Source organism: Sorghum bicolor, chromosome 9, assembly GCF_000003195.3.
Source record: "Sorghum bicolor cultivar BTx623 chromosome 9, Sorghum_bicolor_NCBIv3, whole genome shotgun sequence".
NCBI classification, from domain to species: Eukaryota; Viridiplantae; Streptophyta; class Magnoliopsida; order Poales; family Poaceae; genus Sorghum; species Sorghum bicolor.
The window spans coordinates 50,795,852-50,934,096 of record NC_012878.2 but is presented as its reverse complement, the minus strand read 5'-3'; the positions used below and the strand labels follow the sequence as shown (position 1 = coordinate 50,934,096).

The 138,245-nt window shown below is 44.6% G+C and overlaps 15 protein-coding genes, 2 long non-coding RNA genes and 1 pseudogene across 27 annotated transcripts in view; 13 read left to right on the top strand and 5 right to left on the bottom strand.

The window, feature by feature from the left end:
• The window catches only part of LOC8058524 (actin-1), a 3,381-nt gene extending 2,404 nt beyond the window's left edge, over positions 1 to 977 (top strand). The window contains exons 4-5 of the mRNA XM_002441128.2: positions 1 to 60; positions 505 to 977. The exon at positions 1 to 60 is cut by the window's left edge and continues 554 nt beyond it. Of these exons, the coding sequence (XP_002441173.1) occupies positions 1 to 60; positions 505 to 570 (126 nt within the window). The 3' untranslated portion in view covers positions 571 to 977. The remainder of the gene's footprint in view (positions 61 to 504) is intronic.
• LOC8058523 (histone H3.2) lies at positions 4,395 to 5,096 on the top strand. Its single transcript, XM_002441127.2, has one exon. It carries the CDS (start codon positions 4,498 to 4,500, stop codon positions 4,906 to 4,908), a length of 411 nt encoding a protein of 136 aa, XP_002441172.1. The 5' UTR covers positions 4,395 to 4,497; the 3' UTR covers positions 4,909 to 5,096.
• On the top strand, positions 7,481 to 19,274 carry LOC8072497 (annotated as a pseudogene).
• LOC110430169 lies at positions 9,332 to 11,033 on the top strand. Its single transcript, XM_021447286.1, has 4 exons — positions 9,332 to 9,597; positions 9,664 to 9,885; positions 9,975 to 10,311; positions 10,395 to 11,033. Exons 3-4 carry the CDS (start codon positions 10,272 to 10,274, stop codon positions 10,913 to 10,915), a joined length of 561 nt encoding a protein of 186 aa, XP_021302961.1. The 5' UTR covers positions 9,332 to 9,597; positions 9,664 to 9,885; positions 9,975 to 10,271; the 3' UTR covers positions 10,916 to 11,033.
• LOC110430626 (fructose-1,6-bisphosphatase, cytosolic-like) lies at positions 27,507 to 31,329 on the top strand. Its single transcript, XM_021448465.1, has 11 exons — positions 27,507 to 28,098; positions 28,462 to 28,536; positions 28,926 to 28,987; positions 29,134 to 29,200; positions 29,541 to 29,654; positions 29,747 to 29,833; positions 29,935 to 30,005; positions 30,079 to 30,144; positions 30,334 to 30,420; positions 30,517 to 30,592; positions 30,855 to 31,329. Exons 1-11 carry the CDS (start codon positions 27,892 to 27,894, stop codon positions 30,966 to 30,968), a joined length of 1,026 nt encoding a protein of 341 aa, XP_021304140.1. The 5' UTR covers positions 27,507 to 27,891; the 3' UTR covers positions 30,969 to 31,329.
• On the bottom strand, positions 32,457 to 34,443 carry LOC8072495 (soluble inorganic pyrophosphatase). The gene is made up of 7 exons (XM_002439823.2): positions 33,905 to 34,443; positions 33,779 to 33,807; positions 33,498 to 33,671; positions 33,290 to 33,355; positions 33,069 to 33,189; positions 32,879 to 32,960; positions 32,457 to 32,759 (listed from the first exon to the last, which is right to left on the bottom strand). The coding sequence occupies exons 1-7, from the start codon at positions 34,077 to 34,079 to the stop codon at positions 32,717 to 32,719; spliced, it is 690 nt and encodes a 229-aa protein (XP_002439868.1). The 5' UTR covers positions 34,080 to 34,443; the 3' UTR covers positions 32,457 to 32,716.
• On the top strand, positions 52,942 to 54,791 carry LOC8058519. Its single transcript, XR_002447268.1, has 3 exons — positions 52,942 to 53,543; positions 54,522 to 54,567; positions 54,653 to 54,791. It is a non-coding gene; the product is annotated as an uncharacterized LOC8058519 (long non-coding RNA).
• Positions 54,810 to 57,082, top strand: LOC8058518 (glutaminyl-peptide cyclotransferase). 8 transcript variants are annotated; one of them, XR_002447265.1, is made up of 7 exons: positions 54,810 to 54,847; positions 54,975 to 55,083; positions 55,295 to 55,412; positions 55,480 to 55,577; positions 56,070 to 56,139; positions 56,233 to 56,260; positions 56,458 to 57,082. XR_002447265.1 is itself a non-coding variant. In XM_021446970.1 (5 exons), exons 3-5 carry the CDS (start codon positions 55,379 to 55,381, stop codon positions 56,662 to 56,664), a joined length of 339 nt encoding a protein of 112 aa, XP_021302645.1. In that variant the 5' UTR covers positions 54,810 to 54,847; positions 54,975 to 55,083; positions 55,366 to 55,378; the 3' UTR covers positions 56,665 to 57,082. The 8 variants fall into 8 exon arrangements, 2 of the variants coding, with proteins under 2 accessions (XP_021302645.1, XP_021302644.1); XR_002447266.1 differs by having other exon boundaries at positions 56,057 to 56,139; XR_002447263.1 differs by having other exon boundaries at positions 56,000 to 56,139.
• Positions 60,986 to 64,646, top strand: LOC110430015 (fibrous sheath CABYR-binding protein-like). The gene is made up of 2 exons (XM_021446839.1): positions 60,986 to 61,220; positions 64,167 to 64,646. Exons 1-2 carry the CDS (start codon positions 61,050 to 61,052, stop codon positions 64,332 to 64,334), a joined length of 339 nt encoding a protein of 112 aa, XP_021302514.1. The 5' UTR covers positions 60,986 to 61,049; the 3' UTR covers positions 64,335 to 64,646.
• Positions 68,127 to 71,459, top strand: LOC8071183 (tubby-like F-box protein 8). 2 transcript variants are annotated; one of them, XM_021448268.1, is made up of 5 exons: positions 68,127 to 68,470; positions 69,247 to 69,775; positions 69,910 to 69,997; positions 70,199 to 70,331; positions 70,431 to 71,459. In XM_021448268.1, the coding sequence occupies exons 2-5, from the start codon at positions 69,410 to 69,412 to the stop codon at positions 71,194 to 71,196; spliced, it is 1,353 nt and encodes a 450-aa protein (XP_021303943.1). In that variant the 5' UTR covers positions 68,127 to 68,470; positions 69,247 to 69,409; the 3' UTR covers positions 71,197 to 71,459. The 2 variants fall into 2 exon arrangements, with proteins under 2 accessions (XP_021303943.1, XP_002441166.1); XM_002441121.2 differs by having other exon boundaries at positions 69,219 to 69,775.
• On the top strand, positions 72,140 to 75,355 carry LOC110430472 (protein MAIN-LIKE 1-like). Its single transcript, XM_021448172.1, has 9 exons — positions 72,140 to 72,259; positions 72,371 to 72,537; positions 72,631 to 73,016; positions 73,100 to 73,404; positions 73,486 to 73,694; positions 74,127 to 74,475; positions 74,570 to 74,656; positions 74,751 to 74,880; positions 74,979 to 75,355. The coding sequence occupies exons 1-9, from the start codon at positions 72,140 to 72,142 to the stop codon at positions 75,218 to 75,220; spliced, it is 1,995 nt and encodes a 664-aa protein (XP_021303847.1). The 3' UTR covers positions 75,221 to 75,355.
• On the bottom strand, positions 76,809 to 77,784 carry LOC110430543. Its single transcript, XM_021448302.1, has 3 exons — positions 77,617 to 77,784; positions 77,303 to 77,495; positions 76,809 to 77,217 (listed from the first exon to the last, which is right to left on the bottom strand). Exons 1-3 carry the CDS (start codon positions 77,646 to 77,648, stop codon positions 76,921 to 76,923), a joined length of 522 nt encoding a protein of 173 aa, XP_021303977.1. The 5' UTR covers positions 77,649 to 77,784; the 3' UTR covers positions 76,809 to 76,920.
• Positions 82,470 to 89,668, top strand: LOC110430540. The gene is made up of 2 exons (XR_002447887.1): positions 82,470 to 82,654; positions 89,242 to 89,668. It is a non-coding gene; the product is annotated as an uncharacterized LOC110430540 (long non-coding RNA).
• Positions 91,413 to 94,899, bottom strand: LOC8058517 (G-box-binding factor 4). 2 transcript variants are annotated; one of them, XM_002439821.2, is made up of 4 exons: positions 93,790 to 94,880; positions 93,586 to 93,657; positions 92,596 to 92,625; positions 91,413 to 91,784 (listed from the first exon to the last, which is right to left on the bottom strand). In XM_002439821.2, exons 1-4 carry the CDS (start codon positions 94,411 to 94,413, stop codon positions 91,707 to 91,709), a joined length of 804 nt encoding a protein of 267 aa, XP_002439866.1. In that variant the 5' UTR covers positions 94,414 to 94,880; the 3' UTR covers positions 91,413 to 91,706. The 2 variants fall into 2 exon arrangements, with proteins under 2 accessions (XP_002439866.1, XP_021304113.1); XM_021448438.1 differs by lacking the exon at positions 91,413 to 91,784 and adding an exon at positions 91,791 to 92,474 and having other exon boundaries at positions 93,790 to 94,899.
• On the top strand, positions 101,305 to 103,872 carry LOC8058516 (protein YIPF6 homolog). The gene is made up of 3 exons (XM_002441120.2): positions 101,305 to 102,084; positions 103,100 to 103,174; positions 103,295 to 103,872. Exons 1-3 carry the CDS (start codon positions 101,587 to 101,589, stop codon positions 103,553 to 103,555), a joined length of 834 nt encoding a protein of 277 aa, XP_002441165.1. The 5' UTR covers positions 101,305 to 101,586; the 3' UTR covers positions 103,556 to 103,872.
• On the top strand, positions 113,889 to 118,472 carry LOC8077166 (polypyrimidine tract-binding protein homolog 3). The gene is made up of 15 exons (XM_002441119.2): positions 113,889 to 114,047; positions 114,175 to 114,240; positions 114,385 to 114,456; positions 114,538 to 114,614; positions 114,891 to 114,972; positions 115,782 to 115,914; positions 116,289 to 116,353; positions 116,443 to 116,492; positions 116,577 to 116,618; positions 116,767 to 116,818; positions 116,919 to 116,967; positions 117,061 to 117,074; positions 117,200 to 117,307; positions 117,490 to 117,633; positions 117,714 to 118,472. The coding sequence occupies exons 2-15, from the start codon at positions 114,184 to 114,186 to the stop codon at positions 118,101 to 118,103; spliced, it is 1,335 nt and encodes a 444-aa protein (XP_002441164.1). The 5' UTR covers positions 113,889 to 114,047; positions 114,175 to 114,183; the 3' UTR covers positions 118,104 to 118,472.
• LOC8077165 (protein LIKE COV 2) lies at positions 119,219 to 130,229 on the bottom strand. 2 transcript variants are annotated; one of them, XM_002439820.2, is made up of 8 exons: positions 129,945 to 130,223; positions 128,860 to 128,912; positions 128,657 to 128,766; positions 128,112 to 128,279; positions 121,109 to 121,206; positions 120,439 to 120,565; positions 119,787 to 119,922; positions 119,219 to 119,559 (listed from the first exon to the last, which is right to left on the bottom strand). In XM_002439820.2, exons 1-7 carry the CDS (start codon positions 130,077 to 130,079, stop codon positions 119,816 to 119,818), a joined length of 798 nt encoding a protein of 265 aa, XP_002439865.1. In that variant the 5' UTR covers positions 130,080 to 130,223; the 3' UTR covers positions 119,219 to 119,559; positions 119,787 to 119,815. The 2 variants fall into 2 exon arrangements, 1 of the variants encoding a protein (XP_002439865.1); XR_002447365.1 differs by having other exon boundaries at positions 119,787 to 120,565; positions 129,945 to 130,229.
• Positions 133,032 to 136,116, bottom strand: LOC8077164 (ethylene-responsive transcription factor ABR1). Its single transcript, XM_021447264.1, has 2 exons — positions 135,457 to 136,116; positions 133,032 to 134,074 (listed from the first exon to the last, which is right to left on the bottom strand). Exons 1-2 carry the CDS (start codon positions 135,761 to 135,763, stop codon positions 133,338 to 133,340), a joined length of 1,044 nt encoding a protein of 347 aa, XP_021302939.1. The 5' UTR covers positions 135,764 to 136,116; the 3' UTR covers positions 133,032 to 133,337.

The following is a 138,245-nucleotide window of genomic DNA, read 5'->3' as shown; positions in this document are numbered from 1 at the left end:
AGGAAATACAGTGTCTGGATTGGTGGCTCTATTTTGGCTTCTCTCAGCACTTTTCAGCAGGTAGGCTTCTCTTTATTACTTTATTCCTATAAGTAGTAGGCTTTTATCATTCAATTATTCATGAGAACTTACAGCATCCTTGACCATGTCGTTTTTTTAGTTAAAGTTCAATTATATACCAACTTAACTTAGGTTAAACTGGCAGGGTATGCACTCTTCTTTTCCCAAAAATGCAATTGGAACACAAATAAACTCATGTTGTCGAGCATAGACGATCAACTTCTCTTCATACAGACATAGATTTCAATGTGATAGTAACATATTTTTGAGGAAATGAAAAGATTTTAAGTTCTTTTTCTTCACAAGATATAAGCTGGATGTGGAAATGGAATTACTAGGGTGATAGCACTGAACATTTTCCATGCATTGCCATTCCTTCCACTTGTTTTATTTTAATTCCATTTCAACTCTTTGACATGGGCAACTGTGTTGGGCTGTTGGCAGATGTGGATCTCGAAGGCAGAGTATGATGAAACCGGTCCAGGCATTGTCCACATGAAGTGCTTCTAAGTTTTTCTCAGACAGTTTTCTAAAAAAAGGGCGTTTCTGGGGAAGTTCGAGATGGTTCGTAAGGTGTTACTGGCTCCTGTGAACCAATACATGATACTGCCATGATAAGGGTTATAATTAGTCAAGCAGAGTAAGAAGAAATAACAGTAGCAGTGACTCCGATTCCTGAAGATGAGTCATATTTGTCTTGTGCTCCTGCTGTATGAAATGGATCGCATGTGTATATTCGTCGCCGCGCCGCACTGGTGTAACCTGTTGCCTCAGAGTTTGCTTTTAGCTGGTTCTGTTTTAAAAATAAGTACTGTTTTTTGGTTGGCTGCAAGCCATTCTGAACTTCAGTTTACCAATTGTTTTTATGTTGTGGTTGAATATTTTAATTTTTTATTTAATGTTTGGTTCTTTTTTTATATATATTTGCAAAAATGATACAAGTGGTCAAGTTTTCATATAGTATGGGCTCTATTTCCTAGAGCTCTACCTCTAGGAACGAATTTTGTGGAGGTTTTCTTTTGGCTAGTTAGGCAAAGTCCCCATATCTTGCAGGCTAAATCAAGAAGAAGCTCTGTCAAACAGTTTTTTTTACTGAAAAGTGATTAAAGAGTAGTTTCTCCTAGATCACTTCAGAGTTTATCCTAGAGAATCATGGGAATCAAATTCAGTTAGAGGATCATTTCTTACAAAGAATCAACTTTCGTAGAGAATCTAAAGCAGAAAGAGCTTTGACAAACTTACCCTTAGAGCAATTCCAACATTCTCGCGTGAGTTTCTTCGCGCCGTCGTTTTGCGGTGACTTCATCTGGACGTCCCGCGACATAGAGACGCTTGTATTGATCATGAGAGCTTGTGTGGTCATACACAATATAATTGTTAAAGATGAAAGAGATGTGGACCTTAATGAGCGATTCGACTTTGATGGTGAAAATGTGCAACCTTCTCATGGTATTTCTACTCGCACACTAGCTGAATTTATTGAAGCTCATAAAAAGATCCGAGACAAAGAAATACATTTTCAATTGAAAGAAGACCTAATCAAGCACTTATGGAATCATCATCCTGATTTATACCCTATAGAACCAGCATCATAATTCATACTATACAAAGTACTTTTATTTATTGGTTATTGTTTTCATTCAAGTGTACTGAATAATTTTATTAAAGATATGTACTGAACAATTTTCTTACAAGGCCTTGTTTAGTTGGCAATTTTTGTTGGTTTTGGGTATTATAATATTTTCGTTTGTATTTGGTAATTATTATCCAATTATAGACTAATTAGGCTCAAAAGATTCGTCGTAAATTACAGATAAACTGTAGAATTAGTTATTTTTTACTTATATTTAATGCTCCATGCATGTACTGCAAGTTTCGATGTGATAAAGAATCTTAAAAAAAATTAAAATTTTAGGGTGAACTAAACAACACCTTTTTTTTTGAGATTACACAGTACAACGCAGACACCCAACACGCACGCACACTCACCCCTATGAACACACGTACGCAAACCCTACCCCTATGAGCACCTTCGAAGGACTGAGCCGGCAAATCTTGAAGTTCACGAAGTCACCACAGGCGCCTCGCTGTCGACGGACACGTCGTCTACCACTTAATGTATAGTGCCGAAAAAATCTGAAATAAATCCAGAATAAAGTGCAGCACCCAGGATTTGAACCCTGGGTGGGAGCCCCCAACCAATGGCCTTTGCCATTGCGCCGTGAACCCTTGGCAAAACTAAACAACACCTAAGTGTACTGATAAGAGGCCACCAGCACAGGCCATCGATCAGCACGAAATCGCTTTTACTCGCATAGTTGACGTGCAGTATGTTGTCACCACCAGATTTTGTCGGAGGCATAGGCCACCACCAGCATGTTGTCGACGTTTTGTTTCTGCCAGCAGCGAAAATCATCGAAGAAGCATTAGGTTGTCAGCTTTTGTTTTTGCGGAAAAATGGTAGCGGGCATGAGAAAATCACGCGCGAGGGAAACCACGACACCGGAGGGAATGCGAAGCCTATCCACGCGCGCGTAAATGCAAAGAAAATAGGAGAATTTGTCAAGTTGATATAAATATCAAGCATAATTGCTAAACTGTTGTATAGGAGATTTTGAGAATGTTAACCAAAAACAAGAAATGTCAAACCTATTTACAAAAGTGTTGGAGTTGCTCTTACGACTGGTTACATAGCTCCACGAAATATTGTTTGATCTGTAAGCATGTTATTTGCTTTTGCATGATCAATTTTGTTTATATATGAGATTAATAAAAATATTTAAATCACTTTAATTTAGTCTTGGCTACAAATCCAGCATAGATCCCAGATCTAAAGCTTTGCCAAACAGGCTCATAATACTTTTATATCGTGACTGCATGCTATAAGTCGTAAGAGTATATGTTATGAGTTTAGATCACATATTCCAAATCAATTAAGACTTTTACTCTAATATAACTAGACGATACCATGCACCTTGCTGCAGAATATTGTAGCGTCATATAAAAATAGAAATTAAGGAAGGAGCATATGTAGAGAGAGAAAATGCCCCCATAGTTGAATAATTTTGGCTTCATCGTGACTTGAAATCATAAATAGACAATCATCCATCTCCAATGACTGAGAAGCTTGGCAAAACACCCATATCAATCAGACGGCATTTCTTAATAAAGAAATGTACTTCCTCTATATAGGATTTAGATGTCATTTTGGTTAAGATTTGAGTCAAACATTAAGAATATAAATCATCAGTAACTTTTAAATTATTTAGTTTGCAAATGTAAAAATTATATGAATAACCTTGTCTTGAAAAACACTTTCGTAAAATTATGCATATATCATTTTTTTTCTAAATATTTTATAAAAATAAGAAGTCAAAAAAGTATTTTGGAGACCGTGTCGCTGTCTTAAATGACATCTAAATCTTATATGGAGATATAGTACATAGAGATCGAGAAGAGGAAAACACTCAAACACTCTATAGATAGCAATCCATTATGATGCAAATACAAACAATTCTTTCCAGAAAAGTGGTGTACGAAAGGAGTAGCAAATAATACACGACTACATGGAGAACACACGTTGGAGAAGTGGATATCTGTAGGAAAACCATCCACCTGAAGGTAGGGAACCATAGAATAAGAGGGAAAATGCTACTGAATTTTAAAGGCAATATGTAGAAATCAAATAAATTATTAACTTGGTTAATGTAATTGGGCCCTGCACCGGGCATGTTGATGTAACAGATTGCATTTATCCCTGTAGGACTTTGTTTGAATCCGAATATTTGATGTGAATCCTGAAGGAGCCTTGTACCATTGACGGACATTAAACCTTTTTAGGTAGAGATAGTCAAGAAAGTAGATATACGAAATACCACACATTTTTCTTTAAATGTTTATCAGTAATGAACTAGTTATTTCTTACAAATTTAACACAGCTTATACAAAACTGTCACTGAAGCTATTTTTATCGAACATTTTCAAAAGATAGTTTGAGCTCCTGAAAAACTGCACCATAGAAAAAAAAAATTGGACTTCCAAACTGGCCCCTATCCATGGAAGGTCGACCCACGTCCGGCGGCCCAAGTCGGACGCCTTCCTTCGCGCTACCACAGCCAATCACAACGAAGGAAACCCCCACCCACGGATCGCCCCCCACGATCCGCGTGCCTCCCGCCAAACGCAATCTGAACCATCCATCTGCCACAGATCCAACGCTCCAAACCGCCCCGCTCCTCCCGAAAACGAACCCCACCGCCGCCGAAAACACGAAAAATTCCCACTCTCCCGCGCCCAACTGCCGCTTTCACTCCTACATAAACACCTCCCCCCTCTCCTCCCTCTTCTCACTCCAATTCCTCCTCAATTCCCCAATCCCTCTGCAGCCTCGCGCCTTCCGCTCCGCTTCCTCGCAGCAAACCCTAGCCTGCGTTCCCGATGGCCCGCACGAAGCAGACGGCGAGGAAGTCCACCGGCGGCAAGGCGCCCCGCAAGCAGCTGGCGACCAAGGCGGCGCGCAAGTCGGCCCCGGCGACCGGCGGCGTGAAGAAGCCCCACCGCTTCCGCCCCGGCACCGTCGCGCTCCGCGAGATCCGCAAGTACCAGAAGAGCACGGAGCTGCTGATCCGCAAGCTCCCCTTCCAGCGGCTCGTGCGGGAGATCGCGCAGGACTTCAAGACCGACCTCCGCTTCCAGAGCTCCGCCGTCGCCGCGCTGCAGGAGGCCGCCGAGGCCTACCTCGTCGGGCTCTTCGAGGACACCAACCTCTGCGCCATCCACGCCAAGCGCGTCACCATCATGCCCAAGGACATCCAGCTTGCGCGCCGCATCCGTGGCGAGAGGGCCTAGAAGTTCGTGGTCCGTCGTCATTCAGTAGTGCCTGCCTGATGTAGAGATGTGCTTTGTACTAGCCTGTGTTAATGTTGTGGTGGCCTGGTGAAGTAGTGGTTTCCTTGTTTGTGATGGCCTGATGAGGCGTCTGATGTTACTATCTCATTTTCATCAGCAATGGAAAAGTTGGTTATCTTAAATTGTTCTCTCTTTCCGTGTGTTTGGGCCTTTTGTGCATGTGGATTTATTTTCAGTGAATGGTCTAGGACTCTTGGTCAGTTATGTTTTCTCATATTGCTTTTGTAACTGCTCATTATTTACAGGTTGAATTGTGTGTTGCTGGTATGTGTTATTTTTTCCCACCTTGGGGTGTTCATTTCAAGTTACTGTTATACTGTATCGGTCATTCCTGTGTTGTCATCAGAGGACAGAGGTAGACCTTTCTTTAGCCATAAGGATGTCCTATCTGATGATGTATATGGTCAGAGGCACTGTATTTTCTCATTTGTTCAGAACTTTGAATTTTGGAGAGGTTTGTGTGAGCTCTTCAATACCTCTTTATGTTTGTGCCAAAGCCTTTGATTTCAATTAACTACTCTGAGTATTCCCTAATTTAACTGTTCTGAGTATTTCTGTTTCAGGCAGCCTATGTGAAATTGTTTCATATTTTCAGGCCAAGTGATTAATTGATTCTGTCAGGTTAAATCCATCTCAAATCGAAGCCACTGCTGGCTTGAACAATCCTTGGTCGACAGTTCCTTCTGCTGCTGATCTGTTTGAGTAATTGTGAGGAACGCTCTAGGGCTCTGACTGTTTGATACTGCAATTGCTTGCTGGAAATTATTCATACAATTTGTATTAGTTTCCTCTATGACGTGATTTCTTTCTAAATTTATATTTGGATAGCTAAATATCAAGGGTGAGATGCTAGCTGAGGCACTTGAACGTTGAATGGACAGTAATGCTAGCTGAGGCACTTGAACATTGCTCAAGTATTTCCCTTGCAGTGGCACCATAGCATTTATGTCCTATGCAGCAATATATGTGGGAGTACTCCATTTACCCTTCAATCATAATCTGAAGCTTTCATTCTTTGTCCATATATCAAATTCCATCAAATGCACATAACCATAACAAAGTGGCTACATTTGCTTCGCTTATATGCCAAAGAATTTATTTTACAATGAAATGCACAAGCATTCATCCTCTAAAATATTACATATACTGATATACATGTAAAATCCATATGGTTACAAGCATGCCCATAGCAGTTTCCTTGAATGTCATTTTCAATGGAAAAGTTGATTATATTATTAACCTGTTCTCTTTCAGCGTGTTTGGCCCTTTGCGTGTGGATGAATGGTCTTGTTTATGCCCTTGGTTAACTACTATCTGATACTGCATTTGCAAGCGCACAGTCATTACAGGTTGAATTGTGTGTTGTTGTTGTTTTTTTTTCTTTTTTTTTTTTTTCTGTTTGGGGGTGTTCGTTTCAAATTACATGTATCAGTGTCATGAGTCGTTAAATCAGAGGTGCTTGTCCTTGATATCGTAACTGTTAAGATTATAAACTTTCAACCATAAATGTCCATAATGTCCTATTTTCCTGAAATTCGAAGCATGTAAGATGGATGCTCCTATAAGAAAAAAAAGTAGAACAAAGTGGCTATTTTCTTGAAATTTGTAAATGGAAATAATGAGTAGAATGTGGTTTAGAGAGTTTCTGGTCAATCTGCTCTCTCAGTGAAGGCGGAGCTAATATAAACCCAAAATCCAATCTTGAATGCACACATATGAGCACAAGCATCTTTCAGAGGCAGTGGACTCTAGCTAGAATGGTTATTGTGCAGAATTTAGTGTTGGCACAGTACATCCTAGTATTTTCCATGACATTTATGATGATTTAATTAATTTTGTTGCATTTTTTTGAGATATTGTTCCTGATTGAGATATAGCAGTACCCTTTCAACTCAATCTCAGTATTGCTCACAAACAAAATCTCAGTAATGGACGTAATGGCTCACATCTCTAGTTATTTTTCCTCCCCTGAAAGAGCTTTTAGGTCTTCAGAGTTCAGAGTACTAAAATGACCTTTTGCTTGCCCCCACATTGATGTATTTGCCACTTTCCCCTCTGCAGAAGTAACCATTTTGATTGTGAAATTATAAGAGATGTGCTTTGTAGTAGCCTGTGTTATGTCGTGGTGGCATGATGAGGTAGCGGTTTCCTTGTTTGCGATGTAGCTGTGGTGTTCTACGATCTCATTTTCATCAGCAATGGAAAAGTTGGTTATGGTTACATTACCTGTTCTCTTTCAGCGAGTTTGACCCTTTCTGCGTGTGGATGTATGGTCTTGTTTATCCCTTTGGTTAACTACGGTATGTGATATTGCATTTGTAAGTGCAGCCATTACATGTTTTTTTCTTTTTTGAGGAAAGCAGTCATTACATGTTGAATTGTGCGTTGCTGTATGGAGTGTTCATTTCAAGTTACTCTATCAATGTCATGTTAAATCAGAGGTGCTGGTCTTTGAACTCAACTGAGACTGATATTCTAAAGTCTGAACAAGATTTGAGGCCCATTTGGTAGAGCTGAAGTTTCAGCTAAACAGTTTTTAAAGTTGCGCCCAGACAGTGACCAGCTAGAGCAAGTCAACACAACAGTGACACGTACGACGGCACAGGCAGTGTTACCTCGTGGTTCAGCCGCGGCCAAGTCTTGATTCGACAGCCACGTATGCAAGCAATCAACAGCACCGTACGTCGCCCCGCTCTCCAGTGCAGTCGTCATGGCGCTCGGCGGCGCCACACCGGAACGCCAAGAGCCGCCACGCCGCTACAGCGGCCGCATCACGGCATTTGTCGTCCTCTCGTGCGTCGCCGCCGGCATGGGCGGCGTCATCTTCGGCTACGACATCGGAGTTTCTGGTAAAATCGCTTGTCACAGTTACAAATTATCGAATCGATCCGTCGACGAGGGGGAAAGTATCTACCACCACTGTTTTCACAGGCGGCGTGTCGTCGATGGACGCTTTCCTGGAGCGGTTCTTCCCGGAGGTGTACAGGCGGATGAAGGGCGGCGGCGGCGAGCGAGTCAGCAACTACTGCCGCTTCGACAGCCAGCTGCTCACCGCCTTCACCTCCTCGCTCTACGTCGCCGGCCTCGTCTCCACGTTCTTCGCCTCGTCGGTCACCGCCCGGTGCGGCCGCCGCCCTTCCATGATCGTGGCCGGCGTCGTCATTATCGCCGGCGCCGCGATCGGCGGATCGGCCGTGCACATTTCCATGTTGATCCTCAGCCGCGTCCTGCTCGGCGTGGGTCTCGGCTTTGGCAATCAGGTCTCAGCAAGCCTCCTACGTGTCTGGATGTTATCGCCATATACACACGTGTTTTTAGAAGAAGACAATCTAATCATTCGAGCGAAGCTTCAGTTCAGGCGGTTCCTCTCTACCTGTCGGAGATGGCGCCGCCGTCGCGTCGAGGTGCGTTCAGCAACGGGTTCCAGCTCTGCGTCGGTCTCGGGTCCCTGGCCGCGCAGCTGGTCAACTTTGGCGCGGACAAATTTCAATTTTCACACGCTTTTGAAAATTTTTTTAAAACTAGGCCGTTTGGCTCCGCCACCATGCATGGCGGGGCAAAAACATTGCACCCCGCCACGCATGGTGGCGGGGTTGTCCCTGCCACGTCAGCGCTGCATGGGCCTGTGTGCTGACGTGTGGTGACGTGGACCCCGCCGTGGATTATGGCGGGGTAGGGATACCCCGCCGTGGATCATGGCGGGGTATGCACGCGTCCTACTTAGTCGGCCGAACGGCCGTCTCTTCTCATTTCTCTCCCTCTCTCACCCCGAGTGTCTCTCTTTCTCTCCCTCTCTCACACCCGAGCTCCGCTCTTCTTCGGTGCCCCTCCGCGTCGTCCTTCACCCCCATTGCCCCGCCTCGGCGCCCCTCTCCGCTGCGTGTTCCCCGCCTCGTCGTTCTTCACGGTTGTTTTTCCGGCCACCCCTCGTTTGGAGAAGGTAAATTTCTTACAACCTTTACGTTTTCATAGTTTAGATAAGTTCATTTGTTTATTTTTAATATGTTTAGTAAATCTCTTGTTACGTTACTTTGTTTAGTTATGTGATTTGTGTTGAATTATTTTCGCGTTTTTAGATGGAGGACTCGTATCGTGAGTCTATTTGGCGAAAAAAGGGTCGTCCTAGAGAGTTGTACCCCGATGTGTCTTGCAAGGATGCCCCCGTGCCTCCCGAGGAACCTATTCCTAACTGTGATTGTGGACATCCGGCACACGTGAGCCAGTCGAGACATCCGGATACTGCGGCACGTTGCTTCTATACTTGTTATAGTTATAGCGTAAGTCACTGTGCCCTTTGTTTTTCTTATTGGTTTTTTATCTTTTTATTCCCAATGAGACAATTGAAACTCTTTTGTAGCTCTACTTCCGGTGCTTTTTCTTCCAATGGATCGACGGGCCGGACAAGTTTGACCCAAGAATTCTGCTTTTCTACCACGGCGTTGATCATTGCAAACGTGAGTTGTTTACTCGCTGGGTTCCGCCCCCCCTAACCCTCCTCCTATGACCGAGGAAGAGAAGGCCGTCGCCTCTGCACGGCGGCTCGAGGATCCTCCAAAGTGTCATTGCAGAGAACAAGCCGTGATAAATCCACGGAATGAACTAGAGTTCATTTGTCCTCTGCGGCGTGAAGTAAGTTTTGAGTCAATCTTAAAATTTCAGTTGGTTTATGTGTGTTCTAATGTGCTCTTTTTGTAGGATCGTGGTTTTCGAAAGTGCCATTTCGCGAAGTGGATCTATGGTCCAAAGAGCCATTGGCCAGAGCCTGAGAAGTATGAGGAGGTTCCATAGTGGAAGAAGAAGCGGAGGTCTATTGCGCCTCCCGTGATGTGCAAATGTGGTGTTGAAGCTAGCTACAGCCTAGTTTCTTCAGGTCTTGGGATTGGCCACTTCTGTGGCCACATGATCGACTATGATGAGGTTTGCTAGGACTGTGCACATTTAGTACTACTATAGTCATATATTTGTTTTTGTACGCTAACTTTGTATTCACATATTTCCCGTAACAGAGCACTCAGAAATGCAAATGGGAATCATCTGATGATGTGTTTAAGTTCAAAGATGAGTATAAGGCAAGAGTAGCAGTTCGCAAGACGAGAGGTTATCCTGCAAACTACGTCACTGATTTTGTGAAGGACCATAAGAAGAAAATGCTTGCATTCGCGCAGGAGTTGCATGTTCGTAACCCTGCGAGTATTGCATGGAAGAAGTGGTCCGAGGAGAGGGAAAAGTAGATAGAGGAGTACCGTGCAAGGAAGGCTGAAGAGGATGCAAGGAAGGCTGCGGAGGAGGCTGAGAGAGGTGAGATGCAATGCTTGAACGATACTATTGCCTCATTATGTGCTAGTGAGTCATTTAATTTTTGAAAGTGAAACTGTTTGTTTCTCTGAAAAGAATATGTTATTACTTCTTTAAATTTGTACTTACAGAGATTGGATGCACCGGGAACTGGCAAGCAGATGTGGGCCGTGCTAAGTATGCAGAGAATATGATATTAGGGCGGGACGCTGCAGTTGGTGGCACCGCTAGCCGTCCGATTGTGGTCGAAGAGGAGGCCGAGGCGGAGGAAGACGACGACACCGGAAGGATAGGCGACCTCATTCGTCTTGCCGAGGAATTGGGGTACCCTCAGGACGAGCATGACTATGAAATGGGAAGGATAGGCGACCTACTTCGTCTTGCAGAGGAGGGTGAGGCGTCAGGACCGATGCCTGTCGGTGCCTTAGAGGAGGGTGAGGTTGCATACCACAACCAGAAGACATCGGTCTACGACTCATGGTGGCCAACAGACATGACCGAGGAAGAGGGGCAGTTATACTCTCAGGCGGCAGAAGAGGCGGAAGCAGCTTACTACGAGAGACAGGCTAGTGAGGCCAAGACAGCGGAGGCGAGCATGGGTAAGGAGGCTGTAGTGGACCATTGGGAGTCTGAGGACGAGTTGCTTACGTAGTGGTGCACACAGTTTGATTGATGTGGTAAAGTATGTGAGTTGCTTAGGGATGAGACTTTTGTACATTGAAACTTGTCATGTAATAATTTGTATTCCGACGTATTTCAATTTGATCGCTCCTCGCCAAAGTCCACAGCTGTCAGAATGTTTAACTAACATAACAATTTAAAAAGATTTTCTAATATGTTTAACTAATATAACATTTAAAAGTTTTGTTTCTTGCATGTTTACTAGCTATTTTTTTGTGTAATATTTAAAAAGAAATAGAGGAAGTCACTTTGACTAGTGCCATGAAAGGTACATGGGGTTCTGGCCATTTTCTGGCTACCCCGCCATGGCTGGGGGCGGGTTAGGAGTACCCCGCCATGGGGCATGGCGGGGTACCCCTAACCCGCCCCCAGCCATGGCGGGGTAGCCAGAAAATGGCCAGAACCTTTGCTGCACTGTCTTTGTTTGGTTTTTGTTAACAGATTGTCCTGGTTCGCAGCTGGTTTGGCAAGACTGAGATTTTTACGTAAATACCAAAGATACTTTAGAACGAACAACTTAAATAATTCTCACTAAGGCTTAAAAAAGGTACATCAAATATCTAGAAATATGTCACAGTTACCAACGTGCTGGAAATAACAATATGTCACAGGTACTACATGACATGTCCCAACTGCTAAACATGTCTAATCTAATCATCGCCAGGGGTGTAGCGGTTTCGCGGCTTCCGTCGCCTCCTAGGATTGGTAGGCACCACATTGCTTGTCCACCCCACGTCCGTGCGGTCTCGCCGCTGCCTCTCTCGCTGCCGCCTATGGACACGGTCCATCTCCTGTGTGGACGAAGTACCCTGCAAACAAGTACCCTAATGAGCAATTTTAAATTTTGAATCATGCAAATATAGAAAAGTAAAAGCACAGTATAGGCACCTGGTGCTCGACGTGTCTGTACTCCTCCTGTGTGTACTCCACCCCCTGTGTGTACTCCTCCGGTGTGTACTCCACCCCCTGTGTACCAATAGGAGCACCGCCTAGCTGTGAGGTACCCATCTCCTCGTGACCGGTGAACTCCCACTGTAACTCGTCGTCGTCGTCGTCGTCGTCGCCACTAGTCGTGGAGTACTGAAGGGCCGCGTCCTCATCGTCCACGTCCGCTGGACCCTTTCCTGTGTACTACGGAGTACGTACAGAGGAGGAAGCGACCCTAGCCGAAGTAGCTCTAGTGGACATCGAGGCCGTCTGGCTCCTAGACAACATGGGGTGCAACGGAGGCTCATGTCGTGTCTGCACAGCTCAGCTTAGCCGCTAACTTCTTGCAGCCCTTTTTGATATTCTGCAGGATAAAATGAGAACATGCATTATTCAGTTATAATTGCTTTGTAATAATGAATTATTTTATCGAAAGTACCTTGACAAAGCTGCGAAGAGGGTTGCTCTTGTCGTCTCTACTCCGGAACAGTTGCCTACTAGCTTCCTCGGAGTAGTTAGACAACTGTTGTGACTACAACATCACACACAACATTAACTCGATCATTTGGACAACTGTTGTGCCATAAACATCAAATAATACATGAAAGTCCAAGGTACTTACCACATATCTATTTAAGGGGGCCCTAAGAACCTGTTTGTCAACCCTTTGCGCCTCGTCGAACGCATCGGCGATGTGATCCTCACCACCCTCATCTGCAGGGGTGTTGGTGTACGGGACCATGATATGAGTCCTCGTACTCCGGTGCAGCCACTGTAGGTACTCCATCCATCTGGCCGGGTCGTGCGGTGGTAGTGAGTTGACGAGGGGAACCTGCCTGTGATACCAAGTCTGCAAATGTGCATCGTGCCTGACCGCCCAATCCTTTTGCGTGGACCGAAACCTACGATCAATCCTGCAAAAATATATTACATTAGCAACGAGCCAGTTAATGGAAACAAACAAAGTGCCATCATACCTATGCAACTCAGCATTTGTGGAATATAGCGGTGGAATCCCCTGCAGCCTCCCGAACTGTCTGTAAACCCTGCAAGGGTAGTGCATCTCGACCACGTGGAAGAAGATGAGTGGGCCATCGTAAAGCCAATCGCTATCCTCCTCCTCGCAGCGTGGACTAAGGTACCCCTCTAGCTCCCACCGACACCACGGTGACCATGTGACCTGCAAAATTTGTAAACTTATTTTTAGTATTTCAAAATAAAACGCATTAATAGTGCATTTAGTACTAAAAGTGAATTGAACTTACGTAGTTGTGTGTCAACATGTCTAGCTCGTCAGTGTACTGCCTGTACCTCCTGTCTGCTTCGCCCCTGACTACCTTAGCATCTGTCCAGAGAAAAAGGGCGGTGGGTCCAACATCTTCATGCACCCATACCTGCAATTAACACAAACATAATGTCACAAATGCCTTAAGTGTTATGAACAAATCGAAATAGCAAATGCACTTACAGGCAAACCCGGAGGTTTAGTGGGCCTTCCAACTGGAAAACACTCCCAAATCCAAACCTGAAGTAGATATGAGCAGCCACCTAGGTTTCCATTCGAAGACTGGCGACGACAGGCCTAGCAAAGGTGACGGTGTGTCTATGCAAGCACCGCGGTACCCCAACTGTAGCCGGCAATGTTCTCCAGTGGCTGCATAAGGATCCTCAGGAAAATCCAGCTGATGCTGTCTCCTGAGGAATCAGGGAACAAGAAACCCCCCAAGAAGTGCCACAACCACACCTTTGCATACATCTCCACCTCATGATCTGGAGCATCAGGCGGTGGTCCTGCACCAAAGTTCTACGTAATCCAAGATGTCGAGACTCCTGAGGTTTTCCTGCAATTACCAGTAAACCAATATTGTATAAATATATATGTATCTAAAACGGTTGTATTAGTAATTTCAATGGGACTCAAATATAAACTTACTTGGTGCCTTTAACTTCAGCATCTGATGGCCGCCTGCCACAAAACTCCTGTACCAAGTCTAGCCAAGTAGACTCATCGACGACCCCAGTCACCGGATGACCAGTCAAACTCAAACACAATATCATCTTCACATCCTGCAATGTGATAGTCATTTCTCCACAAGGTGTGTGGAAGGTGTGCGTCTCTGGTCTCCACCTGCATCGTTATAATGTTGTGTATATCAATTATTTGAGGGCACATATTTAACAAACAAATTAAAGTAATGTAAAATGTTATGTTACCTATCAACAAAAGCAGTAAGAACTGCAGGGTCTAGAGTGAGAAGTCCACTGTTGTAGACCCGGACGATCTCAAGAAAGCCTGCACGACGAATGTACGGCGCGTATCGCTCGTTCCAGCTGTGTACGTGGTGCGTGCGACCACGAAGCACACACAACGGCCTCTGTTGGTCCGACAAGGCCTTGGCCCGGTGGTCCTTGTCGTAGTCCGCCTCAATGAGGCTAAAGCGGGGATGAGGTGCCCGCGCCGCCATCGTAGCCCGCCTGTTTCAAAAATGAAAGAAACAACATTAGTACAATTAATAACATTAATAATAAGACAAAGCAAGTAAATTTGACGACAAATAACATAAATGCATGTTTACTAAGAATTTTGATAAGCACAAAGATTAATAAACAACCTCTTGTCTACCCCTCCTATGAAATCTAGCATTATGACCAGGTTTCTTGCAAATGCTGCATAGGTTCTGCGCACGTTCTTCGTTGAAGTCACCGCCACCATACATGTCATCGCCATAACCTTTCATATTGTCCATATCGCCTTTCAGTCGCTTCTTCTTCCTCCTTCCCTTCCCTACCTTTCTTAGGTCCGGATAAGACACGTAGTCCTCACCATAATATGGAGGCCACTGCGACTCGTCAAGGTACGGCTCGAAGCTCTTCTCCCAAACATTTAGGGTGTTGGCACGGAGATACAAGGGTAACATGTATGGTTCAACTGTATGGTCAAAACCTCTAAGCCGACAAGACGTAATCATGTGTGAGCAAGGGGCATGCATGATCTGAGGTACGTTGGAACTGCATTCTACTTTTTGAAGATCCACACGGTACGTTCGCCCACCAAATCGTTCGCCGCCAAGGTTTGTGCCCCCTCTAGCTCGTACGCTAAAAACAAGTCTATCTCGTCCATAGGCTTCGCCAACCTGTTGCTTGGACAACTCCTCAGCCTCCTGCAAATATTCGTGTGCAGCCTTCCCCCATCTTCCAAGCTCCTCTTCATTCCTCAGGGCTAGGCCATACCGCGTAACAAAATATTCATTGCACTTCCTAAAAGAGAACTCAACAATACCGAACACTGGTAGAGATCGAACACCTTTGAACACACGATTGAAAGACTCAGAGGAGTTTGTTGTCATTATGCCATACCGAAACCCACCCTCATCATATGCTAATGCCCACTTCGCTTTATTTTCCATCTGCTGATCTAACCATGCCTTGCCCGCTCGGTTCATCATCTTCTGTAGTTCCGCCATTGTCTCCTTAAACTCGTGTTCCGTACGTTTATTACAAAGTTCCTTTAACTTGTCTGCCACCTCCTTCTTCCGTTGACGGCGCCAGAAATTAGCGGCAAAATGCCTCATGCACCAACGGTGCACTAGGGGTGGGTGCCCATCAATGTGTTCACCGGCAGCATTAAGAATTCCAATGTGACGGTCCGATATCAAACAAATGGTGCGAGAAGGACCAAGGACGTGAAGACGGAGCAGACGCATGAACCATGACCACGAATCATTGTTCTCCCCCTCTGCCAAAGCAAAAGCTAGTGGCACAATTTGATTCTCAGGGTCTACAGCAGCAGCCATCATCAATGTACCTCTGTATTTGCCGGTGAGGAATGTGCCATCAACTAGAACAACTGGCCGGCAATACTGAAATGCATGCTTACACTGATCAAAATACCAGAACACACGGTACAGAATATGCCTCAACGGGTTCTGAAGATAAAACCCTCCTGTGTATATGAACCATCTCATGCCAGGGTTGAAGTGTTGCATTGCACACAAAATGCGTGGAACCCTGTTATAAGCTTCCTCCCAACTACCCCACCGAATTGCCAGGGCAATTTGCTTTGCCCGCCATGCCTTTCCATATGTTACCTCATACCCAACAAAAGTGGCTATGGTCTCCTGCAAGAAAGACACCGATACGTCGTTGTCCGCATCTACAAGACCCAATATACGGCGAGCAAGGTACCGAGCCGTCAACTGGGGATGGTACCGTTTGCCCTTGTTAGTCTGGCATCTGTGCGGCTGGTCCACGGAAGTTACCTTCCACTTCCCATCACTCGACCGTTTCCGTGCATTCAACTTCCACGTGCATGGAAACCCTGCCTTGCATACTATTTGAAATTTTACCTCCTTGTCGGAATGCCGAACCGTGTACGGCCTATGATGATACACAGCATAGTCCTGAAGGAACAACTTCATCTCAGATTTCGTATTGAAAAGCATTCCCTTCCTGAGTATTAAATTTTCATGGTTGTACAATGATTCCTTACAAATCTGCAAACCCGTGTCACAAACCGCCATATGCGACATGCTGACATCCATATAATTTGGAACACCGGTAAAGGGCAAGCCAGCCTCCCTCAGCTGTGTAAGCTCTCCCGATGTATAAGAGGGTGGTGCAACGTAAGGTTGTGCCTCTCTAACCCGACCTCATCCTTCATATTCCTCTACATCACCTGGATACCCTGTGGCTAAATTGCCCTGAGTCTGCGTTGCATGAAGTACCTCAAGCGGAACTGAGGGCATGCCACGAACCGGTGCACACATGCCAGGTGAACCTACTTCCTCATTTTCTGATTCTTCAGAATCAGAGCAAACATCATCACCAATCATTTCATCCTCTGCCGCCTCATTCTCCTCATGTTCAAACTCGTCTACATCAAAATCATTTCTTATTTGACCAACTGGAGGAGATTGAACCCGCTCCTGCGTCCAATTACCATTCAAGTCCATACTCTCCATAGTTTGTTGGACCTGCACACCACAATCACCACCGTCGTCGAAGGACGCCTCCTCATTCTCAACAGTTTCCAACACCAACTCAGCCATACCCACATTCGAACCTTGGATGACCCTATTGTATCGGGACCACTCAGCTTGGTTGCACAAGTCCATCATCACATAGTGTGCCCTATTCTTTCCAACATCAAACCTACCTTTTAGTGTGAAACCATCGCCAAACATCAAACTCAAACGCTCACATAGATCACTGAAACTAGAGGGACCATCAAACCATTCCAAATCCTCAGACATATCCTCAAACTGACAATCCTCTCTCCTAACACTTCCTCCGTAAAAAACTCTTACACCGTAATCCATCTACAAAAATGCCCAGACATCCGATAATTAACTAACCGAGCAATACGGTAAAACAAATTACTACATAACTAAGTAACTAACTAAGTAATACTACTCGACTAACTAACTATATTATTAAATAATAACTAAAACTAATTAACTAATGAACTACTAAACAATTAAAAAAACTATATTATTAACTAATAACTTAAACTAATTAACTAGTAAACAATTAAAATAAACTATATTATTAAATAAGAACTAAAACTAATTAACTAATTACCTACTAAACAATTAAAAAAATTATATTATTAACTAATAACTTAAACTAATTAACTACTAAACAATTAAAAAACTATAGTACTAAATAAGAACTAAAACTAATTAACTAGTAAACAATTACAAAAATTATATTATTAACTAATAACTTAAACTAATTAACTACTAAACAATTAAAAAACTATAGCAAAATTAACTAACAAATAAAATTTAAACAAATTACTAACTAGCTAGCAAAATTAAACTATATAAAAAATTATATAACAATGTAACTAACAATTTTTTTAAAAAAATTACCTTAGGCGACGAACCGCGGTGGGCGGGGCGGCTGGGGCCGGGGGCCGGCCGGACCGGCGCGGCCGGGGCGCCACGGGCGGGGACGGGCCGGGGCCGAGGCGGCGCGGCCGGGGCCGGGGCCGGGGCGCGGTCGGGGCCGGGCGCGGACAGGGAGGCGCGGCCGGAGCTCGGCAAGGGCCGAGGCGGCGCGGCCGGGGGCGGTGCGCGACAGGGGCGGCGCGGCGTGTCGGGGTCGGGGGCGTGGCTGGAGTGGATAAGAAAAGAAGTGGGAGGGCCTTTTGTGCACGCGGGCATGCCCCGCCATGATCCACGGCGGGGTAGCCGTAACCCGCCACCGGTCATGGCGGGGTCCACGTCAGCCCCCTGGGCCATGCAGCGCCACGTGGCAGGGTCAACCCCGCCACCATGCATGGCGGGGTTCAGTGATTTTGCCCCGCCATGCATGGTGGCGGGGCCAAACGGCCTAGATTTGAAATTTTTTTGAAAAGCGGTCTAAATTTGAAATTTATTTTAAAAATAGGCTAAAAATAAAAAAAATTCTCGCTCGCTGTCGCGGCCGTCCCTGCCGTATTCCTCGCCGTCGGCGCGCTCTTCCTCCCCGAGACGCCCAACAGCCTCGTCCAACAAGGCAGAGACAGGGACCAAGTCCGAGACTTACTGAGGAAGATCCGGGGCGGCACGGACAGGGACAACAAATGGGTTGAGGACGAGGTGGACGACATGGTGGCGGTGGCGGCCAGGTCGTCGTCGTCGTCCAAGGTCACGGCGTGGCGAGGTCTCAAGATGATGGTCTCCCAACGGAGGTACCGGCCATAGCTGGTGATGGCCGTGATGATACCCTTCTTCCAGCAGGTGACGGGGATCAACGCCATCGCGTTCTACGCGCCGGAGTTGCTGCGCACGGTGGGCGTGGGCGAGAGCGCGGCGCTGCTGGCGGTGGTCGCCAAGCAGACCGTCGGGGTCGGCGCGACGCTGGCGTCGATGTTCGCCGTGGACCGGTTCGGCCGGCGGACGCTGTTCCTGGCGGGGGGCTTGCAGATGCTGGTGTCGCAGGTCCTGATCGGAGGCATCATGGCGTCCCAGCTCGGCGACGACGACGGCAACGGCGAAGTAAGCAAGGCGTGCGCCGTGGCGCTCATCGCCCTCATCGCCGTGTACCAGGCCGGGTTCGGGTGGTCGTGGGGCCCGCTGGGGTGGCTGGTGCCCAACGAGATCTTCCCGCTGGAGGTGAGGTCGGCCGGGCAGAGCATCGCGGTGGCGGTGAACTTTCTGCTGACGACGGCAGTGGCACAGTCGTTCCTGGCCGTGCTGTGCCATTTGAACGCCGGCATCTTCTTCTTCTTCGCGGCGTGGTTGGTGATCATGACCGTCTTCGTCTACCTCTTCCTGCCAGAGACCAAGGGCCTGCCAATCGAGCAGGTCGACAGGCTGTGGGCGCACCACTGGTTCTGGAACAAGTTCGTCGAGACAAATCATCAGAGAACAGAGGAACAATCGATCCTAGTAGAACGCAAAATACAGACAGCATAAAAACAGATACAGCTTGATAACTTGGGATCAACAATTACGAGCAAGAACACACAGTGGCTAACCTCAAACACAAGATCTCGCAAAGAGAAGCATGAAATTGGATGAACAAGGATGAACTGCGCTGGAACCGTCAGGGAGATAGCGCTCCCTTTCGCCCTACTCCAAAACACAGAGTTCACACACTTACAATTGGAATACCCAGCGCACACACGCTCTTCTAACTTACTGCTACTTATACCAAACATCAAATTCTAACCGTTCCCGCCATCGGTCTTATTCAAATTCTAGTGCATCTCTTGCTTAACCGGCTACACTGCCACCTGTCCTCCACCTGGGAACACGTCGTGCTTACACTAACAATCTCCCCCTTAAGCACGATGTGTATCCCGCTCACGGACTCCCAACAGATGCCTCATCACTGCTAGCTTCACTGCAGCAAGGGGTTTTGTCAGTGCATCTGCCTTCTGCTCATTTGTGCAAACTCTCTTCACCTGAATTTGTCCACACTCTATGCATTCTCGGATGAAGTGATATTTGATATCAATGTGCTTGCTACGTCCATGAAAGACTGGATTTTTCATCAGAGCTATAGCAGAATTGTTATCCACAAACAATGTCACCTTCCTGGCTTTCTTTGCAGTCAACTCACTAAGCAATGTTCTAAGCCACAATGCTTGTTTTGCTGCCTCTGTTGCTGCCATGAATTCTGCCTCACATGATGACAACGCTACAGTCTTCTCCTTGTGAGAGCACCAAGTCACTAAGCTTTCATTCAGATAAAAAGACATCCCTCCCGTGCTTCTTCTTCCCACAAGGTCACCTCCAACATCACTGTCTGAATATCCAACCAGGATTTCTTCAGATTTATTCTGTGTGTAAACCAAACCAAAATCCAAAGTACCTTTCAAGTACCTCATGATCTGCTTCACTGCACTTCTGTGCTTTACAGTTGGTTTTTCCATGAACCTGCTTGCCATGCCAACAGAGAATGAGAGATCTGGTCTTGTATGCAACAAGTACCTCAGGCAACCAATTATCTTCCTATATTCAGTTGCATCCACTCTCTCCCCCTGTTTGTCTGCATCAAGTTTTGTACTAGGATCCATTGGGACTTTTGCTGGGTTACAATCACCCATGCCAAACTGAGACAATATCTTCTTTGCATAGTTGGTCTGCTTGACTGTGATGTGATCATCAAATTGCTCAACCTCAATCCCAAGATAATATGACAATAGGCCTAAGTCACTCATCTCAAACTGTGAGGTCATCTGTCTTTTAAACCTTTCAATTTCTGTCACATCTTCACCAGTCACAATCAAGTCATCAACATATACTCCCAACACTACTACACTCTTCCCAATTCCTCTCTTGTACACTGCAGGCTCACTAGCACACTTACTGAAACCAAGTGATTTCAGTGTTTTGTCCAATTTTACATTCCAAGCTCTTGGAGCTTGCTTGAGCCCATAAAGAGCTTTGCTCAGTTTCAGAACCTTCTGTTCCTTGCCTTTTTCAACATATCCCTCTGGTTGTGCAACAAACACCTCTTCTTCTAATTCACCATTCAGAAAGGCTGTCTTGACATCTAGATGATGAACTTGCCATCCTCTGTTAGCTGCCAAAGCAAGAATAACTCTAATAGTATCAAGCCTTGCTACAGGAGCAAATACCTCATCAAAATCAACACCTTGCTGCTTCACATAGCCTTTAGCCACCAACCTGGCCTTATGTTTCACTACTTCACCATCAGCATTCCTTTAGAGCTTAAAGACCCATTTTAGCCCAATTGGTTTCTATCCTGGTGGAAGTGTGGCAAGTTCCCATGTTCCATTTTTGCAGATTGAATGCATCTCATCATCCATGGCTTGCACCCAATTTGGATCATTTTCTGCATCACTGAAACAAGTAGGTTCCTCCATCACTGTGAGTAATGCAACTAACTCCACTGCATCATTCTGCCCAGCATTTCCTGCATTTTCTTCATCAGTATCTGAATCAAGATTCACCACTTGAGAATATTGATAAACTTCATTCAGACTTCTAAATCTTCTAGGTGTTTCATCAAAATCATCACTGTCAATGCCATTCATCATATCCTGATTCAGGCTTGAGTCCTGATCTAAATGCTGTGCTGAATCAATTTCCATGTCTGTTGTCGGATTTTGGATAGGTTCTGACTGTACAGCCGAGTCCACTGTCACTACATCTCCCCCTGCAACAGAATATGGTTCAGCACTTCCTCCTGCATCATGATCACTGTGATGATCTTCCTGAGCACCAACATCAATATCTCCTCCCTCATTATTCAGATCCATCTGTGAGTTCCACTGACCCATCTCCATTTCATCTGAAATTTCAGCATTGTCAGTAACTTCCCAGTCCCACATCACTGTTTCCTCAAACACTACATCTCTGCTAACCACAATCCTATTTGTCTAAGGATTGAACATTCTGTGAGCCTTGCTACCTTCCTCTATGCCAAAATAAACCATTGGCACACTCCTATCTTCCAGTTTCTTCAAATGTGGCTTCACTGTTTTGACATACCCCTTGCAACCAAATATCCTCAAATGACCAAGATGAGGTCTCTTGCCATTCCAGGCTTCATATGGTGTCCTGTTTCCCATAGCTTTTGTAGGTAATCTATTGAGCAAATATACTGCATGTCTCACTGCTTCTGCCCAAAACCTTCCTGGTATTCTCATACTCTTCATCAAAGCTCTAGTCATCTCCATGACTGTTCTATTTTTTCTCTCCACTACACCATTCTGCTGAGGTGTATATGGAGCTGTGAACTGCCTTCTGATCCCTGCTTGATCATAGATTGATTGAAGTGTTCCATTAAGAAACTCTCCTCCTCTGTCAGACCTAAGCACCTTGATCTTATCATTGCAATTATTTTCAACTTGAGCTTTGAACCTTACAAAAGCTTCTACTGCTTGATCTTTAGATTTCAACATGTAGACAGTACACCACCTTGTGCAATCATCAATCAGTAACATAAAATAATTATTGCCACTCACTGAACTTGGTGTGATAGGACCACACAAATCCACATGGACTAGACCCAAAGGCTCTTCTGCTCTCACAGAGCTGATCTAGGAAAGGACAATCTGGTATGTTTTGCAACCAAACAGGCCTGACAAACTTGATCTGGTTTCTGAATTAGTGGGACACCACCTACCATTTCTTTATCAACTAGTTGCTTCAATGCATGAAAATTTGTATGACCAAGTCTACCATGCCAAAGCCATCCCTGATCATCCAGACTAGTTAACAAACAAGTAGGTTCACCAACACTGAGCCCAATCTTATACAATCTATTCCCAGTTCTCTGAACACACATGATCATTCTATATGGCATTTTCTCAGTAACAGTAATTATATCCTCATCCATTAAAACTCTATGACCACTTTCAGTTAACTGACCAAGACTTATCAGATTTGCTCTTAGTTTAGGAATGTAGTAAACATCTCTTAACACCCATTTGTTCCCACTATTCCCATCAAACACAATTGAACCAATTCCCTGAATATCAATTGTAGAACCATCACCAAATTTTACCTTACCAAGAAATGTAGAGTCCATGTCAATGAATTTCTTCTTGTCTCCAGTCATGTGATTGCTAGCACCACTGTCAAGGTACCAAGTGTCTCCTGTGGGCTCACCATTACCAGTGAAGTGCAGCTCTAGTTGCATTGGACCACCATTCAAACACATCTTGCTCTGAACTTTGTGATGTGCACTCTTTCCTGTGCTCAACACCTCCAGTTCAGCAAACATTACTGGTGACTCAACTTCAGCCTTGTGAGCTTCTTCTTCCTTCTTCTGGTTTGGGCATCTATTTGCATAGTTCCCATTCTGCTTGCACTTGAAACACTTGATATGGCTCTTGTCTTTCTTCTCTGTGCTTCCTGCATCACCACGACCTCCTCGACCAGTACGTCCTCCTCCACGACCATGACCTCCACGTCCACGGCCACCACTCCCTTGTGATTTGCCACCACTAGAGCCTTCTCCTGCCGACTACTTCTGCCTTGCATCCCACTCTGCCTGAGTAAGAAGCACCTGCCCATTCTCTGAACGCACACCCCCAGCTCCCCGCTTGGTGCGTTCTTCAAATGTCTTCAGTCGACCAATAGCATCATCCAAGACCAAAGTCTTCAAGTCACAGAATTGCTCGATCCCGGCCACGCACTGGATGAAACGTTCAGGCACGGTGTCAAGCAACTTCTTCACCATGACTGAATCTTCCAGTGTTCCTCCAAGATTGCTATACTTAACTGACATGGCAGTCAGTTTCCTAGCAAACTCGTCGATCGACTCCGTGTCCTTCATTGCAAGAGCATCAAACTCTGACTTCAGATTCTGCAGGCGCGCATATCTCACGCGTTCAGCACCCACAAATCTCGCCTTCAGAGCTTCCCAGACTTCTCGCCCTGTCTTCTTCTTCACAACTTGCATCAGAAGTTCATCGGACACACATTGAAACAAGTGAGTCTGAATCTTCTTGTCCTTGGTTGTCTGCGTCGACATCTGCGCCGCCGTCAGTGTGTTCCCCGCCTCGGCCTCCGGCGGTTCCACGATCTCCCACCATCCCTGCTCCTCCATGATCGCAGCTAAGGTTGAAAACAGACGGAAACGAACGGAAAATCGCTCTATCGTTTTCATTTTCATATTTTTAGACGAAAACGGAAGCGGAAGCCGACAACCGGGAGCGAAAACGGTAGCGGGATAAACGGTAATACGAAAACGGGTAAACACGATCGAAAATAGACGGAAACGAGCGGTAAGTGAAAATTCAAACCGGAACATGTAAGCCGCATATGATAGCGCAAATACAGAGACCAAAATGTAATACCAAATATCAAATATGCACTGACCAGTGACTAGTGACCACATTAATACAATACCATATATCCATAGTCCATAGATCATAATTCACACAAATATAAATTATCCATACATCGCATAAGAACATATCCATAGTTCATAGATCACAATTCACACAAATATAAATTATCCATACATCACATAAGACAAGAGACATTTTGGGCCATATTGGGCTTAGGGACTATGTTGGGCTACTTTCCCGTTTTTATGAAAAACGGGATAGAAAACGGGATATCCCGGTAAAAAACGGGATTCCGCAAATACGGACGGACAAACGCTCTACCGTTTTCGATCCCGCTCCCGCTTTAATCTATCCCGTTTTCGGTCCCGTTTCCGTTTATCCCGTAAAAACGAAAACGAGCGGGAAGATACGGTATACGGTTGCGGACGGAACGGGATTTATCCCATCTGTTTTCAACTTTAATCGCAGCAACTCGTATGCTCCAGCTAGTGTAGTTCGTCGCCGTCAGTGTTCGGAATAACTGACGCTGGCCATCACCGCCACCCCGACTCCCTTCACTAATCACCATCGACATGGATGAACACCCTGGTGAACTCAAGTGGATTAGCTACGTAATTGACCGGCTCTGATACCAAATGATAACTTGGGATCAACAATTACGAGCAAGAACACACAGTGGCTAACCTCAAACACAAGATCTCGCAAAGAGAAGCATGAAATTGGATGAACAAGGATGAACTGCGCTGGAACCGTCAGGGAGATAGCGCTCCCTTTCGCCCTACTCCAAAACACAGAGTTCACACACTTACAATTGGAATACCCAGCGCACACACGCTCTTCTAACTTACTGCTACTTATACCAGTAGCTAACACACGCTTACAATTCGAAATTCACACTGCAACACACACTGAAAACACTCTGACAGCAGCAACTGCCCACGCTGAGCGCGGTCACCACGCTCCTCCCTGCGCTAACCGTTCCCGCCATCGGTCTTATTCAAATTCTAGTGCATCTCTTGCTTAACCGGCTACACTGCCACCTGTCCTCCACCTGGGAACACGTCGTGCTTACACTAACACAGCTGAGTCATGGAAATGGTCCTCATTCCTAACTGGACTGCAGTACATTAGGTCCATTCGGAATTTCGGCCCAGCTATGCTAGCACCCAAAAAAACGATTTCCTGACAATAGTGAAAGGAAAGAAATTTGGCCATTTGTAAATAATTGCGGAAGAACAAACACATTTGCTCAAACTCTCGTAGGTGGGTGTAGGGGTTCTCTTTTTCTTCCTAACAAAGGTTGATCCTGAACCATGGTTAGGGCGAAGCTCATAACTAGGTGTAAGAATGGATTTTAATATTTTTGGGGGTCCAACCGTGAGCCCTTTGGAGCACCAAACTCACATTGGGGTGTTCGATCCATGGTGGAAAGGAAAGATAAAAAGATAAGTGGATAAGTCGGTTCTAAGTCAAGAATAGCTACTGTTTTTCTAGCAACGACACCAGAAGATTTGTTGACACTTATAGTGACAAACAGAATAAACCGTAAGCACAAGGCAGTCACTGTAATTTTCACCAGAAAGTATTCCAAGGTATTGAATTCCATGAGGAATATATAAGTGAACTTAAACTAAGAAACAAGACAACCCTATGGTAGCACAGAGGTAGGTGACGAGTAGAGAGGACAGACCTATATGGTTATGATAAGAGATAGAGCAAGGATATACTTCTGTTGTTCACTTCTCGTTGGCAATAGATTGGCTTGATCTACTTGTTGGTCGGTCTTGTTGTTCTAAGCCGTTCTCGATGTGTGCTAGGTCATGTGTGGCTTTAGATATATTAGCCCTTATTAATATGTGATCTGAATCGTCTTTAACAGAAAGCTGAAACGGAGGGGCTTGTGTAGTTGTGTTGGAGTTTAAGGCTAGAAAGGCCATGAAAAAGTAGGGATAAGGCCATCCTCAATGGGAGTTTCATGTCACAGTTTCCAACACATCAATATTTTGGAACACCATGAAACTCTTATCATCTCTCTCTTCATTAATATAGCGTCACATCAGCATATTTAATGTGCATGAAACTCTAACGAAACCCCATTGAGACTGGCCTAATAATTTGAGCGTTATTAAATATTGCTAAAGATGGCCAGGTTAGTGCCTAACAAGGTTCTAAATCTTGCACTATAGCTGCATTTTAGTTGTTTGCATAGAGTAAAGCTTTTTGCTCCTATATAAAATTTAGCCACTATTTTTCCATAAAAAAATTTTAGCTGCTATTAGCCCGACTTAGCCGCTATTTAGAACATTTGTGCCTAAGTTGTTTTGCATCATTGTCCATTGCTTCTGAACAAATCATTGATGTGACGGTCCTCGTGAAGAAGGATTCGCTTCTGATATCACGCTAAGTCCCTAGACAAAAAGTTAGCCTATATTGATCGGAATCAGGTGTTTTATCACAGGGTTTGCTCAATTCACCGTCGTATCAACTGATAATTCCCGAACCGAACATGACCTTCGTTTGGTGCGTGCATGGAAACCGCAAATGGACCCAATAGAGACACGGAATCTAAACGGTATGGAGGCAAAGCCAACTTTTGCGCCCAGGTCCCAACGGTCCAACGGATCGGGATAGGCATAAAAGTAAACCGTCTCATTCCGTCGCTGCCAGGCCGCGAGGTGGTGTGTCCCGTCTGCCAGTTGCCAGCTGAATCAGGTCCGCATCCCGTTCCAACGCGATAGTATCCGCACGCGGCAGCGGCACGCCCCCTGTTACACGCTTTGCACTTGCACAGCACAGTTTAGGCCTTGTTTAGTTCCCAAAAAATTTTGCAAAATTTTTCAGATTTCCCGTCACATCGAATCTTTAGACACATGCATGAAGTATTAAATATAGACAAAAATAAAAACTAATTGCACAGTTTGATCGAAATTGACGAGACGAATCTTTTGAGCCTAGTTAGTCCATGATTAGACAATATTTGTCAAATACAAACGAAAAAGCTACAGTGTCAATTTTGCAAAATATTTTGGAACTAAACAAGGCCTTAGTAGAAATGCAAATGGTGCCCCATGGTGTGGCCTCGTCAACACAACACTCCGGCATCACAGGGAGGCTACAGCTAGCGAATCATCCATCCAGTCCAGCCGGGAATCCGGTCATTTCCACCCCCCGTGCCCTGCTTTCTCGGGCACGCAGCAGATGAGCACGCTTGCTTCCTTGACCCGCACCAACAAGTCACAGCCGTCAGCTTCCTGAGCATATCGCGGTCGCGCGGTAGATATCCGCGCCCATGCGGCACAGACGTGGAACCCGCATCCCCATCGCATTCCCCCGCCCGGCACCGACGCGCCGGCGCCTATTTCAAGCCACCACGGACCGTAGCCTACGGCTGTCAGATGCCTCTCAACTTTTAACCATCCGCAGCTCGCCGCCAGTCCGCACCACGTCCCAACAACTTGCCAATTTGCACCGCGAGAAACGGCGCCGTCCTGCCGCTCCGCTCCGCGGCTCCGGCCGTGACACGACACGAGCGCACACGCCCTCCGCCCCGTCGCGCGCGCCACAGGACAAAGGCGTCCCCAACCGCCGCCCCATCTCCTGTCGTCATCTGCCTGCCGATCGATCGATCCCTCCCCTCAGCTAGCTAGCCTCACTCACCACCCCTCCCCCAACACAGTCCAAGAACCCGTATAGTCCGGGCGAGCTAGAGCTAGAGGGGACCGAACCGGGCGGGCAGGCGAGCGGAGGAGGCGAAGGAAGACATGGACCACGCGGCGGAGGCGCAGCGGACGGACCTGATGACGATCACGCGGCACGTGCTGAACGAGCAGAGCCGCCACCCGGAGTCCCGCGGCGACTTCACCATCCTCCTCTCCCACATCGTCCTCGGCTGCAAGTTCGTCGCCTCCGCCGTCAACAAGGCCGGCCTCGCCAAGCTCATCGGCCTCGCTGGCGAGACCAACGTCCAGGCAAGCGAAAGCAAAGCACCACCACGCGCTTCCCTTCCTCGCGCCCCCGATCACCCATCCACATCCACTCCGCCGCGCGCCTTTCGTGTGCAGACACGCGTACGCTTGAGTTGCTGCTACTGATCTCGACTTCAGTTCAGCCCCTGGCTGACGGTGGGCCCGGGGATCATCATATGGCCATTTTTTTTTACCTGCATCTGCAGAGTTCAACTAGCTGAACCTACGTACCATGCATCGATCACTATGCTGTTTTCTGATACTAGAATAGATTGGTCTTGCTCTTCGATCAATACATGCATGATCCAAATGATGTTTTTAAATTTTACTTGCTCTCGTTGACATTCAAGAGCAAAAAATTTGCAGGGTGAGGAGCAAAAGAAGCTGGATGTCCTGTCCAACGAAGTCTTTGTCAAGGCGCTCGTCAGCAGCGGCCGCACCGTAATGCACTCACTCACTCTCCTACACACCCGTACACGTCCCCATATTTATCGTACTTATTTATGGCCTTGTTTAGTTCCGAAAAGTAAAAAGTTTTTGGTACTGTAGCACTTTTGTTTGTTTGTGACAAATATTATACAATCATGGACTAACTATGATCAAAAGATTCGTCTCGTGATTTACAGCTAAACTGTGTAATTAGTTTTTGTTTTCGTCTATATTTAATGTTTCATGCATGTGCCACAAGATTCGATGTGACGGAAAATCTTAAAAACTTTTTGGTTTTCAGGGTGAACTAAACAAGGCCTATATTATAAAACAACATCGTCTAGTTTTTCAACACTTGACTTCTGAACTTAGACATTGACTTTGCGCTTGCGTACATACAGTGTGTTCTTGTGTCTGAAGAGAACGAGGAGGCCATCTTCGTCGACCCGGCCCTCCGCGGAAAGTACGTCAATTCTGCCACCCCCTATATTGTTCTGAGTTGCTCGTTACTAATCCTAATCCATCTGAGAATCTGACTTGTAAGCTCCACAACGTCATATACTGTTGCTTTCTCTGATCGTGACGTGCATTTTTTTTATCTCTGTTCAGGTACTGCGTTTGTTTCGATCCGCTGGATGGCTCCTCCAACATCGACTGCGGTGTCTCCATCGGAACAGTATGTGTCATTGTGACTTTCAGATTCAGATTTTTACGACCCACCTGTGATCTGTACTGGCAAATGAGTCAAACGAGATAACAAGACAAAAGGATGTACTGATCGATTTGAGTTCCAATGATACGACCATGTTTAGTTTACCTTTCTGACGATACTATATTAACCATCTGCAAGTGCAAAATTGATCTTAGTGGGTTCGTTCCATACTTCGATAGTCAATTTAGAACGCTGTCGACTTATGTTCAACCAATTTTAACTAAATGACCTTATTTTGAGAAACATACCCTCTTCATTCAAAACATACTGTTGATATACATGCTATTTCGGTTCTGCTCTGCAGATCTTTGGGATTTACATGATCAAAGATAAGGACAACGTGACTTTGGAGGATGTACTTCAGCCTGGAACAAACATGCTTGCTGCTGGCTATTGCATGTATGGGAGTTCCTGCACGGTAATTATCTATGTCAGGTCCATTTTACCGCCAGACAATTCTCTTCGACTTGGCTTCCTATATATATTAACTGCTGTTATGAATTATGGCAGCTTGTGTTGAGCACGGGAAATGGAGTCAATGGTTTCACTCTTGATCCTTCCCTTGGAGAGTTCATTTTGACCCATCCAAATATCAAGGTTAAAGATAAAAAGGCTGCAGTTCTTTCCTTTCCTGGTTACTGTAACAAAATAGTACTTGAGTTTGGGTATCACGTTTTATGCTTCTCTTTCTTGTGCAGATACCAAAGAAAGGGAAGATTTATTCAGTCAACGAAGGGAATGCCAAAAACTGGGATGGGCCTACAGCAAAGTATGAGGGCTCATGTGTGTTCAAAGTTACTGTAACTTCTTAAGAAATCAAGCTGAATTTTGCTCCATTTCAGATTTGTGGAGAAATGCAAATATCCTCAGGATGGTTCATCGCCTAAATCCTTGAGATATATTGGAAGGTGATTCACTGCTCATTCTCGACTAATGCATTCACAGTTTGCTTTCTTCTACAGTTATGAAGTGAATGTGTCTGAAGTTTTCTTAAGAATCATAGGGCTCAAGCTATTGGTATCTACTCGTTCTTTCTTTCTTTTTTAAACTGAAATGGTTGAATTTACGCTGCTATGGTCCTTGTGAATGGCTTGCAGTATGGTTGCTGATGTCCATCGTACCTTACTATATGGGGGCATATTTTTGTACCCAGCAGACCAGAAGAGTCCAAACGGAAAACTACGGTATACCAAAGATAACAATCTTCCCAATGTCATTCCTGATGGAACAAGCTGTATTTTAACTTCCTAACCTCACATTGGTTCTATTTGGAATTGCAGTGTTCTGTATGAAGTCTTCCCGATGTCATTCCTGATGGAACAAGCTGGAGGCCAGTCTTTCACAGGAAAACAACGGGTGTGTTTCAGTTCCTTTTCTCAGATCCCAATTTCCAACTGAAAAATCTTGATGCTACAAATATCATATCTGCCTGAGATATTAGTGGAATTTTCAACTTATAGGTTGAAATTATTGAGAAAGGCACTATTTTAACAGGCCGCATTTTTACCAGTAGTTTTTTTTTTTAACTCAGAGAGCTTTATAGACCATCAGCTCCAATTTTTACCAGTAGTTGGCACTGCATAACTGAAAACGCTCCTGCTTTAAATTTACTATGCAGGCCCTTGAACTTGCTCCCGCTAAACTTCACGACAGATCCCCAATATTCCTCGGGAGCTACGATGACGTGGAGGAGATCAAAGCACTGTACGCTTCAGAGTCAAACAATGCTTGATCTTTCTGTCTGAGGACACTCGCGGTCGCAGAGATCAAAGCACTGTATGCTTCAGAGTCAACTGCTTGATCTTTAAATTAAATTATAATAAAAAAGTTGTAAAAACAGCACTGCTTGATCTTTCTGCCCGAGGACAAGCGCATCAGACAAGCGCATCATCCACATTGTAATTGTATTCATCAGATATTTATTGTGTTCTTGCCATCTACGTAAAAATCCATTCTACGGCCGGTTACGGTACAACTGAATAGTACAGGCTTATGTTTTTTTTTACAAATTTAACATGCTTTCGTGATTCCTTGATACAAATTTGGATTCATGTATAAGGAGGAACTTTTTATGAAGACATATTACTTGTGCAGTTTATCTCAAAAAAAAAAATGTACTGATACAAATTTGGATTCATGTAAGGAGGGAGTTATGCTTGGCCCCTGGTTTTGGATGTCCTGTTCATCATCAGATTTGTGATGCGCCAACCGTCCTTTACATTGACCTATGCATAGCAGTTAGCCAGTTAGACTGTTCCTGTGCACATTTTTTTTTCCCGAACACGGGCCTTGTTTAGTTCCAAAAAATTTTGCAAAATTTTTCAGATTCCCCGTCACATCGAATCTTTAGACACATGCATGAAGTACTAAATATAGACAAAAATAAAAACTAATTGCACAGTTTGGTCGGAATTGACGAGACAAATCTTTTGAGCCTAGTTAGTCCATGATTGGACAATATTTGTCAAATACAAACGAAAAAGCTACAGTGTCTATTTTGCAAAATATTTTGGAACTAAACAAGGCCAAGGACTTTACTCCCTGACATCTGAGGCCTTGTTTAGTTTGCGAAAAATTTTGGATTTCGCTACTGTAGCACTTTCGTTTGTTTGTGGTAAATATTATCCAATCATAGACTAACTAGGATCAAAAGATTCGTCTCCCGATTTACAGGTAAACTGCGTAATTAGTTTTTGTTTTCGTTTATATTTAATGCTTCATGCATGTGCCGCAAAATTCGATGTGACGGAGAATCTTGAAAAATTTTGGAAACTAAACAAGGCCTGAAGAAGTTGGTAGTAGTAGTTGCTTCCCTGACATCTGATGAAGTTGTAGTAGTTGCCAGTGTACACCCGAGCAGAAAAAACTGAAACAATTAAATATGGAGCAAGGGTTCATATTCGAGGTAGTGTAAATAACAACTAGAGCCCAAATTGCACGACCAAGACATTCAACAAGAACACAGACAAACTTTTTTTTTTACGGTCAACGGGGGAGGCGTTCCCCACCTATTGCCCCCCCCCCCCCCCCCCAAACAGCCTCTTATGATGTTTAGGATTAGGAATACATTTTTATAAAATCACCTAGGGGGGTGACATAGCTCGAAGTACATGTCAGTGTAGCTAGCCTTGCCCTTGTGTTGCCATCTCAAAGATCTGACACCAGTCCATCAGCAATATGCAGATGTGCAGGCCAGGAGTAGATCGACAAAACAACAAAATAGCATACTAGTATTAATTTTTTATTGATTCATGCTACAAAAACGTAGAAGAGGAGTACATAGATCAAACCACACTGTGGACATATTCCAAAAGACTAATAAGGGAAGATACAGGCTAAAATATCGCTGGAAAGAGATGGTCGACAAGCTTGACAACTCATGTGTCTTGATCCCAGATGTTCTGATGATCTGGGCTTTTGCTTCAGCTCGCATGAGATGGGATCTGGTAGTAGGGAGAGAAAAGATGGGGCACGCTCGCTCTACCGCCGCAGGGTCTGCATAATGTACTGACCGTACAGGTCCCTGCACAAAGCACCAAGATCATGTCAATAAAAATCCAGAGTTACAGAATCCAAGTCGATCTGGGTAATGGTACACGTCGTTTTTTCATGTCATCCTCAAGATAAATGAGCAGGACTTACATGGAGTACTGGATGGCTTCACGGGCAGCTGCGGCGGGCAGGAAGTCGTTGACGGCCACCTCCTTGTTCTCGTTCTTCTTGTCTGCAAGAACAGATTTGGGCAAGAAACCACGCGATTGAAGGGAGCCATCCAACAAGAAGCACGGAAATTTAGCGAGTATGGAGCAGTGAGTGAGGCAGCAAAGCGTACAGTCTTCGAAGAAGCGGCGGATCTCCTGGAGGCGGTGCGGAGAGAGCTCGCTGATGTCGTTGTAGTGGCGGTACTCGGGATCGTCGGCGCAGACGGCGATGATCTTGTCGTCCTTCTCCCCCTGCCGTTCCAACATTTTGGTAAGATAAGATCGGTGAGAATTGTTGCAAATCGAAATCGAATTATGTTGCATGGAGATAATCCATCCATCATCTGCGTACCTGATCTATCATAGGCATGAGGCCGATGGCCCTGGCGCGGAGGAAGGCGCCGGGAAGGACTGGTTCCTGGATGCAAATGGCATTGCAGATGTTGTTAGTGTTAGAAAGGAAATGGCCAGATGGGTGAATAATCAAACCCCGAGTGGCGAGAGTAATTAATAAAGGCTGAGATGATGACATTGACAGCGATCCGATCAGTGAGGCAAACCTGCATGAGGACGAGGACGTCCATGGGGTCGTTGTCCTCGCAGAGCGTCCGGGGGATGAAGCCGTAGTTGTGAGGGTAGACGACGGAGGAGTAGAGGACGCGGTCCACCTTGATGAGCCCCGTCTTCTTGTCCAGCTCGTACTTCACCTTGCTCCCCTTGGTGATCTCCACGACCTGCTCCACACGTACGTTCACCGGGATCAGACGCTCCAGATCGATGTGCAAGCTGCAAACTCTGGTTGCTTGCTGGGGAAAAAAAACAATGGGATTCAGCTACTTACGACGTTGAAGACGGCCGGAGCTTCAGGACCTGCAGATTTTGAAAGCACGCACGAACAAATGAGACATATCTGACGAACGAACAGATGCGTTTTGGCCGGCCGGCGAGAGGAGACGACGTAACGTACCGATCTCGAGGTCGTGCCAGGGGTGCGCGGCGACGGACCTCCGCGACAGCGACGAGAGGATCCGCTCGTTGAGCCGCGGCGCCCGGCGCTGCTTCGGCTCCACCTCCATCATCACGTCCTGATGCTCCTCGGCGGCGTGCCCGTTGCTGGCTCCTCCGTTCTCCGGGTGGCTCATCTTCCGCTGCTGCCTCTACTACTCTGTACGTACCCTGCCGGTGCCGGAAGACTGAGATCGATCTCGGGCGGCTGCGGAGGGAGGCCGCCGGTCGACGCGCGCCGCTCGTGTCTCCCCGTAATAAACTAGTATAAACGCTAGTAGTTGGGATTTTGGGAAATGATGAGGACACGGCGAACACTGCAGCCGGACCGCGCGTATATATAGGCCTGGAAGGGGAGGGAGCGCCGGAGTTGGTGGTGGGGATGGAGAGGGGGGGCCTGGTCGACGCGTCTGAGTCGTAGGCGGCACGTGGGTCTCGGTGCCGATGCGGTGCCGGGCTGGCGTGGGAAACTTCGTCGCGTCGCGCGGCAATGGCGTCACCGCCAGCGGCTCCGAGTCGCGAGCTGTTTCCCAGCTATCCATGGAGTCACCCCCGGAAAGGTGGCGCACCGTGCGGGGGCGCAGCGCATCCGAACTGACGGGGGCAGGGCTCTCGGTCACTCCCCTCTACTCGCCTCGTCAAACGGGACCACGGGTAACTGGGTTTCAATCAGTGTGGAACGCCGTTCTGAACTTTTTTTTTTTTGAGCAAAAAAAAAACGCCGTTCTGAACTACTAGCAGCATGTCCTACAATCCTGATGATGCTCTCAAAATATCAGCAAGTTCGTCCTTCGAAAAGAAACTAAAGACTGGCATCTACTACGCTGTTCGAAGCCTTTTGATACCTTGATAGACAGATACTACTACTAGAGAGATCGTGTCATGATTCGCACATGTTGTTAACAATAAATAGTAGTATTAACCATAATAAAGAAAGGAAAAGATGGTGGAACGCAGTCTGATGCACATGTTCGTCAGTGCAATGCTGGTCGTCCTGTCCACCGACTTCAACTTTGGAACTGATGGCACGGACCGGAATACTCCTTGGTTAGTTGGTAAATTTTTTGAATTTTAACATTATAGCATTTTTATTTGTATTTCGTAATTATTATCCAACTATAAACTAAATAGACGATTTTTTGGATTTTAACGTTATAGTATTTTCATTTGTATTTGGTAATTATTATCCGACTATAAACTAAATAGACTCATAAGATTTTTAAAGATTCGATGTGACAGAGTATCTTGAAAAATTTTGAATTTTGAGAACTTAACAAGACCTCACGCGAATCAGTGTCAACTCCGGTTTGTTGTGCCAGTGCAGTTGTACAGGCAGAGGCAGTTCCCTCAAGTCTGGCTAGACTGACTCATTTCACTATAACAATATTATCACAGCAACCGGCAGAATCATAGAATTCCCCTTGTGAAGAGCCTCTGCACCAGCAGTCAATAACTCGATACCACAACTTACATGAATGACGGATGAATAGATAACTCGATCGTTCACTACTTTTCAGCATGAAATATTATTTTTCTCTCACAACAAATCAATATCAGTGACAGCTATTTTTTCAGTCAGCCAGGGCCATGTTAGCATCACTTTACTGATGCTTCTTTTTTCAGTATTGTAGACAGCTTTCTCCCAAAGTATGTATTATTGTTTGCAACATTTGTACCTTATAAACTGTTTATACAAAGAATAAAAATAGGATGCCACCTCTAAAGCCCAAACAAAATTAGGCCTTGTTTAGTTGTCAAATTTTTTTGAATCTCGCTACTGTAGCATTTTTGTTTTTATTTGACAAACATTGTCCAATTATGAAGTAACTAGGCTTAAAAGATTCGTCTCGTGATTTACAGGCAAACTGTGCAATTAGTTTTTGTTTTCATCTATATTTAATGCTCCATGCATGTTCCGTAAAATTTGATGTGACGGGAATCTTGAAAAGTTTTTGGTTTTTTGTGGGAACTAAACAAGGCCTAATAGCTATCTATCTAAATCCAGCACATTTAGATGTGTTAATATCGTGAGCCATCCTCCACAAAGGATATCAGAGGTGAAGTCCACCTTCACCTTAGGATTAGGACTCTTCTAATAGGCATTGATGAATGTGGTTTGGTTCTGGAAGCTACTCAACGCGAATGGTTCTAACTTTGCACATGAACATCCTTCTCTTTATATTTTTTCTCTGTACTTACAAAAGGTCTGTGTACTGGCACTATTTTCTCAAAATTGTAACGATTTTGCGCTAAGTGATTAGCATGAAGACAAAGTCTAGACCTTTTTTTGATGAAACTGGAGGGACCGAGGCCCCTACAGGTGATTTTATTGAAGAGTAAGAGTAAAGATTACTAGTACAAAACCAGGGACAGGGAGAGAGAACAGAAGCTTAAAAGCCTAAAAGCCTTAGGCTAAGGTTAACTAGGGAACAAAAAAGGAAACAAAAAACATTAAAAGCAGTAACCAAATCAGAGGACTGCCTGAAGCCATGTTTCAAACTGAAGAGAGAGGCCTTGCTTAACTCTATGCTTCAATAAAAGCATTTCATTTCTGAAGATGACCTTTGCTCATGGGATAGAAGGCTGAATTCCTTCGAAAATAAGCATATTTCTCGAATTCCAAATCGTCCAACTGATTAAGATTACGGCTGACATGAAGAATCTTGAGCTGATCTGGGCCTTTAGAGCTTCCACCACTTCAGGAAAGGCACCATTGTCTGGAGTTTGTACTTGTATGAACTGCCAACATTGCCTGGCGAAAGGGCACTGTAGGAATAAGTGATTGCAGGTTTCCTCATGATTATCTACATAGAAAACACAGTTATAAGACTGTAATTCCATATTTTTCCTCCTCAAGATGTTCCTCGTGCTGAGCCTGTCCGAGACTAATAACCAAAAGAACACTCTGTGCTTTGGTTGACAGAGGCTAGCCCAAGTCCATTTGAATGCAACATGTACCTCATGATGACCAATAAGTGTTCTGTACATTTTACTGGAGCTATACTTTTTCCCCCACTGATATGTCCAAGTATCATTCTGATTGATCCCCAAAAGACTTTGCAGATTTTGTGTTGCCTGTTGTAACTGTAGATGCGCTTGTTCCGAAAGAGGCAAATGAAAAAGTCTGGACTGATCTTGTGTTTCTCTAAAATGTTTAACTGAAATTTTCTTGTTCTTTGCAAATGAAAACAACTCTGGGGCTGCCAGCTGCAGACACTGCCCCGACCCATTCCACTTATCCTGCCAGAAAAGAATGCTCATGCCATCTTTTATAATAGGTGTTGCATTCTCTTTGAAGTACTGGATATTTTTAAGGTTACTTTTCCACCAAAAAGATCCCCTTGAGGATGAATGTGGTAACTTTCCTCTACTATAATACTTTTCCTAGATCATTTGCACCCAAGGTATATCTCTTCTGTTAAAGAACTTGTCAAGGTTTTTGAGAAGCAAAGCTCTATTCTGAGTTTCAATATCTATTATGCCTAGCCCTCCTTCTTTCTTTGGTTTAGAAACCATCTTCCAAGCAGCCTTCGGTGGCCTTCTTGCATTTGCCTCATTTCCATTCCAGAGGCAGTGTTTTTTGAAACTATCAATCCTTTTGATGACCCCCTTAGGCAATTCCAGTGTGCACATATAGAAAGTTGGCAAAGCAGTCATGACTGCATTAGTGATCTCCAGCTTTCCAGCTTGGTTGAGGAGGTTAGAAATAGAGCCTAATCTTGTCTGACACTTACTTATCAGAGGTAAAAAATCATCAACCTTCGGTTTGGAGATTGAAAGAGGCAAACCAAGGTATGTGAAAGGAAAAGCTCCCTTCGAGCATCCAAAAGTCTTTGATAAGAAGTCCAGTCTCTCATCAGTGATATTTATTGGTAACATCATTGATTTTCTAAAATTAACTTTTAGTCCAGTGGCTTCAAAGAATGTGTTGATGACTGATTTAAGAAATAGTAACTGCCTGGTGTCTCCCTTAGCCACAATCAGTGTATCATCTGCATATTGGACGATGGGGAAGTCCTTGTTGGTCTCCATTGGTATTGGCAGATTCAACAATCCCATCTCCTTTCCCTTGTTGATGAGTGACTGCAGGAAATTAGCTGCCAGGACAAATAGGAGTGGTGATAGAGGATCCCCCTGTCTCAAACCTCTTTTACAATGAATGGTTTTCCCAGGACATCCATTCAGAAGAACTGCTGATGTTGCTGAAGAAAAAATTACCTGCATCCATTTTAGCCATTTCCGCCCAAAACCTTTGTTCTTCAAGATAGTGAGAATTGCCTGATGCTCCATCTTGTCAAAGGCTTTTTCAAAGTCTAGTTTCAGAACTATGATTTTCTTTTTGGAATGATGACACATATGCAGGTACTCATAAGCCCAGGCCATGCAATCCTGGATGGTTCTGTTCTTGATAAAACCATATTGATTTTTATGCACTAGTTTGGTAATTACAGGTTGCAGTCTATTTGCCAGAATCTTTGTAATTAATTTGATAGAGATGTTGAGAAGAGAGATTGGCCTGTAATCATTGACTGATAATGGCTGTTGGACTTTGGGAATCAGGGTAATAAAGGAATTATTAATACTATTCAGGCACACCTCAGTGCTAAAGAAGGACTGACACAAACTGTGCATGTCCTCTTTAATTACTTCCCATGAGGCCTTTAGAAACTCATTAGTGAATCCATCAGGCCCAGGTAATTTGTCATTGGGCAGCGATTTGATAATTTGATCTATCTCTTCATTAATGAATGGAGTTTCAAGCAGATTCAGGTCATCACATCTCTCCAGAAAGTCTGATGGGTTAACTCCAAACCTGATGTGGTCGGATTGTCCCAGTCTTTGTTTGAACTCCTCCCAGAGTAGCTGCTCTTTATCTTTATGACTCATAACAATTGTTCCATCTGGTTTTTGTAACTGTTTTATAGAGTTGGCTCTCATTCTGATTGTAGCATGTGCATGAAAGAACTTAGTGGTTGCATCACCCAACTGAACCCAATTTATTTTGCCCCTCTGTCGCCAGTAGATCCTTTGCAGCTCAAGAAGAGAAAACAACTTCTCTCTTAGAATGTATCTAAAGTTCCATTCTTCTAAAGATAGATCTCTGCATTCTTCTAAAATATCCAAGAACTGAATCAGAGCTTTGATGCTTGTGATCGTTGCCTTTAAATTGGCTCTTGAAGCTTGTTTCTGTTTGAAAGCCTTCCTCAGCCTTTTAAACTTGTTCGTGATTGCTTTTGCTTGGTCTGTCTGATGACTTGGTGGACCCCAAGTTTGCTGAAGTATCTCAGAGAAGTCAGGAAGCTTTATCCAAAAATTCTCCATTCTGAAAGCTTTTGGTTTAGGAATATTGGTCGAAATGTTAACCAATAAGGGACAGTGATCTGAAGGTATCCTATCCAAAATTGTAGCAGAAGTATCTAGGTATTTCATCGTCCAGGCATTGGAAGTGAAAACCCAGTCTAATTTCTGGAGCAAGGGACTCGGCTGCATATTGGACCATGTAAATTTTTTGCCTTGTAGTACAATCTCATTCAGGGCTAAAGCATTAACTGCATCATTGAACATAAACATTTCATTTAAATCTCCTCCTTCCTTATTTCCTGTCCTGTGGCTTTCTCATTAAATTGAAGTCCCCTACTATGATCCATTCTATTTCATGAGGCATGTCAATCTGCTTGAACCAATCAGTGAAGTTTTTTTCCCCTCTGGCGTGCAGGGGCCATAGAGATTGGTGACTATCCAGTTATCATCACTAACTGTTGATGTCAGGCTAATAGACAATCCATAAAGGTTAGAGAGTATTAATTCCCCGCTGAAGCTTCTACTTTTCCAAGCAGTTATCAGTCCCCCCGAAGCACCAATCGATCACAAGTTTCTTTTTTTGTTTCTTGTAAGCAGAAAACATCGCAGCCAGAATCTGATATTTTTTCTTTGATAGCATCCCATTTTTCATTTCCATTTATACCTCTGACATTCCAACTAAGTAGCTTCCAACTTCTATTGCTGACTTGATTCATGAATAAAGATATAGGTAGCAGAATAAGTGTTGTTCCCCCAAGGAACAACTTCCCCTTTTGGATCCAACTGCGTTAGCATACTACCATAGAGAGACATAGAGAGATCAAGTAGCTTGAATTCCAACACCACCCACATATGAAAGTAGCAAAGTGTGAGAACAAGAGCTAGATATGAAGATATCTTAGCAAAGTGTTCACTGATCCAGATTGGTTTACAAATTCGGGCATAACCAAAAGACAGTAAACAATTCAGTCGGGGTCCTACTAGAACAAGCCACCAACCAGAGAGACTAACTGTTTCGTGCTTAAATTCTAAATTCTTAAAACAAAAGAAGGGACATATCCATCTGTTGAGCTCCCTACTACCCTTCCCAACCATCTCAATCATCCTTTTCATCATGATTCTTTTGGTTCCTTGCAACGCCATCATCAGACTTGATAACACCATCATCTGACTTGGCAGCACCCCCATCAGGATGAGCATCACCAACATCCATCTTGTCAGCACCGCCATCAAGCTTAGCAGTGCCAGCATCACTCTTCTTCCTTTTAGGGCTTGGGGCTATCCTCTTTTGATCCCTTTTTGCAACCAAGAGTTCTTTGTCCAATTCTTCCTCCTCCATTCTGCAGATCTATGTGCCCAACTTCTTGATCTCAAGCTGCGAAAGAATAGGGGGGTCAGGTGTGCATTGCAGACATCTTTTGTCAGAGCAAACACTCCTTTTGAAACCACCTGTTACCTGTTTGATTCTGTCACTTCTTCTCAGCGAGGTTTCCACTAATGGACATTTCCTCTTGTCCTTGCCCTTCTTGGGAGGTGTCTCCAACTCTTGGGTCCCTAGCATGGGCTCTTTTCCCTTTCCCATGAGACTTCTATTTTCATAAGAACAAGTTAATTGCTTCTGAAGTGACAAAATTTTTTGCCCCCCAGCAGAATGTGAAAATCAACCACCCCAGCAGATTCATCCACACAAGGTAAAGCATCTGAAGTGACAAAATTTTTTGCCCACTCAAACATTTCCTGGTTCATGAGCATGGCAGTAAAGAAGTTTGCCCACCCCGAAGGAATAGCAGTAGCTATGGATTGGTTATTACCTTTTTCAAAATGCGCAGCCCAGAGTCTGGTAGCTTCAGCATCTCTATGCCTTTGGATCCATATAGGGTCAGGTTCAGGAGCCTGAATGATAGCCATACCCAGCTGCAACCTTTGATAATGTTGCTGTTGACTGCTGTGTTCTTGAGATTGAGCTGGCTGCATTGAACTGTCTGTTGATGAAGAGCCTTGGGGAGCAGGCTGCTGGCCCATAACATCAGCAAGCACATTCTCTTGGAGAATTAGCTGGGCCTGGTTTTGTTGAGCTGCCCCCCTCGGTGACCGTTGCACCTGAACATTCCCTAGGCCTTGCTGGGCCTCAGGGTAAACTTGGGGTCCATCAATTTGAACTTGGTCCTCAACCAAAAGGAAAATATCCTCAATTTGAGCTTCTTCCTGAGCTATTTCTACTTCTGCCTGAACTTCCTCTAGTGCTTGATCCTCATTTTCATCTTCGGCCTGAGCTATCTCTACTTCTGCCTGAGCTTCCTCTGGTACCTCTTCCTGAATGATGTTAACATTTTCTGCAGGTAATTCCATCAAAACCCCGTGGAGGGCATTCTCCTGATTAGCTATTTCCTCAGGCTCCATTAGGTATTCTCTTCCACCTGCAGAATCGGAAACACCTGGGGCATTTGGATCTGATTATTGTCCTGTTGCAACTCCAGCTGCTGAGGGGGCTGTTGAACCTGCTAAACCTGAAGCACTACCTCCTCTTCAGCACCTAATGGAGGATCTATGATCATTTCCAGGGGGTCCTCCTCTGGCAGTTGGTTTAGATCTTGCTGCATTGCCACAAGTTGTTGATTGAGATCAAGCTGAGGCTGATTGGGAATGGGCCACACACCCCAACCCTGGTTATCCACACCATGTGCCTGACCATTCTGATTCTGCAAATTCTGATTCTGTACCCAGTCTCCCCATCCTGGCATCTGCTGCTCCTGATGCTGCAGGTTTTCACCCTCCTGGTGCCCCTGATCATGTGCTTGATGTTGTCCATTCTGAAATTCCTGTTGCCCCTGATTTAGATCATCATGCTCTGCAACAGGTGCAAGTACATGCTGCCTGAGTCCAAAGAAATCAAATAGAGGAGGTCCCCCATCATTGGGTGGCTGTGGGACCACTTCCTCTTGAGGTGCCTCCTGACCTAGATTCTCGTGTTGCATAATCTCAATTTGCACTGTCCAGGAGTGACCATTGTACCTTGGGCTCTGAGCAAAGACAGAGAAGTGTGGGATGTCTTCCAGGTCCACAGCTCCAACCTTGACCAGAAGCCTAGTCAGAACCCTCTCATCCTCCATAGTTGTCTCTTTGTACCAGTTAATCACCCTAGCATATGGCCCCAAGACCGCATCAATACAATCATCCTCCCAGTAGTCCTCTGGCAAACCCAATAGCATAAGCAAACATTCATGATTAAAAACCATACTTCTCCAGTTACGACCCTGATCATGTCTGACAAAAGTAAAATGTGATCCCCCATATTCGTGAGGACTCTGAATCACCATCCTGTCCCTATCAAACTCACTCTCAAACCTAACAAAAGCTTGCCCCAAAGGATAGCGCTAAACCTCTCTGTAACTCTTTTACTGGCACAACACTCTCTGATGACCTCTTCAACTGTGGGGAAGTGCAGAACATTACCCAGAACTGGAAAGATGGTGACGATGGCGAGGTCCTCATTTCTTGCTCGAGGTCTTCTTGGCGCCATGGTTCGCACCATCATTGGCCTGTTCGGGATGTCAAGAACGTTGAACCCTGGCGGCTTGAAAGGGTAGGGATCGGCCTTCTGGTACGGCATCTCTTTGTGAAGCAAACGGCACTACTGAGCGTTGCTGATGGTGGAAGGTAAATCCCAGTGAGCAGATAAGGGAGAAGCGACTGGGGTTTTGTCCCTCTGTTCTTGAGAGGAAGCAACTGGAGGATTGGTTTCGGGAGCCGAAGCGACGCGAGTAAATGTGCTCTGGCTGTTTAGCGCAATAAAGGGAAGATCACCTTGCTGATCCCTCGGACATGACGGACGTCGCGCACTCGCTGATTGCTGGGCCTGCGCATCACTGGGTCCAATTATCAGCCAAGATTGTTTCTCTATGCTTGCTGTGATTGGTTCAGGCTGCGGCAATGTATGACCGGTTGTCCCTTCTACTGTGATCTGCGTCCCAAAGATCATGATGCTCCGTGGGCCGCTCGGCCCAATATCTCCTGATCCTTGACAGGCGGCCTGCACGATGCTTGGAATCACTTGCTTCTCCCTCCTAGACTCATTAGTCCTTCTACCTTTTTCCCTCCAAAACCGGGAGCTCCTGCACCGCATGGCCACATGCCCCTCTCGCAAGCATGCATAGCATCTTACCAGGGATTTGCACGCCTCACGAGTGTGTCCCTTAGTCAAACATCGAGGGCAAGTCTCAGGAGACAGAGCGTAGAGAAGATTTTGCACAGGTTCAGGGGGATTCAATGGTCCCGCCTCCACTAAATTCAAATTCAAATTGACACGATCCTGACCAGAACCAAGAACTTGACCAATCAGCTCCCCTTTTCCTTTATCACGACCAAGAACTGGACCTCCCAAGCGCTTTCCATTGAAGGAACGAAGAGGAACAACATTGGCTCCAGTTAGGGTCACCGAACGCATGACATCAGAGTAAGAAGGAGCAGGAACAGCCACATGACGTCTTACCAAGTTCCAGGAATTAACCTCCTCCTTGCAAAAACTTGTCCATTCACGACGCCAGTTTGGACCCCGTTTCCCCAAAAATGGAAGAAAATCTTATACTCCGAGCATTCAAAAGCTCTGAGCTTAACAATATGAAAACCCACCAGCTTGGAAGCACCCGAAAATCGGAAGACACGATCATCAAGTTGCAGGACATCGAAGTCTAAAGCCAAACCACCAATTGTGGCTTGGAGCAGCGCACCAACCATTGCAAGAGAAAGCTTAAACTTGCAGCGGCCAAAGGAAGCAACAAGGAAGAAGGAGAAATGCTTGGAGATAGGCGAGACAGGAGTACCAAACCTTTGTTTGATAACCTGTTGCACCCCCAAGCCAGGACGTAGGCCTAGACAGGAAAGCTCCATGCCGGCGAGAGAGATTAAGAAGGCAGAGAGGGAAGAAAGGGGGATGTTCTTACCAAGACTCCTGGCACCCAGCGCATCCAAAGACTACCGCGAAGAGCAGCAGTCCTCGGGGAAGATCTTCGAGATCAGCTTCGTGGATCCACGCAGCGCCATCCCCCCGACGAAAATCTTCTTCTCAGGGTACACCACGCTTGGCGATCCTTGAGCCGATGCTACAGATCCATCTCCATGCTCTTCCTGGGCCGCCTAGGCGAGCTGGCGCACGAAAGCTGCGGCTTAATCTTGACAAAGTCCGGATTATGGAAACTTAGAAATTGTTGCAACAGTAAACAGTACATGAGCGATTTTTTGAGACAGCAACTTGTGCAAATGGATACGAACAATCTGCTGGTGCCAACTGCTGTTTTGCTTGGTACATGTGAACCAATTATTTTTGCCAACCATAGCAATGCACAAACAGAGGCAAACTTAAAATGTTGTACACAGGACGAAGCAAGCAAAGCTGAGAGTAGTGTTGTCACACAAAGAAAGCTTGAGAGTAATGTCTTACCTCAAAAAAGATGAAACAAGCAAGGGCTTTGATCGTGGATTGACGGTGCTCTTGGACACCGATCTCCTCAATCGTGTACGGCGGCAGTCCAACTTCACTACTCTACAGCGTCCCAGCAGCATCTCGAACCACCCTCTGTCCTCCAGGCACCACTCCTGTGCTTTCTTATCAGTACTAATTACAGAGGCAAACTATGATATCCTTGCGGTCTATGATATTCCCATCTCGATTCTGTTAAGTTGATTTCTCATCAGTACCAATTACAAAAATACAGAAAAAAAAATTATATTATAGAACCAGACGCCTGTGCTTCCAATTGCCACCATATCTACGTTTCTATATTTTATAGGTTCTTTTGAGCTCTATACAACACCCAGATTTTAGAACCACATCACATTGGCCTACTAAAATCCGAAACTCATATGAGCCAGCCTGGCCACTACATATGCACAATTGCATGGAGTCTGACTAAAATGGATGAACATTTAATCATTATGAAACTGAAGGAACTAATGTCTGCACAATCCCACTAAATAGAGTAGTATTTTGAAGGCAGAGAAAATAATACAGGATGGCCAAAGAGGAAATCTCATGAACTCGATTTGAAGGTACAAATCTTCTGCTGTAGTGTCCCAAACTTCAAACCATGATTGTTCGTACATTATTAGCAAAGAAGAAGCAATAAGGGAAACTTTCATCTAATAGCATAGCATGTTTGCTCATCCTACATCTATTTACTGGTTATAACTTGCATATGGCAGCATAAAAATTTTGAGAAGAATTGCAAAAACTATTTAGAGAAACTAAAACAGAAAACAGCTCCTCAAACTGAGGAAGATGAGTCTGATCTCGCCATGGGGGTGATATCAAACATTAATAGGGAATCTGCCTCTACTTTCCTTAAGGGGAGGGAAGTCAGAGCTGATTCAGGGGCATCTCTGGGTGACTTACCTGTTGAATCTCAATCATGAAATTCATGTTTTGGAATGTTAGAGGACTAGGAACGTCTTATAGAAGATCTCTGGTCAGGAAACATATTCTTTCTGATAATTTGGAGATTGTGGCTCTACAGGAAACTATCAAAAGGGATTTTGATGATGGGGATTTAAAAGATTTAGCAGGAGCTCATCCCTTTTCCTGGCTCTGGACTCCTTCTAAAGGTCATTCAGGGGGGATGATTTTAGGGGTTAATTCTGAGAGCCTTGAGATTGAGGAATCAATCTATGAGAGCTTTTTCATGGGGGCTTTAGTCAGAAATAGAATTTCAAATCATAGATTTTGGATCATTAATGTATATGGACCTGCACATCATGAATTCTCAGTTATCTTCATTTAGGAATTAGGTTGTTTTTGTTCTAATATTGATTTGCCAATTTTATTGGGAGGAGACTTCAATCTGATTAGGAATAACAGGGAGAGGAATCAGGGTGCTGGGGACCAAAGATTAATGGACCTCTTCAATGATTTCATTGGTAGTTTTCAGTTGAGAGAAATCTTTTGTTCTGGTAATCGTTTTACTTGGTCTAACAAACAAAAAAATCCAACTTTAGTGAAGTTAGATAGGGTTCTCTCGACTACCAGCTGGGAAAATTTTTACCCAACTTGCTTTGCATGGACTAAGGCAAGAATAGGTTCAGATCATTGCCCTATTATTCTCAATACTGGGGAACAAGGGGAGACCAGACCTCGTTATTTTTATTTTGATGAACAATGGTTGCAGAGGGAGGGTTTCTCTAGTATGGTTCGAGAAAGGTGGGGTTTTTTATCACTAGGCAAACCTACTCCTTGGATAGGTGGCATGGTTGCCTCCAATCCATGAGGAAATACCTAAGGGGTTGGAATTTACAGTTGATTGGGATTCAGAAGAGAGAAAAAGAGGCCATGATGCAAAGAATTAAAGATTTGGATCATATAGCTGAATTTAGGCTTTTGACTTCCCAGGAGTGGGAGGAAAGAATTGAAGTAGAAGATAATCTGGAGAGATCAAATAGATCTGAGGAAATCTACTGGAAACAGAGGGTAGGGAATAAGTGGTTGCTAGAAGGAGATGCTAACACACACTTCTTCCATCAATTTGCTAATGGTAGAAGGAGGAAAAATATGATTTCTTTCCTTGACTCTGAGGCTGGAGAGATTAGGGGTCAGAAGGAGATCACTGAACACATTGTTGATTTTTACAAAACTCTTTTTGGTCCCAGTGGAGATTATGATATTGATTTAAGAGGTACCTTTTGGCCTTTAGATATGAAACTTAGGGATTCAGAAAAGGAGGACCTCATCAAGCCGTTTGGGGAGGAAGAAGTCAAGGGAGTTGTGATGGAGATGAAGACCAATTCAGCTCTAGGGCCTAATGGGTTTAGTGTTGTCTTTTTTCAAAAATTTTGGGACATGATTAAAAAAGATATGCTTGATATGTTTTTGACTTTTGGGAAGGTCGCCTTGACATAAAGAGATTGAATTTTGGAGTTATCACACTTATTCCTAAAGTTCAGGAGGCTAATAGTATTAAACAATATAGACCAATTTGTCTCCTGAATGTGGATTATAAATGCTTTACGAAAGTCTTGACTAATCGATTAAGTAGTGTGGCTCAGAGGGTGATTGGAGAGAACCAATCTGGTTTTGTTAGAGGGAGAAATATTTTGGAGGGTGTGGTGGTCCTACATGAAGTAATTCACGAGCTTTATACTTCAAAACAGAAAGGGCTAATCCTAAAAATTGATTTTGAAAAAGCTTATGATCGTGTTAGATGGGATTTTCTAGAAAAAGTTATGATTAGGAGAGATTTCCCTTCTCAGTGGGTTAATTGGGTTATGAGCACAGTGAGGGGTGGTCAGGTTTGTATCAATGTGAATGGAGAGAGAAGTTCTTATTTTAAAAACTTTAGAGGTTTAAGACAGGGAGATCCTTTGTCTCCTTTGTTGTTCAACCTTGTTGCAGATGTCTTGGGGGTGTTTCTCAGAAAAGCTGTTGACAAGGGACACTTGAAAGGGGTTCTGAACCATCTCTTGCCAAGGGGGATTTCACATATCCAGTATGCGGATGACACAGTTATAATGATTGATGGGTCTGATCAATCTATCAGGAATCTTAAACTGATCCTTTATTGCTTTGAGTGGCTTACGAGGCTTAAGATTAATTATCATAAGAGCGAAGTCTATGTCTTTGGGGTTCACTAAGAGGAGAAATAAACGTTTAGCTAACATGTTGAACTGTGTGTTGGGAGAGATGCCTATGAAATATCTAGGCATTCCTATAAGCCACAAGCATTTGAATATTAAAGCCTTTTTCTTCTTAGCCCAAAAGTTGATCAAGAGACTTGAACCTTGGAAGGGTAAACACCTGACTTCTGGGGGGAGACAAATCCTTACTAATTCTTGTCTCAGTAGTATTCCCTTATATTGCATGGGGTTTTATTGGTTACAAGATGGGGTGCATAAAAACATGGATAGTATCAGGGCTAACTTTCTGTGGCAAGGGTCCGAAGACAAGTTCAGATATCACATGGCTAAATGGGATATGGTATCCAGACCAAAAGATTTGGGGGGTTTGGGAATTATTAATACTAGATTGATGAATGATTGTTTGCTAGTTAAATGGATTTGGAAGATTCTGCAAGAGCCAGATGCCTTGTGGTTTAAACTCCTAAAAGCTAAATACATGGTAGGGGTTAACTTCTTTTCTTCCAAGAGCAAAGGGTGTTCCCAGTTTTGGCAAGGTTTGCATAAAATTAAGCATCAGTTTAAATGGGGGGCAACTTTTAGAGTGGGGAATGGTAGGAACTGTCTGTTCTGGCAAGATTGTTGGCTGAGGGAGGTTCCACTTAAGATTCAGTATGATGATCTTTACAGAATGGTGAGAGATCCTTACAGCACTGTTTCTGATTGTTGGGTTGATCAGGATTGGTTTATAGACTTCCATAGAGCTCTCTCTAGCGAGGAGTTCGAGAGATGGATAGGGCTTTATGATGAGTTGCAACATATTTCGATAAGTGACAGTCCTGACGCTGTGTTCTGGGCTCTGGATAAATCTAAATCTTTCACAACCAAATCCCTTTATAGATTCTTGTCCAACAGAGGCATGCCTAGTAGGGTAGCTGGCATAATCTGGAAGTGCAAAATCCCGTTAAAGATAAAATTTTTCCTTTGGCAAATTTTCAATAACAAATTGCAAGTTGGCCTTTCTTTGATCAAACAAGGTTGGAAAGGGGATGGTAAATGTTGTGTGTGTAATGTTTTTGAGAGTGTTAATCACCTCTTCTTTGATTGTCCCTTGGCAAGAATGCTTTGGGCAATCTTAAGAGAGGCGTTTGACTTGGAGTCAGTGCCTGGTCCTTTACCATCTCGGCTTACCATGTTTGTGTTTGCCGGCTTTGTCTGGACACTTTGGGTGACTAGAAATAAGATGGCTATTGAAAAAGTATTCCCTAATATGCCATCTGATGCAGTGTATGGTGCTTTATCCTTGTTACAGAAGTGGATGATTCTGCTTAAGGAAGACGACAGATGGAGGATGTCTCAAGTGAAGGACAAGGTGGTTTGTTGGATGCGAAGCTTCAAGACGAACGCGACGATGCCAACTGATGTTCATGAGATTTGAGTAGAGTGTCCAGACTGTTTTCGGTCTGCTCTTTGTTTCTTTTGTGCTTTGTTTGTCACTGGCTACCCCAGTATGTACCCAAACTGTTTGCTTTCTCAAAAGCAGAGGTTTTCCCTCTTTTAAAAAAAATTGAGAAGAAACTTGTATTCAATTCCTCCTAAATCCCAGAAATGACGTGGGCCTCACCTTGCGCCTGGAAGGCGTTCCTCCGCCTGTGCTTTGGATGGGGGCCGTCGCGGCGGACTACGGCAGTTGGACGGCGCTCCGTGGGCCGGGCGTCGCTTAGGGCGGACGGCGCTCCAGGTGGCGCGGAGGGAGGCGACCAGGCGGCGCTTAGCGCGGCGGCCAGGCGTCGGTTAGGGTGGACGGTGCTCTGAGCGGCGCGGAGGGAGTCGCGTTGCGGCGGCCGTGGCCCCCGTGGGGGAGGGCAGCGGCCGGACGGCGCGGAGGCCGGAGGCAGTCGCGGGGAGCCGGGGACGCAGATTCAGTTTCACTGCCATATCCACCGTCCAAGCATGATCAAACGGCTACACCTGTTTCACCCTGGGATTTGGCATCTCACCCACGAAGCCGGGACGTTCGTGCTGAGCCAACTCGTAGGAGGGGGAGCAGAGCAGCTCGGCACCGTGTCCATGGACGGCGAGGCTTTAGGTGCGCGCGTCGTGGAGCGGCATATGCGAGCGTTCTTCGAGACTCGAGCTGTGGCCGGAGACGGCCACCGTGCAGGCCGTGTGGCCGGCCGCTGTGGGACGGCGCTGGGTATACTGGACGTCGTCGTGGCTGGCCCAACTACTGCAGTGCTGCTGGAACGCGTTCAGCATCAAGCATCAGGAATGGGCCGTCTCGAACTCCTGGTTGGCATCAACAACACAGCATGAACCAAAAGGTTTTCTTTAGTTCCGAAAACTTTTTAGTTTCTCGACTGTAACACTTTCATTTTTATTTGATAAACATTGTGCAATCATAAAGTAACTAGGTTTAAAAGATTCATCTAATGATTTACTGTGCAATTAGTTTTTATTTTCGTCTATATTTAATGTTCCATACATGTGCCGCAAAATTTGATGTGACGAAGAATCTTAAAATGTTTTTGGTTTTTAGGGTGAACTAAACAAGTCCCAAGTAAATGCATCCAACAAAAACGACGGTGTCAGTTCCATCGTTTTAGAGCATCTTCAAGAGATTAGCCAAATCATTTTGTAAAAGTAAATTTAGTTATTATTGAAGGAAAAACGTCTCCAACAGACTTTGTAAATGCTCTCTAAATTTAGTAGCTTTCCATCCCACCTCCCTCGCTCTTTACTTTTGGACTAGGTAGCGTGCCCGTGCGTTGCTACGGGATAGCTAATATTTTTTATTTAAAATACACGGATCGTACAATAAGATAATAATATTATAATAAAACTTAAATACCAACTATAAAGTTAGTCTCACAAATTATACTTTATAGACCTTTCCGTGATACGACCAAGATAATGTTTAATATTAGCAGGAAGAAATTTTCGATATCCATTTCTTTCGTGCGCTAGTAAATCCACAAATAAGTTCCGCCGCATCTCCGTACCATCCTGTCACACATTTGAGTATATATATATATATGTAAATTTTATTGTGTGTCGCATGGGTAATACTACGTTTTTGTGAAAAAACTTCCACAAAAACTTAGACAAGTGTTATACTCACGGTATAAATGTGTGTGGCTTGTGGTTTATTCTACGTAGACATATACTGTAGGATGAGAAATCTACTTAAGTACCTGTATCAAGATTCACGATCAACAATATATAGAAATAGTTAAATCATAGGTAGTTGTTATTGTAAGCGACGGTGATTTTGAGTTAGTTACCCATCTATGCCCTCTGCAATGTTTTCTGCCCGTTTAAATTTCCATTTGAAAACATCCTCATCCCATCCAAGAATATGTTTATTTACTGCGGCCGTGTAGTTGTAGCTAAATCCAAGAGTGTATTTGCATACATAAGCGTTGGTGTGTCTTTACACCACTCTTCAACAGGTCTAAATTCAATCATGATAAGCATTTTTCCCGCCTATCGAAAACATAAAGCATATATTTTCGGAAGGATAGCCATGACAAAAAAACTACAAACATACTTATTTCTATATCGGTTTCAGTATGAACATAATCTAAAAAAGACAACATACTTATATAGGATTAAAGTATACAACGATAGATGGTCTCTCTAAGTTAAACCATCAAAGAGAAAATAACAATACTTTCTGGGCCAATCGGCGAGGACATAGACTTTTTGGGTTTATTTTGTAATATTTTGTTTTCCAAAAGTTTATTTTCTCCCATTGTATCTACAAGAGAAGTTGATAGGGTTTGTTCTTTATGGGCCACATCAATGCTTAAACTCTGGTCATCTGGTAGAACTTCGTGCAAAAGTTCTATACCCATGCTTTGTTGTAACCATTCAGAATCATCTGTAGACTTACCGGATTTTTCTGATTGTACAATATCTTCTGAAACCTTCGGATCTGGACTATCCATAGTGACCTAAAAGATAATATTTTTTACCAACTAAGATAATATTTTATATCAACAAGAAAAAATTTCTTATATCCATTTTTTTTGCATTAATGAATTTATGAATAAATTCCGCCGTATCTTCATACCATCCTGTACACAAGTTCAAGAATATATATGCAAATATTAGTGCCTGTGACATAGATAATACAACGTGTCTGAAAAATAATCTCAATATTGAATCTTTCTATGAGACACATATGACTATTATATTAATGAACTCAACAAGTTATAAATCTTATAAAGTGAGTATTATATTGAACTTAATTCATGTCCATCATTTCTCCAAAGTGCATATCACAAGCGTGTAAATAATTTCAATATTGTTTAATTCTATAAGTCTATGAGACGCAACATGGTGTCCTAGGAAAATTCTTGAACTTTTCTATATTAATTTAGTCAAAGTCTAAATAGTTTGATTTTATGAAAATTGAAATTGTATTTTTTTTACGGATAGAGTATATTTTTATAATAAATTTATTTGGAAACATAAATATTAATATTATTTACAATAAATTTGAATAATCTTGAGTTTGTTTGACTGACATGTATTTTATAATCATATTCTTTTTTTATATATGGACTTAGTATACTGTATACTGTTTTATGGATGGAGTTAGTATATATAGGCCTTGTTTAGTTCCAAAATATTTTGGGCCGAATGCAAAATTAAATATGGACATTAAGGCCGTTTAGTTCCAGTTTTTTTTTTTTTTTTTTTGCAAAATGGACACTGTGGCACTTTTGTTTGTATTTGACAAATATTGTCAATAATGGAATAATTAGGCTAAAAAGAGTCGTCTCACAAATTACATATAAACTGTGCAATTACTTATTTTTTATCTATATTTAATGCTCTATACATGTGCCGCAAGACTCGATGTGACAGGGAATCTGAAAAATTTTGCAAAAATTTTTGGAAAGTAAACACAAACATCAAAAAAATTTGGTGTTAGAATTTTAGTGGACTGCTCAAGGTTTTGGGTTTTTAGATTTTTTGCAAAATACTTAAGGAACTACACAAGGCCATATTTTATACTTTTCAGTTATTAAATAAATAAATAAAATCAAATTACTAAGATATACTAATCCACGACGGTCTGTATTCCTCGTCTCCACTCTCCTCTCTCTGTCTCCGAAACGCACGGACGCTCTCAATCCGCTGCCGTCCCCCTGCCGCCGCTAGAGTCTGCTGCGAAGCTTGCCGCGACCGCTCCCTCTCCTCCGACCCGGCCATGGCCCTTCCAGCGCATCTCGAGCTTGCACTCGGCTCGCATCACCCATCAGCATAGATCGAGGTCGCCCCTTGCTGTGTCCCCTCCGCTTCTGCCGCTTGAGCTCGCGAGTCGGAGCTCCATTTGCTTGTGCAGGAGGAGATCCACCGCTGCTCCAAGGCCTCCTGCTTTCCATCCTCCTCCTCGTTGCTCACACCAGCATCCGCTGTTGCGTTGTATATCGCCAAGCTTGCTCCAACGCTCCGGTAAGCAGGGATGTCGTGGGCCCGTGGAACTGGGATCCTAGAGTCGCCGTGCTCGCGGTGGCTGTCTGCAGGACGCAGGGTGGGGTGGTGCTTAGGATACAGAAGCCGGTGGAGCGCTTTGTGGGCGGCCGCATGATTCTGGAGGTGATGGCGCTGATGGAGGGCCTCGACGCCTCCATGGGGTTGGGCATCCACAGTGTCACTGCTGTCACTGGTTCCGCCTGCTCTACAACCATGTATGCCATGACGACTCTTTACCCCTCCAATTTCACCTATTTTATTCTAGTTGATTGAGTTGCCTAGGAGATATGGTCAGTCTAGTTGAATTAATAAAAAAATTACTTTTAGTAGGTTTGTTGCTGTTGTTCCCATGTGCTTAGGATGTTTCCCCTTTTCTAGTGCCCTTGTTCAGTTCTGAATCTAAGTGGATATAACCCATCAGACGATTTCATTGATAGTCAGTTCTCAATAGTCTCTGTATTATTGATGATTCCTTCTTTCAGTTACCAGTTTGAACTGAAAACATTGTACATTTGTACTGTCTTTGCTACCCTCCTATTCATCAGAAACATAAGAAAGTCTCTCCTGCTTGGTTCGTTTAGAAAAATAAAAACATAAGAACGTGTTAGAATTTGATATGTCAAACTTCCTTAACCTTTTGTGGTTTGAGCGCATTTCTTTATTCATATTTTGAACAATACATCATGTTGTCAGTCAATGGGCAGTTAACTAAGATGTCAGTCTAAAATTATTCAGTACTCACACACACTTCCCCCTGTTTAGGAAGTTCAAGAAATCTATGATAGGCATGTCATTTATGTCAGCGTACTGCTATCATTAGGGATTGTATTGTTGCTAACTACTTTTTCAGAGGTGGTACCTGGGCCTCAAATGTCTGTTTATCAGATTGAATTACAAAAATGATTATACCTTTGTTGCACATAAAACTTGGTCACTGAAATGGTTAGAGAATTAGTAGCCCCTGTACATATATGTTGTACATTTCATAAGAATATATTTGATTTTTACTGGTGGGAATACAATCTAATAAGTCAGATATGGAATCTCTCTTTTTTTAGTCATCAACATGTTAGGGATATTGTTTCTTTGTTGTATGTGAGCTCTCTCTCTCTCTCTGTGTGTGTGTGTGTGTGTGTGTTATTTGTTATGTCCTGAGAAAATTTAGTCAACCATCTGAATCTTAGCTTTTGCAGGTGGACATAAGGGTTACCCCTGGATCACATGCAACTGAAGCTGCTGGTATATGTTCTACAGCTTCTGCAGTAGTTACCATATCTATCGCTTGGCTAAATATCTCAGCATATAAATTAATTCTTTATTGCAGTAAATAAGGAACTGAACGACAAAGAACGTGTTGCGGCTGCATTGGAAAACTCAAACCTACTGGACATGGTTGAAGAGTGCTTATCAACAACATTTGAATGTTGAGGCCTGAATACTATATCTGGGTGTCACAACGATGATGTTCAGAAGCCACATAAGCTTATTTCCAGTGGAGTTCACTTTTGTCTTTCTTGGAGTAGGTTCTATGCCCTCTCTCTTGTCTTTTTTCTATCTTAATGAAATGACACGCTGCTCTCTTGTGTCATTTGAGGAAAAAAGTTGTTAGATTTTGATGGTGCTGATCTTTTGTCAATAATTTGCAGTACTACTCTCCAGACCCTCTAATTGCATATGCTGCTTTCTACGCCCCCAAGCCCGCTCCAACACAACCAATTCATAGTCTAGGCATAGAAATTAGTAGCTGACCTGCAGGTACTAAGAAGTTATGTTTCTAATTATTCAATTCAGTACCTTTTGTATTTGTGGCACAACATGGAAATAGGAATTGCAATACCCTGTGATTTGCTTCTTTGTAATTCGCTATTCCTGTTACTTGCTTCTAAAAGCATAGTGTCATGTGATGTGTCTGACTGTCTTGAGTAGCTGAGTCTGATTGTATTGTTATTATGTTAACTTAATGCAGCGCACGAGTTTTACCCATAAAATGTGCGATGGTTGGGGTTTGGCGACTGATGGAAAAGTTCTTTTTGGCAGTGATGGCACTTCAATGCTGTATAAGCTGGATCCAAAGTCACTTGAAGGTTACTATTCTTTCTCCTTGATATTCTATTAGCATTTAGATTTTTTTTAACAATTATTTTCATGCAGTCATGAAAGTGGTGACTGTCAAGTATCACGGTGATGAAGTCCCCTACCTTAATGAGCTGGAGTATATAGATGGTGAAGTCTGGGCAAATGTCGGGCAGGTTAGATGTAGTTCCTCCTAGCTAACATATCTTATCATGAAGTATCTTAGTGAAACTATGTACTGCATTTCGCAAGGACCACTATATCTTCCATTAGTATCTTAGTGGCGACTCCAGGATGTTAGACAAAGTACGAATGAGGTTTAAAGGCTTCTCCGATTATTATTTCTAGGTCTGTACCTCAACTTTCCTCAAAGTGACCAAGTTTCACTGAGTGATGCTCTTCATTTGGCCTATTGATGCCAAATAGGTTGCTGGGTCCTTACTACAATGCACTCACACTGTTTTTTTTTTCACGATAATTAGCCATCTTATGGGAGTTCCTCTACCCAATTTTCTCTCCACTTAATGCTAAGTGATTTTCTGTATTTCTATGTAATTTTGTTGTACCCTACTAATATATGATTTATCAATGTACGCAGAGATAGATACCTTGTAATTTTCTATAATGTCTGACCTAGGCATCTGAATTTTGAAAGCTATGATACGCAGACAGATTGCATAGCTAGAGTGTCCCCTAAAATGGCCTAGTGGTGGGCTGGATCTTTCTTCATGAGCTGAGGTATGTTTTATTTTTATTTTAAATAACACGCATATAAGAATCTCAGTATTCCCATGTCAGAGTAATGATATTTGTGCTGTTGTAATCTTGCAGGCGGCAATTGTGGAACTCAGGCAATACGGTAGGCAGTTTATGATGTTATTTTTTCCTTCTTGCTTTATGTTTTGTTTTTAAAATTTTATATTTCCTTTACTCCATAATCCATTAGCAATCGTCCTATAAACCAATTAATCAGTTTCGCATGTCCTTGTTATAGATTTGAAAGTATGTGTAACTCCAATCAACATGATTTCAGTCGTCTATCTCACCTCGTTTCAGGGTTGTGGACGCCCGTGTATGGCTGCTAGGCGGCCAGGGATGCCGCCGCTGCTGGCCGAGGACTGGCCAGGGCTAGAGCCGGCTACTCTTTGGAAACGAAGGCAGGAAACGCAAGATCGCAGAGCTGACGCGGTGGTCCTCGACGGCTTCAAGGACGGGCGAGCAACGAGGGCGACGAGCAATGTCCTGGCAACGCAGGATCACTGAGGGGGTTTGATGTGCAAGTACCTGGCAACGTAGGATCGCGCAGGGCTGATGGGCGAGGTCGTGTGAGGTGCGACGTGCGAGGTGCGAGTACCTGGCAACGCAGGATCGCGCAGGGCTGATGTCGTGGTCCTCGACGGCTTCAAGGACAGGCGAGCGAGGGCGAGGAAGGATGGTCGACGGTGAGGTCGGGCGAGGGCGACGGTGAGGTCGGGCGAGGGCGACGGTGAGGTCGGTCGAGGGCGTGTTCAGGGAACTGGCAACGCAGGATCGGAAAGGATGTTTTGTTTCCTTTACGAGGGACCGAAATTTTAGCTACGGATAGAAAGAGATGCAAATTTTATATTAGGAATCATGTATTTTTCCATATTTCATTTCGCACCCTTCCACATCCTGTTTATATATTATTCTCTATTGTAAATTTGCATCAGGAATCCTTTCTTGTTTTTTTATTCAATTTTCACCCTTCCACCTCCTACTATACGGTTCGCACGTCGGGAGAGGGGAGCGATCCAAAGAAAGAGTTTTTTTAGGTTGTAGGAGATAGCGTACCTCACTAGCTATTCAATACAGAGTTCGATAGAGTACTTTAGTATTTTCTTGTCAAATCTATTTTAGAGAAAATTTAGTCTGTACTTTTAGATAATCTCTTAGAGATGCTCTTAGGCCCTGGTTCACGCCCACTAAATTTTACAGATTTATCGCACCGTTTGAACACATGCATGAAATATTAGAAAACAAAAAACATAGCTAAAGAATAATTTGTGTGATGAGTCTTTTAAATCTAATTAGTTCATAATTGAACACTAATTATGAAATAAAATAAAAATACTAATTTTTAATACCTTTAATCAAACATCTCTTAATAGCAGGGTAGAGATAATTATATGAGAAATGTACTTACAAGTAAATGCATCCAACAGAAAAAAGATACCAAAATAAAATTCTTAAAAGGAACTTTTCTCAATTCCTAAAGTTTTTGAAGAAGTCAACTTTTTTTAAGTTTTTATTCTACATACATCCTACCTAAGAGAAAGTTACCATGGTGATTGGTGAAGGAGCTTCTGATCTCAGGCCTTGTTTAGTTCTAAAAATTTTTACAAAATGGACACCGTAACACTTTCATTTGTATTTGACAAATATTGTCCAATTATAGACTAAATAAGCTTAAAAGATTCATCTCGTAAATTACAGGTAAACTGGGCAATTAGTTTTTATTTTTGTCTATATTTAATGCTTCATGCATTGGCGAAAGATTCGATAAAATTTTGCAAAATTTTTTTGGATCTAAACAAGACCTAGTTCACACCAAAAACTTTTCAAGATTCTCTGTCACGTAGAATCTTGCAGCACATGCATAGAGTATTAAATATAGTTAAAAACAAAAACTAACTACACAGTTTGCCTGTAAATCGTGAGATGAATCTTTTTGACCCTAGTTAGTCCATGATTAGACAATAATTATCAATATAAAAACGAAAGTGCTATAGTACCCAAAACCAAAAAATTTAGGAACTGAGCTACCAGGAAGCTCCTGTCCAAAACACTAAAGCCACATGCAATGTTGATTTATAAGCTAGCTCAAAGCAAATTATTTTTATATTTTAATAGAAGAGAAAAAATCTAGCTCTTTATTAAAAGCTAGGCTCATATACTCATCACAAAGATTATATGATAGTGTCCTGTAGGACTATCCATATTATGAGCTACTCCTTCTATCCTAAAATTATAAGACGTTTGACTTTTTTGACCTTAAATTTGATTATTCGTCTTATCCAAAAAAATATGCAAATATAGTTAAATTTAAGTCATTCTTTAAGAACTTTTATTAATAAACCAAGTCATGATAAAAAAAGTGATATTTTACATAAATTTTTGAATAAGATAAGTGGTCAAACTTAATATCAAAAAAGTTAAATATATCATAATTTGGGATGAATTGAGTACTCCCTCCGTCCCAAATTATAAGTCATTAAAAAAATTTTGGAGAGTCAAAAATTTTCAAGTTTAACTAAATTTATATAGCAAAATAATAACATTTTTGTACCAACAAAGTATCGTTAGATTCTTTGTTAGTTATATTTTTATAGTATACCTATTTTATGATATAAATCTTTATATTTCTCTCTATATTTTTGGTCAAACTTGAAAATGGTTTGACTCTCTAAGATTCTTGAAATGACTTATAATTTGGACGGATGGAGTATATATTAAAAGTTAGCATAAGTGAGTCGTGACCTTAGCAAAAACTACGAGAGCATATACGTAATCTAGGAATAACCCCAAACAATCACACGCCAACGACCAGTTCATGGACGCATTGTATATTGGCAATTTGGTATACATACATATATATATATACATGGCAACAAAACTGCCCGTCGTAAACACCAATGCTTTGCACAAGTCATAAAGCCGGCGATCGCCGACGCCGATCTCGCGCTTTCCTTCAAGCACGGCCTATAAAACGTCTGCGCGCTGATCAGTCGTCAGGACCGACGCCGGGCGGACACCTGCCTTTGTGCCATGCTCCGCGCGCCTCCGTCGTCACTCACACCACTCCCGTGTCTGCTCCCTGCTGAATTGATATGCAGCTGAGACCCGCCGCTCGGCGGCCGGCCGGCCTTGCCGTGAAACCGCTGAAGCCCATCATCGCACACGCAGCGATGGCTACGGTTCCGAACAGAGCGTCGTCCTACGGGCTGATCCGACCCCTCCTCCTCCCCCGCATCACCAGCCATTCGTCGTCGTCGGCGCCGCAGCCGCCTGCGCCAGGAAGCGTGCGGGGAACGGGGCGCCGCTCGTGCCAGGCGCCGAGGACGAAGGCGCGCGACGACGAAGCGGAGCGCGAGCCGGGCCGTCAGCAGGCGCCGCCGGCGAAGCAAGCAGGCGAGGAGCAGGAGGCCGGGGCGGCAGAACGCAATAAGCCAGCAGCCCCACCCCCAGCAGGCGGGGAGCGCAGCATGGCGTACCAAATCTTCGCGGGTCTCTACGTGTGCGCCTACGTCTTCTTCTGGAGGACAGGCGAGCTCATCGTCGTGAACGCACAAGAGGCTCTCGAGAGGCTTCGTCGATACGTTCGCGACAACTTCTTCGACAAAAAACGATGATGTATATGTTCAGGTTGTTCGACAGCCGAGAATTTGTAATTTTGTTCGCCTTTCACACTAATAAATGTGAGGAGTTTTGTCGTATAAAAGTACAAAACCTTGACGCATGCTCGGTTGGTCTCGTTTAGTTCACCTCAACAACCAAAAAATTTTCAAGATTCCTTATCACATCGAATCTTTCGGCACGTACATAAAACATTAAATATAGATAAAAATAAAAACTAATTGCACAGTTTAACTGTAAATCGAGAGACGAATCTTTTGATACTAGTTAGTCTATGATTGGATAATATTTGCTACAAACAAATAAAAGTGCTACAGTAGCAAAATCCAAAATCTTTTCGCATAAATAAGGCTGAAAGCTTGAAGTTTTCCCTACCTCGGCTGCGACGCCATGGGGAACCTCGGATTCACAGGAGCCCATTTGGAGGGCAAGCTTCGATCGCGATCGCCAGTTCGCCACTGACCACTGATGCAAAGTCACCAACAACAAACGGTTCCCGCTGATCTTCATAAATGCAGACAACACTCTGGTCTCTGGCTGGCCAGCAATGAAAATAACCATGCAGACAGTGCCACAGTGGTGACTCTAATACCCCACAGCAAAACAGACAACATTTCTAATCTCGTGTTCCAACTTCCAACTAGTTTCAGCAAGAGTAAGGCTGTCTTGGACTCTTGGTAATTCCAATCCTATACCTCATTTTACGTGAGAACTTTTAGCGCCCTTTTTTATTGCGCTTGCTGCTAAGAAAAAAAATATCTCCATTATTAAGTAAGGGGGTGTTAATCTCGTGTAGTTTCATCTACGAATAATTAACACCCCCTTTTAAGCGATCATCTTCCAAGGACTGCAACCAAACTATAACCCATCAAACACAGAAGCCGCTTAATCTGGCATGTTGCACAGTTAAACTAATAAGCTACCGATCGTAATCTTGATGGCAGCCAAATCCATATGTCCTGAAACCAACACATGTTAACACAACTCCACTGAGTCGTAATCTTGATGGCAGCGCAGCCATATGTCAGTCACACAAACAACCAAAAAACTCATCGCTGATACCAAAGCTTCCGCGCCAGCTGCAATGCAATGACCGGCCAGCCATTTTTCGTCTTGATCGATCGAGCAGCAGCAGCACGGCACACAGCTGCTTATTATACGAGGTCACCTTCGTCTGTGTCACGTACTACTTCTCTGAGCTCCTCCCATCTCTTGTTCCTTGTCTTGGGCTCATCAGCGCATCGATCGCAGGCAGCAGGGGGGCGGAAGAAGCGATGGGGAACTGCGGGGCAAAGCCGAAGACAAGCGACGGAGACGACGCACCTCCTCCGCCCGTCGAGCCGCAGACGGCGGCGGGGGCGGCCGCGGAGGGGGAGCGCAAAGACGAGGAGGCCCCGGCGCCGGAAGGGACGAGCCTGCAGGCCGTTGTGCCTCCACAAAGTGAGGTGCGCAAAATGATCTCAGCTCCCGCACGTCTTTTATCCATCACTCGAACAGAGTCTTTTGTCGATAACTCTAGCTCTAGCATCGCAATTTTTTTTTTTTTTTTGAGGAAAACTACCATCCCAATTTGACTGTTTTTGGTATGACATGGCCCAAAAGTTCCGCGAAAGTCATGTGCTATTGATAGCTTGTAGGACTGTAGGAGTATACTTCGTTTCCGGCATCCAAATCCGACCTTAATTGCAAGTTTGGGAGGCATTCAGGGGGTATTAAATTAAATGAAAAGAACGGAAAAGGAAAAGGAAAAGGGATATGTTTTATTTGGGCCAGATGTCTCTGCCTCCACAACTTGGGCCCCTAGCATTTCAGCCTTTTTCTGTAAGAACTGGCCCATGAAATCTACAATTTTACGGAGGTCGTTCTGCTGCGTTTGTCCTAGTTCTCGTGTACCGATGTTCGTGTGCCGTGTTTCGTTGCTAATTGCTGCGTTAAATACTTTTTATCCTTTTGATCAATGCTAGGGCACTCTTAATGCAAAAATCATCATAATTTTTATGAATATTAATCGTACTGCACTTAAACGTTGTGTTGATATGACAAGATATTTATTAAAAGGGAGAGTAAATTCATAGAAATTGGGTCTAAATTAGAAACCATGTCTACACGAGAATCAAACACATGAAAGGATGTGACTGGTGGAGAATTGAGAGAGAATTAAACAATTGGATAAAAAATTATTCTCTGAAACTATTTATTGGAGCCATGATTTTTATATGTAGTGTCTTTAGAAATTAACAGATATAGAAATTTGATGTGGTTTTAGTATGGGGACTGCCCTCATAGAATACTTCCTACTTCCTCGGCCTGAAGAATAATAGTTTTCTAGACTGAAAATTTATTCCAAAATAAAAACTTGCTTACATCAATGCATCATCCATTAGATCAATTTTTATTTTTCTCGAAGTTTCCAACGGTTGTTAACGTATCCATTTATTCCCCCTACTCCCCTAGACATCATGTTCCAATAGTTGAAGTAATGGGTATAATAATATTTAATATACTCCAATAGAGTATATCATAACAATAAAACTCGTTGCTCTAACTTCTCGTTAAGTGATAATGCAGCTAAAGTTCAGAATTTTACTAAGGGATAATAAGGTCTTTTCTTTACCTTGTTAATCTATCCTAAACTTTGGTTGGATATAGACTCTTAGATTAATCTATCCTAAACTTCGATACATATAGACTGTTAGATCACTATAAAATACTTTCTTTGTCTCTAAAAGCTTCAACTTCTAGATTCCGTGTCAGTCAAACTTGTTTAACTTTGACCAACTTTATAGAAAAGAGCATCAATATCTATGACATAAAATGAGTACCTTGTGAAAATATATTCAATGATAAATCTAATGGTATTAATTTGGTACTATAAATCTTAACGTTTTTTTTCTAAAAATTTAATCAAAGTTTCAAAAGTTTAACTTAGGACAACTCTAGAAGTTGCAGCTTTCAAGGATAGAGAGAGTATAATAATACATAGAGTACTTGTTTTAATTCATCTCGAAACTTCTAGACCCCACCCGCGAACCTATGACACCTTTTGATAAATACTACTCCCTCCGTACCTGTTTTAGTTTGACGTTTTGGACTACTCAAGCATTTTTCTATGACACCTTTTGATAAATACTACTCCCTCCGTACCTGTTTTAGTTTGACGTTCTGGACTACTCAAGCATTTTTATAAAACTTGACGTTTTGACCAGATGGGGTCTCTGGACTTATTTGCCCCTACCTCTTCGTTGTCCACGCATGCCGCCCACGCACAAAAAAAGAGAAAAAAAGAGTGGTCATCATCAAGGATTGAACCTGAGACCCAAGGCTTTAGTTTGAGCATACTAGCCAATTGAGCCCGTTTAGTTTTGTGTATAATTAGCACTCATAACCTTATTTAATAAGGGCATAGATAGAAAATTAACCCCTAATTAATCACTCATTGGTTACCACAATCATGTCCTAAATGTCAAGAATTATGGGTATGGAGGGAGTATTAGATGTGCTCCATCCATCCAAGTATATAAGGGATTCAAATTTCAGCTAAACCGTATAACCTTGAGCAAGATTTAAAAAGAGTACTAATATCTATCACACTAAATATGTAAATATATGAAAATACTTTTCATAATGTATAAATTATGCTAATTTAACAGTGTAAATATCATAATTCTTTTCTATAAATTTGATGGAAGTTAACCTAACTTGGTTGTTTACATAAGTGGTAAATGGTCATGTCCAGCCACGCTATCTTGTTTGGGCTTATACGACCTTATTCGTCGTAGCTCGTTCGTTTGGGCTTATCAGCCGAATCTGCCAGCTATTCAGTAGTGTTTTTCTCTCACAATAAATCAGCCACAAATAAACCAGCCAACAGTATTTTATGTCATGCCTTATCAGCCAAAGAATGTCTGTTTTTGTTTCATGCTTAGAAACGACAATACTTTCTGTCATACCTTATCACCAACCTAAATGAAAATGTGCATGCATGCTACTCCCTCCGTCCACAAATAAGTGCACATCTCGTTTCCCAAAGAGTCAAACACTTTTAAAATTGACTAAATATATATAAAAATATACTAATATTTATTATATGTAATATATATCAATAGATTGAGCATGAAATATATTTTCATAATATACTTATTTGTAGATACAAATATTGATATTATTTGATATATGTCTAGTCAAACTTAAAAAAGTTTGACTCCTCGGAAAGCGAGATGTGCATTTATTCGTGAACGGATGGAGTATTTATTTACTGGTCCGTATATGTCTGTTTTTGTTTCATGCTTGGAACCGACTTAAATAATAGTTTTATTGGAACTAAAAGTAACAGAATATTGTCATGAAAATATGCGCGAGCGTTGTCTCACAATAATACCTCCGTGTGGCAGGAAGCTACGACCACGACAGTCGTCGAAAAAGAGCATGCTGAACCAAAGGAAAAGGCGGAGGAGGTCGCCAAGGAAGACGCTGATCACGGCAAGGAGAAGGAAACGCCGACGGCGGAGGAGGCCACCGCCGCTGAGCTTCCGGCGTCTACTCCGGTGAGCGTCGCCTGACGCACACGGCGCACACACCCCGATCGTTACGCCAAAACGATGACGGCGTTCTTACGAGTTCCATTTTTTTTTGCTTCCTGAAACGTTTTGAGGCATGGACTGTATCTGTATCCCCATGCATGGCAGGACTCTGCTGCTGTGTTATCTTCATTCCTTTTCCCTCTCTCGCCATTTCCAGCTTCGTCCCGTTGTAGTATGATTCTAGGCTGTCGCTGGCTAAGTGTGTGGTTATGAGAGATCTGAATCTGAACTAGTACTCCACAAGTCTATTCGTTTGTTTGTTTGCTGAATATTATGATATGGATATCTCGTCATTTCCCACCAAGTTAATTAATTAAAAATTAAGGTTGCTTGGATTTAGATTGTTGCAATACCACGTACGTCCACGTCCCGCTGAAACTTGGCCCTTTCTTCAAAGGACACGTACGGGCGAGCACACACCGCTGTGGATACCTGCCACCTCGTGCGGCGTACGACGATCGCGCGACCGTCCGCACGTCACGTGTAGTGACTAGTGAGGCCTTGTTTAGATTTTTTTTAAAAAACAGTTTGACATTATAATACTTTTCCTTTTTTATTTGACAAAAATTATTCAATTATAGAATAATTAGATTTAAAAGATTTATTTCATAATTTACAGACAAACTGTGTAATTAGTTTTTATTTTTATTTATTTTTAATACTTCATGCATTTGCTGTAAGATTTAATATGATAAGAAATTTTGAAATTTTTTTTGTTTTTAGAGTGAACTATATATAAGGCCTGAGTAGTTTGTATATAGTACGGGATAAACGAAGACGAAGACAAAGCTCCAACAAACATTTATCAGCGCCGCCATCTGGAAATTAAACCTGATCTAATCGATTGCGGCATATTCAAGCCAGCCGGTTACGAGGAGCATTCGACGAGTGTAACGCTATCATCGTCCCATTGTGACACGCCGGTGACACTTGATGATTTATATTCTGTTTCGTTTTGTTTTCCTCCGGAAAGATGGATATAATAGCGCACGATAGTTGCTTCTTTTCCGGCCGGAGCCAAACAATAATGGCCGCTGTTTTCTTGTGTTTGAAGTGCAAGATAGCGGTTAGCGAAGATACTTAGCAGCGGTGCAGTTTCTTAATTTTGTATAGTTTCTTATCCCAGTACAAAAGAATGTGAATTAGATCTGCCAGTCAACCAACCAACCGACCGACCTTTCGTCATGCATTTGTGGTTGACTCGAACACTACTGTACCACGCAACGCGTTCGCGCTTCCGTACGTATCCATCCGAAGAACTGAGGCCTTGTTTAGTTCCGAAAACTGAAAAGTTTTCGGAACTGTAGCACTTTCGTTTGTTTGTGATAAATGTTGTCTAATCATAGACTAACTAGGGTCAAAAGATTCGTCTCGTGATTTACAGTCAAACTGTGTGATTAGTTTTTATTTTAGTCTATATTTAATGCTTCATGCATGTGCCGCAAGATTCGATATGACAGGGAATCTTGAAAACTTTTTGGATTTCGGGGTGAACTAAACAAGGCCTGAGATCCAGTCCACTACTCCACTGCATTCCGGCAGCACAAAGGAGAGTACTACACGCAAATCGCAGGGATAAAAAAAGAAAATGGATAACAACGGCGCACAGGATCTAAACACGTCGTGATCTAGAATACGTACATACTTGGTGCAGTGCGTCTGGTAGCACTCGCTACGCTTCTTAATTTAAACCCACTGCCGACCGACCCGTCCTGTGGTTTGTTCCAAGCGGAACAAAAAAAAAAAAACGTGGCACGGGCACACGGCGTCGCTGCAGCGGTCCAGCCAGGCACACAAACTGACCCGTCTGCTAGCGGGGCCCGCCCCACACGCAGACGCTAGCGGACAGACCGCCCACGACGCCGCGCCCCCGGCCAGCTCGCCAACGCCAAAGGGACAAGAGCCTTCGGCCACCTCGGATGCCGACCTGTACCGGCCGCGGCTTCTCGACTTCTCGTTGTCACGCTGCGACAGGTCCCCGTGCACCCTCAGCTACGGCGAGACATCCAACTGCTTCGGCGATGCCAGCTTAAGCTACCAAATCCGAGTAGTAACAATTAATTACTACTTTAATTACGACTCCCGTGCAAACAGCCTGCTCATATCGCGGCTAAACAATGAAAAGAAAAGGGAAACTTTTCGGTTACGGCTCTGTTAATGAATTTGTGCGTCTGAGCGTCGAGCGCGACGGCGTGCACGGCGTCGGGGCGGGGCGCGCGCGTCTTTTCACACCCGCGCGCCGCTCGTCTAGTCGTCTGCATGCCGGGGGCGCGCCGGACGACCTCGTCAGCGCCGTGCATTTATTTTTACGCCACCGGCAGAAAGGGTTGGCGGCGGCATCGATGACGAATCAAAAGCTGCAGCCGAAAGCACCAACACGCTGACACGGGAACGGCAGAGAGAACGTTTTTTTATCTTACAAGCCGTAAAACTGTAAAACCTACGAGGATTACTTGCGCCATCAGCATGGTGAAAAAGTAGAGATGGTTTGACGGTGAGGACACTTAGACTTTATCATAGAGTCTAAATTTATTTATTAACTCGAACGATGTGGATTTAGAGTCTAAATAAGATTTAAAGTCCTATTTTTTCTACCTCTTTCTTCAATAAGTAAGCTGCCACATCAATAAAATATTATAAATAATATGTAATTAATTGTCTTAGACTCTGTAATAGAGTCTTGCATTGTGAGTGCCCTTGGACTCTAAGTCCATGCTGATGGCGCAAGTAGAGTCTCGCAAGTAGAGATGGTGTAATTAATTGCAATGCAAGACTCTATCATAGAGTCCAAGACAAATTGCAAGACTCTATCATAGAGTCCAAGACAATTAATTACATATTATTTATGGTATTTTGCTGATGTGGCAGCATATTTATTGAAAAAAGAGGTAGAAAAAAATAAGACTCCAAGTCTTATTTAGACTCTAAGTCCATATTGTTCGAGGTAATAAATAACTTTAGACTATATGATAGAGTCTGCATTGTGAATGTCCTTATGAAACATGCATTGAGACTGACCTAATAGTAAACTAATGACGTCTCAATAAAGAAAAACAACTTTACATATTTTGAAAAAACGATCTAGAATAACACAAGTACTAAAAATCGATATGACGAGGAATCTTAAAAAGTTTTGATTTTTGGATGAACTAAACAAGATCTAATAACAAGTCACATAATAACTACTTCCTCCGTCTCATATTAACTGCCGTATTTGGTTTTTGTACTATAAATTTAACTTAATTTATAGAAAATACGTTTAATATTTATTTCTCTAAATAAATTTATTAAAAAAACTAAATTAGATCTTTCTAATGATACTAACTATGTACAATAAATATTAATATTTTTTAATATATATTTTTCTAAATTTGTTTTTTTGAAGGGTTAGACGTTTGCCTTGACTGGCACGTCAGCTACGTGAGCGTGCAGCCGCTGTCACCCGTGCTCCCTCTGCCCTGCGACCCTGTCCCTGCCACGGCGGGAACGAACCAAAGGACGACCCGCTTTCTGTGGCTCGGGCCCCGGGCCGCCCAAGCCGAAAAGGAAAGCGGGCCCCGGTCCTGCACAGTCAGAAGCTCGGGCGCACACTTGACGCCGTTACGCTGGTCGGGCCTACCCCCGCCTGCTTCTGTGAAGTAGCAGATCTCCCATACGTAACGTAACGGAACGGGATGGTCAACCCCCGCCCGCCCCCCACCGTGGACCGAAGCGGAGCACTGCTCCGTCCGTAATATAATAAACAACACACGCCTCGTGCGCTTCCTTCCTCTCCCCTCCCTCCCTCTCGCGCTCTCTCGGCTTCCTCGCTTGCCTGTCTCCCTCCCTCCGGACTCCTTGCTCGCTGGTTCGCTCCGGGTCTCCGTCCGTCTCCCTCACCTGTCACCACACCCACTTCCACCTTCCCGTCGTTCCTGTCCGTCCTCGGTCCGCTCCAACGGCTCCTCGTGGCGTGGTCACAAGGGAAGCCGCCCATCCAGAGGTGGAAAGAGCTTAACCCCGGTGAAGACTGGAATCTGAGCCACCCGCGCTCCGATCTGTCTTCCGAAGGACGCGGAGGGAGGAAGGCTCCGGATCGAGGATTTGCGTCTCCTTCCGGTCCGGCACGCCTTGATGTAAGTTCTCTCTCTCCCCCGACCGCGGTGGTCCGATTTGTGGGCTTACCGTCTTGATTTCTCTGATGCCTCCATTTCCCGCGGTAGGGATGTCATGTGAGAAGAGGCGTAGTTTTTTTCTGTGCGATTTCTCGTCCGGATGTTTGCAGAAATGTCTCCTATTCTGCTGTACTCGAGTAGTACCGGTGAAGAGACCTTTCTGTACTCGAGTAGTCTGGAGCTTGGCTGTACTAGTAGCTTGCTGTTGCTTCCGCTGCAGACATGCTAGTGGTAGATCTTGTGTCCATCTCTTTCGATTTTTTTTTGGTAGCCCGTCGATTTGTTACTCGATTTGTTCCTTAAAAGGTCTCTCCTTTTTTATCCAATCCCACCTTTGATGAATCAGGGGGAGAAAAGGGGGTCCTTTTGACCATGGAGCGCCTAAATTTCTAGCCTAGGAATTGGGTTTGGCCGTACGGGGGCCGACGTTTCTTTCTAGAAATGTTGCAACATGCCCACCAGAATGGTTGGTGTGATGCACTGATGCGACTTCTCTGGAATTGAAATGTTCTTGCCCTTCTCTGTTCTCTCGCAGCTGCACTCCACAAATTCTGTTGTGATATCAGTTTTTTATTGCTGTCCGTGTGCTCAATCGTGATGAGCTGTACTTGGAATTGATCTATTAATCATAACATACTAGTATGTCACTAGCTCTATGCTATGCTATTATTCACACGCTTTCACATCTAAGATTCTTTTCTTCGCGCAGGTATAAATCGGCCTTTGCTTCTTTGTAGGCACACTCAAAAGCAGCGTTTCCCCTGTAGGGTGGCGTGATCTCCACTGTTCTATAAGTGGAGCAGCCACGAAGGCTGTCGGAACCTCCTTCGCTGTTATATATTGGCAGGCTAGAGCCCCAAGTTTCCTGAAGGCTTTGCTGCCCTGTTCTAGTTGGCGAAGATGTCGTTCCGCAGCATCGTTCGTGACGTTCGGGACAGTTTTGGTAGCCTGTCAAGGCGCAGCTTTGAGGTGACTATCGCTGGCCTTTCTGGACTCACCGTGCATCATAGGGGGAAATCTCAGAGCACGGTGCATGAGGTCTGTGATACGGATCTCATAATCCAGGAGAGCCGTTGGGCTAATCTCCCTCCTGAGCTCCTCCGCGATGTGATCCGGAGGCTGGAGGCCAGTGAGAGCACCTGGCCAAATCGCAAGCATGTTGTGTCCTGCGCTGCTGTTTGTCGAGCATGGAGGGAGATGTGCCGGGAGATTGTGCTGAGCCCGGAGTTTTGTGGGAAGCTTACATTCCCAGTTTCTCTAAAGCAGGTAAGCTTAATCCTAGATCCAACTACCTGAATGCTTCCCAGAATGATATTTTTGTATCTAATGATGGCACTTACCAATGCTTATTCTTATATCTTTATAGTATTACTAACATTTGACAATGTTTATCTTCACAGCCCGGGCCTCGAGATGGAATGATTCAATGTTTCATAAAGCGAGATAAATCAAAGTCCACATATCATCTCTACTTGTGCCTCAGCACTGGTATGTTGTGCCTTTCTTTTGCTTTTATGAGTAGATCCTTTATTGTTTTTGAATTCCTACGATGATTGATATTTTGGCAAATATCAGCTAGCATCAAGTCGACATTTTGGTCCTCTGTTGTCTTTCCATCATTTCTCCCCAACATTCCTTCGTTTCGGAATGCAATTGTTGACTATTCTTTTTTTTTTTGGTGTGGATCAGCTGTACTTATGGAGAATGGCAAGTTCCTCTTATCAGCTAAAAGGAACCGCAAAACAACCTGCACGGAGTATGTTATCTCAATGGATGCTGAGAACATATCGAGATCTAGCAGCACATATATTGGAAAGCTAAGGTAATAGAATTGAAATGCAAGTGAATGGGTAGCCTTTCTTGTTTTTGCCTGGCCTATTTGATTGTGCCAGCTAATTGAGGTATTTCTTGTCATTTCCAGGTCAAACTTCCTCGGCACCAAATTTATGATCTCTGACACGCAGCCCCCTTATAATGGGGCTGTAGTCCCTCATGCTGGCCGGACAAGCCGAAGATTCAACTCCAAGAAGGTCTCCCCTAAGGTGCCAACTGGTAGCTACAACATAGCTCAGGTGACATATGAGCTAAATGTTCTTGGCACGAGAGGCCCTAGGCGGATGCACTGCGTCATGCACTCTATACCCGCCTCCGCAGTTGAGCCTGGTGGCATAGTCCCTGGACAGCCTGAGCAGATTCTGCCCCGGGCATTAGAGGAGTCCTTCCGCAGCACCACCTCCTTCTCCAAGTCATCCATCATGGACCGGTCCATGGATTTCAGCAGCTCCCGTGACTTCAGCAGTGCCCGCTTTTCTGACATTGCCGGAGGCGCCGCCATAGCTGGCGATGAAGAGGGACAGAACAAGGAGAGGCCGCTTGTGCTCCGCAACAAGGCCCCAAGATGGCACGAGCAGCTGCAGTGCTGGTGCCTCAACTTCCGTGGCCGTGTAACCATTGCCTCGGTGAAGAATTTCCAGCTGATCGCTGCGCCAAGCCCGGCCCCTGCCCCTGCTGCCAGGGCTCCAACCCCATCGTCACAACCTGTTCCGCAGGACCAAGATAAGATCATTCTCCAGTTTGGTAAGGTGGCCAAGGATATGTTCACTATGGACTACCGCTACCCACTCTCAGCCTTCCAGGCTTTCGCCATCTGTTTGAGTAGCTTCGACACTAAACTGGCCTGTGAGTAAATATAGACCCCGTGGAAGCAATGGAACAACCCGGAGCTGGCAATGCACAAGGGGAGAGATGCATTTAGCCCTAGGATTTTAGTTTGATGCTTTTGCAATTTGTTGTTTTCTCTCTGATGGTTGTATTCTGCTTCCTGTTAACCTGGAACCGGACCTCTAGGCTCTAAGCATGTATGTTTTCACCTGCTGGCACCATGGTAGGTGCCATTTCGTGTAATGTGCATAAGATTCAGCCCTTAACGTGAATGAATTGTTACAGTGTTGATTTTCCAAAAATTTTTGGAACTAAACAAGGGCCTTGTTTAGGCCTTGTTTAGTTCGCAAAAATTTTCAAGATTCCCCGTCACATCGAATCTTGCGGCATATGCATGGAGCATTAAATATATATGAAAACAAAAACTATTTGCACAATTTATCTATAAACCGTGAGATGAATCTTTTGAGCCTAGTTACTCTATAATTGAACAATGTTTGTCAAATAAAAACGAAAGTGCTACAGTGCCGTTTTTCATAAGTTTTTGCCAACTGAACAAGGCCTTACTTTCCAGAAAATTTTGCAAAATTTTTCACATTCTCCGTCACATCGAATCTTTAGACGCATGCATAGAGTATAAAATATAGACGAAAATAAAAACTAATTGCACAGTTTGGTCGAAATTGACGAGACGAATCTTTTGAGTCTAGTTAGTGTATGATTAGACAATATTTGTCAAATACAAACGAAAATACTACAGTGCATGTTTTGCAAAAAATTTTGGAACTAAACAAGGCCAAGGCCCTGAATGAATTGTTTTCGAGCTTTTCGCGTTGTAGTCCATGTGCATGGCAGCATGGGTACTTGCGTGTGAAAATGAAGCTTGACTCGCAGCCCCAATTTTTTACAATTTGGTCCTTTTTTTGAAAAAAGTTCACAATTAGACCCCTGGAAAACTTAAGTGCACAAATGGACCCAGGGCTCGGCGCCATGCATCATGGCGTCGAGGTATCACGTCTCGGCGCCATGGATCACGGCGCCGAGCTCCCTGGGCCAAGCCAGCGTGGATTTTGCGTGGCGGCTTGTGTGGCAAAAAAAAAAAAACCAGTCGGCGCCAGAGATCCATGACAAGTTCTTTGCTTTTCATTTATTATTAATTTGTGTACTTATGAATTAAATAACTTGATTGTATGGTTGCAGGAACTACCCCCGCTTCGACCTCGAACGCATGACAAGTTCGAGGAGATGCGGTATAACGACAGGTACACACCTCTGCTGCAGAGGGCTGGCCTAGATGTCATATCGTATCAGGTTCGTCGTGGGTTGCCTCCAATTAACCCCGCGGCGATCACAGCTTTAGTTGACAGGTGCACCATTTATCTATAGTAATCGTATGTTTTTTTGAACAAACTTTATCTATCTTTCTGAAAACCCTAACAACAATGTTCTTTAAATTGTAGGTGGAGGCCAGAAACTCATAGTTTCCACCTACCTTGTGGAGAGATGACTGTTACACTCCAGGACACTCAGAAGATCCTGGGTTTGAGTGTTAGAGGTCGTCCAGTTATCGGACACTGCAGGTCCGATGGTTGGAGGGCCAGAGTTGAGGCCTTCCTTGGAAGACCACTTCCTCCGGAGGCACCGACGCAGCGCACCACTGGGGTACCAATTGCTTGGCTTAGGCAGAGCTTTGGTAATTGTCCGGCACATGCGGACCAGGAGACAGTTGCCTACTACTGTAGAGCTTGGATCTTGCACCTATTTGGGTGTGTTCTTTTCCCTGACGCGACAGGGGACACTGCATCGTGGATGTACCTCCCGTGCCTCACTGACTGGGACACCACAGGTACTTTTCCCTTACACAGTTATTATTAATTTGGTTTCTTATGTTCACGTATGCATTGATTAAATTGATTGCAACGGTTTCAGGTACTTACAGCTGGGCTTCGGGAGTGCTGGCTTACCTATACCGTAGCCTTTGTGAGGCGTGTCGTCGGACCGCAAGTAGTTCTTCCGTTGGTGGTTGTGTTTACCTACTGCAGCTTTGGATGTGGGCTCGTCTTCCAGTTGGACGGCCCATAGTTGACGCTCCTCGGGAATGGTTTGCAGTGGGCAACCCTCGTCACCGTCCGACGTTTGCCCATCTTTGGGACCAGGCGAAAGTCGCCTTCAGCAGGACTTCACGTGCGTACGTACAGTATGCCAATGAGCTCGACACGCTTAGGCCCTCCATGGTGAGTAAAATGCAGTAGTTCTTGTTTATTGTATGCTCGATAGTTTATCTAACTTGCCATATACATGTCTTATGTTTGCAGGTTAATTGGGAGCCGTACACGGCGAATGATGCGCTACATCTTGGAGTAAGCAGCATGTGTAGCGAGGATGAAGACTTGTACTTGATGATCTGCCCTCTGATTTGCTTCTATGCTGTTGAGTGGCACCTTCCAAATCGAGTAGCCCGCCAATTTGGCTTGTGCCAGCAATGGCCTGTCCCTCCATTTGATACTTCCGTGGAGCTGCACAAGTAAGTTATTTTGGTAATTTATTCCATGCATTTGATAGATATGTTGACTGCAATTTATTCAAAGTTCAATATTTATTCAAAGTTCAATACCTTAAATGTTGCTGAAAATTACATGATTGCTGAAATTTATTTGCTACTTGGTCCAATATAAATCCTTGCTGAAATCTATTACCCCCTATATGCATGTTGGTACTTTTTACATGCTTGCTGAAATTTATATAAATGTTGCTGAAATTTACATGCTTAGTGCTTATCCATGCTTGCTGAAATTTATAAATGTGCTATTGCAAATCCATGCTTGCTGAAATTTATATCCTTAGTCATTTCCAACGTATTTGAAGTGTGCTACTACAACCTACTTGCTGAAATTTATTTCATACCTACTATATTCATGTTGCTAGTTCAATATTTTAACCACGTACTGAGTTTTAGAATCAATGTTGTTAAATCTGTGTTATTATTTTCATCTTTAATATTTAATTTTATGATTGATCGTCAGAAGCAAAAGAAGACAGTTGAGTTTCAAACGTTGCATCGTCAGTACATAGAGGTGTGGGACCAGTTTCATGACAACCTCTACGAAAATGAGCAACCACATACCAACTACAATTTTCGTGCATACCTTACTTGGTACCTAGGTGTTACACGAACAAGGTTGAAAATTCAGTGGACCCAAGCAGATTATGCGTACCTTGAATCATCTGAGGATGAGGACACTTCCTATGACCTAGCAGCACGACAAGGGACACTTATCGAGGCAGCACCTGTCTTGGACCGAGTGGTACATGTCCTTTCCACTATACAATTGTACGATTGTTGTCCTTTCCACTTTATAAATTGCACTTATATAAACTAATACGTGTCTTATCTTATAGGGCAACGCAATAAAGCAATCTGTACTTGACATCGAACGGTTTCCAAGAACAGGTGTGGACGAGCACACACTAAACAACTTTCTTGGAGTAAGTACTTGACATCGAATTTATCTAAGAACAAGTATTATGACCCTCATTTATCATATATCTAACAATATGAATTTTAATCTTTGCATAATAGAGACTAGCACGTAGGCTTAGGCGTGCTGCAGCTCGGTGCGGTTGCGGTACTAGTGCTGCGATGAATGTGCATGTGCCACAGGAACGACAATGCAAGACACCTGTTGTGCATGGTACATCTTCTTTGGGAGGTATAATTTTATTAAATTTGTTGTTTATTTGAACTGAGCAATTTTCATGGTATGAGATAATGAATTAAGTGCACACATAATTTGAACAATGTTTATAGGATCTGGAGGACAGAGCTCGTCTCGGCCAACTATGGACACTTTTCAAAGCGATGATGATGAGGACGAAGAGGGGGTGGCCGAGGAGCGTGACTATGACGAGCTTGGGTTATCTCAGCTTCCTGATGCTCCTTCTACTCAGCCTACGCAGGTTGCAAGAAGGCGACGTCGTTCGCCTTGTAGGTACACTCCAGGCACCGATGCTCTTGGCCACAAGGGTAAGGGTAAGACTAGGAGGCAGTGAGGATGACTTCTGTGCTAACACCATGGTAGCAGCTTAGATTTGATGGCATAACTTCTGTTATTTTGCATGTATCGACACTGTGAACTTTGTGGACTATTTGTACTATATGGGACTGTATGGTCTCTGTGGACTATCTGAACTATCATTTCTGATGGCGTATGTGCTTGTGTTGTGATATTTGGATGAATCAATGTTTGTATTGTACTGTGATGTCTATTTATAACTGTGGATGTACCAAAAATAGGGGAAACTCTTGCAAATTTTTTCCATGAATTATTCAATGTAGTGCACATATTCTGTGGTCCATTCCTATTGGTTTTCGCAGTGTAGGCTTTTCAGAAACAGTGAACCAATATGGCTTTTCATTGAATCATCACATCCGAAACAGTGAACGAATCTAGCCTTTTCAGATGACAATCCAAATAGACTTTTCAGTTTTCAACTAGGCTTTTCAGTAATCAAATCTAGGCTTTTCAGGTGCATTTATTATATACTACAACGGCTACCAACTATTGGGTTCCTATATATATACGCAGTGGTGAGAGCGTTGCTACTCACTTGAGATTGTTCAGTTCAAGTAAAAATGTCTGGAGGGTCGTCTAGAGGGAAGGGAAAGGCGGCGATGAAGGGTAATCCCTTTCTTTGGGAGGGTCCTCTTGGTCCTAAAGACTTTGAGGAAGCAATTTATGATAGGTTCCCCCTTGAGAGCAAACATGATTTTACTAAAGAGGCACCACTGAGGGCATATGATGACCGAAAAGAAGAGTGGCCAAAATGTATGCATGGTGAGGATTGTTTGGTGCAGATGTACACAGAGGGGATAGATGGAGGGCGTCGTTTCTTCAAATGTCCACGAGCATGGGTAAGTCATATTACTAATTAAACCTTCAATAAGATACTCTCTTGTGCTAAAGCTACATACTTATTGCAGTCATCCTTGTCAAAAGAGAACTGTGGCTTCACCAGATGGGTCGATCCTAGACCTATTCATCCCCATGCAGAGTACATCTACTACCTGCAGGACCGTATCTTTGATTTAGAAACGGAAGTTAGCTGTGGTTACAAGGACGACGAAGAGGACGACAACAGCAATGCTACTGGCTCCCAAAACACAATATGCAATGATCCATACTGCACATGCCCTAATCACAAGAACAAGGGCCCTCCTTCACCACCACCCCCACCACCACCACCAACAACGGGAGGATACTATGGAGAAGGGGCAACACAGTTTGCTATGTGGCCACACTACTAGGTAGAACTGAACTAATTCACAGGCCACATCCATATGTTTGTTGTTTGGTTTAATCACCTAAGGCATGTTAGGGTTAGTCGAAAGAACTATGTACCTTTGTGTGGTATATGTTCTCACATGCCATTCCCTGTGCTTGTTAATTGCTTGAATTACCTAAGGCATGTTAGGTTTAGTCTCGGACCTCTGCACCCTTGTTTGGTGCATGTTTTGACATGCCATTCAATGTGATGTGTGCTACTAGTTATGCAATATACTAGTTCGTTAACTTCTATTTCAACTAATTATCCTCATTTCATTGCCTATGCAATACTCAAATAAAAATATTGTCTACTTATAATGAAACCAAATTAAAATTGCTAAAGTGCATTACATAACAACAAATTGAAAAGTCCAACACAAAACAATATTGTCCATGAACCAAACAAAGAACAAGAAGGTAATGTAACTACTGAGTGCAACGAGGCCACTTTCCCTTCCTCTGGGCATCTGGATTCTCATCAATCGCTGCCTTCGCTCGGCGCACACGCTCAAGCTTCTTTTCCCTCTCCTCCCGAGCCGCAGCAACACGTCTTCTTTCCTCCTCTTCCTTGTGCTCCCTCTTTTGAGCCTCCTCTCTACGTCTCTTCTCTAATATCTCTGCACGCTCTGCATCCCACTCCTTTAGGCCTTGTAGAAGCCGCTTGTCGGACTCCTTAACCTCAGTGTCGATCCATTGCTCAAAATCACACAATGGTGGAGGGGTCTGCAACAAATATATTTGTTCAAAAATTTAAATCATGCTTCGTAGGACACAAATTAATAAGTGCACAATAGAAAAAATAACTTACAATAAAGTTACTGCGGCGTTGTTTTGGCGTAGGCTCCCAGGCAAAATTCGAACACATCCAATACCTCTGCCGATAGGTTTCCTCGTCTTCCGAAATTTCTACCTTGCAAGGATCACCACAAAAGCACATAGGTACTGGAACACCGCTAGGAAGCGGCTTGTGGATGTACGGACTACCGGTCGTCCGGCCATAGCTACAGTTCAAATAATTCAATTCTAAGAAGTCATAGCAAATAACGATTGAACCGAAAACTACAATTTACCAAATGATAAATAATAACGAATGAAATTTATCGAAACATGTCGAAAGGTTACCTTGGTTTGCTACTTTTTCCACGACGTGGCATTCTACGATTGCATAAGAAAAATATTAATCATCCATTCAAAAAACTATAAATGGTTTATCTAAGTCTACAACATACGTGTAATATAGGTCAAATCAATGAGTCAAAAACTAATATGTGAAAGAGTAAACCTGGCTTTTCAAGATCTATGGAACAAATCAAACTTTTGATGGTTCAAATATTGAATCCAAATTCGTGCTCGGTTTTTGGAGAGAAAGAGCCGAGAGGGGAGATGAAAATATGAACTGTGTCCACGGGTAGCGAAGGGCGTCGGCCGATTTGTAGCAGGGAGCTCGGCGCCGTGATCTGTGGCGCCGAGCTCGGCGCCGTGATCTGTGGCGCCGAGCTCCCTGCCACGTCAGATCCACGTGAGAAGGCAGTCTAGGACCTCGGCGCCGTGATCCATGGCGCCGAGACGTGAAACCTCGGCGCCATGATGCATGGCGCCGACCCCCTGGGTCCATTTCTGCATTTAAGTTTTCCAGGGGTCCAATTGTGAACTTTTTTCAAAAAAAAGGCCAAATTGTAAAAAATTGGGACTCACAGCCTTGCTAGGGCCTTGTTTAGTTCCGAAAACCGAAAATTCGGAACTGAAAAGTTTTCGGAACTGTAGCACTTTCGTTTGTTTGCGTTAATATTGTCCAATCATAGACTAACTAGAGTCAAAAGATTCGTCTCGTGATTTACAGTTAAACTGTATGATTAGTTTTTGTTTTCGTCTATATTTAATGTTTTATGTATGTGTCGCAATATTCGATGTGACAGGAAATCTTGAAAACTTTTTGATCGGGGTGAACTAAACAAGGCCTAGCTCTGGTTTTACAGTTCCAAAATATGGTTGGTAACCGGTCATCATGGGTCATGGCATATGATCTGCAGACGCCGCCCATGTTTGCCGCGTTGAAGTACTACGGTGGTTATGTTATGTCTGATGGGGGAATCATTGCACATGTGTGTGACCCTTTTTATCTCAGCGGCAAAGCTGTTCTGTTGAGCTTCTTTAGGCCTTGTTTAGTTTCTAAAAAATTTCAAGATTTTTCGTTACATTGAATCTTGCGGCACATGCATAGAGTATTAAATTTAGACAAAAACAAAAACTAATTACACAGTTTGCTTGTAAATTGCGAGATGAATCTTTTGACCCTAATTAGTGCGTGATTAGACAATATTTGACACAAACAAACGAAAGTGCTACAGTACCCAAAATCTAAAACTTTTACCAACTAAACAAGGCCTTAGGTACATCGCTCCACTTTTTTTTAATAGTCTTGTTCGTTGATTTGTTGTGAGGGAAAAATTCTGCTAAGTGGACGGTGGCGGACGGGATGAATAAGGTCGAACACTTTCTGAGTGCACATTTCTGTAGCGACAAGGCGGAACAGTACAGCTAGGACATGTGATGAGGAAGGAAGGGCCGGCGGCGCATCAAATACGAATGAACCCATGATGAGTGTGACTGGGTGAAGGAATGATCTCTGTCTGCAGCTGCAGGTGAGTATATGAACGAGTATAATTCTTAAATCTTAACAAATAAATAAATAAATAAATGAAAAAGTGTGTCTAAGCTGGAATGCACAGAACTAGACGATGAACGAATAATGGATCCATACACTTTTTTTTTCCTTCCAGGACAGGAAACAAAGCGTATTTGTGGCTGGAGAAATGATGGGATGCATTGTGACCCGGCCGGCAATCATTCCCGGTGGTGCAAGACGAGGCTCTCTCGCCTCGCCTCCCAGAACGGTGGCAGGCACCAGGCAGTGCGCACGCATTACACGGGCAGGGCCGAGCCCTCTCCAGTGTCCAGTCCAGTGGCCTCCTCATCACTAGATCGGCAGCAGTGGCTATCATGCTTGGTGCTCGATATGATTCAGCACCGTTTCCTCGACGAGGTTTTCTGGTGCGGTGTCGGCGTGTGATCGCGCTTGGGTTTGGGTACTTAGATCCTGGAGACGAGATCGAACCGAATCTCTGGGTTTTTAACTTTTAACTGGGTGCAAGTGCGCGCGCGCGCGGGGCGCGTTCGTGCGATGCAACTCGGCGAGCATGAGCATCACTCCCCTGCAGCTCAGGTCAGGTGGGGGGAATTTCTGATCTTGTGTCTTGTCCGCTTGCTTTTTTCTAGCCCGATTCTCTCTCGTGGGCGCGGCAGCAGCGTGGTGGTGGTGCCTGGTGCCTGGTGCGCAGGTGTGGTGGGGGCGACGCGGTGGAATCCCACTAGCCAGCCATGGTGGCGACTGGCAATGGCAAGTGCGATGCGGTGGGGAAGAAGGATTCTCCTTCGCCGTCGTAGCGAATGATGATGGGATGATTGGTTGCTAGCCACAATCTACCACAACTAACTTTAGGCAAGTGTGGCAAGCCACAAAAAGTGTGGCTAGCAAATTGGTTGCCACACTTTGCCATGCCTAAAGGAATCTTGCCACACTTTTTAACTCTATGACATGTGGAGCCCAAAAGAATCATGCCTAAGCTTAGTTGTGAACCAAATACTTGCCACTCTGGTCAAACTTGCTTAAGATAAAGTGTGGCAAATTGTGGCTAGCAACCAAACAGCTCCGATATCGGCTGTGGTATGATGGGGGTGCTTGTGGCGGCTCTGCTTGCCAGATTCTCTTCGTTGCTGCCAGGGGTCTCGACCTGCATGATTGAGCGAACCTTTTTATCTTTCCGCGGGGGCGGGCCTTGGCTGCTCGCTGGTTTTTCCCAAATGGAACATCGATCGATTTTCGGGCCTTGTTTAGTTCCCAAAAAATTTTGTAAAATTTTTCAGATTCCCCGTCACATCGAATCTTTAGATACATGCATGAAGTACTAAATATAGATAAAAATAAAAACTAATTGCACAGTTTGGTCGGAATTGACGAGACAAATCTTTTGAGCCTAGTTAGTCCATGATTTGACAATATTTGTCAAATACAAACGAAAGAGCTACAGTGTCCATTTTACAAAATATTTTGGAACTAAACAAGGCCTCGGTTTCAGAATAGTGACGGGCTCTAAGTTGGCTAGTCCATCCATTCTAAATTACTCACTCCCTCCCAAATTATGACGTTTGATTTTTTATGTCAAGTTTGACCACTCGTCTTATTCAAAAAATTTATACAAACATAGTCAAATTTAAGTCATTATTGAAAAACTTTAATTAATAAACCAAGCCATGACAAAAAAAAACAATATTTTATATAAATTTTTGAATAAGACGCAGTGGTTAAAGTTGGTGTAGAAAAAAAAACCAAATGTCTTATAGTCTGGGATGGATTAAATATAAGACATTTTGGTACACACATAACTTTTACTATATACTACTTAAATATGCATAGTGTCTAGACATAACAAAAAAATGGATTTAGAAATTAAAATGTCATAATTTTGAATGGACGGAGTAATCGATTTGCTTTGAATAGATTTTGGTGAGTCACCGGAGGCTCAATTGCACGCATGAGAATGAAGTGTACAATCACGCAAACATCGTTCAAACATAAATCCCCGATTTGAATCCTGTTCCCTTCGACAATTATTTACTCTTGCTTGCATGATGTCAAACTGGGCCTAAAATAGGATCAAGTATGATATGGTTACATCGTTATATGACCTTATCTTGTTATCAAAGTCACCTATACATTTTCATATGCATTCTTCCTCGAGTTGGAAGATGATGAATTCTCCGGGTCATTGATGTACACTACCTATCATAGATGCTAGAGCATCTACTACAAAATAAAAATGCAAAACAAGTCAATATAAGATTCATATAGTTTTAACGTATATAAGATAGAACATGATTTAGAAAACTATGAAATTGAATTTCATGATTTTCTAAGCTAACATAAACTTTCTATAAATTTTCAAGGCTAAATCAGATTTTAGGATTTTTAATTGCATAACTTTTTAGGATTTTTTTTAGATTACACAGTACAACGCAGAGACTCAACACGCATGCACACTCACCCCTATGAACACACGTACGCAAACCCTACCCCTATGAGTACCTTCGAAGGACTGAGCCGGCAAATCTTGAAGTTCACGAAGTCACCACAGGCGCCTCGCTGTCGACGGGCACATCGCCTACCACTTAATGCATAGCGCCGGAAAATTCTGAAATAAATCCAGAATAAAGTGCTGCGCCCAGGATTTAAACCCTGGGTGGGAGCCCCCAACCAATGGTCTTTGCCATTGCGCCGTGAACCCCTTGTGGATGTTATTGGACTCAATCTACATGTATTGAGGTGGATTGAGGCGAATCCAACTATATCCAAACAAGACCTTAAAGTTTTTTTTTTCAAAAATAGTGTCTGTCCAAAAACTATCTAAGAAGTACAATTTTCTCTTTCTCATGGTTGATATGGCGCTACGTCAGACAAAATGCCCATACAAAATCGCTCGGGGTGCCAAAACAAATGGATTTAAATTTGGGAAAGAAATTAAGAATCTAGTTTTATAAATAAGAAGAGAAATAGAACCATCACAAAAGTTAAGGGTGTTTAAAGGACCTTTTCCGTCTCCAAACGTGTTTCTGGGCTGTTCTTGCACTTGTGAGACGTGACCTTGTGGGCCTTAGTTCTATTAGGCCAGCCAATGCCGTGGCTCGTGGCCCATAAAATTTGCCAGCAGCAGCGAGGCCTGCCTTGTAACAACCATGGCCCATCTCTAATGAACGGGTTCACGGGCTATTATTCGGCCCATAACCGTCAGCCCGCCCTACAATGCCTCCGCCCGCAGCCGCTTGGAAGAAGATGCGGCCCACGCGGCGTGGCCTTGTTCTGTTTCCTCGGGAGCAGCGCCGACCCTCCAACGCCTCAAAAGCAGGCCCCGGAGTACTGCTGTACTGGTACTGGCAGAGGGAGCAGCGGGCACGAGAGATGAAGAGGGTTTTCCACCGCGCGGTTTCTTGGGGTCAGGCGGAAACCCTCTTCTCCTCCAGTCCACGCCGGCCGTGAGGAGGGTTCCGTCGCTCCGGTATGCCGGCGGCAGCGACCCCGTCCCCGTCCCCTTCGCTCAGGAGTCGGGTGGTTCTCCGATCTCGCTTCCTACGTTCGTTCGTTTGTTTGTTTGTTTTTTTGTGTGGAGAGATCACTGTTTTTTTTTTTTTTTGACAAATGTGGAGAGATCACTGTTGATTTGTCTCTCTCCCTCAGCGTCTGGCTAGTTTCAGTTTTGGCATGCTTTTGAAACGTCGATCGAGATCGTGGCGTAGATGAGTTTCTTTTTTTTGCTTTCCTGTTACTGATTTCTTGATTTTTGCATTCGCCCGATGATGCTGGCGATGACCCTCTCTGACCCGTTGAATGGATGGATGTATAGATAGATAGATAGATCAGATCGGATCGGATCGGATTTGAACTCCATGGGGTTACGTCTTTGCGTTAGCAAGGTCGGAGCCCCCTTGAATGGCTAATGCAGTGTCGGCTCGTCCGTCCTCTGGATGTCGAAGCATGCTCTTGCTCACTCAGGCCTTGTTTAGTTCACCCCAAAATTCAAAAACGAACAGGGCCGTGCCTCCTCCTCTTCTCCCTCCTCCCATCTACTGGCACTGCAAGTGCAAATCAGCCCACTGCATTAGCTTCTGATGGAAATCAAACAAACTTGTCAATCTGAGGGCTATTTTGCAAAGAAAACATTTCTGTGTGTCCATTGTTACTGACTTGAGGATCTCTTGCAAAGCAAATATTTCTGTGTGTCAATTGGAATTGACTTGCGGACCTCTTTTTGAGTTTACAAATTTTAAAACATTCAGGGTGCTGAGGTTTACTACCTTGTTGTAGGAAATGATTTTGCTGGATGAACTATGTATCTTATTATCTTTTAATAAATACATCACTCATCCCTGTGCCTCATGTATATTATTGCTACTACTTCCATAGTTTGAATTCTAATTCTACTATTATAGTTGCTCGTCTTGCTTGTACTAACAACTGTTATCCACTGTTTTTGTTGAGCTTTAGTGAATTAATACCATAAAAACTGTAGCACATATATTGATACTGTTACGATTGTATCAATTTATTTTAGGCCATTTTCAAGTTTCACCGTGTCGTTGCTTGATTTGCTTTTGCTCCGATGATGCTGAGACTTATGGATTGATGCATAAATGAGCTGGTTGATTTGCTTTTGCTCCGATGATGATGAGACTTGTGAATTGATGCACAAATGAGCTGAAATGGATTTGAGCTTGGTGGGATCAACTTATGCAGTTTCAAGGTCGTAGTTCCTCAAATTACTTGTGCTGTTTTGCCATCTCCACAGTCCATATTCTCGGTGCTTAGGCAAGCCGAAGTATTTGATGAAATGAAGTGGTCAAACTGGCGACTGGCCCATTGTCTGCTTTTCTTTCTTGTCTTCCTTTCCTCTAGTTGTCAGTGCTGGCATGATTGCCGTAGTAATCATCCTTGACATGTTCTTTTACCAATCATCCCCTGGGACATGCCCAGCTTCTAATGTTGGAGCCTGCTGCATTAGCCTTTTATGAAACATGGCATATCATGCCTATGGCATGGTCTGAGACCATTTGGTAGAGTAGGCCATTTGGTTATTTTGATTTTCCTTCCCTTTTTGTGATGGACTTATCTGTCCTGAGGCCTCAATGCCTTCATTTGGTTCTATCATGGAGAGCTAGGTGTCATTCTCAAGTGGAAGTTGGTCTTCTGTTGTAAGATGTGAACTGCAGGCATTTTGTGATCCTTTTTTTGAAAAATATTTTTGTGGTTTCACCTCTGCTGTCACCTTTCTTTTTTAATTGTTTTCCTACACTTAATTTAATCATATTGCACTCCATCTTTGCACCCCATTTGTGAGGTTCTCCAATCTCACTTCTTACATTTGATTTGTTTTTTTTTTGAGAGAGATCACAGTTGATTGTCTCTGTCCCTCTGTGGTGTAGATGAGTTTTTTCCCCTGCTTTCCTGTTACTGATCTTTGCGGCAGATGTTTGGATTTTTGCATTTGCCTGATGATGATGGCGATGACCCTCTGACCTGTTGAATGGATGGATGGGTATCAGATTTGAACTTCACGGGGTCACTCTGTTGCGATTGTAAGGTCGGAGCTCCCTTGAATGGCTAATGCAGTGTCAGCTCCTGTCTTCTGGGTGTCGAAGCATGCTCGGGGCTCGGGTCGGTTGCTCGCTCACTGTACTGACAGTGACAAGTGGGACTGCCCTTGTGGCAGACTTATCGCCTCCTCCTCCTCCTCTTCCTCTCTTCTCGCTCCTCCCATCTACTGGCACTGCCAAGTGCAAATCCATCAGGGCTTGGATTGATCTCTCTTTCTCCTTGTGCAAATCCGTCTTCTTCTTCTTCTTCGAGCCCTTAGAATGTGCTCTGGTGCCAGCGTTGGAGCCCACTGCATTAGCTTCTGATGGAAATCAAACAAGGTTGTCAATCTGAGGGCTATTTGCAAAGAAAACATTTTTGTGTGTCCATTGGAATTGACTTGAGGATCTCTTGCAAAGCAAGCATTTCTGTGTGTCGATTGGAATTTACTTGCCGTCTTGCCGACCTTTTCTTGAGTGTACAAATTTCAAAACATTCAGGGCGCTGAGGTTTACTACCTTGTTGTAAGAAATGATTTTGCTGGATGAACTATATATCTTTGAATAAACACATCACTCATCCCTGCCTCATGTATATTATTTATTATCACTGCTACTTGCATAGTTCTAATTCTAATTCTACTATTATAGTTGCTAGTCTTGCTTCTTGGTGCTAACACCTATTGTCCACTGTTTTTGTTGAACTTTAATCAATTAATAACCATCATATACTACATATATTGATACTGTTATGGTTGTACCAATTTATTTTAGGCCATTTTCAAGATTCGCTGTCTCGTTGCTTGCTTTTGCTCCGATGATGATGAGACTTGTGGATTGATGCATAAAAGAGCTTAAAATGGATTTGAGCTTGGTGGGATCAACCTATGCAGTTGCAAGGTTGTAGCTCCTCAAATTACTTGATTAAATTTCTTTCCTTTTTTGTGATGGACTTTTCTGTCCGAGGCCTCAATGCCCTCCTTCATTCGGTTCTATCATGGAGAGCTAGGTGTCATTCTCAAGTGGAAGTTGGTCTTCTGTTGTAAGGTGTGAATTGCAGGCATTTTGTGATTGCACCTATCCTGTCACCTTCCTTTTTTAGTTGTTTTCCTAAACTTAATATAATCATATTCGGTACTCCATCTTTGCACCCCCATTTGTGAAATTGTGGCTGCACCGAGTTCCTAGTTTGAAGATATAGTGACTGCCCATCTTTTAGACAATTAATGACATCATTACCTTTAATAGTTTCTAAAAAAATTTGATGCCCAATGATGAAAACCGAATATGCAAAGATGGCATCTCTCCTCCTCCTCCTCCTCCTCTCTCTCTCTCTCATTGTCTGTCTGTCTGTCTATGTCCCTCTCTCCCTCTCTAGTGTGTTGGTGCACATATATGCTTGTGCAGCAGCGACTGCATATTGTCATTAAATGGCTGTCTGGTAGAGGCTGATCTTATTGAAATACACTTGTCGACTTGTCTTGTGCCATCAATGGATGCTGTTTCTTTGAGACCTGAGGGCAAGCTTTTTACTTATCTTACTCATATATACCCATTTTGAATTTCTTCTTTATATAAACAGATTTGAAGTTTCATCTGCCAGGTTTGCCTCTGTAGTTTGATGTGGGGTTCTCTTGCATTCCTTCCATTATTTTAGATTGATATTAGTTTTGCACTCCCTTTTTTCCATATATGAGGAATGGGTTTGCCCAGGAGTTCATATGGTATTATGGTATCTTTTGTTTCTTGATATACTTGTTTTGTTTCTTTGGTAGTATTTTGTATTTCGTAATTCAGCTGTGGAAACACAGCAGCTTTTAGCCTGATGGTGCTCATATCATAAGGGCGTCTCCTTGTAATCTGTGTTCTGTATGAGGTCCAAGTGAGGTAATTGTTACAAGTTGTAGTTCCTAAACTGTGCAGTGCATTGCTAGTTTCTCTGTTGTGTTCATACTGAAGCCTGGTTAGGGGCAGAGAGAGATACACTTACTTACAGATGGTCATAGCCGTGCAGTGTCCCCATTTTGCACTCCTGCCTCTTCCTGAGTTTTGTGCTTGCCCAATGACGATTGTGGTGAACCCATCACATCACCTAATGAATGGATGGATAAATAGATCAGCTTGGATTTGAGTCCATGAGGTGACCCTATATGTTTTTGCAAGGTCGGACCTCCTTAAATGGCTATTGCAGTGGTGGGGCTTCTCGGTGCTCTTTGTGCCGTAGAGCCCACAAAAGGTAAGCCTATTTGTGGGTCTGTGGACATGCCCACTTTCATCTATAAGGAATTGGATTACACTCCTGCTCCTCCTTTGTGCCAGCACTAAAGCCCACTGGGTCAGCTTCTGATGGAGATCAAATCAGGTTTGTGTGCTTTGTGATTGTCTGTTGTATTGTGAATTAAAAAAAGGGCTATTCGATAACATGGATATTTCAGTGTTTTGATCGGAAATGATTTGACATCCTCTTATTTGTGTTAACAATCTCCTAAACAATCAGACTCCTTTTTTTTTAAAAAAAAAGAGCAAACATTCAGGGTTTCATATTTTGGTATCCCATTTTGTGATTATTGTTTTTGTTTTGGCCTAATGATGATGAGACTGTGGATGGATGGATGGACATGGATTTGAGCTTGCTGGGCAAGGGCAGCCTATGCATTTGCAAAATTGTAGTTTCTGAAATGGCTTGTTCTATGTTGGCTTATCCATGATCTGGGCGCTGAAGTATGCTGAGTTATTGGATGACATGATATGGTAAAATTGTCTCTAATACTGACACATGCTCAACCAAGTGGTTGGCACGTTGTCCCTAAACCCCAAACCCCCCCTCTGTCTCTTTGTGCCTCTGTCTCTTTGTGCCACTGCTGGCATGCTCTTGTCATCGTCGTCCTCGTTCTCGTCGTCTTCTATTCTTCTGATCTCTCAGGACATGCTCCAGTGCCAGTGTTGTATCCCGCAGCATCAGCCTTTGATGAAACATTGGGTTTCATGCTTGTCACATAACCTGACTCTCTGAGGGCTATTTAGTAATCTGAACCATTGATGATTTGGTATTTTTGTTTCTTTCCCTTTTTATGATGTTTTCATCTCCCTGAGTAAAGATCTTCCTTTGGTCTGGTTTATTGTGGAAACCTAGGGTGTGTTTGGTTTGTTGCCCCAGTTAGCCTGGATAGCCCAATGTAGCCAGGCCAGCCCAAACCTGCCCTCAGGTAGCCAAGATGGGGCTGTTTGGTTGTTAGGCTCACCCTGGCCTGGTTTATATGTTGAAGTGTCTGGTTTGATGTAATTCTTCTTGGCTAGCCAAGTGTAGCTGACTTAGGGCACTCACAATGCAAGACTCTATCACAGAGTCCAAGATAATTAACTACATATTATTTATGGTATTTTGCTGATGTGGCAGCATATTTATTGAAGAAAGAGGTAGAAAAAATAAGACTCCAAGTCTTATTTAGACTCTAAGTCCACATTATTCAAGGTAATAAATAATTTTAGACTCTATGATAGAGTCTGCATTGTGAGTGCCCTTATGGGTATTTGAACTGGTAGCCTTACCCCTTCCCTTACCCTAAACCCTAAACTGTATAATTAGTTATCTTTTTTATCTATATTTAATGTTTCATACATGTGCCGCAAGATTCGATGTGACGGGAAATTTTGAAATTTTTTGGGAACTAAAGCCTTGTTTAGTATATCCCAAAATCCAAAAAGTTTTTAAGATTCCCTGTCACATCAAATCTTACGGCACATGCATAAAGCATTAAATATAGATGAAAACAAAAACTAATCACACAGTTTGACTGTAAATCGCGAGACGAATCTTTTGACTCAGTTAGTCTATGATTGGACAATATTTACCACAAACAAACGAAAGTACTACAGTAGCGAAATCTAAAAAAATTTCACATCTAAACAAGGGCTAAACCAGGCCTGAACATGCTGACAGGTAGGGTGGCCTATTACTGTCTCTGCTTTGCTTTATGTCTTTGGTGCCCTCCACCATCCCACTTGTTGCAGTGATAACTGCAGTTGTCATTGTCCTAATCGACAGCTACTGTTACCTCATGAGTCGTGGCCTGCTGTGCCTTTGGGCTTTGATGTAACATGATGGCATATGCCATCACATAGTGCATGAGGGCCATTCGGTAATATATACCTCTTGCATTGCAAATCAGTAGCCTTCTTTAGTCAGGATTCTTAGGAAGAGCTTGTTGGTATGTCGCTTTTCCACTGGAAGTTGATTCTCTTTTTTGTAAGATGTGATTTTGCATTTTGTGTTCTAATTTCTGGTTATATGCCTATGTTTCCCCCTCATCTCTTATCGGGGTCCCATTTTTTCGGTGTTGCTTTGTAGAGTTTCATATTATATTGTAAATATCTGTTTCAATCCCAATTGTGACCTTTTAGCTGCATCAGGTTTCTGGTGTGATAAATTGTGAATGCTGCACAGACATGGCGAATGTTTTTGAGCAAACGTTATATTGTTGTGCCCAAGTTGTCCTTGCTTTGCTGTTTCCATTTTCTTGCTGTTAAGTTTTATATAAGAAGAATTATAACCATGAAATTTCACAGCTCTGGCATCAGTTTTTGCAACCAACCATGGTTTGGAGCTTCCTCTTGGATAGTGGATGACACAAGAGCTGTTTCTTCCTACAAACAACTGTCCAGTGATGGAAAACTTAGTATGCACAGATTCTGGGATTCTTCTTGAATTCCATGACCCTTATTTTAATAGATTCTGAAACGCATCCATAGGTGGTAATACCGTCTTCTTATTGGGTCCCAAAGCTCAGTATCTGCTGTGCAAAATCATGAGGCTGAGTGTGGATTGTCATGTAATAGATAATACAAAGTTTGTGGGCCATGGTTTCATGACATTTCCTACAATTTTCAGTGTTTTTGGTCAACCAACATTAGATTTTGAATCCTGATATATATAACATTGTACTTTATGACCGTATAATAATCAAATTGTGACATTTGTATCTGAACTGTACTATTTGTTTCCTCCCTTATGAATGTTTCCGAGAAATGGGCACATCTATGATTCTTTCGTTACTATGTTGATATGGCTAATCCTGGGTTTGTACCATAATGCTACTCCATTCCCAAATGTCGGTTGTTATAATTTTGCGCTGAGCCAATTCTCATACTCTGACCAAGACTACAAAAAATGAAACATTTCAGACATGAAATTTGTTTTATGAAGTGGTTGCGTTTGGTTTGGACAACGTGGGATGAGGCAAGTCTATCCTAGTTTTCTGGGATGGAAGCTAAATTTGTCAGCCATTCAGTAGTGTTTTTTTCACAATAAATTAGCGAACAGTCTGCTATGGCTTATTAGTCAAATGAACATTGCTTCGCTGATTTGGGTGTGGTTAGAGGGAATCAGTAAATCCCAGAAAGTACATGTTAAAATACTATTCACGGATTTATTGTAAGAAAAATACTGTTAAATGATCGATAGATTCGGTAGATAAGCTCAAGCGAACAGGTTAGCCTATTTAGGAGAGCTTAATTATTGAAAAAAATCCAGATTCACGAACATCCACCGTGGAGCAGCTCAAATATTGTAGCGCCTGGCACCAGATAAATCTGGTGGTGCTAAAAAAATCATCACCAAGTCACAAACTTCACAAGCTCTTAAATTTGGTAGTTTCAATATGTCCTAATATGTTCCAGCTGAATATCATCACTTAAGCATAGAGTTAGCTTTTTAAAAATATTTTTCACTTGCATTTCACTGCATCGGTCTAGTGCATATGTAATGTGGTTGCATGACTATCTATCCTAAACCTGACAACACACTCTATTGTGTCTCGAAAACAAAACGCCTAATAATTACTTTTGCCTTTAGGCTTGTTTTCACCTTTTCATCTTCTCCAAGTGTGAGCTTGCTCCGTTTATATTGGTCACCCTTCAACCAAACTGTTAAATCATCTTGGTGTGGACTTTACCTAGCTTTAATCAACAATTAGCAAAATATAAGTTCACTAGCTATCTCAATTTCTAAAACCGAACATAGGCTCTCAACAAGAACGATGCTACAGAGGCCAGAGGTGGGCATTACTTTAGTGCAGGGTGACTGGAGAGAGGCAGGTAGTGGTGCGCTGGGTGACTCTGTGGGGTGGCGGGCGCTGGGGCAAAGAGGGATCTAGGTATTATATAGTTTCTAAAAATTTTCAAAATTTTCTGCGGTAAGTACATGAAATTAAATATAGATTAAAAAATTAACTAATTACATAGTTTATTTGTAATTTACGAGAGGAATCTTTTAACCTAGTTAGTTGATTAGTCCGTAGTTAGACAATAATTATCAAATACAAACAAAAGTGCTATAGTAGGCAAAACAAAAAAATTTCGTGAACTAAACCAGGCCTAAGCATGGGGGGTGAGAGAGAGAGTTACTGGTGATCTGGTGCATTATCTTCACCAATAATTAAAAATGATATTAGACCACACCATTATTTTCTTATTAGGAGGGTTATATTCGAGAGTTATTGGAGATGCTCTTATGAATATTAAAGGTTTATTTAGGACTACTCCAACTCCACTACCTATGTTCCACAAACTATACTAGAACAACTCCACAAAAACATGAAATTTCTAGAACACCCTTTTAAGTGCTCTGACAACTCTACCGTTTTTTTAAGCTGAGTTGTGTGGAGCTAAACATGTTTAGGTGAAAAACATGGAGCAGAGAGATCCCAAACACGTCCTAAACTAACAGCTTGGATCAGATATTGGAATTTGTCAAAATAGTTGCCTTTGTAATTAGGATACTTTTGGTCCACCGTTCAAGCAAACCTTATTATTCTTGTTTATACAACACTCAGCCACATTCACAAGGAAACAGTAAGGCTGACAACAGATCAATTTTGAATGGCGTGACTTCTTGATCACGCACAATCACCTAAATGTTTTCCACTATTCCTAAATAGCTGCCAAAGAAAACTAAGAGAAACAGAAGTCTAAAAGGAAAAGAAACCCTGCAACTTCTAAGATAAGAACATCAGGGGCTCAGGGCTGTGTCATTTCTACCATTCCATGGAGTTGGTTCTTCTAAGATCTTGTGATGATTTTTTCCTGATGACTGGAAATACCCTTTCAATTAGCTGCACAAACAGGTTAACATCTTTAATGAATGAAAAAAAAAACTGTTGCATGTTTGCATTTGCAGAGTACTCAACTAACCATGGGAATAGATTGAGAAAATCATGATAGTATAGACATAGAAAAAAAATCAGTGTTGAACCTTTAATTGCTATGCTGGAATAATTGGAAACTATTTTTCATTATGTATATGAACTGTTGTAGAAAAAACACCCTCCTCTGTATCGATAGTGAAGAGGGTCCAAGGCAAGCGAACTTATCATCACTATTTTTCAGCCATAAAACAATATTTTTCTTTCACAACAAATCAGCATCAGCATCAGCATCAGCATCAGCATCAGCAGCAACACTACTATTATTATGATTCTTCAGACTGACAAGCAGTATAATGCTATGAGATAATTATCAGTAACAGATTAAGCCAGTGGCAGAACTTATTAATATAGCATCAGATGAAAACGTATAACTAACGCACAACTGTTATAGCCATACACTCTTCAGAACTCAGATTACAATCAAAGATGAAAAAAAAACATTCTTTCCAGGCATTGCAAGCAAATGAGCTAATTAAATTTCTACCCAAAAAGGAGATTTTTGCCAAATGGAATTTGAGATTAAAAAAGGGAAAAAAATTGTTACATTGCATGAAAATTGAAAAGTGATGCCGAAAATTTGTTTCTCACTGAAATCATCTGGAAGCATAATACAAGTTTAGGTTCAGAAATACATGTTAATTTGACTGCCAAAAGCATATCAAAACAATTACCTAGGCTAAACATGATTTCAAGCAATTATATTGATAACAAAGCTTACCTCCTTAAGCCTGTTTTGCCGTCGGTCCTCCTGGAAAAATAATGGTAAAATAAGATCAATTAATGGGTAGACCTTATACCAAAAGTGTGAGACATGAATATATAGATAACCAGTGTCTCTCATGTCTCTAAATATATATCCCCCCTATTTTGTATTCTGTTAATCTAATTCTTTAACAATAAAAGTCTGCACAAAACCTCTATAAGTAATCCATACATGTAATGTAACAAAAGAAAACCTAGACTATGATAAATGATTTAATGAACAAGGATATCCGAGTACATGACAACACAAAAGGAGATCAATTTTTGGACAGAGTGAAATGCGCTATTTTTTGATAAACTCATTTATAGGTACGTAAAGTCTCAAAGTGATTATCTAGATCCTCTAAGTTTTCAAGTGTTTTGTACAATTTGTGGATTCAGGCCCATGACTGAACCTAGAGTGAACTTAGAATGAACTACTTTAGAAGTTAAAAGGATTGAGATATCACTTTGAGAATTCATAGACCTAGATGAGAATACAGAAAAAATTTAAGAACCCGCTGTGTATTTCACTCTCAGATAAATCGCCCAGCAAATGTATGACAGTTAGACTCAGTTCTCCAATGGTAAAATGCCCATATTTTTTTCATTCTTAATAATGCCTCTGAATGTAATGGTAAATGGTTCACGGCTGTTAAGATAAGCCACACTTTCAAATAAAAAAAATTAAGAGGGAGGGAGATTTATTTCGTAATAAATAAATCTGGTTCCCATTCCCTTTGGGGTGTTCATGTGCCTGATATTATCTTTGTCATTTCCTCCCAACCCCAACAACCACAGCTGCACAGTGAGCTACTGAGCTCTTGCCATTCGTGGAACCACCAGCTGAGCAGTTACACAGTGCTTGTACTATGAAATGTTCTGGAATAAAGCAACGGGAACAAGATGTGGCCCGGGGGCCGGGGCATGCTTGAACGGATGCAGAGTGCAGAACCAAGAATAATACCTGCTCCCTTAACAGTTCTGCTTGCTCCTCCTCGAGCTGCATAACCTGCGATTCCAGCTCCGCGACATACGCCTACATACATATGGGACCAACCGAAAAAATCAAAATCAACCCAAGTCTAGTCTGCACAGAGAACAGCTCAAAATTACGCAAGAATGAATCAAGTTCTGCGCACCACCGAGACATTTCAACCCCCCTTATTACCTGTTTCCTGTCCCTGGACCTGGCCGCGGACTCGCGGTTCTTGATCATGCGCTTCTGCCGCTGCATCACGGCGCGGTCCGCGGGATCCAGAAGCGCGCGCTTCCTGGTGCTTCCCCTCCCGCCGCCTACTCCTACTCCCCCCGCCACGCCGCTCCCTGCCGCATCCCCTCCGTCAGCGTCAGGGAACCCCAGCGCCATGTTCCCCTCCAAGACCGCGGCCCTGGCGCAGGAATCCCTGGCGAGGAAATCCTCCAGCGTCATCTCCGCGGCGCCGCCTCTGGACCCGCCGGTGCCGGAGCAGGCGGCGGGAGGGGGAGGGAGGAGGACGGGCGCCGAGAGCCCTCCGGCGGCGGAGATCTCCTTCCACACCTCCTCCGACGTCCGCCGCGCCACCGCCGCAGCCGCAGCCTCCGGGGCCGCCGCCGCCGCCGCCGGGGAGGGCTCCGCCGGTCCGGCGCCGGCGGCGGCGTTGACGGCGTCGGGGCCGTAGATGTTGCGGATGATGTCGTCCATGTTCATGGATCCGATGCCGCTGCTGCTCCTGAATCGCGCGAGGTCCGAGGACGACGAGCCGGCGCCGTGCTGCGGCGGGGACGACGACGCCATCACCCGCGACGACGCCATGCGCCGGGGCGCGCGCGGCCGGCCCACACGGCCCAACGTGGGGGGGAGGCGAAAAGGTAAGGGTGGGGGAGAAAAAAAAACTCACAGACAATCCGCCATCCAGCAAGGAGGAGGAGGTCGGGTGAGGGTCGGCTCGGCTCGGCTCTCGCTTTCCGCTCGCTCTTGAGCGTATTGCGTGCTGCGCTGTGTGTTATCGTCTTGCGCGGTGCTCCGTTGCCTCTTCTTCTTGTCCCGGGACCGGGAGGACCGGAGGAGGGAGGGGCGGGCAGCCGCAGCCGGGGGAAACAGTGATGGGAGAGCGGTCTGCGTCCGCGTCCTCGGCGGCTGGAGGGGCGAGACGAGGGGAACCGAGCGAGCGAGAGAGATAGAGAAGCGACTGCGACTGAGTCTGCTGAGCCTGAGAGCCTGGAATGGAAAGGTTTCCGGGTGGATCGGTGGTGCATGCGCACCGCGGCCCAATTTTTTAAAATTTAGCCTTTTTAAAAAAAATTCTTTTGGACCTCTAGAAGACTTAGGCCTTGTTTAGTTCGCAAAATTTTTCGTTTTTGGATACTGTAGCATTTCGTTTTTATTTGACAAACATTGTCCAATCACGGAGTAACTAGGTTCAAAAGATTCATCTCACAAATTACAGGTAAACTGTACAATTAGTTTATATTTTCGTTTATATTTAATGCTCCATGCATGCGACCAAAGATTCGATGTGACGGGGAATCTTGAAAATTTTTGCGAACTAAACAAGGCTTTAATCTCAGTTTTGGATCCAGAGGGTCGACGCCACGTCTCGACGCCATGAATTACGGCGTCGAGGTCTCTGGCTGTGCCAGCGTGGCTTCTGACGTGGCAGAGACCTCGACGCCGTAGATCATGGCATCGAGCTCGACGCCATAGATCACGGCGTCGAGCTCTAAACTATATAACAGACGACGCGGCCACCGCCGCGGTCGGCCACCAGACCTAAGGTGGCCTGCGCGGCGCAGGCGAGGCGGGTACGGCGGGCGGACGCGGCGCGGCTGCACGGCCTCGGCGCGGCGATGCGCGCGCGACGCGTCGGGCCGAGCGCGGCACGGCGGGCGGGCGAGGCACGGCGGGCGTGGCGGGTGGGCGAGACGCGGCACAGTAGATTACAGGGGGAAAAGCACGGTGGCCGGAACAAAAGCCGTCGCAGAGGCTGGTTTCTTCAGCAACATGCATCATGCTTTGTGGCTGGACACAACGGACAAAGCTCTGAAACAAACAGTGGCGAAACCATCATGGCCGGCCAGTTTTGACATTTCGGCACGCTGGTAAAAAAAAGGACGAGAAGCTAGCTTCCAAGAAGGCAAGAACGGGATGAACTCTCCTGCTATGCGCAGGACGAGAAGTTTAGAGCTCGACGCCGTGATCTATGGCGTCGAGCTCGACGCCATGATCTACGGCGTCGAGCTCTCTGCCACGTCAGAAGCCACGCTGGCACAGCCAGGGACCTCGACGTCGTGATCCATGGCGTCAAGACGTGTAACCTCGGCGCCATGAAGCATGGCGTCGACCTCCTGGGTCCAAAACTGAGATTAAGTTTTTCAAGGGTCCAAAAGAGAATTTTTTTTCAAAAAAGGCTAAATTTTAAAAAATTGGGGCACCGCGGTCGCGAGCGCGGCTTTCTGCGTGTCCTCTGTACTTGACGGTCGTCGAACTACTGTCCAGTGAACTGCCTGATACTGACACGATCGGTGGTGGGTGAGTGAGTGATTCCTCGTGTCTCCTCCGCCGGTTAGGTTCTCACTTCTCAGGTTGTGGTTCAGCTTGATCGCCGGCGCATCAGATGAGAGATCTAGCAACCAATGCGGCACGTACTAGACGGACGGCAGAGGGAAATGCCGAAGGTGACCAGATAGACAGGTTCGGATCTCAGGGCACCTCCAGCGGTCGTCGAAGTAGCCTCTCAAATCTATCGGATGTGGGAGAGAGAGCATGCAGCTTTGTTTTGTTTGGTTGATAAATCATGTCAGAAAGTATTGTTGGCTAATTTATTATGAGAGAAAACATTGATGAATGGTCGATAGATTCGACTCATAAGCCCAAGTGAACAAGACATCTCGCTAGGGATGACCAAAGTGCTAGTAGCGTGGGACCGTTCTACGCTTCATGTTTGGAAAACATTTACATCCCGAAAACATTTAGGTTCAGAAAACACGAATATTCTCATTGTCACATTATAAAATGATACCATAAGTTCTCATTTTCATTCCTTTCTGGGAACGGAGACCGGAATTGGTTGCTATGGTTCGGATCGTACAAGGGTAGATTTTCAGCTTTATTATATTATCGGAGACAAGTGAGAACCTCAACACATGAAAGACATGTTTGGTTGCACGTCATAACTTGCCAAGGTCAAAAGTTTATTACCTTTGGCCGCTACTTGGTTGTCGTGTAAACTTTGACTGCGGCCTTGTTTAGTTCACCCCAAAAAGCAAAAAGTTTTCAAGATTCCCCGTCACATCGAATCTTGTGGCACATGCATGAAGCATTAAATATAGACGAAAGCAAAAACTAATTACACAGTTTAGCTGGAAATCGCGAGACGAATCTTTTGATCCTAGTTAGTCCATAATTGGATAATATTTGTCACAAACAAACGAAAGTGCTACAGTACCGAAATCCAAAATCTTTTCGGAACTAAACAAGGCCGCCTTAGTTGTTGTTTTGCTTTCATGGCTTGTCGCTTTGTCTGCGGCGGTGGCGTGGCGTGTCATGGCCATTCTTCTTGGCACATAGTTGTGAGTTGTGACCCCGCTGAACTTACGTATGTGGTCAGTTGTGACGTGTAACTAAACAAGGAGAGAGACAGATGTACAGTTGAACTTATTTATTATTGATAGCCTATGTTGGATTTTATGTGCATATACTGTGACACTAACAGAAAAAAAGGTGTGCCGCATGCGAGCACTTAGGCTTAGTGTGAGCGTGACATGTACGGGCCCAGACCACTACGATATGGTGCAGGTGAGCTAGTTTTGCAACCGGAGCAAAATGATGATGCATGTCTGTTATGGCCTCATCGAAGGAGCCATCACCAGAATGGTTATTGTCTATTACTCAGAGTTATCCATGCGAGTACTCCATGTTGATAGTCTGTCACTCGTAGTAATGCTTCTAATTACTTTGTCATGATAATTACTCTTCTGATTGTCCATCACTCGCAATAATGTTTGTGACTACTCTTTCAATCGTTCATCATTGGAAGTAACGTTTGTGTGAACTGTGATTACCCCACTATACCAATTGCTCTTAGATAACAATATTCGCATGCATCTAGGTTCTTCCCCATCCGTTCTGGTGCATAAAGAGGATGTGTCTCCCTTTTGTCCCATGTGAATATCAATCCACTACGCCACTTCATATTCTTTATTGTTAGGGATGGAAATAGTTTTTACGGGACGGGTCTAAATCCTTCTCCGTGTTTTGTGGAATTGGGGCCTAACACAATTTTGTCGTAGGGCGGATTCTAAATTTCCTCCTTGGGTTCCCAATGGAGCCTCAAAGTAATATCACTATAAATATAAGTAGTCCATCTACGAACAAACCATGGTATAAATGGTCCTTAGCTCCTCCTATGTCCTACCTCTGCTTGTCACCCGCTAGCCTTAACTTCTCCTGTCTCTCTTTGATCCAAGCCACATCATCGGTCCATCTCCTTCTCTACAACCTCTCATCTTCCAACGTTGCTATAGTGCTTGGCATAGAACAACTTGCCAAGTCGCTCTTCTTGGCGCCCCACTCCCAGAGCCCTCCCTCAACCCTGAGCTGAAGCGTGGCACAAAATTGTCAAAAAAAAAGAAGCGTGGCACAAGAAGATGAGAAAATCACAATCATATTGTGTAGCAATGGGTTTTAACAAAGGTTTTCAATTTCTTTAGCTAATGGTTTATACAGGGCTAACTGTAATGTCCGCCTCCACGAGGCTGGGCTCGCTTACATGCGAGAGCTTTTCTAGGACATAGTCAGCCCTCAAAGACCACACCAGTCTTTTTTGCTCACTTTGTCCTCACTCATGTGCACTCGAGAAGTATTTCCCAGTCGGTCACCTATCTCTAAATTTTTTTAGGTCCAGTACACTTAACTTTAGAGTTCTTTAGAGATAGACTTCCGAAAAAAAAGTTATAATTTATTGGTATGAGTATCATATTAATCCTATTAAGCTCTTGACCGAGACGTTACACTAACCCTTTAAAACTATGTCAGGACTCATCCAGCTTACCATGTAGTAGGTAGTCACTATATGGTGGTCTAGTGCTCTTTGTTCAGCTCCTTAGTTATATTTTCCTGAAGCCATTGCTTCCTCCATCGGCTTATGGATGCATTCCGTCGGCAGTGTTTTTGCATGCCCTCTTGGCACATGAGAATTTAAACGGTTTTATAGTTGGTCATTCTTTATTTAGCGTTTAAACGGTTTAGACAGTGTTTAAACGAATTAAAACGGTCTAAATTGTTTTACACAATATTACAAAATATGTGTATTTTTAATGTAAAATCAATTATTCCAACATTTATTATGAAACTAAAAAAATCAATTATTTAGTATATATATATTATGCATGTTAGAAGAATTAAATATATATATATTTATGCATGTAACAAATCAAGTGTACATATTTATAAATATAATAATTTTAACTATACAAAATGTTGATGTAAAATTCAACTACAATTACCTAGTATTTGCCTAAATGTCCGTTTAAACAACCATTTAGTCCGTTTAATATCGTTTATAACTCTTCCCTTTAGGCCATTTAGACCGTTTTTCCGTATTTTCACCATTTAAACGGTTAACCATTTAACTTCTCGTTTACCCTCTAAACAAAATAGTTTACTACTGTTTAAGTTGTTTAGGCAAACAATATGACCGCTAAATGGTTTGCTTCTCCATTTATCGAAGCCTGTTTAACTTTCTGTTTACCCCCCCCCCCCCCCCTAAACAAAACGGTTTGTTATAGCATATGTCGTCGAAACAAAACAATATGGCCTCATCTTATCACCGTCCTAAAACCAATAGTCGCATTCATGGGAGCACATGAACCAGGGATGTTTGCTTCCTATGTCTAAAGTTTAATCTTCGTCACATCAAATATTTGATACTAATTTGGAGTATTAAATATAAATTATTACAAAACTAATTGCACATGATATGTGACTAACACTACTACAAAAAAAATTACAAGGCGTTTTCCAGATGACCTCAGAGGCGGGCGCTCATTTAAACCGCCGCGGTTAATGCCTCTTATTAACCGAGGCGGTCATAAGTAACCGCCACACAAAATTGATTTACCGAGGCGGTCATTTTATTTAGTGAGGCGGTCAAAATGTCCGTCTCGGAATGGTTTACGGAGGCGGGCGTTTGTAAGGCTACCGTCTCGATTAATTAGGCCAAGCCCGCTATCCAACACAAGCCCACTACCACGTCTGACTATATAAACAAAAGACAAACCCTAACTCACCTCACCCACCCACAAAAGCGCCGCCAATGGTGCAGCGCCCAGAGCCTCGCGACTCCGCTCTCCTCGTTCTCCCACCGACGTGACTCCTCCTCCTGCTTGCAATCTCTCCCTCTCCCACCGGCCGCTCTCACTCGCTCACTCTCACTCACCTTTAGAGAGACCATGGCGTGGATCTGGGCGCCGCAGTGGCGCGCTCTCCCCCACGGTGCCCCTCCTCTCTGCTCTCTCTTCGCCACAGAGGGGGCTCCCACGGCCGTGCTGTGGTGGTGGCTCCCTCCCTTAGGCCGCGCGCATAGGTACTAGCGGCGGAGGGCTCTCTGGCAGCGGCTCTTGCGACTTCGTCCTCTCCGGCAGCGGCTCCCTCTTCCTCATATTCAGCAACGACGATGCGGATCCACCTTCCTAGCGCATAGACCAGGGTGTGACGCCTCTCTCTTCCTCAGATCCAGCAGATCAAGAGCGGTGGCGCCCCCCAATGGCGGATCGAGGGTGTTGCTGTCCTCTGGCAGCGGATCTACGTGGTGGTGATGTTGCGTGTACACGGTGGCTGCGGATGCGCGACGTGCTGCGGTGGTGCCCCTGGCGGCGACGGTAGGTCCAGATCAAGGCCCGTTTAGGGCTGGGTTTGAGCTTTTGTTTTTTTTTTGTCTTTTATTTGATTAACCGAGGCGGGCAACAAAATGCCTCGGAAAATGTCTCCATTTAGCGTGACCTTTCATCTGAGGCGTTTTCGTTGCCCGCCTCGGTTAATCCAAAATGCCCGCCTCGGAAAAGATTTTCTGTAGTAGTGTAATTTGCAAGATGAATCTATTAAGCTTAATTAGTGCATAATTTGACAGTGTGGCGCTACAATAAAATATGTGTTAATGATAGATTAATTAGTCTTAATAGATCTGTCACATGAATTAGAGCCACGGCTTTCTGTAATTAGTTTTATATTAGCTCATGTCTAATAATTATACTACTAGCTAATTAGTATCAGACATTTGTGATGTGATAAAAGACTGAACTTTTGCCCCATGTTATCACCGCTAGCTAGATTCTGCCAGTAGTAGCTTAGGTTAATTAATGATGCACAATTTGGTACGAGCGCATGCAAGCTCCGTTTTAGTGTGCTGAAGAGGGTATGAATCGTGGATTCGTGGTACGTGGAGCATCACACACTGATGAGCACCTACAGCTAGCCAAGCAGCTGGGGTCTGGCCTGGGGAAACCAAGACATGGAACCAAGAACGGTCCGTCGACTGCATAGGCCGGCCGGTAGCGTCCAAACACGGCGAGAGCCGAGAGAGGCAGTTCGCCGGAAATCCGGCGGAGGCAGCGAGCCCAAATTTGTGGCCAAGCCGGCCGCCCGGCCGAGAGATGGCAACGCGGACATGCGATGCGAACCTACGCGCCAAACAAAATAAACACGAGAGGTCTGCCGTCTCCACACGGCGCGGCACACGACACCACGAAGTCGAAGTCACCGGCTCACCGCCGTGTGTCTCGCATCGCCGATCGGATCCCCCCGTCCCGTCGTCGTCCGTCGTCCCGCTGAACTCCACGTGTTCCTTCCTCCGCTCCCCTCTCCCCGTCCCGGCCTCCTTGAATTGGCCCGCCATACGCCGCCGTCCGATCCTCCGGTGGTAAACCCAGGAGAGACCGAGAGATCAGGGCTCGCGCGCCGCCTCCGGCCACTGATCACCACCCGCCCGCCATGTCGTCGTCGCACCCTCTCCACTCCTCGTCGGGCGTGTCCGACATGGACGAGATGGCGGCGGCGACAGCGCGCTCCCAGGCCGCCGCCGTCGTCGTCGTCCCCGCCGCGCGGCCCTCCTCCCCTCCCCGCGCCTCCATCCCCGTCGTCTCTTCCTCCGCCTCCGCGCCTTCCCAGCAAACCGCTGCTGCCGCCAAGCTCCCATTATTCTCCGCGGCGGTGCCCGCGTCCACCTCCGCCGCCTCGGGCTCCATCTCCGTCCCTATACCTATCGCCTCCGACGGGTTAGGCCCCGAGCCCAGCACGCTCACCGAGCCCGTCTGGGACACCGTCAAGCGCGACCTCGCCCGCATCGTCAGCAACCTCAAGCTCGTTGTCTTCCCCAACCCGTTCCGCGACGACCCTGGCAAGGCGCTGCGCGACTGGGACCTCTGGGGCCCCTTCTTCTTCATCGTCTTACTCGGACTCATCCTCTCCTGGTCGGCCACCGCCGCCAAGGTAATCCCAGCATCTCCATGGGTTTTCAGCTACCTGGAACAGACAGAATCCCATCGGTATTCAATTATTCAATTAATTTTATCTAACACGATCACTATGTTTGGAAACCAGTAAAATGCCCAAATGAGAAGTGTACAAGTAATTCAGTCATTAAGTTTATCAGGCTGGCTAGGGATCACGTACGTATTGCGACATCCAATGTTAACGCTTTGATCACTTACATGTTGAGTGCAGCAATTGGACTACCCTGTGTGCCTGGCCCTCACCTCTGCCTCTCTGCCATGATTCCGTCATTTTTTGGGCTAAACAGACCCCTAATGTTAGAACTGCGTTTCAGGCATAATAGAGATAGTTGTAAGAGCATGCGGTAAATTGACTGGATTGCCTATGTACTTTACGTTCGTTAATTATCTGAGTGATTGTATTGTAGTGTAAAAGTTTCGTTGGTTAAAAAGAAAAAAAATAGTATAAAAGTTTCCAAACCCAAAGTTTTCAACTTTCTGGTATCCCCCATAGAATGTCAAATTGGGTTCACGCATGTTGAAGCTATTCATATCCGAAAAACAATATGCCTTAGTTCAATAGGTCAATGTGTATATTTCAATTTACAGACTTTGAATATTCTTCCTAGACTTGGTAAGTGAAATATCTGCTCCGATGTTCAGTACAGCGGCCTCTTATGGAAATACACCCATAGCAGTGAACAACAATATTGGAGTTGATACAGAGTCACCCAAATTCTTAATCTTCAGGGACGAGTAGCTAGATCACAGTATCTTAGTTTACTAGAGAACTCGATCAATGCTTCAATAGAATGTCTTTAACCACAGATGCGCACATGTGTCTCCTCTAATGTATGTTTTATGAACTTGATCATATTTTTTAAAGATTAACAGAGCATTATTCTTTGTAGACTTAACAACTCAAACTATGACTGATATATTGTTTCTTTTATACAATGTGATGCGAATTGTATCCCATACTAATTTCAGTTGCTTGGCTTTTGTTTCTGTAGTCTCAAGTGTTCGCTGTTGCTTTTGCCGTATTAGCTGCTGGTGCTATAGTTCTCACACTCAATGTTCTACTGCTGGTACGCCTCTCTCCTCTACTCTCATCTCTCTTATTGTGACTTGAGACAGCACCCAAATTGCCATATCAGCTGATAACTGACACTGTAATATTTGGCGATGACTGTAACGATTTGCTACAGGGTGGCCACATCATCTTCTTCCAAAGCCTCAGCCTTCTCGGATACTGTCTGTTCCCGCTGGATGTGGGGGCTCTGATCTGCATGCTTAAGGACAGTGTCATACTAAAGATGGTCGTGGTGACGATAACATTGGCATGGAGCTCTTGGGCAGCATACCCCCTCATGAGTGCTGCTGTTAACCCAAAGAGAAAGGCCCTGGCGCTGTATCCCGTGTTCCTCATGTACATCTCAGTCGCCTGTCTCATAATTGCTATAGATTAATTAAGAAGGGGATGCATGGTTTCTATAGAACTATCAGAAATACAGGATTTTGTTTTCTAGGTAGATTGATCATCAAAGCGCGTACTCTTTTCTTCTTGTCTGCTTGGTTCACATTGTTATTGTAGCTTTTGCTGACTGCTTCAATACCTTCTTTTTTTCAATTTTGTTTAAGAATAATTAAGTCGCAGGAATTTAGTAGAATGTAGTCAATCTATCAAATGTTATATACAGATGTCTTGCTGTTTCGCGTCAATGTAAATAATCTGCAGTGGAGTGCTGAAGACTGAATGAGTCAATATATGCACTCTGTGTGTTTTACCACCATTTTGTTTTGGTGCGTGGACTTGTGGAACAGTTATTAGCTTTGCTCGGTTCTCGTTTTAAGGAAGTATACTCGATGTATTTGGACGATTGCGTGTTGGATGAGAGTGATGAAAGAAACTGCCACGCAAATCGACACGAACCGTAATTGGAAATGCCGTGGCTGCTCATCCATGCATACGTACAGGTTGGTACCATACATGAACAGAACGGACCTGCAGTCTCCATCCAGTTCAGACCTCCGATCCAAAGCCCTGACTCTCTGACTGCACGCACGACTGAAGACCGGCACAGATCAGACTATCATCAGAGACCTCTGAGTTCTGGTGCGATTGATCCCCCATAACGCGTTTAGCCTCCACAGTTTTTTTTTCTAAGATCGCCATGACGTCCTAGATCATTCGCCGACGGTACTGTACGTGCGAGTACTCGCTCCTCCTTGGTCCAGGTCAATGCATGCCGCCACAGCCACAGCCACTACGACACGGCCCCGTCAAGACGAGCCAGTACGCGTGCTGATCTGATCGAGCGCATGACATCGGAGGTCAAACTACTCGTTCCGTGTGCCAGAGTCCCGCGTTCTCTTGGGTCGCCGTGGAAAACATCGAAAATATATTTACGCTTGCTTAGCCTGTGTGTGAAAAAACAAAAACTCTTATGACACTGTCCCTTCAACATTGGCATACAATAGTAGAAAAAATTGGAGGACGTCGGGTCGCGCATTTCAGAATTGGAGATAGAGGTCGCGGGTCTTCTTTATCTCTAGCGCGGGCGCAGTCACAAGCACGAGAAGGAGAAGGGGAAGCGCATGAGGCCGGGAGAGGGAGAAGAGACACATGGGACAGAGGTCGTGCCGCCGCACGACGTTGCAGTGGTCGCGTAATACCTTTTGTGAACACAAACTCCACAAAGGACCGTGTGATATACTCCCAATGGAATCCGATAATGATAATATGATAACAAATAAGTTTATACTCAAGCAATACGTAGTAGTGTGATTTGCGTGGAAGGTCCAGTCCAAGACTCCAAGCCGACCTCAAACTCTCAAAGGTGTCGCAGCGCAGCAGCGAAGGCTTAGGCGGGCCAAACGCACGAGTCCAAGGAGGCTCCAATTTGCAAGCAAAGCCTCAGAACTCGGGAACGGAAAAAAAAAAAAAAGGAACGGGGGCCGCGTCCGCGTCTGCTTCGTGCCGCCTTCCGAGTCTTTCCTCGGCACCTCCTTCAATTCTCGCGGTCGGTCTCTCCCAACACGCCGTCGCCTCCTATATTAGCACGCACACCGTCCAAAGCCGCACCGGCCTCACGCTATTTTACGACCGCTAGCTGCGCCTTGATCGTCCTCGACCTCCGTCGTCGTCCTCGTCATCGTCCTCGATCCATCTCATCTGGCTCGTCTCTGATCGTGGGCGGGCGGGCGGGCGGGCGGCTATGTTGTTCCCGCCGGAGGCGGTGGTGGTCCAGCCTATGGCCGGGTCTCGTTCGGTGGCGCCGGGGGGCACGGACCAGCTCGACCTGGAAGCCGCGGAGCAGCTCATCCAGCTGAGCGGGGGCGACGGCGCTGCCGCCGCCGACGCCGGGTCGGAGAGCAGGAGCGCGGACAGCGTCAAGTGCCGCAGGAAGGACAAGGAGAAGGAAGACGCGGCGGTGGAGAGCCGCCACATGAGGAGCCCCGGGAGGATTATTCCTGCCGCTGCTGGGAAGGATGACAACGGCGCCGGCGGCGAGTCGGGTATCAAGGGCGTGGACAGCAGCTTCGCGGCGTGCAGCGCCACGGCAGCTGACGACGTGGTGGAGAAGGGGAAGGTTGTGGTGGTGGAGAGTTGTCGGAGTCGGAGGACCGCCGCCGCTGAACGGTTTCCCGCGGGGAAGAAGGATCATCGCGACGGCGGCATCGGCCGCGGGGAGGCGAGGAAGAGGCCGAGGTTCCGGTTGGTGGCGGATATTTACAGGGACACGGAGCCGAGACGACTTACAGCCGGTGGCGGCGAGGGCCACGCGGGTCGTGATCCACCGGAGGGCGAGAGGAAGAAGGAGACGAAAAGAGCGCGGCCGACGAGGTGATCGCCATCGTTGCTGAGGCGATCGAGCAAGGCGAGACGATCGGCGCAATTAGCTCGTAGGCGTAGGAAAGGATCGATTTGCAGATTAAGATTTGCAATAGAGGCATAGATCATACAATAGATAGATGGCACTTAATGTGCTTGCAAGCACATTAGTTTCAGCTTGCAAATGTCTCATCCAGGCGTGGAAGCTCCAAATGTCGAACGGTGTTCTTCACCTGGAAAGTATGGATAGTTATTATTTAGATTAATTAATTGGTTGCTTGTATTAGTTTCAGCTTGCATTAGATTTTACGTAGCATAAAATGTCTTGGTGTTTGATTCTTTAGAATCTGATGATAGCCATAAGCATAGCAGCCCTCATATCTTATAAAGGATATCGCTGAGTAAGAGGAAAGCTTTGCACCGTATAAGAACGATACAGTTGAAGAAAACCCTAAATTACGATGTTAAAACAACAAGAGATTAAGATTTTGGTAAGCTAACCACAAATTCTATAAACACGTCTCCAAAAGAGTATAAGTGATTATCGCTCTCTCACAATCCTAATTAAGCCTATAAGACATTCTTCCCTATATAAAAATCTAGTTTAATAAAACTTGTAGCCTAATCCTCCTCACTAGTGCTCCTAGTTGCTTTTTACAAGCCTTAGATGAGACCTTCTTTGTTATCTTAGTTGATGCCTATGGCCGCCCTTTGTTTTTTTTTTTTTACATTTAGTTCATTACACCAATATCACAAAGTACGAGTGAAAGTCTTTTAACGAAAACAACATAATTTTACGCAAACACAACATTCTCAACCACTTTTGGTCCTTAGAGAACTCAGGTGCGTATAGACAAAAACATACGCTAGAGCGGGGATACCTACAAGGCTCAAACAATTATAAAGTGAGTACTCGATTGTACTCACTAGGACTTACTCAATATAGATATAAGGATCATGCATTTGGTTGTGAACATGATAGCATGTGGTTTCGCATAAAAACATTTTACACATGAATGGAAATGTAATCTACAACTAGGCTAGCAAAGCATGTTTAAGTAAATGCAAGCAATTAGCAACTAGAGCTCGATCTTCCACTAGTATTTTCCCATTTCTAGTATGTATCTTGAGCATACATAGAACTTATATATCATAAAATTCAAAACTCTATAGAGGGGTATATATTAATCCCACCAAAGACAAGGGATATCGTTTATACAACCCATTAATACATAAGAGACATCGCGATTTATCAACATTTTCCAAGTTTGGCAAAGGGTGCCCACGAATGTTTTGACCGTGGACTGAGATACTAGCTTATTCTAGCTACCCTACGCCACACCTCTCGCTGAATCCATAAGAAAACTAGTTGCAACAAAATACTTGGCTTGCCTCACCCATATATGACAAGTGATATGTACAAGTATGTTCATGTCTTACTACTATGGATACACGGTCCTTTACCAGTTCAGCGAGCTACACCATTCAAGACCTTGTCCGTATTGCCATGGCCTAACCCCTCACTAGTACTCGATTCATTCTCATCATCTTGATCAAGTTTTAGATCATATCTCCAATATGTGTTGCTTAATGGACAAGCATGCCCTACACTCGACTTCTATCCTCTAAGCAAACTAAGCATGAATTACATGGTAATAAAAGTAAACAAGCAATGTTACAGCTTACAAAGCTCAAAATGTTTATACATACTTGGGTCTCTTGGATTCCACCGCTTCTACAACTTCATCACCAATTGAATGCATGATGCCAAATTAGTCCCTTGATATCAATTAGAGTATATGATATGCTTTGATGTATAACATATGGGCTACAATAGTATACATAGTATATAACATGTGTGTGAAGTGTAAACAAATAGATCTATGGGAACATAGACCGTGCGGTTGGAACTATTTCAAAGTGTCTACTGTCTCAGATTACCTGCTTGACAACAACAATGCATGACAATGCAGTGCAGATTAGTTGCGGGTAGAGGCAGCAAATTCATTCCACTATGACGTCATCGAAGTAGTCACAACAAGGACGTCGACACGAGTGTTGGCGTCGAAGATCAGTAGTGGATTTGACGATGGTGTCGACATAGAGAGCTTATCGTGCTGATAACGTGTTGTAAAATATGATACCATAAGGTATATAACACATAGACATAAGAGATAGGAAGACTATTCTTTATTTTTCTGAATATTGATGATTATAATATAGGGCTCCTATGTATATATAGTCTTGCCAAGACCTAAGAGTTTGTTAAGAGCCCACATACAAATTAGATCTGAGCATTTTGCGGGGTGGGCAAAAAAAGTTGGTTATTTCAAGACCAAAAAGTCTTGTCCACAATCGTTTCACTGGGCAAGTCGGGCATGATTTTTCGAACACACTTTATAGTGTAATAAAATAGCTAAAACATTATTTTGATTGAGGTCGGGCTACGAATTTTTTTTTTCTAGGCAGTGGAATATGTGCCTAGGCCCTATCCATTAAGGCCCTGTTTAGTTCAACCAAAAACCAAAAACTTTTCAAGATTTCTCGTCACATCGAATCTTGCAGCACATGCATGGAGCATTAAATATAGATGAAAACAAAAATTGATTGCACAGTTTGCCTGTAAATCACGAGACAGTTACTTCATGATTGGACAATGTTTGTCGAATAAAAACGAAAGTCTATAGTGTTAAAATCCAAAACCTTTTTGGATCTAAACACGACCTAAGGTTTATTGGTAGGCTAAAACCCATCGAGCTCGTGCTAGACTCATGTTACTCAGGTCTAATACAAATGGAGTATAATTAGGATTTCTTCTTCTTATTTTTTAGGTAGAGTTCCATATGTTTTACAACACAAGAAACTGACTATATTAAACGGACCAAGAAAAACATCCAACGTAGTCAAAGTGGTACTTTTATTGTCCACTTAATGTTTACCTCTACAAACTAATGAAAGTATCGAATAAGCCATCAAATATACTCTTAAAACTGATGTTAGATAAAGAAGTTTTAAATTTTTGTGTCAATAAAGAAACACAGTTTTTTCTAGTACTACGTACTAGCAAATCCGCACATGCGCCACCACGTGTTTATCAAAAATATCCAAGTATCGTCCGTTACTTTGTGTTACAATTCCTACTTCGAAACCTGATAGTAACGTGTATGCATGTAGGTGTTTCGTCTGTGTGGATTCTAGCATTGGTAACCAACAATCAAACTCTAGTACATAGCTAGCCGTAACGTACGAGGCATACATGAAATCCCATCGGCATGCTTCATTGTTTCCTTAGTCTCCTCATCGTTCGCCCCTACTTTAGAAGGAGTCTTACTTTCTTACATGTAAGATCTCAAATGATGTATTCGCGTTTAAATCCTGGAACATGATAATTTGGCTCGTATGAGCGTTGGACTTGAAAGCTCTAGTTGGTTTTAGATAATTGATAAAACCGAAAGTATTAACCTCTATGCTAAGTATATGTAGATTAGATGAGGTTGATACATGCCAAGTGATGGAGCAAGAGATGATCATGGTCAGCGACTGAGCCAGCGGCCGGTCAAGGCGGGCTTCAGCCCGGCCTAAGGATGCTGAGTACATAGCGCCCCACCTAAGCCCCACCTTGATTTTTTTATGTTTAATTGTATAGATTGGGCTGATAATTATTAGAGATAAAAAAATACTTAATGGTTATTGGGCCAACAAAGGCTGAAGCCCAATCCTGAAAAGTGGAAACATCTCTCTGTAACACACCCGTGCCCTCGACGTTCTCATCCCCACGCTGTTCATCCAGTCATCCACATCGCATCGGACTCGCGGCAGTGGCTTCGCACGGGATGTGGACGGCACAGCCGCGGCTCGGGAGGACGGCGCGGCCCCAGCTCTGCGAGCGGGCGCCGCCTTGCCTCTGCCACTCTGCACAGCAGTGCCAGTGGCCCAACGCAGCTCCTGGATGGCGGCAGCGGCCAGGCGAGGCGAGGACACGAGTTGCAGCCGCGAGGGGGCGAATGAGTGAGCGTCGGCAGCCGCAGCGCGCAGCGCCGTGAAGCTTTGGAGGAATAATGTCGGGCAAGCGCTGTTATTAGTTTTGCAATTGGTCCTTTCGGTATTTATGAACTTCATATTTTTTTTTGAGTTTCGTTGTCGGTCGATGTTTTTAATATAAGATTGATTTATGTTATTATATATGTCCATTGTGAGAGGGCTATAGTAGAGATAAATTGTTGTAAACTTTTGTTCAGCCTGCCCTAAATTTTTTCCTGGCTTCATGGCTGATCATGGTGTTAATGGTGATGACCACAAGATGATCAAGTGCTCAACTTGGAAAAGAAGAAAGAGAAAAATAAAACCCTATGGAGAACAAGGTAAATATTGCTTAGGGTTTTGGTCTTGGTGATCAAGACACCTTAGAGGGTGTGATCACACTTAGGATAGATAAGTCGTACTATAAAGAGGGAAACTATTTGGCTAAACGGTTATCAAGCGCCACTAGGTGTCATTGTTCATGTCTATGCATTTAGAACCTAGTGAGCTAACTTATCTCTTCGAAGAAAATGATTGTGAAAATGCTAACACACTTGCACATGTTGGTATACGCATGATGGTGTTGACACACTTTAAGAAAGGAGGTGGAATTTAAAGGGTAGAGAGGGGTTTGGGTTCCTCTCTCCCTACCGTCGAGCTTGCGAGGTGGGATTCAGGCGTTTTCGTGGAAATAAAATGCTTTTTTTCTATTGCGCCGGTGAAAAATTTGGAGAAGTCGCGGGAGTGTTTTTCACTGGAAAAACACTCATTGAAGCTGGCCACTGAGGCGTCGGACGCTAGCAGCGTAGAAGAGAAATGCATGTCGGAGCGTCTGAGGGTGAGCGTCGGACGCAACATACGCACTATTCCCACGTCCGGTGAAGTATGACGTCAGCGACCGTGCGAACGAGCAACTCTAGCCGTGAGCGTCGGACACTGGGGAGCGTCTGGTGTGGACGCATTGGACGCGTCCGACACTTGTGCAATTTGCAGAGCTTCCTAAGTAGCGTTCAACGTTGAGGGGTGCGTTCGGTGTGGACGCGTCGGACATGCCCAACACCCATGCGATTTGCAAGGCTCCTTGAGTAGCGTCCGACGCTGAGGGGGGCGTCCGGTGTGTTGCACCTGACGTGTTCGACATGTTGTCTCTGAGGACTTGAACATTTAAGTGATCATTGGAGTTCAGCGGATCACATTTGACAGAGGACACGTGATTGTCATCTGAGCATCGGACGCTGGGTTCCAGTGTCTGATGGGTAACCGTTGGAGCGTCTGACACCCCCGATTTGTGTGTAGTGAGAGAGCTAATGGCTCTATTCTTTGGGGGTGGCTTATAAATACTAGATGGCTGGCTTAAGGACATCTCTCTTGGCATTCTAGCATACTTGACATTCTTGTGAGCCTAAGCAAACATCTCCCACTCATCTCCTTCATAGATTAACAATCTTTGTGAGATTAGGAGTGATTCTATGTGCATTTGCTTGAGTGATTGCATCTAGTGGCACTTGGGGATCGATTTGGCTGCGGTTTTCTTGTTACTATTGGTGATTGCCGGCACCAAGACGGCTTGGTGCAGCGGAGGAGTATTGGCATGAGTTGGTGATTGTTCGTGGCTATCTCCGAGTGATTGTGAGGGGTTTTGTACCTTCCTCGGCGGAGAGCCAAAAGGTAACTCTAGTGGATTGCTCGTGTCATTGAGTTACCTCACTTGTGGGTCGGTTTTTGCGGTGTTCTAGTGAGGACGAGGTTCATGCTACACCTCTTAGCCGCCGAACCACCAAGTGTTGGTCAACACAACGGGGATGTAGCATACCGGCAAGCACGTGAACCTCGGAAAAAAAATTGGTGTCTCAATTGTGTTTGATTGACATTCTCCCGGTGCTTGATTATTCATATTTTGGTGATTGGTTCATCCCTACACGGCGGTATAAATATCTCATCCTCTCCATCTACTTATCGTAGTAAAGTAGTGTGGCTAGTTTAGTTGCTAGTTTTGCTTTGTGTGAAGTTAATCTTACTAGTATAACTTTAAGAAACTTAATTCTTGTGTGCTTAGTGATTATAGCAAGATTTGTTGGTTAGGTGGCTTGCAAACACTCTATTAGATCTAGAGCAGAAAGCTTCGCTTTGTTATTTACTAACCTTTTGCTCCAGTGAGTTTGTAAAATTTTTAAATAGGCTATTCACTCCCTTCTAGCTATATTAGAACCTTTCAGGAGTCTTATATCATGTGTTGCATATTTTTTTTGAGGTTAGGAGGAATCTTAATTGAGAAGAAAATCGTGAATGACTGAGCATTCATATAGCATGACGTCTAGATCGAGCAATTATTATAAAGAGAACAAAGAAAACCTCGCTCTTTTATTGTGTGATATAATGTGATGGTGACAACGGTTATGATTAAGTAGGAAATTTTCTCTCCCAAAAGACATTTAGGGTCTGTTTGGTTGGGTGGCTACCTCCTAACCAGGCTTCAGAAAGCCACCACCTTTTAATTGTTTGGTTGCCTTTAAATAGCCTGTAGCCAGGCTCCGCTAAGCCACTTTAGAGGCTTTAGCCAGGCCCTCGAAAAACGAGATGGCATCCCGTTTTTCTGTGGCCAGGCTTGGGCCAGCACCGTAACTAATTTCCGTCACTCTCTCCGCTCCCCTTGGTCACCTCCTCAGCTCGCCCTGCTCGTCTACGGTTTGGGTCCCGTCCGCTCTCCTTTCCATGCTTCTCTGTTTGGGTCCACAACAGAGGTCACCATGCTTCTCTATATTGTTACTTGTTGTGGCAGCAGCGGGCGTGGCGGCGTGGATCTTGGCAGTGTTGCTGGCCGTCTGGGCGGCGAGCTCATGGAGGTCGTGCCCATCCTACGCACGACGCCTGACATCAATGGGTAGCATATGGACTCCACGCTGGCCTTGGTGGTTTTCCAGGAAGCCCGTGAAGATTGTCTGAATGCAATTTGTTTGGGCGTGTTCACCCTTCTATAAACGTTGCATTGTTCAGGCGTGTTCAATGGAGTGTACTGCAGTTTATGTGTGCATTCGATTGACAGAATGCAGTTGTTGTTTGGTTGAATTGAATCAAGATGTATGGTGGTGAAGTTGTGCTTATCACGTGTTCGACGAATTGTCTCTAAGGTGGTGAAGTTACCTGTATAAGGAAGAGGTGACTCTATCCGATCTAAGATAGCCAACCAAACATACTAGTTATTAGCCAGGCCAAGATAGTACATACAACCAAACAAATCCATTTTATCTTACTAGGAACAGATTTAGACTAGCCTAACTTATTTTCTAGCCAGGCTAGAAGTTAGACGAGAAACCAAACATACTCTTATAGAGTTATATGTAGGGATGAAAACGATACAGATATTTTCCGACCGTATTCAAGACTGAATTCGTTTAGAGAGATTCAAATCTTTCCGATTCCGAATATTCAACATCCGATACCTTATCCGTATCCGAATACTTAAATCATATATTTACGATATCGACATCTAATCCTACCTTATCCGATAGGATTGATATTATCCGTATTCGAATCTGGATTCGACCAGAAATATAAAAACAAATATGATATCGGCTGTCCGTATCCGATCCGTTTTCATCTCTAGTTATATGTGTCCTGTTAGCCATCAGTCCCATGATGGACTTCGCAAATCAAGCGCTCGCCTGACTCAGGCCTTGTTTAGTTCCAAAAAATTTTACAAAATCGACACTGTAGCACTTTCGTTTGTATTTGATAAAAATTGTCCAATCATGGACTAAATAGGCTCAAAAGATTCGTTTCGTCAATTTCGACCAAACTGTGTAATTAGTTTTTATTTTTATCTATATTTAATACTCCATATATGCGTCTAAAGATTCGATGTGACGGGGAATCTGAAAAATTTTACAAAATTTTTTGGGAACTAAACAAGGCCTCAGGAGTCAGGATAGAAGGCGTCACTATCCTTTTCCGGCCGAATCCAGAACACAAACAGAAACCCCTATATGTACACTACCGTCCCTCGCCCCCCAGTATTTCCTCCCCCGCCCCCTCTCTCCCCTCTCTTCCCCGCAGCGGCAGTCGACGGCAAAACCCTAGATCTCTCTCCCTCTTAAACCCTCAACAAGGTAACGTTTCTTGCCCAAAGATTGGAGCTTTGGCGGTAGATCTCTCTTCTCCCCGTTTCGTCGATTGGTTCGGGGCCTTCCATCCGACCAATTTCGTAGTGATTATTGGCAGCTGCTTGTGTTACAGTGCGGAAGGATGTCGGAGCCGTCCAAGGTAATCCACATCCGCAACGTCGGGCACGAGATTGCCGAGGTATGTAGGGGATCAGCTAAGGGGGAATCTTGAATCTTTTGGGTTTTGTTCTTTTTGGATCAAATTCGAATGGTTTGTTTGGTTTATGCGAAAGATTTGATTTCTATTGGCTATGTCGCCCCCACCGTGCTGTTGTGTTTGCAGTCTGATCTCCTTCAGCTGCTGCAGCCGTTCGGCGTGGTCTCCAAGATCGTCATGTTGCGTGCCAAGAACCAAGTGGGTTATTTCTTCTTTCCAGCACTTTACTGAGTAGATTGACTATAGGTATTACTTACTTGTGAATGTTTCGTGGCGAAGGCTCTTCTCCAGATGGAAGACATACATGCTTCCGTGAGTGCGCTGCAATATTACACTTCTGTTCAACCTAGCATAAGGTAATGTAGTCTATGCGTATCGGCTGCAATGCTTTATGGATGCCAAGGGCTCCAAAAGAGATATTCATACATGTATTACAAATGTAAGCTGCCAAGTAGTGTGGCCATATGCCTGGTAGATAATGTGTGTAAATTTATGGATGCTGATGATATATTTTTTGGGCTTTCTGTTGCGACAAGTGTTGAACTTAAGTATAGCCTCTTTTCAACAATTGAGTTTAACATCCCATCCTATATGTGATTTATCATTTTTGTGCATCATGTTTTACATTTTAGGGGAAGGAATGTATACATGCAGTTCTCATCTCACCAAGAGCTTACCACAGACCAGAGCTCTCATGGAAGGAATTCTGATCAGGTATGCCACAATCATGTACTTGTATGGTTAGTTTATTATTATATTTCCTAATATAGTCTAAACCTAAACCAATATTATGCATAGGTCCTGATTTTGACTGATGCATGTTAGATTTATGCTATAGGCCCTTTATGTAACTGATGCATGTTAGTGCATCATGTTTTGTTTTATTTTCTTATTGACCTTTGTTGGCATTAAGTTGTATGATAATCAATTAACCACATCGGACATGTAGGCATGAAAACAATAGTGCATCAGACTTAACACGAAAAAAAATCAAATTTCTTATTAGGTCCACTATTTATGCGATAGTTTATGTACCGTTGACTTTTTTAATATGTTTCTGCAAAACACCCCTTTACACTTTCCGAGACTCCATGGTATTGGTTTTAGTTGCCGGCATGCCTACAGTGGGCGCTGGGTTGGCTTGGTTTGTTTTCAATTGAAGTACCCTTTGTAGTTCCCTCCATTACCATCCATTTCCTAACAAAACTGTGCCTGGTTATTAACTTTGTAATGATGGCTAGGATGGGAGAAGGTTCTTAAAAGTTGGCATATGATGTAGCAGTAGTAAAACTAGATCTCTATAAAAAATATTGGGATGTGCAACTAATTGTTAGAAAAGTGTATTGATTGAAAGTATGTTTAGCTGTATTTTATATCTTTCTACCTCCACTTGTAGATAGTTAGATTGTGTCGCATATCTGCTGTCTCTTATTTTCCAACTAGTTATACACATTCCTCCCTATTTATTCTTTTCTTTCTATCTCCTCTTTTCTGTCTCGGTGCTTGTTGCTGCTTGGCATCAGGAGTCTGAACCCAACCGAATCCTCTTAGTTACTATCCACCACATGATCTATCCTATAACGGTGGAGGTTCTACATCAAGTATTCAAAGCTTATGGATTTGTGGAGAAGATTGTCACATTTCAAAAGTCAGCTGGTTAGATTTTCCTGCTCTCTCTCTCTCTCTCTCTTTCACCACGCACACGTGCACCTGGTATACATTTTCTGATTCCCTTACGGATTGCATGTGAAGGTTATTTGTATTAATGTGGGTTCACTGGGCTTTAACGTGTTTCAAAAAGTAAGCCGTAACAACAGCTTTAATTGCTACCAACATTATGTGCTGTAACATAGCTATTAATTATAAGTTTTAGATGCGCTTGCAAATGGCTGGTACAGCTTGTACATCCCAAACTTGCTGTCTGGTTACAAATTCGAATGTTTTGAGCCAAAAGTGTTCACAAACTTAACCATCTACCTCAATTTGTGATCTTTAAGGTTATTTTAATATTCTTTGCTTAACTGATGCAGGTTTTCAAGCTCTTATTCAGTTCCACTCGCGCCAAGAAGCTGTGGAAGCGTTTGGTTCTTTGCATGTAATAATATTTACATTGTTCAGCTAATGTCCTTACTGTGCATGTATATCTGGCATCACTTTATTCTTACACACACATAAATATCCCAGGGAAGGAACATATATGATGGTTGCTGCCAGCTAGACATTCAATATTCAAAGTACGAGCTGTAACTTGTCACATTTTAAATTTGGTCTCACTTTCTATAACTTAATCTTCTTGTTTCCTTTTATCGAATATCCAGTCTCAGTGAACTGCAAGTCCACTACAATAACGACCGATCTAGGTAATATTGGCTCTTTCATTCCTGCCAGATGTAGCAATGTGTCTTCGTGCCAGTTACCTTTAGATAATTGTTCCATCTTGCAAAGTTCACCTGCCACTTAATTTAGTGGTTAGATCTTTATTTTCTTAGTTCCTTTTTCCTTCCTCAGAGATTTCACAAATCCATCATTGCCTACAGAACAACGTCCTAGGGCCCCTCAGGTTGGTGGTTGATACATGTGCTTACACTTTTTGCCTGGATCAATTTGATTCTGTAAAGCTAACTGTGTCATTTTCTACTTTTTCAAACTTAATGGTGCAGCAAGGTTATCCTGATCCAGCTAATCTCTATGCCTTCCAACAAGCTGGAGGTAGCATACTGAAACTTCCATTACTTTTTGGATAATTATTACACATACCTGATATTTGCGCAAAATCTGATTTTGCCTTCTTTTTTTTTGCAGCTTCATTTGCACAGGTTGGTGTCTGAATGGATTATCCAATGCTGTAATTTCTAGCAGGAAATCGTTGAAATGAATATGTTCACATCTGTTGTGTCTTGTCTAATGCATGTGAAACTCATACAAAGTTTTGCAATGCCAGATGGGGAGGGCTGCAATGATTGCGGCTGCATTTGGTGGATCTTTACCTCATGGAGTGACTGGTGCCAATGAACGGTGCACACTCATAGTCAGTAATCTGAATACTGATGTAAGTCTTGCGCTGTTCTGAATATTTTCAAGGATTTTTCCTACTTATTTGTGTTAAAATTCGTTACCCTTTCGAATAGTATTCGCTGTTTGGTGAGTCTCTTTGCTGTTAAGCTTTTTATTTCCTTAATAGTCAGATGAGGATAAAACTCACTACCTGTAATTGTTCCATGTTCTTTTCAGAAAATTGATGAGGATAAGCTTTTCAATCTGTTTTCCTTGTATGGAAACATAGTAAGAATTAAGATACTGCGGAACAAACCAGATCATGCCCTTGTTGAGATGGCTGATGGGTTGCAGGCTGAGCTAGCTGTGCATTATTTGAAGGTACATTCATACCCACTAACATATGTATTCTCAGTTGCATTCCTATCTCTTTGCAGTTGACGATACTTATCTCTTTGCAGGGGGCTATACTATTTGGGAAGAAACTGGAAGTTAACTACTCAAAGTACCCTAACATCACACCTGCCCCAGACGCCCACGATTACTTGAACTCAAGCCTGAACCGGTTCAACAGCAACGTGGTCAAGAACTACCGTCATTGCTGCTCCCCAACGAAGATGATCCACATTTCTGCCCTCCCCCAAGAGATCTCTGAGGAAGCAATCCTGAACCATGTCTCTGAGCACGGCAACGTTCTCAACACAAAGCTATTCGAGGTGAATGGCAAGAGACAGGCTCTCGTTTTGTTTGAGACCGAAGAGGAGGCGACTGAGGCCCTTGTGTCGAAGCATGCCAGCACGCTCGAGGGTAACACGATCCGGATCTCTTTCTCCCAGATGCAGAGTATATAAGCCACATCAAGGGAAAGCTCCTGTCGCCCTCACTCGCCCCCTTCGAGCTCTATTTAGGAAGCATTTCAGACTAAGATGTGAATCCTGTGCGCTATTCTCCAATACTGATGCTGTCTGAGCTGTACCTCCCCCTGACCTTCGGTTTTTCTTTTCACTCAACACTGGTCTTTCACCAAAAGGTTTCTGTGTTTCTTTTCACATCCTGTTTGTTAGGTTATCGAAGGATATTTACCCCTTCATCTTCGTGTCGTGATATTCTGAGTTGGAAGGCCTGTTAATCGTGTGTCGTGATATTATCCTTTTGCCAGTGTAATCGAAATATCCCTTTGCCTTGAGGCGATGTACTCCGTTCGGCATGTTTGATTTTCATTTTTCCGTGTAATGGGACGGTATATTCCTTATACCTCTTCTGCTGCTGCTAGACTTAGGCCTTGTTTAGTTCGTAAAAATTTTCAAGATTTTTCGTCACATCGAATCTTTGATCGCATGTATGGAGCATTAAATATAGGCGAAAATAAAAACTAACTGTACAGTTTTGAGTCTAGTTACTCCGTGATTGGACAATGTTTGTCAAATAAAGACGAAATGCTACAGTAGCCAAAAACAAAAAAAAATCGCGAGGCCTTACCGCCTATGCAGCTGCGAAGTCAAGTCAGCCCCCGCACAACCATCATAAATTCTGTCGGTGACGTCCAGTCATGATAAATTTTGTGTAAGAATCGGTGATCTTGGTGGGAAAATTAAAAACCATATTTAGAGGTTTCTAAAAATTATGAAACGATGCACATCCATATTTCATCCATAGATGTAATAGATGTACGTAGTAGCAAAAGTTGGATGCAAACTTTGTGCAAAAATCCACAAACAAATTTCAGATGCAAGTGCACTAGAAGGCAAAATTCCTGGAAATTTGCCTTCCTAGTGCAAATGCATATGAAATTTGTCACTTTTCATATGAATTTTTCTAGATTGATTCTGTTTCCCAACTTTTGCGACAACATAGATGAACGATGGACGTGCATTGGTTCATAATTTTTGGAAACCTCTTAAGTTTTTTTGGAAGGGTTTTCATTATTGCACTGAGAGGATGGTTTGCACCAAATATTAGACAGAAATTTATATACAGAAGTAACGACCAGTCATGATTGCATTTGTGTAAGAATCGGTGATCTTGGTAGACTGGTAGTACAAGAAATTTATATACACAAGTAACACTGGTAGATGCTGCATTGAATCGCGTTCAACATTACAGGCAAATACGATCTAGCACACTGCTGGAAATCAGTTAGGTGCATCTCGTGAGCTGCAATTTTTGTGTCACCAACCGATTGGCAACGCAAGACAGTGCAGGTTGTCATGTATCTCTAATGCACACCCGAGTTCTGAATGCAATCTACAAACTGATTTGCCTCATGCTTCATGCCCCAGCTTTGAATCGGTAACCAAACAATTCATCCTGCAGTCCAGCATAGTGGCAATGATCCTTAATCAGTCTACTCAATTAGGAGGAACTTAATTTTGAAGTTATGAACCAGAATTTCATTGAAAAATGGCCAAGGCCCTTCCTTTCTAAAAGAAATATAAACGGCTTTTGACTGAAATTCAGCTGCAAATTGCCGATAATAGAAATGAAAAGCCCTCACAAAATAGCTTTCGAACCCTGCTTCCAGCAGAAGAATATACCTGAAACACCCAACGCTTTCATTCATGCCTCATACAGTCCTCACTCTGTCTAAACGGATGTTCTGGCTCTTCCGAGGTGTTGGTTCCAGTGACGTGATCACCTGTGGCATAGTCATTCCTCCTGAAACAATTATTTCTGTAGCACACACAACAGCAAAGTTATCAGATTAGAATAACCAGCAAATATATGATGAGTCAACGATGAATTAGTATTAGCTTCGGGCCAAAAGAAAAACTGAGCATGGCTCAGTTGTCTAGGCTTGTGGTCGAACATGCTAGGGACGGCAATCCTACCCGGGAGTAACTACCCACATCCACTGAGGCAGTAACTAGTGAAGCGTCTATGTAACTGGCACAGTGAAGCGCCTACGTAACTGTCAATCTCAAAATCTCTGGCCCAGTAATCAGAGGTGTTTAGGGATAAGTGCATGTGTGTGGTTGACACACACACAAAAAAAAGAAAAAAACTTATCACCTGGACAATAACAGAACATTTGAATAACTTCGAGCAGGAAGGAACAACTTAACAAGAACTTGTTATCTCAAACCAAACTATTCAAAGGGATTAACTTAAGAAGCGTTATATTTTCTTTTCTCTGGACAGTAGCAGTAGAGGCAAAGGTAAAAACTAAAAAGAGAGCAAGGAACCAACCTATGCCTTCACGAATGGACAAATTGGGCCTAATAATTTCGGCGGAGTTTACCAAAAAGATGTCGCCAATATATAAATGATTGGTTGGGACATAAACACTACACAATTCTTCATCACCTTTGTCTGTCTGCATTGCAACAATAGATGGTCACCTCAGAGTTCACAGTGAAAGATCAAATGTTAAATCAATCATGGATGCAAGCCATTGAGTCGTTGTACACACAGGTCAATAGTTCATTGCCTCTATAAGTCAAACATCAGTCTGAATGAAACAATATATGACCGATTTAGTATTGGGTAGGGGTCACTGTTATATCCCTTTACGCCAAGTGGGTGTTAGCTCCAGGCTAGCTTGTAGGCCTAAAGATTCAAGGCCTTATGTGATTAGCCAATAAAAGGGGTGTTAGACTTATGGAGAGGTTTACCTTACTACTAATAGGCTATCAAGACTTAAAGTTAATTATTTAGGGTAATTTTAAATATAACATAAAAATAGCAAAATGTAATGGAATGAATCTTCAGATGCAGTTGAATCACCAAAAAATCTACGGACAGCATATTAACTAGGAAAATATCCTGTGTCAATAAAAAACTAGGAAAATATCCATTATCAAAAGATCAAATCTGTTGGTCAAAGCTATACACAGCTGCAGTGTGCATGAAAAAGTACCTGAAGAACCATGGTTGATGTTATGAATCCAAATGCATATTCACCAACACGGGGATGACTAATAATTGCTACTTCTTTGAATGCCGTTGTATTTTGATCTGTCCAAAGAAAAAAAAAAACCTAAGAACATTTCTGCCTGACAAAAGAAACTACAAGAAAGTTGGAAACAAATACAAACTGTTGATATCTATGTAAACATAACATGCAGCGTATAGAAATATGATGCTGTTAAGTCATGCAGCACTCATGGTAGTAAAAAAAAGAAAGGGACTTTGGTGTCCTTGCCCTTACTGTAGAGGCTAATACTGTTTTTACTCCTCTTGTGATTTCACCCTCACATTTATAGAGGCTAATAGTGTTTTCACTCCTTTTCCGACTTTGTGATTTTACCCTCGCATTTTGAAATCGAATGAGCTGCTTGCCCCTGTTTTGGGTGGCTGTTAACTTTGACTGGATTAAACATATTAAAGAAAAGAAAAACGATATAAATACATGGGAAAGGATGAAAGTGCCCCATATCCACTTATCCTCATCCGCCCCATGGTTTCATCCAAGCAAACCTGAGACTCGTCCGGCGAGCCCATCCTGCCCCGTTCGTATCAAGCTCTAGCAGCAGGAGGTGCAGGCTCTGGTGGCCGGCGGCAGGAGGTGCGAGCGGGTGATCCTGGACAGTGGTTGCAGCATGAGGCACGACACTAGTCTAGGCCAGCGCCCACGACTGCTACAAGGTCCGACAGCCGCAGCAGGTGGCACTCATGGGTTGCTGCTGCACAGCAAACTGGGCACGTGCTGTTGGCATGAACTGGATTGCAAACATAGGATTGAACTGCCAGAGGGCAGCTTGGCCAAGAGAGGCCGCTTGGATTGTATTGAATTGCAAAACCAGAACCACACTATACAAGGGTGAGGGGGCTGCTGCATATATAGCCTAGAGGGCAGGCAGCACCCCAACATACCCTGACAGACTCTAACAAACTAGAGATGCTGTCCACCAGCAACTTGGTTCACAAGGCACCATATTCAACTTGGCTGCCAAGGAACCTATTAGGTAAATAAAACAATTACAGCAAAGTAAATTACAGCAAAGTAAAGATAACTTAGGCTAACACTAGGCTAACCCTGTCAATTCTCCCCCTTAGCCTTGTGTGCCTTGGGGATGATCTGCCTCAAGCCAATTCTTCCCCTCATCTCCTGGAATTTTGCCTTGCCCAGAGACTTGGTCAGAATGTCAGCGAGCTGATCAGTAGTAGACACATGCTCAGCCTTGATGGTTCCATCTTCCAGGCAGCTTCTAAGGAAATGATACTTGATCCTGATGTGCTTGCTCTTCTCATGGAAGACTGGATTCTTGGCCAGAGCAAGTGCTGATTTGCTGTCCATCTTCAGTTCCACCACCTCGACACCTCTGCCAAGGAGCTCAGCCAGCAGCCGTGACAGCCACAGTGCTTGAGTAGCAGCAGTGGAAGCAGCAATGTATTCAGCTTCACAGCTTGAGAGAGCCACCACCTTCTGCTTGATGGAATGTCAACTGACCAGGCAGCTGCCGAGGAAGAAGAGTGATCCACTCGTACTCTTGCTCGTATCAACGTCGCCGGCAAGATCACTGTCGGTGTAGCCGATGAAGCGAGTGCCGCCTGGAGCCTTGGTGTAGTGGAGGCCGAAATCAAGTGTACCAGCGAGATAGCGCAGGATTCACTTGACTGCCCCTTGATGCTCAACTGTTGGCCGCTCCATGAACCGACTCACAAAGCCGACGGCGTAGGCCAGATCAGGGCGAGTATGCACCAGGTAGCGCAGGCTTCCGATGAGGCGCCGGTAGTGAGTGGGGTCGACCTGAGCAGCTGTGCTGTTCTTGCTCAGTCGAAGGCGCTCCTCCATCGGAGTGTTGGCAGGATTGCAGCCATCCATGCCCCCCAACTCAAGAATCCTCTTGGCATAGTGTGTTTGCCTCAGAGTGATCCCGGTGGCATCCTGGTGCACCTCGATGCCGAGGTAGAAGCTGAGTGCGCCGAGGTCGCTCATGTCGAAGGTCTTCTTCATCTGAGCCTTGAACGCCTCCACTTCGCCTTCTTCGGCGCCGGTGATGATCAGATCGTCGACGTAGACGCCGACAAGCAGGACAGTGCGCCCACTGCCCCGCCTGTACATCGCCGCTTCGTGGGCGCTTTGCTGGAAGCCCATGGCCTTCAAGGTGCCGTCCAGCTTTGCGTTCCACGCGCGTGGAGCTTGCCGCAGGCCGTAGAGAGCCTTGTGCAGCCTGTAAACCTTCCCTTCTTCTCCGGCGACGGTGTAGCCTGGCGGCTGCTGCACATACACCTCCTCCTTGAGGTCGCCATTGAGGAAGGCGGACTTGACGTCCATGTGGTGGACACGCCACCCTTCTTGAGCCGCCAGCGCGAGGAGGACCCGAACAGACTCCATGCGTGCCACTGGAGCAAACGCATCGTCGAAGTCGATCCCTTCTTGCTGGACGAAACCGCGCGCCACGAGCCTGGCCTTGTGCTTGATCACCGCACCCAGCTCGTTCTTCTTGAGCTTGAACACCCACTTCAAAGAAATGGGGCGATGACCGGCAGGAAGATTGACCAGCTCCCAGGTGGAGTTCTGTTCCACCGACGCAAGCTCCTGCTCCATTGCCGCTCGCCAGGCAGGGTCTTCCTTGGCCTCGGCGTAGCTGGCCGGTTCTTCGGCGTGCGTCAGGTGGAGCTCGGCGAAGAGGCGCGGGGGAGGCTCTGGTGTAGACGCGTCGCCCAATATGTTGCCCACCGTGCGGTATCGCAGTGGCTCATCATCGTCGTGGAAGGCATCGAGGCGGTCTTCATCTTCTTCAAGCGGAGTGGCGAACTCCACGCGGCCACGGTCCTCAGCTGGACCTGATGAAGCCGCTGGTGTCGAAGACGAAGCAGAGCCCGACGATAGTGGCGCAGGGGAAGCAGGGCGTGGTGGCGCCGTTGGTGATGGCGACGGTGTCCGAGCAGAGGGCCCAATTGGAGTTGGCTCTCTCTGCTCGAACTCCCCCGGAGCTTGACTTGCCGACGAGGAATCTTCAGGAGCCCCTTCTTGATCTCCCGGCGTCCTGAGCTCGACGGTGAACTCGCTCCCTGCCGCTGCTGAGCATCCTGCGCCCGGAGTGGACCAATCCCAGCCGCGACCTTCATCAAAGACCACGTCACGGCTTACCTTGACCCGCTGCGTGGCCGGATCAAGGATCCGGTAAGCCTTTGCCCCTTCCGCGTAGCCGATGAAGACGTCCGGCTTCCCGCGGTCGTCGAGCTTGCGCAACTGGCCCAAGTCCTTGACGTAGGCGACGCAGCCGAAGACCTTGAGATGGCTCACCGACGGCGCACGCCCGTACCAGGCCTCGTACGGGGTCTTGCCCAACAAGCTCTTGGTCGGCGATCGTTTGAGCAGATGTACCGCCGTCATGACCGCTTCTCCCCAGTACTTGGCCGGCAACCTCCTCTGCTTCAGCAGCGCACGGGCGGTGGCAACCACAGTCTGATTGCGGCGCTCAACCACTCCGTTTTGCTGCGGCGAGTGAGGTGCGCTGAAGTGGCGTCGAACACCTTCGCCGGCGCAGTAGTCCGCGAACTCGGCGACGGTGAACTCCCCGCCGTTGTCGGTGCGCAGAACCTTCAGCGTGTGTCCGCTCTCCTTCTCTGCTTCCGCCTTGATCAGCTTCACAGCACCTGCTGCAGCATCCTTGGTGGAGAGGAGGGCGACCCACATGAAGCGCGAAGCATCATCAACCATCAGGAGGAAGTACCGGCGCCCGCCAGGAGTTGCTGGCGTCACCGGGCCGCACAGATCGGCGTGGACGAGCTCCAGCGGGTCCTCGGCGCGGTACTGGGCCTTCTGTGGGAACGGCCGCCGGCGCTGCTTGGTGACGAGGCACGTGTCGCAGACCTGCTCTGCATGCTTGATGAGAGGGAGCCCGCGCGCCATGGAGTGCTGGCCGAGCTGGTGCAGAGCCTCGAAGTTGAGGTGGCCGAACCGCTCATGCTAAAGCCAGTCGGTGTCGTCCTTCCTTGCGGCGAGGCAGACCGGCTGCGCGGCGTCGAGGTGGAGGACATAGAGGCGGCTGGGTCCGCGGTTCACCTTGACTAGAAGACGCCCGCGTGGATCCCAGATGCGCAGCACGCCATGGTTGATCTCCACCTTGGACCCTCCTTCATCCAGCTGGCCCAGGCTCATGATGGAGTTGCGCAGCGCCGGGATGAAGTAGACGCCCTGCAGCACGCGATGCTCACCATTCTTCGCCTGGAACACGATGGAGCCGACACCTTGAATCTCCACCCTTGACGCGTCGCCGAACCGCACCGTCCCGCGCACCGATGTGTCGAGGTCGGAGAACAGCTCGCGACGTCCGGTCATGTGGTGGGTGGCGCCGTTGTCGAGGTACCAGCCGTTGAGCATATCCTCGCCGCCGTTGTTGAGAAACGCGCGTGCTCTGGGCTCGCTGATGTCGACGTCGGCCTTGGAGCAGAAGCCGCGGTCCGCGTCCAGCTCGATGAAGCCGTGGGCGAGGAAGAGGGCCGCCTTGCCGTCATCGGCTTGCGCGACGTGAGCTGCTCCGCCACGCTCGCGCCGAGGCTCGGGGCGCTCCTTTGCCCAGTGACCGGGGCAACGACAGTTGAGGCAGAGGTCGTCGCGGTTGGCCCTGTGGTCGCCGCCGACGCCTCCTGCCTTCGCACCTTGCCCGCCACCATCACGTTCTCCTCCCTTGGCGGTCTTGCCCTTCTGCTTCCTTCCGCCACGCGGTCGTCGACGTGCTTCGCCGCTGGAGGAAGCAGAGCCGCCCGCGCCACCCGCGTCCTTCTTCTTCTGGCGCGCCAGCCACTGCTCCTCTGTGAGCATAAGCTTGCCGCCGACGGACGCGGGCTCATGCGCAGGATCGTCGTCGAGGTCGTCCACCGTCTTCAACCACCCGATGACTTCCTCGATGGTGAGGTCCTGGAAGTCGAGCAGGGTCTCGATGGCGATCTTGAGCTGCGCGTACTTCTTGGGCGTAGCACGAAGAAGCTTCTCCACCGCTCGCTCCTCATCCATGTTCCTCTCGCCGTGGAGGATCATCTGCTGCTTCAGCGTGGCGAGGCGGAGAGCGAAGTCCTCGATGTGCTCCCCTGGGTGGAAGGAGAGGTTCTCCCACTCCTTGCGTAGTCGTTGTAGCGTGGCGCGGCGGACGCGGTCGACGCCGATGCGCGCTGCGGCGATGGAGTCCTAGGCGTCCTTGGCGGTGAGCTTGTCCGCGAGCGACACCTGCATCTCCTGCGGAACTCCCGCGATGATAGCCTCAAGCGCGCGCCGATCGTCGTGGTACGGGAGATCGCCATACTCGACGACGTCCTAGAGCTGGCGGGCCTGCATCTTGAGTCGCATGAGCGTGCTCCACTCATGGTAGTTCGACTTCGTCAGCATCGGCCATGGAGTCCCCGCGCCGCCATCCTTGTACACCGTCTGGACCACCGAAGATCTGCGACGGCCTCCGCGTCCTCGACGGAGAGCGGGCGACGGAGATTCAGCCCGGCGATGCCGCTCAGGGCTCCGCGACGGGCTCCCGCGGCGCGGATCAGGGCTCCTCCGCCCGTACACGCGCGGCTCCCGGTCCACCTCCGCGCGGAGAGCCGCGGCCGTGGCGGCCGCCTCCTGAGCTGCTGCTGCTGCCTCCCGCGCTGCCTGTGCTGCCTGCGCGGCTGCAGCCTCTGCCGCTGCCAAGCGCCTGGCGCGATCACCTCCTGGGTTCACCACGGCGCCAACCTCTGGGTAGGCGCCCGCGGCGGCGGCGGCTGCAGCTTGTGCTACTCTGGCTCTCTGGCTTGAGGTAGACATGGCCCCTAGGATCTCTAAACCTCGCTCTGGATACCAATTGTTGGCATGAACTGGATTGCAAACATAGGATTGAACTGCCAGAGGGCAGCTTGGCCAAGAGAGGCCGCTTGGATTGTATTGAATTGCAAAACCAGAACCACACTATACAAGGGTGAGGGGGCTGCTGCATATATAGCCTAGAGGGCAGACAGCACCCCAACATACCCTGACAGACTCTAACAAACTAGAGATGCTGTCCACCAGCAACTTGGTTCACAAGGCACCATATTCAACTTGGCTGCCAAGGAACCTATTAGGTAAATAAAACAATTACAGCAAAGTAAATTACAGCAAAGTAAAGATAACTTAGGCTAACACTAGGCTAACCCTGTCACGTGCAGCACACGGGCAACAACAGTGGTAAGCACGCACAGCAAGGTGAGCTTGTCATGGACAGCACGTTGGTGATGATGTGACGATGAAACAGCCGTCAAGCATCAGTATCTCTGCGAAGCCATCCAGCATCACCTCGCTAGGACTGGGACTGCTCCTCTTCGATCCCCCACCTGACGGCGGTGGCGACGGCAGTGGCGAATATGCGGGTCCTTACTATAGCAGTGCTGCACCTTCTTCTCAACGTCGCAGACTGCTCTGACGTGAATCGCTGGACATTCAAATTTGGGCATGGCAATGTAACTGTTCACATTGACCTCTAGTAGCAACGGGCGGCAGCAGGAGGCACGAGCACTGGTGGACAGCTGTAGGAGGCACGACCCCGTTGTGTTTGCCTGCGGCTGGATGGCTCATTGTTTTCCTTGATATAAATCAGATATGAGACGCTCTCTTGAGTGTCTTTCTCAAAAAAAAAAAGTTGAAAAAATAGGGGCAAAATCACCATTGGCCTTAGAAGTAGGGGTATGAACACAAAAAGGACCAAAAGTTCATAAGCAAACAAAAAAATGGATTGCACTAAAAACTTCTTGTGGCCTTCAAAACAAAATTGTGGCCCTCGACCCATTTATGCTGTTTATGAAGCATAAAGTTTACCTGATCTAAAATTTATCAGTATCTCATGCTGGCAATGGAAATGCATAGGATTCCTCTACAGGAAAGCTAAAATCATTTTTGAAGAAATAATATGGACGGTCAACATTCTGGTGTACGTAGAATTGGAGCTGTGTATGAATTACACTACCTGGTGAAACAGCAGTGCTAACTTGCTTTGATGCAGAGTATATGTGCCTTACAAATGGCATTTTCTTTATAAACCATTCTCCAACCCAGAAGACGGTTGAACCCACCCAAGAAGATACAAAGATTCCGACAAGAAGTATAAACAACAGGGAGGTTAAGAACCCAAGTCCTGAAACATTGTCATAAGCAATTGTCATAAAAAAGACTACGAATTCAAGAAAGAGGTTATCTGCATTGTACAAATCATAACAATTCACCATGTACTCAGACACTTCAGGAATCTGGGTACTGGTAATGTAGGGAGAGTTCAGGACTAATTAAACCACATAGTAAAGGAAACCAGTATTAAAGAAATGACCAATCACATGTTCTGAAGATTAAATCTAGATTGTATACAAAGAAGAGCTAATGGGGGAAAACTTGTAAAATACTTATGTCATAACAAAATATACAGCATATAAAAAAAATTAGGACATCGATAATTCTACAATTTTAGTAACATATCATGGCAAAGAAAAGTACAACCAATAAAGCATAAACAATTACCGAATATGTCAAACCCCAGTTTTGCATAGAGTGGGCTGAAAAAACCATCGACAAATTGAATAAACCACCAAGTGATGAAGAATGTGACAGCAATTGGGAAAAGAACTACACTGCAAAGAAAAAGTAGGGAGACAAAAGAGGATATTAGCATGGATATATTGTAGCCGGTGCAAAGTGTCTGAATTAGTCCTTGTGAAGCATACCATCCAGTCATAAATTTTCTTGACACCCAGCTTTGAAGAACAGCAAAGCATGCCTATCATGAAATGAACAAGATATTAACTATGACAAGTGTTTGAATAAATTCTGTCACATGCATATAGAGAAACAAAAAATTCATTTGGATGCATCAAGAAAAACAAGAAACACAACAAAATCAGGGTACACATTTTGTCTTGTTTGCTGGAATAAACTCATTACCATGGTATCAAAATGATGCAAATATTGCTGGTTTAATAAATAAACCTTTAAGATGGAAAAATGGTAGAATGCCTAAATATGTGGACTGCTATTTGTCCACTACGATATAGTTGAGGCTAACACTCAACTACAATTAACTGGTCATATATCTATTTTTCGGTGCAAATTCTGTAACAAAACTGTATGACTAGGTCGTATGCACTGCCTCAACCCTGCATGTTCAAATTCAAGAAACATTCAAAGATAAGAACATCACACTAGTTACTGTAGGCCAACTTGGCATCTATATTATGCCAAAATTTGCTTGAAGTCTAATTAATGTGCAGTAGAATAAAATGCAGCATTCAGCCCAAATATTCCTCGATGATAACTAAAAGTCTCTCGTTTAAATCAATGCGTACTTCCCATAACACAAGCATTGATGAATCAAGCGCGATCGTAGCCTGCATTTGGTTACACGAAGGAGAAATCATGCTATATGCCGTAAACCTTCATTTCCAACATGATATATAATTATATATTATGCCCTCCACATTGTCATTTGCCACAACCAGTGGTTTTCAGCCTTTAACGATAACAATGAAAAGTGCACATACCAGCACTAAGCGAAGCGATACGAAATATTAGGTGAGAAAAAAAAAGCGTTAATTTGACCGCAGAACAGAAGGCTTCAGGACTCAGGCGTGGTCAGGTCAGGTCAACTCCTGCTTCCCTCCCGAGAAAGGAGGCGGACGACCAAAAAGGGCGAAAAGGCAGTTTGAACTTGAACAGCGCGGCCGCACAGGGGCGACCAGATCCAAGCGCAGCGACTAGGGTACCGTAGAAGCTGCAGGGTGGGGGCAGGGCCTAGGGCGAGACGGATCCGGACCTTGCGAGTGGACGTGCCGGGCGAGCTGGGTCGCGGCGGCGACTTGACGGGGTCCTCGGGGTCAGGCGCCACCGCCGACGCCTCCGCCGCCGCCTGGCCGAGCGGCACGGGCGCGTACTCCTTGTCCTCCGGCATTGCGATCGGCGGGACGGATGGTACTCGCCGAAGCTTCTCGCGGGGCGGTGCGGTGCGGTGAGGAGTCGCGTCCCTCGTCGGGGCTCGACGGGGACGAGGAGAAGGCGTGGTTGGCTGGCTTCCGCTGGCTGCCAGCGGCAGAGGGGCAGGGCAGCTGGCCTTGTTTAGTTCCAAAAATTTTGCAAAATATGAATATTACCACTTTCGTTTGTATTTGACAAATATTATCTAATCATGTACTAACTAGACTCAAAAGATCAATCTCGTCAATTCCGACCAAACTGTACAATTAATTTTTATTTTCGTCTATGTTTAACATTTCATGCATGCGTCTAAAGATTTGATGTGACGGGGAATCTAAAAAATTTTGCAAAATTTTTTGGAACTAAACAAGGCCAACCAAACAGCACTTCCGGAAGCAGTTGGTGAGGGCCCCAGTTGGTGTGGTGGCGGAGCTCGAAAGGGGTCACGCCGCCGGAAGTGACCGAAGTGCCCTTCGCGTGGGGCCCGCCGCGATCTGGCCCCGCGTGTCACCGGCCCTGCGGGGATGGGGGCACGTGGGTCCGCGCGTTGACGTGCGTGCGTGCGTTGCGGCGGCCTTGCAGGCAGGCGGCGGTGGTTGCGGACCGCGGGCGGCGGCGGGTCAGGCTCGGTTTCGAAGCCGGCGCACCGTCGCTGTCGTGTTCGGTTCGTCCGTCCGTGGTTAGACCTTGGCATGCTATGCGCCTATATGCCCATGCTACGACCCGCAGTGATGCTGGTTCGACGACGACGTGCGTGTTCGAACATCGTCGTAAAACAGATACCGGAGACCATTACATTATGGAACAACTAAATTACACCAAAGTTCAACTACACTGAGCATTCTGCAACCAGAAATTGGTGCGACCACAGATGTGAGCTGCATCTATGAAGTTTGAAGTCGACTGATAGATGGCGGCAGACCATTAAAGACTACGTCATTGCGATATTTCCACAGTATCCAGCAAACAAGATGACTAGTGTCGAAGTGAAAGATAGCAACATGGCGTGCAGTGACGAAGCATCTATGCCGATCTTGTTCCAAAGCTGTGTCGCAAAAGGACATATAAATAATAAAGGATCAGGCGGGTCGTTGTTTCTTGAGCACCGGCGCAGATGTTGTTACCTTGTTTAACCATTGAAAACACAGTAAACAAAAAAAAATACTGCCTCTAATAATAAGTAGTATTGTTTGTTGATTTATTGGGAGAGAAAAATACTGCTGAATGGTTATCAGATTCGGCAGGCGAACATTGCCATCTCTCGTGGCTTGAACCCACTACAGTTTTCACTGTCGATCTTCGGTTACTCGTCACTTGAGCTCGCCGCATCTTTACTAACACGTTGTCGACATATGCATTTTGCTTTTTACTTGTCCAAGCATGATGCTCTAGCACGTTTAATAGATTCCTACGTCACCTCGTATTTGTCCCTGCTCACCATCTCCATCCCCCCCCATCCATCGTCGGTCCTCTTTCACCATGCTAAGGTGGCCCATTACAATTCCAACGTCATCACCATGCTTGACAGCACACCGTGACGCCTTGTTGGTCCGGCGGCCATTCCCATAGATTAATTAGCAAGATTGTTGTTGTCAAGGACTTTCCTTTAAGATCAATTGACTCCTATAAAAACTATTAGCCACGATAACTCACAACCCTAACTTGAGCATCTCAATTTAGTTCCCAAACTCCACTTCCAATATATCTTGTTTTTTTTTTGGCAAGGTTGAAAGAAAAAACTCTCTCCAATGACTTTTTATCCCAACGAACAATCTTTCTGCATTTGGGAAAATCGATCAATACGCACACAAAGATACATCGTTGCAATGGCATGACTTCTTCCTTCTCCCGTCATCGCGGTGCTCAACCCCCAGCCGATGCTATACAACAAGGGAATGCCCACATGTCTACCATCATGCATCATGGTCTCTATCCTATAGGACGCCACAGCTGTGCTCGCTTTTCCTGCATCTCAGTTCCTCTCCGACATGCTAATGGCACTCACAATGCAAGACTCTATCTCAGAGTCCAAGACAATTAATTACATATTATTTATGGTATTTTGCTGACGTGGCAGCATATTTATTGAAAAAAAGGTAGAAAAAATAAGACTCTAAGTCTTATTTAGACTCCAAGTCCACATTGTTCGAGGTAATAAATAACTTTAGACTCTATAATAGAGTCTGCATTGTGAGTGCCCTAAAAGCCTAAAGTCGTTTCCTTAGTGGGGCTCTTTGTTTCATTAACGGATTTTTAGGTTTTTGGAAACAAAATTTGTCAAATTATTGAAGATGATATCTTTTTTTCCTCCCCATATTATTTTGAGAGTTGGCAAATAACAAGATTTAGAAAACAAATTTTGCCAAACTATTGGAGATGCTCTTATGACCAAAACTTGATCGAGGTCTTTTTTTTTTAGAGGTTCACATCCACCGATCCACGTCTGCTTCATATAGACAGTTCCAGATCACATGATATATAGAGCATCTCCAAGAGTTTCTTCTAAATTTCACTCACCGTTTAGAAAACTATTTGCATAAAAAGCACTTTCTATATCTTTTTTCACTCTCTAAAAGTTTTGCTATAAGTCCGTTCATCACTTGTCGGAAAAGTTATAATTAAAAGTATTGTTCGCTGATTTATTATGACAAAAAAATATCGTTGAATGGCTAACAGATTCCAGCAGACAAGTAAGTGAGAAGACTCATACGCACTCTAGAGAGTCATTCATGTCTTCTATGTTTGGCCAGCGAAAAATTTGGAAAACAAAATGACTATATTTAGATTACTATTTAGAATAAGCTGTTGGAGGATAATTTTTTATAAAATTTTTTATTATAATCGTAGCATTCGGGGAGGACATGGAGATTGTCTTGGAGATGTTGTGGACCTTAGCTGCACATGCATGCTTTCATCAAGAAATAAAGTGTTTTATAATGAAATAAATACTATTATTTATCGCTTGCGTTTTCTATTATCGTTGCAACCAAAACCATTATTAACACATGATTGGTACAGGATTCAACACCACCAAGTGAAGAACAAACGCAATATTGCAACCTTCTTTGCACGGATGCATGCATCTTCTTGAATAAAACCATCTATTATCTATGTCGTCTCAACCCACACAAGCTTTCTTCTTTGTGGAGAGAAAAAAAAGGAAGGCCGTGTACGTCTTATGAAATGAAACATGGAACTTTTTTTTTTTTAAAAAAAAAGAAACATGGAGCATGGACTATTGAGGAGGACGAGTTGACGGTGGATACTGGCTTGAACCAGACCAAGAAGAACCCGTGGTCGCCGGATAGCTCCACGCACTCTCCGGCGGCCAGGCTGTCCACTGCCCCGCCGCCTCGCCGTAGCTCGGAGCAGAGGAGGCAGAGGACGGCACTGAAGCCACGGTAACCGTGGAGGCGGGGAAAGAGTAGGAGCCCGAAGAACTGCTCATGGCACCGCCGCCGCCGCCATAGTCGTAGTACAGAGGGTACCCGCCATGACTACTGCTGCCGGCCCCCTGCAGAAGCATCTGGTACTGCAGGTAGTCAGCAGCAGAGACGGCGGCGGCGCTGGCCGTGGCCGGGTAGTAGTACCCGCCCGTCGAGGCCGCCGCCGCCATGGTCGTCGTCGTGGACGATCCCGCCGCCGCCGGAGCGGCGGCCGTGGCGACCGCGGTGGTGGACGGCGTGGTGAGGCGCGCGTCCTCGGGGAAGTTGAGCTTGGCGCGGCTGCCGCGGAAGCGGAGCGCGGCCTCGTCGTAGGCGCGCGCCGCGGCCTCGGCTGTCTCGAACGTGCCGAGCCACACGCGCGCCGCCTTGTGCGGGTCCCGGATCTCCGCCGCCCACTTCCCCCACGGCCGCTGCCGCACGCCGCGGAACCGCCGCTCGCCACCACCGCCGCCGCCGGCGGCGGCGGCCGTGGGCGAGTAGTGGTGGCCGTCCTCCATGGCCGCCGCGCCCCCCTGCTCTCCTCCTCCTGCGTGCGTGGACACGATATATAGAAGATAGAGATGAGCACACAGCACTAGTTCAAGTTGCGCACACGAGACGTACCGTAGGGTGAGCCATGCGACGGGATATATAGCGCGTCCGCCGCGTCGTCGGCGTCGCGCTGTTGACCCTTGCGTTGGCTTCCGCGCACGCCATGCATATGCATTGCATACGGGTCGTAGTTTTGTTGCTGGTGGTATTAAATACGAATCTATCCGTATCGATGCGGGCAGGGGGCAGTTGCAGCTGGCACGTACACTCTACGTATACACACGTACGTGTACGTAGCTTCTTCCTCTGGCTTTTCCGTGCATGCATGTCAATGGCGTCGCCCTCGCTTCTCTTGTAGCGATATCTCGTAGCTAGACTGCCAGAGATGTGACACGAGTAATACGTGTGATCGATCCAACCAGCTGCTAGCAGTGTAGCAATATATATTGCACGAGTACAGTATTCCTGTACGTGATATATCTAGCGGATTTGTTTTTGGTGGGAGTTGGAGCGGCTTGGCTAATAATCTTGATCGGTGACAAGTAAGATCCACATGCAGGCGGCCAGAGGCTCGACCATTTGCATGCATCATGTTTTGCACGCTTGCAAATCGCTTCTTCTCGGTCAAATCGACATTTTTCGGGCGTTGTGTACTATTGAATTTTGATGGGAAATTAAAGCAAAGCAACCGCATGAGAATCCTCAGGTCAAATGGAGTTTCCAAAATCTGAAGAAAATGTTCGCAGCTGGATGCTCCGAACCCGAACCGGTCTACATACTAGTCCTGCTACTGTAATTAACAATACTGACGTGGAAAGTACTAGCGGTCTAGCGCTTAGCTTTAATTTAATCCATCCAACCTGCCTCGACTACTGCTGGAAGAATAATATCCAAGAGTGAAAAATGTTTTTGAAAATCGTCAAAAAAGAAATAGTACTTTTCAAAATCTGATGAGAAAGCCAACTTGTATGTCATTCATGCTCAGATTTAGTTCGCTCTGACGCAGCATTCGTCTTGGCGCAAGCAAAGCATATTCATCGAAACAATATATGTACTAACACCAACTTTTGATTCTGCCAGTGCCCGGCCGCATGACTAACACATGCTAATTGAACAGGAACTGGAACCGTTATGAAAAGAACCCTCAACTAAATTAAAAAAAAAGGCGCACAAACGTCACGCGGAGGTGTTCTTTGTTTTAACGAACTTGTGTTATATATATATATATATATATATATATATATATATATATATATATATATATATATATATAGGATTATTCCTTGCTGTTTTGTTCCCAGCTGCAAGCGATCTCTCTCAGCCCCCAAAAAAATAAATAAATACTAGAATAATATTGCATGGCCGGTGCCTGCTAACCTGCTGCTGCTTCGAAGAAATGAGCCGGTGTCGGTGCGGCGGCGTAGCCGTAGCCGTAGCTGTAGGCCTGGCCGGGGTCAGCCATTGCCGCACGATTATTCTCCCGGGCAGCGCCGGCGGCCCACGGCGGGTACCCGTCGCCGCCGGCGACGACGTGGGTCAGCGCCGACACCAGCGTGGACGTCTCGAGAGCCTGGTACTCGCCGGACAAGACACCAGCCGCCGTCGCGCCGTCGTCGTCGTGCTCCTCCGGCTCCGCCGCCGGCCAGCCGGCTGCTGCTGCTTGCCATCGCCGTCCGTCCGCCATCTCCCACCCACCACGTACGGTCGTCGTCGTCACGGCTGCCCCGGCCGGGGCTGCAACTGCAATGCCGCCGCCGCTCGCGTGCGCACACAGGTTTGACGATGGCGGCTATTGGCAGCTAGCTTGTCGTCGCCGGCTGGTGGAGCTAGCTGGCACGACGACGACGACGCGCTGAGACTGGGTTGAGCAGACGGGACGGAGATGGATCGCGGATGCAATGCAGATGCAACTGGTGGATCGACTGATTGATCGGCAGCAAGCAGGGAAGGAAGGACAGTGGACAGATGATATGGTTTCAAAGCACACGTTGATATGTTCTCAACACGAGGCGGACTAACCGTGCCGTGCTGCCGGCTATATATATAGGGACATAGACGACGCCACGACGGATATATGTACAGTATGTGCGTGTGTCGAAATACTGTGCTATAGATGGACCCTATATAGGAGTCAAGAGGACAACATGTATGTGTTAGGATGATAAAGTTATTTTTGTCTTAAAGGCATGTGCTCTCACTCTCTCTATTATTGGATTTGTATTAAAAAGTATATATAAACATATATCTTTATATAAATCTATATTATTTATATTAAAATATATGTTTATATACTTTTCAATACGAATTCAGTGGTGAAGGAACGAGAGCACATGCGGCGAAAAAAAATTGGGATGGTCATAAATTATTTTGTTCTTACTGCCGGCGCCTGTCTCGTCTCAGGAGATCGCCGCCGGGAAAATAATGCGCGGTTCAGATTTGGACCAGGTCGCCCGCTGACCGGTACTGGCCTGCTGCTGCTGGCTGAGAAAAGCATGCATGCACGAGAGACACGAGAGAGCACGCACTTGGCCCTCTTCTGTTCTGTTCGTCAGGCGAATGTGAATGAATGAATTCCCTCTAGAGTCTAGACTCCAGTACCAAGAAACTGCATGCACTGATTATATTGACTTAAATACTTAATTATTATTTTTACTTCGTACTCCGTATGAATTAGGTAAAGTAGGCGATCGGAATTATGATTAATTCGCATGTTGAGAGTTTGTAGTCGTCGTGCCATGTCGCTGTTTACCCCCTGTGTTTATTATTGGGAGTGGTCAAAGCGTCACGGCCGGGCAGTCGTCCCTCGGTTGCTAATTAATCTGTGGATGGATCTGCATGCCAATGCAAGCAGCTGACGATCGAGTACCGACATGGGTCAACCCTGGTCAAATTGCTGCTATCCGAAATGAGGCTGTAGCTGTACGTTCCCGGCCCGATCGGCGAACGAAGCATATCCATGCATGCCTTGGCTTGGCCCTTTTGGAAATTGGAATAGTAGTACAACTCCGGCGGGTGGCGACGACGACGCGCGAACGTCGAGATGCATGCATGCATGGCCGGAAATGACCTGGGCACGGTGGCCGCCAATAATTTTTTTTTCTCCCTTTTAAACTTAAACGGTAAGCGTCGTATATATGCATGCCTGCCATGAACGCGGTCGTACTTGGCTCGCTCGCTCGCTCTCGTAACATTATTGCATTGCACGTGAGCGAGATTATTCGTTCTGCTGAGTACCAGTCTTCGTTCCAGATCGCACTCAGCTTATGAACGGCGGCGCCATCTGGACGCGACGCACGATCCGCAGACGCGTCGGTTGCATGCGTGCGTGCATGATAAATTGAGGGTCTGATTTTGATCAAAATTATACGTCTCTTATTTTTGTTTTCCCCTGGCCACACATGCGTCTGTCTCACTCATCTTCCATCTTTCGTCCATTATTAGTCCGTTGTCACTCACCCCTTATCATTCTTTTTTTACTTTGAAAGTACAAGATCTTTATCGGCGGCTAGCTAGGTGCCACACCAGCCACACTCATGTCGTCACTCACCGTTTTACCACTTTTACACAATTTGACCAGGGTTGACCCAAGTCTCCTCTCCTTTTATGTCACGAGGGGCATGCATGTGCGTGTGTGGTTTGCCTTTAATTCACCTTTTTAATCTCACAAACTAGTATTTTAAATTTGATCAATCTCATATCAACTTTTCATACTAAAGTAATCCTTTATTGTACTGACATTTATTATGGGACGTGAAACTTATTTCATTTATTTAAGGTTAGGTTAGTTAAACTCAACCAGATATATATATCCAACAAAAATAGCTAGTACCTCATTATCATCAGTGTATGCAATGTATACCCAAGAGCAACTCCAACAGTTTTACAAATAAGTTTGCCATTTTTGTTTTTGCCAAAACTCTCAAAAATCTCCTATCCAACAATTTGGCAATTGGGTTTGACATTTATAGTAAGTTGGCAAATTCTTCTCATCTCCAACAGTTTGCTAAAATTTATTTGCCATATTTTGAGTTTTGGGGTAAAAGATTTGGCAAGTGAAAAAAATGATTATCTCCAATAGTTTGCCATTTAGACTTGCCAAATTAAAAGAAAAGAAGTCCCACACCCCAACTACCAACGCCCATCTATCTGTGACCCGTGCCTGACGT

What these genes read in the sequence shown, in the direction of transcription:
- LOC8058523 (XM_002441127.2), top strand. Translation starts at nt 4,498, where the DNA reads ATGGCCCGCACGAAGCAGACGGCGAGGAAGTCCACCGGCGGCAAGGCG.
- LOC8058516 (XM_002441120.2), top strand. Translation starts at nt 101,587, where the DNA reads ATGTCGTCGTCGCACCCTCTCCACTCCTCGTCGGGCGTGTCCGACATG. An exon ending in GGTCGGCCACCGCCGCCAAG is followed by an intron (nt 102,085 to 103,099) that starts GTAATCCCAGCA and finishes TTGTTTCTGTAG; the next exon opens with TCTCAAGTGTTCGCTGTTGC. An exon ending in CACTCAATGTTCTACTGCTG is followed by an intron (nt 103,175 to 103,294) that starts GTACGCCTCTCT and finishes GATTTGCTACAG; the next exon opens with GGTGGCCACATCATCTTCTT.
- LOC110430543 (XM_021448302.1), bottom strand. Translation starts at nt 77,648, where the DNA reads ATGCCACGTCGTGGAAAAAGTAGCAAACCAAG. An exon ending in GGAAAAAGTAGCAAACCAAG is followed by an intron (nt 77,496 to 77,616) that starts GTAACCTTTCGA and finishes TTTGAACTGTAG; the next exon opens with CTATGGCCGGACGACCGGTA. An exon ending in AACGCCGCAGTAACTTTATT is followed by an intron (nt 77,218 to 77,302) that starts GTAAGTTATTTT and finishes TATTTGTTGCAG; the next exon opens with ACCCCTCCACCATTGTGTGA.
- LOC110430169 (XM_021447286.1), top strand. Translation starts at nt 10,272, where the DNA reads ATGCAATGCTTGAACGATACTATTGCCTCATTATGTGCTA. An exon ending in TATTGCCTCATTATGTGCTA is followed by an intron (nt 10,312 to 10,394) that starts GTGAGTCATTTA and finishes TTGTACTTACAG; the next exon opens with AGATTGGATGCACCGGGAAC.
- LOC8058517 (XM_002439821.2), bottom strand. Translation starts at nt 94,413, where the DNA reads ATGGCGTCGTCGCGGGTGATGGCGTCGTCGTCCCCGCCGCAGCACGGC. An exon ending in CAGAACTGTTAAGGGAGCAG is followed by an intron (nt 92,626 to 93,585) that starts GTATTATTCTTG and finishes TTATTTTTCCAG; the next exon opens with GAGGACCGACGGCAAAACAG. An exon ending in GGCAAAACAGGCTTAAGGAG is followed by an intron (nt 91,785 to 92,595) that starts GTAAGCTTTGTT and finishes CTGTTTGTGCAG; the next exon opens with CTAATTGAAAGGGTATTTCC.
- LOC110430626 (XM_021448465.1), top strand. Translation starts at nt 27,892, where the DNA reads ATGGACCACGCGGCGGAGGCGCAGCGGACGGACCTGATGACGATCACG. An exon ending in GACCCGGCCCTCCGCGGAAA is followed by an intron (nt 28,988 to 29,133) that starts GTACGTCAATTC and finishes ATCTCTGTTCAG; the next exon opens with GTACTGCGTTTGTTTCGATC. An exon ending in TCCTTGAGATATATTGGAAG is followed by an intron (nt 30,145 to 30,333) that starts GTGATTCACTGC and finishes AATGGCTTGCAG; the next exon opens with TATGGTTGCTGATGTCCATC.
- LOC8072495 (XM_002439823.2), bottom strand. Translation starts at nt 34,079, where the DNA reads ATGAGCCACCCGGAGAACGGAGGAGCCAGCAACGGGCACGCCGCCGAG. An exon ending in CTGGCACGACCTCGAGATCG is followed by an intron (nt 33,808 to 33,904) that starts GTACGTTACGTC and finishes CAAAATCTGCAG; the next exon opens with GTCCTGAAGCTCCGGCCGTC. An exon ending in TCATGCCTATGATAGATCAG is followed by an intron (nt 33,190 to 33,289) that starts GTACGCAGATGA and finishes TTGGAACGGCAG; the next exon opens with GGGGAGAAGGACGACAAGAT.
- LOC8058518 (XM_021446969.1), top strand. Translation starts at nt 55,316, where the DNA reads ATGTGCGATGGTTGGGGTTTGGCGACTGATGGAAAAGTTCTTTTTGGC. An exon ending in GGATCCAAAGTCACTTGAAG is followed by an intron (nt 55,413 to 55,479) that starts GTTACTATTCTT and finishes ATTTTCATGCAG; the next exon opens with TCATGAAAGTGGTGACTGTC. An exon ending in TCTGGGCAAATGTCGGGCAG is followed by an intron (nt 55,578 to 56,457) that starts GTTAGATGTAGT and finishes ACCTCGTTTCAG; the next exon opens with GGTTGTGGACGCCCGTGTAT.
- LOC8077166 (XM_002441119.2), top strand. Translation starts at nt 114,184, where the DNA reads ATGTCGGAGCCGTCCAAGGTAATCCACATCCGCAACGTCGGGCACGAG. An exon ending in TGTTGCGTGCCAAGAACCAA is followed by an intron (nt 114,457 to 114,537) that starts GTGGGTTATTTC and finishes TTCGTGGCGAAG; the next exon opens with GCTCTTCTCCAGATGGAAGA. An exon ending in TCAGTAATCTGAATACTGAT is followed by an intron (nt 117,308 to 117,489) that starts GTAAGTCTTGCG and finishes TGTTCTTTTCAG; the next exon opens with AAAATTGATGAGGATAAGCT.
- LOC8077164 (XM_021447264.1), bottom strand. Translation starts at nt 135,763, where the DNA reads ATGGCGGACGGACGGCGATGGCAAGCAGCAGCAGCCGGCTGGCCGGCG. An exon ending in TTTCTTCGAAGCAGCAGCAG is followed by an intron (nt 134,075 to 135,456) that starts GTTAGCAGGCAC and finishes CCACGCACGCAG; the next exon opens with GAGGAGGAGAGCAGGGGGGC.
- LOC110430472 (XM_021448172.1), top strand. Translation starts at nt 72,140, where the DNA reads ATGGACCCAGGGCTCGGCGCCATGCATCATGGCGTCGAGGTATCACGT. An exon ending in TTTGCGTGGCGGCTTGTGTG is followed by an intron (nt 72,260 to 72,370) that starts GCAAAAAAAAAA and finishes GTATGGTTGCAG; the next exon opens with GAACTACCCCCGCTTCGACC. An exon ending in ATCACAGCTTTAGTTGACAG is followed by an intron (nt 72,538 to 72,630) that starts GTGCACCATTTA and finishes TTTAAATTGTAG; the next exon opens with GTGGAGGCCAGAAACTCATA.
- LOC8077165 (XM_002439820.2), bottom strand. Translation starts at nt 130,079, where the DNA reads ATGCCGGAGGACAAGGAGTACGCGCCCGTGCCGCTCGGCCAGGCGGCG. An exon ending in ACTGGGGTTTGACATATTCG is followed by an intron (nt 128,280 to 128,656) that starts GTAATTGTTTAT and finishes ACAATGTTTCAG; the next exon opens with GACTTGGGTTCTTAACCTCC. An exon ending in CATCAACCATGGTTCTTCAG is followed by an intron (nt 120,566 to 121,108) that starts GTACTTTTTCAT and finishes GTTGCAATGCAG; the next exon opens with ACAGACAAAGGTGATGAAGA.
- LOC8071183 (XM_021448268.1), top strand. Translation starts at nt 69,410, where the DNA reads ATGTCGTTCCGCAGCATCGTTCGTGACGTTCGGGACAGTTTTGGTAGC. An exon ending in TCCCAGTTTCTCTAAAGCAG is followed by an intron (nt 69,776 to 69,909) that starts GTAAGCTTAATC and finishes TTATCTTCACAG; the next exon opens with CCCGGGCCTCGAGATGGAAT. An exon ending in CTACTTGTGCCTCAGCACTG is followed by an intron (nt 69,998 to 70,198) that starts GTATGTTGTGCC and finishes GGTGTGGATCAG; the next exon opens with CTGTACTTATGGAGAATGGC.
- LOC110430015 (XM_021446839.1), top strand. Translation starts at nt 61,050, where the DNA reads ATGGGGAACTGCGGGGCAAAGCCGAAGACAAGCGACGGAGACGACGCA. An exon ending in TTGTGCCTCCACAAAGTGAG is followed by an intron (nt 61,221 to 64,166) that starts GTGCGCAAAATG and finishes TCCGTGTGGCAG; the next exon opens with GAAGCTACGACCACGACAGT.